The sequence below is a fragment of the Salvia splendens genome, chromosome 13 (genome assembly GCF_004379255.2).
Source record: "Salvia splendens isolate huo1 chromosome 13, SspV2, whole genome shotgun sequence".
NCBI classification, from domain to species: Eukaryota; Viridiplantae; Streptophyta; class Magnoliopsida; order Lamiales; family Lamiaceae; genus Salvia; species Salvia splendens.
The window spans coordinates 29,358,545-29,463,763 of NC_056044.1; the positions used below are offsets into that span (position 1 = coordinate 29,358,545).

General features: G+C 37.6%; 10 protein-coding genes, 4 long non-coding RNA genes and 1 pseudogene across 19 annotated transcripts; 11 read left to right on the forward strand and 4 right to left on the reverse strand.

Moving 5' to 3' along the window:
• Positions 1 to 1,655: 1,655 nt before the first annotated feature.
• Positions 1,656 to 2,675, reverse strand: LOC121761576. The gene is made up of 3 exons (XR_006042042.1): positions 2,534 to 2,675; positions 2,105 to 2,152; positions 1,656 to 1,847 (listed from the first exon to the last, which is right to left on the reverse strand). It is a non-coding gene; the product is annotated as an uncharacterized LOC121761576 (long non-coding RNA).
• A 367-nt stretch (positions 2,676 to 3,042) lies between these two features.
• Positions 3,043 to 4,140, reverse strand: LOC121761575. Its single transcript, XM_042157212.1, has 3 exons — positions 3,724 to 4,140; positions 3,545 to 3,634; positions 3,043 to 3,452 (listed from the first exon to the last, which is right to left on the reverse strand). Exons 1-3 carry the CDS (start codon positions 3,796 to 3,798, stop codon positions 3,051 to 3,053), a joined length of 567 nt encoding a protein of 188 aa, XP_042013146.1. The 5' UTR covers positions 3,799 to 4,140; the 3' UTR covers positions 3,043 to 3,050.
• A 2,595-nt stretch (positions 4,141 to 6,735) lies between these two features.
• On the forward strand, positions 6,736 to 13,509 carry LOC121762303 (CBS domain-containing protein CBSCBSPB5-like). Of its 4 annotated transcripts, none has more exons than XM_042158136.1 (15): positions 6,736 to 6,892; positions 7,025 to 7,212; positions 9,439 to 9,607; positions 9,732 to 9,864; positions 9,960 to 10,130; positions 10,342 to 10,420; positions 10,525 to 10,638; positions 10,753 to 10,819; positions 11,041 to 11,146; positions 11,224 to 11,282; positions 11,826 to 11,932; positions 12,005 to 12,135; positions 12,400 to 12,485; positions 12,569 to 12,658; positions 12,835 to 13,509. In XM_042158136.1, exons 2-15 carry the CDS (start codon positions 7,061 to 7,063, stop codon positions 13,012 to 13,014), a joined length of 1,644 nt encoding a protein of 547 aa, XP_042014070.1. In that variant the 5' UTR covers positions 6,736 to 6,892; positions 7,025 to 7,060; the 3' UTR covers positions 13,015 to 13,509. The 4 variants fall into 4 exon arrangements, with proteins under 4 accessions (XP_042014070.1, XP_042014069.1, XP_042014071.1 ...); XM_042158135.1 differs by having other exon boundaries at positions 7,033 to 7,212; XM_042158137.1 differs by having other exon boundaries at positions 7,058 to 7,212.
• Positions 13,510 to 21,556: 8,047 nt separating this feature from the next.
• LOC121762305 (non-specific phospholipase C6-like) lies at positions 21,557 to 24,424 on the forward strand. Its single transcript, XM_042158139.1, has 3 exons — positions 21,557 to 22,911; positions 23,592 to 23,768; positions 23,886 to 24,424. Exons 1-3 carry the CDS (start codon positions 21,846 to 21,848, stop codon positions 24,185 to 24,187), a joined length of 1,545 nt encoding a protein of 514 aa, XP_042014073.1. The 5' UTR covers positions 21,557 to 21,845; the 3' UTR covers positions 24,188 to 24,424.
• Positions 24,425 to 25,487: 1,063 nt separating this feature from the next.
• Positions 25,488 to 27,003, forward strand: LOC121762308 (thylakoid lumenal 17.9 kDa protein, chloroplastic-like). Its single transcript, XM_042158143.1, has 4 exons — positions 25,488 to 25,827; positions 26,129 to 26,246; positions 26,329 to 26,398; positions 26,658 to 27,003. Exons 1-4 carry the CDS (start codon positions 25,535 to 25,537, stop codon positions 26,876 to 26,878), a joined length of 702 nt encoding a protein of 233 aa, XP_042014077.1. The 5' UTR covers positions 25,488 to 25,534; the 3' UTR covers positions 26,879 to 27,003.
• Positions 27,004 to 27,129: 126 nt separating this feature from the next.
• Positions 27,130 to 29,269, forward strand: LOC121762309. Its single transcript, XM_042158144.1, has 3 exons — positions 27,130 to 28,250; positions 28,350 to 28,382; positions 28,987 to 29,269. Exons 1-3 carry the CDS (start codon positions 28,187 to 28,189, stop codon positions 29,217 to 29,219), a joined length of 330 nt encoding a protein of 109 aa, XP_042014078.1. The 5' UTR covers positions 27,130 to 28,186; the 3' UTR covers positions 29,220 to 29,269.
• Positions 29,270 to 29,764: 495 nt separating this feature from the next.
• On the forward strand, positions 29,765 to 33,553 carry LOC121762311. Of its 2 annotated transcripts, XR_006042190.1 has the most exons (4): positions 29,765 to 30,057; positions 31,946 to 32,993; positions 33,074 to 33,230; positions 33,321 to 33,553. It is a non-coding gene; the product is annotated as an uncharacterized LOC121762311 (long non-coding RNA). The 2 variants fall into 2 exon arrangements; XR_006042189.1 differs by having other exon boundaries at positions 33,074 to 33,552.
• A 4,335-nt stretch (positions 33,554 to 37,888) lies between these two features.
• On the forward strand, positions 37,889 to 40,719 carry LOC121762307 (annotated as a pseudogene).
• A 3,238-nt stretch (positions 40,720 to 43,957) lies between these two features.
• LOC121762310 lies at positions 43,958 to 45,802 on the forward strand. Its single transcript, XR_006042188.1, has 2 exons — positions 43,958 to 45,061; positions 45,353 to 45,802. It is a non-coding gene; the product is annotated as an uncharacterized LOC121762310 (long non-coding RNA).
• A 5,122-nt stretch (positions 45,803 to 50,924) lies between these two features.
• Positions 50,925 to 53,289, forward strand: LOC121761651. 2 transcript variants are annotated; one of them, XR_006042063.1, is made up of 3 exons: positions 50,925 to 51,050; positions 51,774 to 51,890; positions 52,761 to 53,289. It is a non-coding gene; the product is annotated as an uncharacterized LOC121761651 (long non-coding RNA). The 2 variants fall into 2 exon arrangements; XR_006042062.1 differs by having other exon boundaries at positions 50,932 to 51,050; positions 51,760 to 51,890.
• Positions 53,290 to 54,995: 1,706 nt separating this feature from the next.
• On the forward strand, positions 54,996 to 59,607 carry LOC121761120. The gene is made up of 2 exons (XM_042156715.1): positions 54,996 to 55,228; positions 57,170 to 59,607. The coding sequence occupies exon 2, from the start codon at positions 57,194 to 57,196 to the stop codon at positions 59,468 to 59,470; it is 2,277 nt and encodes a 758-aa protein (XP_042012649.1). The 5' UTR covers positions 54,996 to 55,228; positions 57,170 to 57,193; the 3' UTR covers positions 59,471 to 59,607.
• A 666-nt stretch (positions 59,608 to 60,273) lies between these two features.
• Positions 60,274 to 62,735, forward strand: LOC121762755 (gamma carbonic anhydrase-like 2, mitochondrial). Its single transcript, XM_042158739.1, has 2 exons — positions 60,274 to 60,722; positions 62,209 to 62,735. The coding sequence occupies exons 1-2, from the start codon at positions 60,335 to 60,337 to the stop codon at positions 62,583 to 62,585; spliced, it is 765 nt and encodes a 254-aa protein (XP_042014673.1). The 5' UTR covers positions 60,274 to 60,334; the 3' UTR covers positions 62,586 to 62,735.
• Positions 62,736 to 62,996: 261 nt separating this feature from the next.
• Positions 62,997 to 68,068, reverse strand: LOC121761359 (F-box/LRR-repeat protein At5g63520-like). Its single transcript, XM_042157015.1, has 10 exons — positions 67,767 to 68,068; positions 67,171 to 67,278; positions 66,980 to 67,072; positions 66,638 to 66,769; positions 65,597 to 65,698; positions 65,150 to 65,189; positions 64,795 to 64,947; positions 64,511 to 64,686; positions 63,975 to 64,093; positions 62,997 to 63,637 (listed from the first exon to the last, which is right to left on the reverse strand). Exons 1-10 carry the CDS (start codon positions 67,989 to 67,991, stop codon positions 63,190 to 63,192), a joined length of 1,596 nt encoding a protein of 531 aa, XP_042012949.1. The 5' UTR covers positions 67,992 to 68,068; the 3' UTR covers positions 62,997 to 63,189.
• Positions 68,069 to 74,364: 6,296 nt separating this feature from the next.
• LOC121760317 (UDP-arabinopyranose mutase 1-like) lies at positions 74,365 to 76,597 on the reverse strand. Its single transcript, XM_042155992.1, has 4 exons — positions 76,138 to 76,597; positions 75,288 to 75,538; positions 75,048 to 75,216; positions 74,365 to 74,952 (listed from the first exon to the last, which is right to left on the reverse strand). Exons 1-4 carry the CDS (start codon positions 76,462 to 76,464, stop codon positions 74,581 to 74,583), a joined length of 1,119 nt encoding a protein of 372 aa, XP_042011926.1. The 5' UTR covers positions 76,465 to 76,597; the 3' UTR covers positions 74,365 to 74,580.
• Positions 76,598 to 102,956: 26,359 nt separating this feature from the next.
• LOC121762784 (heavy metal-associated isoprenylated plant protein 7-like) lies at positions 102,957 to 104,591 on the forward strand. Its single transcript, XM_042158775.1, has 5 exons — positions 102,957 to 103,074; positions 103,167 to 103,365; positions 103,457 to 103,668; positions 103,752 to 103,839; positions 103,958 to 104,591. Exons 1-5 carry the CDS (start codon positions 103,066 to 103,068, stop codon positions 104,365 to 104,367), a joined length of 918 nt encoding a protein of 305 aa, XP_042014709.1. The 5' UTR covers positions 102,957 to 103,065; the 3' UTR covers positions 104,368 to 104,591.
• Positions 104,592 to 105,219: the final 628 nt, after the last annotated feature.

Here is a 105,219-nt window from a genome sequence, read left to right on the forward strand (position 1 = left end):
TTATAGAGTAAAAAATTTAATAAAAAACAAAAAAAATATACAAAAAAACGGTAATAATACCGTTACAATTTTTTTTTTATTTAAATTCGAATTTTTTTTTAAAAAAAATATTTATTGCGTCAGCACGTGACGACGCCCACTCGCGGGCCGGCGAGTGGGCGTCACGCACGACGCCGGGCTGCGCCACGTCGCCTAGGCGCGTGGCGAGACAGCTCGTCTCGTGGCTCGGCGAGTCGAGACGCGCGACGAGACGCGCGACGAGACGGGACGAGATGGAGGCTGCAACGCGTCTCGCCGGGGTCTCGTCTCGCTGAGACGAGACGCGAGACGCCGGCGAGTCCCGTTGTGGATGGTCTAAGAGTTTTTGCACTTTTTGACACGATTTCTGGACAATATAACCTGTTGAAGGGCAAATTCGTCCATGCACTTACCTTCTCTGTCCACTCAATAAATTTTATGGAAGTCTTATTAGGTCATCCATATTTCTTTCTCAATACCGTCTCATTCATTAACTATTTATAGCCCTACTGCACTTTTTACCTCATCTCTTAACTAAGAGATAACACATTCAATCATCCATCTCTTAACCATCTCATCCCTTAACTATTCATTCAATTTCATTTTTTATTTTTATTTTCAACAAATTCAATTAATATTTCATTAAAATATTATATTAATACTAATAATTCATAAAATCATTAAAAACCACGAAAATTACTACATCCGAAAATACGAAAAATACATAATTGAAATCATAATATTACAATTTATTGAAATCCGCATAATCATGGAAAGTGATGCGGTGATCGTCTAACGGTTGCCAAATTTTGCTCAAATGTGCTCCATTAGATCCTGCTGGAGTTGGGCGTTGGCGATAGAATCACGTGTCCTTACCCGAACACACATTCGCTCTTGCAAAGAAGGATGCACTCCACTGCGAGGCGGACTACTTGCGGTAGAGCCTCCCAGGTTTCAGGGTCGAACCAATTTTCCGCATTAGGTCATTCGTCGGCGACAATCATGTTGTGCAAGATTATGCATGTATACATGATGTCGACCATATTCTCCATAAACCATGTACGAGCCGGGGATTTGATAATGTGGAATCGAACTTGTAGAACCCCGAACGCTCTCTCCACATCCTTGCGAGCAACCTCTTGCTTCTGCGCAAAAAGAGCATGTTTTTCGTTTATCGGCCTGTTGAACGTCTTCACGAAGGTTGGCCACTTCTGATAGATGTCGTCGACAAGATACTACCCCATTTTATACTTGCGGTTGTTAGCGGTGAAGTTGATGGCTGGCGCTTTACCATTCAAAACTTCGCTGAAGAGGTCCGATTGATTGAGCACGTTGATGTCGTTGTTCGATCCGGAGACCCCGAAAAATGCATGTCAAATCCATAGCCGGTAGTCGGCAACGGCCTCGATTATAATGATGGGGTGGGTGCCTTTGTGGCCGCTCGTGTATGATCCCCTCCACGCCACATGGCAGTTCTTCCATTGCCAATGCATGCAATCGACGCTGCCAAGCATCACGGGGAATTCGTGCACTGTTTCGTGAAGTTGGAGCAGAAACTGACAATCTGCAGTGCTTGGTTTCCGGAGAAATTCATCGGTGAAGGCTGCCCGAACGCCTTTGCAGAAGTTCATCAAACACAGTCTCCCAGTGCTGTCCCCAATTTGCAGGTACTCGTCGAACAAATTCGTCGTTTGTCCAATAGCAAGCTGACGGATTGCTGCAGTACATTTATGGAGCGTCGTGAGACTGGGACGACCAATAGCGTCGAACCCTTCTTAGAAGTACTCTTCCTGGGCCGCAAATGTATTTGCGATATGCAGAAATAGTTCCTGCGGCATTCCGGGCCAGGGTTAAGGATGCTCTAACATTGTGTTCAAGTTGCCTTTCCTTTTTCTTTTCTATTCATCATACATTGGGGGCTATCACAAGCTAACACCATAATGAGAAATTTCCACATGCTGTTGGCTTTGTCTAATACTAGTAATTATTAGCCTAGATGTATATTTCCTGTTTTGATTGGCTAGCATCATATTGAAAGAAAAGAAAGAAGACTAAATGCAGAGAGAAGGATGCTGAGAATACATACAAGAAACCTTCAAAGCCGAAATCAGCTCTGTCTGGGATATGGTGATTCCTACATTCGAGATAAGGTAAAACACATTGCGTAATTAGTCGCTTCATATTTCAAAATATTCTACATATAAGTATGGAAATTAAGATATCTAGACGAAATTCTTCTGATAAAAGAATGCTATCTATGCATGCTTGTTTTTTAACAGCTTAAAATCTTATGTAAACTTATGCATAAAGTGAGAATGTTGATTTGAGTTACCTCTGAAAAAAGAAGAAAGAATGTTGCTTTGAGCATTCAAGATAAATATTTTCATCGTGAAAATGTCAACTTGACACTCTGAGCTAAACTTTCATGTTCTTACTTCTTACAGGTTTATACAGAATAGCTTCACTCATTCACTGCTGCAGAGGAGGTTGACATGTCAAAGGATTTTCTTCTTACCAAGAGGCAGGTGACCGTTGAAGAATGAGCGTGTGTATTATCAGGACTGCATAGCACAAAATCTGGCCTATAGAGTGCAAGATTCAGCTGATCTTCTCCCACAGCCAATGCTGTAGTGTCAAGCAGAACATGCCATGAGTTGCGATGAGCTTCTGAAATCCAATGCATGGAGTATCGCATTCCATTTACTTCAACCGGGTAGGAAAACAGCCCTTTGGGAGTGTGCTTGCATTTCCTCCTGAAATAATGACTGAGTTGTGAACCCTTAATCCTCAAATCCAACCAAGATTCTGGTGCTGCAATCACTCTTGATTCCTTGTAGGTTGCAAATTCTTTCACATAATCAGCATCTTCCCCGATAATTGTCAGGTAATAGTTCCCCTTGAAAAAGGGGTAGCTTTCTCCAACCAGCATCATTGCATCCTTATAGTTCTGGGTGAAGAGAACAAGATACTCCTCATCAGGTAATTGCATCCTTATAGTTCTGGGTGAAGAGAACAAGATAATCCACAGTGCTTCAAAACCTTGTTTCTAGCTTGAATTTCAGGAATTGAGACAAAGCTCCCGATGAAAGAGGACTTTTTGGTGAGGATGCTGAGCAATCTCGATGGCTCCAGCTGTGTATTCTCGAGATCAGGGAGGCTGCTTCCAAAGGTGTCTCTGGAAATTCCTCTTGGTGATTTCCGCTTGTCATCTGGCTGAGGTTCTTCAAGTTTTCTTTGATACAGAGATCATACAGATCGGTTTTCTCTCCTCCTTCCACAAGGGCGTTGCAGTACTCTTGGTACTTGGCCACGACATACTGTTCCACGTATTGCATTTCAGTCGGAGTTATCGGCCCTGACCACCTAAGGTCCAGACCGTGGAGCGTGGATATGGCTTCAGCAACGATATGAGCTGGTATTACTCTATGATCTTTCTGTTTCATTTTCCCAAATACAAGTGAAATCAGATGCATTTCTAACTTGATTTCTTGATAAAAAAAAGGTTTTAAAAAAATGTTGCTCTTACCTTATAAACCATGCTGCTTGGTCTGCCAGTTTCAGTTGGTGATTTTGCTGCACTGAATAAGGATTTTCTCATGTCTTCTTCTTTGGCTACCTAATTTTCAAGAAAATAAGAGTTGTCGAGAAATATCAAACATGGGACTATTTCTATCTCATAAGTTTCAAGAATTCTCATGTTCTTACCTTCATTCCTGGAGATATAACCGCTTGCTTCTCATCATTCCTCTCCATGGTTGTTGCTGATCTTTCCCTGCCCATAAACTGCGGGATCTTTTTAGGTCAAAAGGCGAAGAGAGAGAGGGGAAGTCGGTACCAGAAGTAGGAGATGAAACCAAAGTGCATACAGAACGAGCTGCTCTATTTTTATGAAATCATCGTCAACAACAAGGAGGATGTGATGTCGTTGCTGGAGTTAATATAGAAGATGCAGTGATGGATGATCGATGATGCTGCAGGTAAGTCAGTCAACAGGAAGATGTCAACAAAAATGTAGCTGTAGTGGTGATGGGGATCAGAGTTTTAAAATAAGAGCAGAGGCAATCTAGAGAAGGTAGAGACGATAAATGGGGTTGCGTTGTGCATCTTTTTTCTTGCAAAATAAACATGATTCCGTCACTCGTGCTTCGGGTTTATTAGGACCAATGATTATATACAATAACGATGAACCTAGACGCAGGTTGCTCGAATCTTCCTAACAGGGGGTTGTAGTAGAATATTTAGAGTTTGAAAGGGACATGAATATTGTTTGGTTTTTAAAATGTGGAGCAGAAAGGGGGTGATGGAAAGCCAGTTGAGATTGTTTATTGTTGTCTGAGTATTGGTTAGCAGCAGCAAGTAGGAATATTCCTACTACAAGTGTGAAAACTAATATACAAATTATAGATGCCTGTTTGTTTGTGTTTTCTGATTGTATAACCAAAAGTAGACCTTACATCATCAAGACCAAGTCAAGATCAATTGACCTGGCATTCATTTCATGATAATGCAGTCAGTCAATTTCATGAAAACTACTTGAAAAATATTGCAATTATTAACATAATGTTTGTGAAAGATGCAAACTTTGACATGAATGTGTGAAGTGAACTGTCTGACTTGGTAAAGAGTAAATCAGCTTCCAAGGTAGTTGAGAGCGAGAGGGAAGTGGGAAAACTTGCTATGTACTACATCCCACATTTCACAGTGATAAAGTCATATTTTTTTCATTTTGGGCGTTCCATAGCACTAGAATCATTTCTTTTTTTTTTTTAAGTAAAAAGTACTCCGTGTCCCACCCAAGACGTCCATATTGTCGAGTACCACAGAATTTTAGGAAGAGTTATTAAGTGAAGTAAGTAATGAGAAAATGTAGTTTTTAATGAGGAGAGAGGAGAATAAATTTATTTCTAAATATAGAAAGTGAACATCTTGAGTGAAACAACCCAAAAGAGAAAGGTGAACATCTATAAGAGTGTCTCCAATAGAAGAGCCGCGGCGGCGCCGCGACGTGCTATAGCTGGGGACGAGGACGCCACAGCGGGGTGGGGAGGAAAGGAGGTTGCCGCATATGCGGCGAGGAAGGGGTGGTGGGGTCCTGGGCGCATCGACCGCGGTGGTGGTGTCCGACTCCAATTTTTTATTTTTCTTTTATTTTGATTTTTAAAATTTTTATCTTGTAAAATATCTATTCCCAAATCATTTTTTTCATTACATTCCATTCTATTTATTTTTGTACAATTAATTTTGTTCCCGTCCAATTAAAATATATCAACAATTGATAAAGTAATGTGATTTGTGGCTGTGGCGTGACCACTATTGGACTGGACAAGTTTTTGTGGCTGTGCCTTGGCGGAATCATGGTCGTGCCACTCTATTGTGGACACTCTAATGGGACGGAGGGATTAACATATTTTATCACTCATACTTTTCCCTCTCTCTAACTTTATTATCTCAATTTTTCTCTCTCTCCTACTTTATTATCTTTTTTATTTAATATTCCATCCGTCCCCAAAAAATTGACAAACTTGTAAGTTGTAAATGACACGGTTATAATATGCAATAGATAAAATTTGAGAGAGAGAGATCCACATTATAAATGATGTGTAGTATTATTATTGGTTGAAAATTATTTCATATTTAGACTTTGTCTAATTTTGGGGGACGGCCTAAAATGATAAAACTAGTCTATTTATTTGGGGACGAATGGAGTATATTACACCCTTTTTCTTAATCTTTGTGGCATAAAAAAATATCTCAATTACCATGAAACAGAGGGAATTACTACAAATTTACTCTGTTTGAGTAAAGAGCAGACTGAACTATCTCACATTTGATTTAGAAAATATAAAGATAAATGAAATATGAGTGTTATCTATATTGGTTTTATAGTAGTTGTAGGGATCAGACCATTCGAGATTCACTAATTACCGACACATTTTTTATTAATTGTGATCTAAGATAGCTAATTTCAGAGGTACAAGCCAAGTACAACCGTGGTATCAATATTACACACTAAGTACATGATTTACAATCGAAAACTCTAGACTAATCTCAAGTATACCTTTGGACTTGAGATTCGATCTCTTCCGAGTGCCTGCACACTCAGTAAACTCATCAGTAGGAGAGACAAATCCCTAAGGATCTAAAACAGAACAAAACTCAAGGAGACACGGCCACGAGCACTGAGCCATAGCTGTGGGGATTGTTGTTCCATTTTTTGTAATTTGTTAATTTTAAATTCTTAATAAAATATATCAAAGGAAATAGAGCAAACAAAAGCATGATAAATGTATTTAACTGGATGTATCGCCTAAAACACAAGGATAAATTTATTTAATTGGATGAATCGACTAGAATATAAGGATAAATTTATTTAATTGGATCCAACAAAATTTAAAGTTGTCTGTATTTTTCACGGTTACATTTTATTTGGACAGGTTTTTATAGTTATTCTTTTTATGGTCACCCCATTATAATGAAATTACTATTTTGACGATAAAAGTAAATTATTTAATATCTTGTATTTCATCCTATCTTCATTTATCTTATTAACATTCATTCTCATTTTGTTATGCTAAAAAATTTGTTAATTCACTCCTCAATTTTGTAAAAATGGGAATATGGGCCGGACCATATGTAATATGCCAGCCCGATGTTAGGCCCAAATCTACGCAATTAAGTTACGCCATATTTTAAATTTTCAATTAAAATTAATGTAATATTTTGGACATCGTAACAGCAAAAATCCTCATCCTTCCGTTTCTCACGCGTGCACTCCTCTTCTCTTCATTTCCGGCCTCATTTGTCCTCCCTAAATCAACGCCAAAAATCTTCAATTAATCACTTTTGCTCATTCAATCGCCGTTATTCCTGATTGGTATGCTGTAATAGCGCTACTTACTTTCACGATTCATGCTACTTTGCTGAAACAGCTATAATTGCTGAGCTTCTGCTGTGGATGATTGTGTTTTGGTTCAATTTTCGATGCGTGTGTATTGATTTCTGATAGATTTACAGCTGCTGAACTTTTCCGATCTAGCAGAAGATGTCGACCCCGCCTCCAGGGGGATCGTCGACTAGGAGAAGCGTGACGTTGACCAGGAAGAAATCTGCTGCTGATAACGGCGGCGGCGGCGATGGAGTTGTTGGAATTCCTCCCTCGAACCACCGCAAATCTATATCCGGCTCCCGTTCCTTGTACGCTATTCATATCCTATAAGCTTCAATTGGAAAATGTTTTTATTCCGTTATCGTGCGAATGAATTTCCCAATCTGGATTGCTTTTCATTAATTTCTTTAGCAGATTCCTTTATTGTGGTGGATGGCATTAAATGGAATATTTGCGTGCTTGTTTTTCCGTTTATTTTTGCTGTAGAACTGTCATAAAACGATTCTAAACTAAATGCCGATAAGTAAAGAACAAGCGATTGGTTGATTAGCTCATAATTGCTGAAAGCAAAAGGTGTCTACGTTTAGTCAAAGCATTTTTCGCTCTTTATCCGCACGATCAGGGTGAATTTCTTCTAAAAACTGGATTACAGTTACTACAGTTTTTAGTAGCTTGAATTTGCTCTTTATATATATTTTTAATTAATAAAATTCTTTAATTTCAGCTTCAACAGTAATAGCAAAAAATCCAAATGCTTTTGTAAATATCCTTGCCTTCTTGTTAGCAATCCTCAATATCCCCATAAATGTTGGCCTGATTCTTGGTCGAAGCACAAATTAAGCCGCCCTTCTTTGCTCTCTGTTATTAGAGGATAGTTGTGCTATTGAAGTTGAAAACTCTAGTGAAGTGCTAGGAAGAAAGTAAGAGCACCCACAACCGTGCTCTTGCCAACGAGCACGGTTGTGGGCCCGGCGCCACTATTCCTGCCTGCTCTTAGGCCAGAGCACAACACCCACGCGGACGAGCACAATTCATTTTAAATAAAAACATTTCCATAACATTAAAATTCATTAAAAAAACTGAAATAATATTACAAATTACAAATAAAATAAAAAAGACATAATTAAAATCCTAAAAAATAAAATTATATAATTAAAATCCTAAAAATTAAAAATTACATAATTAAAATACTAAAAATTAAAAATTACATAATTAAATTCGTGAAATCCATTTGAGGTTTTGAGTGAGAGATGAAGGTGTAGATAAGTTGTATGAAAAATATGAATGAGAGATGAATGAGAGATGATTTGATGTGGAAAATGGAAGATGAATGTGTGTATTTATAGATGATTTTGGGGAAAAAAAATAAAAAAAAATAAAAAAAGTACAGAAAAACGGGCAAAAAAACGACCATTTTTTGGGGATTGGGAAAATATATATATTTTTTAATAGATTTTTATAATTAAAAACCGAATTTTTGAAAAATAAAAAATAAAAATATTCAAATGCAACGGCATAGCCGTTGCCCAATCGCAGCACGACACGTCACCTGCTCGCTGGCACGGACGTGCTCGATGCATCGAGCAGCGCCGTGCGGCACGAGCGCAGCGGCGGACGGACGCCGTCTTCCATGCCGCTGGCATGGACGGACGGACGCCGTCCGTCCACCGTTGCAGATGCTCTAAGAACTATTAGAATAATTTGTCAAAGGATAATGAGTGGGGTCTAAACTTAAGTACAAGGAAGTAAATTAAATTTGAGTAACAAGTAGAACTATGACTTTTCCACTTGAAAATTGAAACTAAAGGTATCTATGTCGTCAAGCACCAAGCTTCACTGCTACACCCTCTGCCTACCAAGACTGTGCAACATGGGGGATGGCATGCTTTTAATAAAATGATAGGTAGACTGTATACTTAAAGAATTGAGAGCTTCCGCTTGAAGTGAGGATGTATTACACAAGGACTGACTGAGGTTTGATGTTAAAAGTAATCTTACACAGTACATACTCTAACCAAATAATGTAGTAATAGTGTTATTAATTATGCTTTACTGATACAATCATACAAATGAGCAAAGTTCAGAATCTTCAGAGCTTGAAAAACCAAAACTGTTACAGATTTTTGTCTTGCTTTCAACCGCCCAAGTTTTGTTTTCCAAAGGCTGTGTCTAGCTGATGACTGATGTGTCAGTACATGCAGTTTCAATTTTCACTTTTCGTGTTTCATTTTGTTTCTCAGTGGTGAGCATTATGTTCAAACACATGGCTGAGCATTGTAAGTTGAAGGGTAACTTGTTAACTCTTTTGTTGAGAAAGTTAACTTATTTATTCTAAGTAAGAAGTGGGAGGAGTGCACGCTTATGTACACATTATTTAGATATGCTCTTCATCTTTATGTCGTATTTCAGCTTATAAATTGATTTGTTGTGCCATGGCGGAAGACACATCAAACATAAATGCATGCAACTAATTTCTTTTGTCAAAATGTATTTCCATGATATTTGAGAATTATTATTCTTCAAATTTGCATCAGAGGACTGACAGGGGAACGGACGGTCAAGCGATTGAGGCTATCAAAAGCCTTGACAGTACCGGAAACTACCACTATAATTGAAGCTTGTCGCCGGATGGCAGCCCGTAGGGTTGATGCTTTACTGCTAACCGATTCAAATGCATTATTGTGTGGAATCCTGACAGATAAGGTACTTGTTGGAGGGACATGCAAGCAACTGGGAGCTAGTTTTAGTCTTTTTACAAGTCCCTATGTTGCTTGTTCTAATTTCTTTTCTTGGAAGTAATGACATTTTTTTCTTCTTTGCACTTAAGGATATAGCTATGAAAGTCATTGCTCATGATCTAAATCTCGAGGAAACTCCTGTGTCTAAGGTCATGACCAGGAACCCAGTATTTGTGCTTTCTGATAATCTTGCTGTCGAAGCATTGCAAAAAATGGTTCAAGGTCTCTTTTATCTAAAACTTCATGCCTCAACACACTATGAATCTTGTTTTAGAATCTAAATTGGCTTGGCTTCTGCATAATATTATTTTCCACAGGAAAGTTTAGACATTTACCAGTTGTTGAAAAAGGAGAGGTGATTGCTTTACTTGACATAGCAAAATGTTTGTATGATGCTATTGCTCGTTTGGAAAGGGCAGCTGAGAAGGGAAAGGCGATTGCAGCTGCTGTTGAAGGCGTGGAGAGACATTGGGGGACAACAGTTTCTGGTTGGTGCATGCATCCATTAAATGTTCTCTCCTTTTTCATGCAGATTTTACTTATGAATTTCTTGTCCTTGTTTTTGTTTTTATTTTCCAGTGGCCTTAGATTATCTTTCATGTTATAATTATAAGTGTCTAGCCATTTTGTATGTTATAAAGAATCATGATCATCCACTTGCAATTGCTACTGTTTTGATTTTAACATGTTAATATGTAGGCCCAAACACATTCATTGAGACACTTCGAGAGCGAATGTTTACACCCTCAGTGTCCACTATAATTCCTGACAACTCAAAGTAGGTAATATCTTCACTTTGCTATTATCTATATCCATAGCCTGCATCTTAGGACTATAGCAAGATATTAGAAGCGTAATGCAACTAACCTTGTGGTTTGTTAGGATTGTTACAGTAGATCCAAGTGACACTGTGCTAGAGGCTGCAAAGAAGATGTTTGAAGTTCAAGCAAGCTCTGCCATTGTAATTGTAGAAAACAAACCACGAGGAATACTTACGTGAGCTTTCCCTTCTTTAAGAAAATGCATATTTGAATGACAAGTTCTGCCTGCACAATCTGTGAAACTTTGTTTCTTAACTGAGTACTCACTTGTATGCAATACTTATTTTAGTTCAAAAGACATGCTGATGAGGGTCATAGCTCAAGATCTTTCTCCAGGATCTACTTTAGTGGAGAAGGTAAACTTTACCCTTCTCTCTCCTTTGATTTGGTTATTGCTCCCATATCCATCGCTCTAGCTGTTCAATCTCTGGAGTTGTTTTGCTGGAATTATTTTCTGGAATAAGGATAATTCATAATAGACTTTTTCAGTATTTTTTATCAAGTTTCAGTTTTCTTGGTAAATCGGAAGGTATGCTAACATTGCTCATTTTTTCATATCACTAAAACAATTCTCCAGGTGATGACACCAAATCCAGAGTGTGCTACTGTAGATACTCCTATTGTTGATGCACTTCATACCATGCATGATGGGAAATTTTTGCACCTTCCAGTTGTTGATAAAGGTATACCAGCATAATATGTCTTAGAAGAATTTTGAAACTTATCATTTCCAGGCCTAAAGTTTAACGCAATGATACAGAAGGAGTGGCAGTAGCTGTTCTCGATGTTCTTCATATAACTCATGCTGCAATAGCCACAGTAAGTCAATCTGAACCTTCCTTTCACGGATGAGGTAATTAGAGAGATCAAATGATTTGAACTAAGAAATGTGCTAACCTATTGAAGCTATGTCTATAAGATAAGACATAAACTACCTTATATTTCCAACTAAAACTGTAATTGCTTTAATTGTCAATGTTTCACTTTCATTTGTTTTGCAATTTCATTATTTATTTGAATACATTTTCTTGTAGCTTAGAAGAAGAATTTGTCTATAGCAATCTAAACATTTTATTTCATTGTTTTGGGTTGCAACAAAAATTATCGTCAACTTTACTGTTGCATGAACTATGTTCTTATGGGTTGGATGAAGACAGGATGATTGTCTCAGGCATATTTATTTTATCACTAGAATAAAGACTATTAACACTCCCATTTCTTTTTTTATTTTGAGATCTTCAATGTGCTGCTTTTACTCATGCTAAAGGGCAGTCCTGATAATTTTGACTCTTAGAGTTTATACCGTTGTATTATGTACTACTTTCTGAAGATTTTATGCTCTGATTGGGTTCTTTTTTCCAGGTTGGAAGTACTGCAGCAGTCAATGGTGAGGCCACAAACACCATGCTGCAAAAGTTCTGGGATTCTGCAATGGAATTAACTCCAGATGATGATGATGAGACCCGGAGGTTACTTGCTCTACCGTTGAACTACAATTTTTATTGTTTGCAGTTCCTTACAATCTTAGTATGATATTTCAGTGAGAATTCCTTGAAATTGCCTTCTGATGGGGGACATGGCGGACGATCTATTGCTTATTCTACTTCCACCCCCAATTCGTTTGCCTTCAAAATTCAAGATGGAAAAGGAAGGATGCATAGATTTTTATGTGGTATTTTTCAATTGTTATCTTTTAGTGTGAAAAATAGTCTTGTTATCCTAGTATACGTTTAGCCTTTTAGGTTTATCATTATTACCACTTCAAGTTTTATGCCGCAGAAGAATACACCGCATTTACTATGTCTACATATCATTTCACACGCTCTTACGCATGGAGATTTTATGTGTTGAAAATTGTATCTTGTTCGTTTATCATCTCTATTATATACTGCACAGATACTTTTTGCATCACTTTGTGTCACTATTTTGTGTTTAGGTACACAGAGTTTGGCCGACCTTATAGCAGCAATCCTTCAGAGATTAGGAGATGAAATTGACCGTGACAACCTTCCATATATTCTGGTAGGACGTGCTCTGGCTCTGCCCAGCTGTTATATTTTCTGTATTTCGAAGTCTTATGCTTTTGTATTGCTACCATTCTTTAGTATGAAGATGAAGACAAGGACAAGGTTGTGCTTGCATCTGATAATGATCTTCAAGCAGCTGTAGATCATGCCAGGCTAGCTGGTTGGAAGGTAAGTTTTTTATACTCGAAAGCAACTTTTGCTGTCTGTGTCCGACGAAGAATTTGCATCCATTTGCCAAGTTATCTTTTAAGTTTGCCCCCCTGTGCTAAACGCATGCTGTGTCTAGTTGTTTGACCCGATTGGCCAAAAAAGGAAATGATAAATACACTGAGTAACATGAACAGGGGTTGAAATTGCATTTAGAGTATACCAGTGCAGCACGTCCTCGGATGGGATCCAAGTCGAAAGGTATGGAATATGCTCAAGCGGATGCTTGGGCTTCGGCATACAGCTCTGTGGCTGCTGGGGCTGCCTTAGTTGCTGGTTTAGGCGTTTTAGCATTCTTGAGGCGACCTGCAAATTGATTCGATACACCCGTTGCTCGGAGAGTTTGAAGAGGAAAGAAACCAGAGTGTGGTTGTGGTACCTTTGGTTGCCATTTGTGAGTATACCTTAACATAACAAGAGAGAGTTGATTGTGCCTTGCAAATTACAATAAGCAGAGGTGATTATGATACAGACCGGTCTTGGAAAGTCTACCGCCGAGGAAGTAGGAAAGTAGTTTGGCCGATGGAGAGGAATAAGGAGGCAGGCCCAACTGAAACAGAAGCTGGTGGAGAAGAATAAGGGAGCAGGTGAAACTGAACAGAGAAGTAGCGGGAAGGAAGAAGGAAGAAGCGGCAGTCCAGTTCCTATTTTTTATGCGTTCAGTTATTTACTTTAGACTATAAATAAATGTAAGCTAGGGAGTTCAATTCATCTTGGCAGATCATTTGTATCGGACGACTTGGTCGTAGGCCTCTGCGGAGGAGTGTTACTTTCATATTATTCCAACAATTCAAGTGATCGATTCCTTTCAATATTAGCCTTACACTTCACATATCAACAAACAGAGCATCTCTCGTGCTCCCCTTCCCTCCCCTCGCCTTTCACTCCTATCAATTTGGTGCGGTGAACAATGGTGAACTCTAGGGCGGACACGCGACTGGATGAGTTGGAGAAGGCGACGGGTGCCTTGCACCAGACCAGCCTCTCGCTGGACGCCGCGGTAAAAGAACTAAACACTCAGTTCCGCCATACGGAGGAACAGGTAGCAGCCATGCTTCAGGAGATGCGCACTGGTTTCGCATCGCTCAAACTCAAAGACACTACCAACCCCGATGATGGATCCACCTCAGCGAATCACGGGCTGAAATCAACGGCCGCCGGGGGTACGTCGGCGTCACCCATGCCCACGTTCGATGGCTCGGAGGCCCTAGCTTGGCTGGCGCGGGCTGAACAATACTTCTTGATCGCGGTGACTGCTCCCAAGGACCGGGTGGGCCTGGCCATGGTGGCGCTGGCAGGGCCGGCCCTCCCCTGGTACCAGCTGCTGCGACTTCGGGTTCCGGATTTGGCGTGGAATCGTTTCGCGAGAGAGTTGATGAAACGCTTTGGTGGCACGGGGGCACTGAACGAATATGAGGCCTTCGCAGCAGTCCGCCACACAGGCTCTCTCACTGAATTCGTGGCGGCCTTTGAGGCACGTCTCGCCCAAGTTCCAGACATTCCGTGCCAGCAATATTTAGGATTCTTTATGGCTGCGCTCCAGCCAGAGATCCGCATGCAAATGAAGGCCTCCAAAATCACCACCTATGAAGACGCCGTCGAATTGGCGTTGGACATCGACATGCTCGCATCACAACCACCCCCGCGGATAACCCCTACGGATAACCCCTGCCCCCTCCCACAGTGTATCGCAAGCCTACACCGGGCAGCAGCGACGGCCGGCATCCGCAGGATACTCGAATCCCCCCTCTCAGTTCTCGTCCACGGGTTCATCCCGCCCAGTGTCCAAACGTTTCCGGAATATTTCCACGGAGGAGTATAAGAGGCACATAGCGGCTGGTACCTGCGTCAAGTGCGGCCTCAAGTTTAGCCCGACCCACAAGTGCCCTCCCAAGACTCTTAATGTCCTCATCTGCGAGGAAGACGATGGACCGAGGGATGACTCTGACCGCGAGGAGACAACGGAGCTGGACGATATGAGCAAGCCAGAGCTCTCCGTTTTATCATTAAACGGGCTAGATACGGCAAATACCATGAAGTTGTTTGGACATGTAGGCTCGCAGCAGGTCAAGATAATGGTGGACAGCGGTGCGAACTATTGCTTCATCTCCGAGCAGTGAGCCCAGCAGATGCACCTGCCAATTACCCCCACATCACCCTATTCGGTCGTCCTAGGGGACGGTTCCACGCGACAGGCGGCTGGAATCTGCAAAGGTGTCACGGTCACGATGGCCAACGAAGACTTCACAATATCTTGCTATGTGTTTCCCCTCCGGAACATCGACATAATTTTGGGGGTCTCGTGGCTCGCCTCCCTTGGGTATGTGATGGTCAATTGGCAGCATTCATCCATGGACTTCTCCATCGACGGCAGGCCGGTAACGCTCAACGGGAACCCGACCCTCATGCGTCGGGCCTGCTCTACAAAGGACCTCCGACGCCTTGAGGAGGGCGACTGCGGGTGGCTCCTTCAGTCAATGGACACAGAAACAGCACCGGCTCCTTTCGGCATCGATCCATCTCTCTCGCCCAACGCCAAGAACCAGCTACTGCAACTGATCGGGGGATTCCCCTCCCTCACGGAATCCGCAATCGGGCTGCCCCCCCGCCGGCAAACGGACCACCGCATTCCGCTTCTACCAGGTACGGAACCTGTCTCCGTTCGTCCTTACCGATATAATCATCTACAGAAGGACGAAATGGAAAAGCTCGTGGCGGAGATGCTGGGTTCAGGCGTGATCCAGCCAAGCACGAGCCCATTCTCCAGTCCGGTACTCCTCGTAAGCAAGAAAGATGGCTCTTGGAGGTTCTGCGTGGACTACCGGGAATTGAACAAGAGGACGGTTCCCGACAAATACCCCATTTCAGTAATACAAGAACTGTTGGATGAACTACACGGAGCAAGGTGGTTCAGCAAGATTGATTTGAAGGCCGGTTACCACCAAATCCGTGTGGCAGCCGAGGATGTGCCAAAGACCGCTTTCCGAACCCACTCCGGTCATTACGAATTCCTAGTGATGCCATTTGGTCTCACCAACGCCCCAGCTACCTTCCAGAGCCTCATGAATGACATTTTCAGACCGGCATTGCGGAAGTTCGTTTTGGTGTTTTTCGACGATATCCTGGTCTACAGTACCTCCTGGCCCGACCATCTGCGCCACCTTCACCAAGTTTTCGAGGCTTTGCGCACTCATTCCCTCGTCGTCAACTCAAAGAAATGCTTTCTAGGGCGGGACATCGTCGAATATTTAGGCCACATCGTGTCTTTCGAGGGAGTTAAAATGGACCCGGCCAAGATATCAGCAGTCCTCCGTTGGCCTATTCCGTCCTCATTGAAGGGCGTGCGCGGCTTCTTGGGCCTGACCGGATACTACCGTCGTTTCATCCGCCACTACGGCAAAATAGCAGCGCCACTCACGGAACTCTTGAAGAAGCCACTGCCTAAGTCTCCTAAACAACAGTGGGTCTGGCCTCCTGCAGCAGCCTCGGCGTTTGAGGCCCTCAAGGCGGCTTTGACATCTGCTCCCCTCCTAAAAATGCCGGATTTCTCCAAGGAGTTTGTGATTGAGTGTGATGCCTCAGGCCGAGGACTAGGAGCGGTCCTAATGCAAGATCGTCAACCGATTGCATACTTTAGCAAGAACCTAGCGGCTCGTTGGTTGGCCAAGTCCGCTTACGAGAAAGAGCTCATGGCCCTCGTCCTCGCCATCCATCACTGGCGGCCATACTTGCTGGGGCGCCGATTTGTGGTCCATACAGATCAGCGCAACTTGCGTCAGCTTTTGGCTCACCCTCTCGCGACCCCGGCACAACAAAATTGGGAAACAAAATTATTGGGCTACGATTTCACCATAGCCTACAAGGAAGGAAAGCTAAATAAGGCAGCCGACGCCCTTTCCCGCCGAGATGAGGAGCCGATAGAGTTTGCAGCCATATCCCTTCCAGCTTGGCCAGAATGGTCGACCATTCAGACTGAATTGCCGGCTGACCCGGCGCTGCTAAAAATCAAGACGGCTCTGGAAGCAGGACAGCCGGCCGCCCCACATTACGAGATGGTGCACGACAACCTTTTCTACAAAGGAAGGATCGTCGTCCCTCCCCACTCCCCGTGGATACCCAAGCTCCTCGCTGAGTTCCACGTCACGCCAACGGGGGGCCATTCGGGCGCATACCGCACCTACCGCCGGTTGGCTTCCAATGTCTACTGGCCCGGGATGATGCGGCGGGTATCCCAATTCGTCGCGGCTTGCGCGACGTGCCAGAAACACAAAGCCGACACCAAATCTCCAGCCGGCCTCTTGCAGCCACTTCCAATTCCTTCCCGGATTTGGGAGGATATTAGCATGGACTTCATTTCTGGGTTGCCCCGGGCCGGAGGATTTGATTGCATTTTCGTGGTCATCGATCGCCTATCCAAGTACGGACACTTCATCGGATTACGCCACCCCTTCACAGCTCGACAAGTGGCTGATCTATTTACCAACGAAGTGGTTCGCCTCCACGGTATACCTCGATCAATTGTGTCCGATCGCGGCCCTATATTCCTGAGCTCGTTCTGGAAGGAGCTTTTTCGGGCCACAGGAACTAAGCTGAAGATGAGCTCGGCTTATCATCCAGAAACGGACGGCCAGACAGAGGTTTTGAACCGTTGTTTGCAAACCTATCTCCGTTGTTTCTCATCGGATCGGCCAAAACAATGGAATAAGTGGCTAGCATGGGCGGAATACTGTTACAACACCAGCATCCATTCCGCCTCGGGGATGACACCCTTCGAAGTGGTCTACGGACGGCCCCCCTACCTTGCACTCGTTCCTCCCAGGGGAAATTCAGGCCCAAGCTGTCATCGACACGCTTCGTTCTCGCGATGAGGTACTGGAGTTGCTACGGCACCACCTCCAACGATCGCAAGCCCGGATGGCCGCTTCAGCCAACAAGAAGCGGCGGGATGTGGAGTTTGCCGTGGGAGACATGGTTTATGTGAAGTTTCGGCCCCATAGGCAATCCACCCTGTTTTCCTCCCGCAACAGAAAGATGGCCCCACGTTTCTTCGGGCCATTTCGGATAGAGGCTCGCATTGGCGCAACGGCTTACCGCCTACAACTTCCCGAATCCACCCGCATCCACCCGGTGTTCCACGTGTCGCTTCTCAAACGGGCCATAGGCGAGGCCACGTCAGAGGCCACTCTTCCCGAAGAACTCGGAGGAGCTGCTCCTTCCTTCCTACCTGAAAAGGTATTGGCAACTCGAACTGACCAGCGCGCGGGGGAGTCAGTTGACCGAGTCCTCATCAAGTGGCTCGGGATGGACGACGATGAAGCCACGTGGATGGACGTGGCGGATGTTCACGGCCAATTCCCTTTCTTCAGCCTTGTGGACAAGGCAGTTTCGACGGGTGGGGCAGTTGATACGGACCGGTCTTGGAAAGTCTACCGCCGAGGAAGTAGGAAAGTAGTTTGGCCGATGGAGAGGAATAAGGAGGCAGGCCCAACTGAAACAGAAGCTGGTGGAGAAAAATAAGGGAGCAGGTGAAACTGAACAGAGAAGTAGCGGGAAGGAAGAAGGAAGAAGCGGCAGTCCAGTTCCTATTTTTTATGCTTTCAGTTATTTACTTTAGACTATAAATAAATGTAAGCTAGGGAGTTCAATTCATCTTGGCAGATCATTTGTATTGGACGACTTGGTCGTAGGCCTCTGCGGAGGAGTGTTACTTTCATATTATTCCAGCAATTCAAGTGATCGATTCCTTTCAATATTAGCCTTACACTTCACATATCAACAAACATAGCATCTCTCCTTTCAATATTAGCCTTACACTTCACATATCAACAAACAGAGCATCTCTCGTGCTCCCCTTCCCTTCCCTCGCCTTTCACTCCTATCAGATTATGGCGAAAAAATGGTATGTATTTTCATTGAAAAAAATGGATTTTTACATGTTGTAAGTGGAACTGCATACATACAGTATCCAACTTTCTATTTTTCTCACTTTAATCATTTGTGAATTCATTGGATTGTCAAAAATAATGGAATTCCCTTTGTTTTAACACCATATATTTGTATTCGAGACTTCCTTTATTTAGTTAATTTTGATCTTGAAGACCATAAATTTTAGGCGAATTTTTGGTATTTGACACGAACGTTGAAAGTGGTTTTAAAAATCATACACTCTTGAAACTAGGGATATCAATGCAGCCCACAACCCGTAGACTGACCCGAATAACTCGCCAAATTTATAGGGTTAGAGATGAAAATTTCTAGCCCGATAAAATTACAACCTGATTAGCCCGCACCCGATCAACTCGCAACCCGTTAGAGTCAGACCTGAAAATCCGATAAAATTTCTATTAACTATTTGTTTGACTCCTAATTGGACAATTTCATTGATTATTTTTATAATATAGATAACTAAAAAAATAACATTCAATTTTATATTATATATATATATTATATATTAAATTTTTATTAATATAATACTAATACATAAATAAATTAGAAACTTCTAATTCATTAACAAATATTTAAATTTGTAAAACATGATTTAAAACATGCTTTAAAATATTTAAATTTATGTTTTATTTTACACAAATCTCAAATATTAGTATTTGATCATGTTTGTGTTTGAGTTTAAGTATATATCTCAAATTTATCATAATTAAATATTTATATTTTATAAATATAACTAATTTTCGTCATTATTTATTGGATTGATCGCATGTTAATTTTATCGGTAGCAACCCGATTAACCCGCTGGGCCAGCCCGAAACCCGATCGTTTAGGGTTAGGGTTGAACTTCTAAGTATTACATGTAACGACGTTATTTTGAAGAGTGATCTGATTAAATATGCCGTAGATTTATATGGTTTGAATAATCTGCCGTGTATTATTAAGACCACTTTCAAAATTCGTAGAAAAAATATTAGAATTTGTTCAAAATTTAGTTTTTAAGCCCAATAACCTTGTAGTTTCTCATATAAATGAGAGAAGAGTGGTTAGGCAGATTGCTTTCGATGTTTGTTGAAAATTTGCCCACAATGTATGCATAATTTGGGGCAAAATAAATAATAAAAATTATTACATTGATTACTTCACCTCAATTAGTATAAGGATGTGACAATTTCATTATAAGAATATTGTCATGAGTTAAATCAGATACTTACTAATTTATGCGTGACATGTTTCATTTAAAAATGTGAGGGTCCATGGCACCGACCGATCCTCTAATTCGTCTAGGTATATGGGGACAAAGCGACAACAATAGAGATTGGTATTAAAACTTTTATACGAATATTTTATTTAATAAAACCTATGGTCACGGATCAAATATTCCCTACAGTCTCTCTGCACTTTGACTTTGACAGAATGATTTAGCTATAATAAATTATAATGGCATTTGACTATATTTCTAATCAGAATCAAGATTTAGTTTTAATAATTGTGCTTAAAAATAAACATTAATATCATGTAATCTAATTGAATTCAAAATGACAAAATGAATTGATGTGTAGAAATATATGAAATTATAACATAAAAAGAAATAAGTAGGAGTAGTATATACTACGAAGATGTGAAATGCAAGAAATTTGATATACGAGAATTCAATTGGAAAACTTATAATTAATGTAATAGTTATTCTCAGTCACTTCACATGTATATTTAATGTTCGAAAAATTATAGTAGGAGTGATTCATTGTGTTAAATAATTGTGAAATGAATATTTGTGTCGGTGCATTCATCTCCTAATTTAATGTGGGAATTTCAGTTCTACGTGTCATTGTCAACAATGTCCAAATCTTACTATAGTTTCCACAATTTAGGCGCATTAATCTTATGCCAATGAAGATATATCATTGTTAATTTTATTTGAAGATATATCATTATTAGCATTTTATTCCATTCTGATGAGATATTTGACATTTCATCAATTGTAATTTAATCACTAAAATTTATTAATTTCTAAGTGAAAGACGAAACTATAAAGTAACACATCTCAATACAATTACTTTTACGTTTATTAACTTGCTCATTTTTCACGTGGCATGCTATTGCTTTTTAAGTAATCCTAATACAATACGATTGCTATATTATATAGTAAATTAATTAAACGGCATAAAAATTGTGAGAGGTGATTTTATGGATCAAAATTTATGTCAATTGATTATGGACCAAGCCATATTAACCAAAATTAAACAGCAGTATCCTAATTTGTAGCACATCAAAATTTCTGGTAATATTTCAGTTTTATTAGATGTTACGGAATAATGTACGATCTCTATTTATTGAACCATATCAATTAATTAAAAAAAAGTGAGTTATTATTGACAACATCATAAGTACTTTTCAATGTATACAATTCAGATGTGAATATTTTAATAACTCCAACTTCATAAAATTATATTTTCCCTCATTAGCTAAAAAAATAAAATAAAAATAAAAATCCTATTTTGCGTTTTACCACTGTCATTTTTTTCATTTTAAATTTAAATTAATAAATCATGTACTCATATTTTTATTATAAAATTAAGGAAGTCTCTAAAATCATTAATTATGAATCTATGATCAAATTTTGGTATTCTGCCTGAACATTAAATTTAATTTAAAATATCGTAAACTTTATCTTCCATTTAATAATTTTCATGACAAGTCAATCATCTTTTTTAATGGATATGATTATATATTTTACTAATCTTTTTTAATTAATAAAATATACATATAGAACTGTAGTCAATAAATAGGGTTGCTGGTGGTAACAGAAAATGTCCGCCACGTAAGTTGATGTCGTTATTCACATTCAACAGTTACAAACACGTTTCACCACATTCATCCACACATTCCCATTTCCTTTCTTCTTCCTAAATTTTCTGCAAATCTTCATTCCTTTTCTACTTTACTGCATTCATTTTTTATATTATTATTATAGCTGTAACAATTTATTTACTACTACCAATTTGGAATGTAGCCGCAGACTATATCTACGTTCACGTGATCGCACTTCACACTCTATAAAAAATGGCGGCATTCGTAGAAATCTCTGCCGCCCTTCATTCCTAACTCGTGAAGTGTGAACTCAGCATTTTTTAGTCTTAATGTTTTCTTCAATTCTCCACACTTAATCATCTTCAGCTCAGAAACCCCAAAATCAAGCAACGACATGACAAAATCCATTTTCCCGATTTTCCTCATTTTACTCTCCTCCATTTTCTCACACTCACTTCAGCTGAATAATCAGCAGCAGCCGATCAAAACCGTCGTCGTTTTGATGCTGGAGAATCGCTCATTCGACCACATGCTGGGTTGGATGAAGCAATCCATCAACCCCTCAATCAACGGCGTCACCGGCCGCGAATGCAACGCCGTGAACTCCAATTCCACCGACATCATCTGCTTCTCCGACGACGCCGAGTTCGTCGATCCCGACCCCGGCCACTCCTTCGAGGACGTCGTGCAGCAGGTCTTCGGATCCGCCTCCATCCCCTCCATGTCCGGCTTCGCCGAGCAAGCCTCCACCATGGCCGAGAAAAACCTCTCCCAAACCGTCATGAAAGGCTTCCGCCCCGAGAATCTCCCGATCTACGCCGAATTGGTCAAGGAATTCGCCGTATTCGACCGCTGGTTCTCCTCCATCCCCGGCCCCACCCAGCCCAACCGCCTCTTCGCCTACTCCGCCACCTCCCACGGCTCCACCAGCCACGTCAAGCGCCAGCTCGCCACCGGCTACCCGCAGCAGACGATTTTCGAGTCTCTCCGCGAAGACGGCTTGGATTTTGGGGTCTATTTCCAGAACATTCCAACCACATTATTTTATAGAAATCTGAGGAAATTGAAGTATGCATCTAAGTTTCATGACTACGATTTTAGGTTTAAAAAGGATGCTAGGGCTGGGAAATTGCCCAATTTGTGCGTGATTGAGCCGAGATATTTCGACATTTTAGGGTTTCCGGCCAACGACGATCACCCCTCTCACGACGTTGCGAATGGGCAGAAGCTCGTGAAGGAGATCTACGAGTCGCTGAGGGGAAGCCCGCAGTGGAATCAGACGCTTTTCGTCATCACCTACGATGAGCATGGAGGTTTCTATGATCATGTCCAGACACCCTTCGTCGATATCCCCAATCCCGATGGGAACACGGGGCCGGCCCCCTATTTCTTCAAGTTTGATAGGCTTGGTGTTCGTGTGCCTACTATCATGGTGTCTCCTTGGATCAACAAAGGGACTGGTATACTTTCATGTTCTTAGATAGTTGTAGTACTTGCTTTCACTTTGCATGATTAAAGATTTTTATAATCATGTCTTTCACATTCTTGGATATTTAGTCTTGGAACATTCATTCATGGAGTATATAGCCTTTTGAAGTTTATATGCTTGCTTTCACTTTGAAGGAAATAAGTTCTTGATGATGAATGCGTTTCACATTCTTGGATATCTAGTCTTGGAAATTGGAAAATTCATTCATACATAGATGCTTTAGGCTTTAGGAGTTTATATACTCAGTTGCTTTCACTTAGCAGGAATGAAGTTCTTGGTGATGATTGTCTGTCAGATTCTTGGAACATTCATTCATAAATATATATACATGCTTTTGGCCTTTAAGAGTATGTATAGTTGCTTTCACTTTTCAGGAATGAAGTTCTTGATGATCATGTCTTTCACATTCTTGCATATTCTGTCTTGGAACATTCATTCATAGTTGCATAGGAGTTTATATTTGCATATGATGATATTGATCTATAGTTGCTTCAACAAACAGGGCTGATTTTCAGTTGTTATATCTGAAAAAACTTGATTGATTTTGTGAATAATCTGCCATGTTGAGTTTTACTGCAAGATATTTGTATCTGGTATATAAAACTAGTCAGTGGATTGGATGGCAGCTTAATTTGTTGTTGTGGTATGTAGTGATAAGCAAGCCAAAAGGGCCGGCTAACAATTCTGAGTTTGAACATTCATCCATTCCGGCAACCATAAGGAAGATCTTCAACCTCTCATCCCACTTCCTAACTCATAGAGACGCGTGGGCTGGCACATTTGAGCAGGTTTTCAGCGAGCGAACATCCCCACGAACTGATTGCCCCGGTGGGTAACAAACTCATCCTTAATCGGTTGCATTATGGTTGACATGTGAAGCCTCAGTTGTTAGCTACAACACACTTCCCATACACACAGTTTGATAAAATTCCACATTATCTGCAGAGGTTCTGCCTGATGTGAGTCCTTCAAAGAGGATTCAAACGGATGAAAACAGGGGCTTGTCGGAGTTTCAGAGCGAGGTCGTGCAGCTAGCTGCCGTTCTGAATGGAGACCACTTCTTGAGCAGCATCCCAGACGATTTGGGGAAGAAGATGAGCGTGAAGGAAGCTCATGGATACGTCAGAGGTGCCGTCTCAAGGTTCTTGAGAGCGAGCAGAGAGGCTACCAAACTGGGAGCAGACGAGTCCACCATTGTTGACATGCGTTCTTCTCTAACCACACGTTCCTCCAGCCGCCACGGCTAGTTTCGTTCAGCGGAATGGGAACTCTCTGCCGTTGTTGGTGTGTGTAAGTAGCAATTCTTTTTGGGTGGCTGTGTAGTTGATGAGAACTGTTCATGGGGTTTGCATCTTTGTATCTATCAGAATTTTCTATCTAAATTGTGTTAGTTTCTTTGCATAAGATGTTCATTCTCATGTCTCAGTTGAATCTGTGATGGAACGTTTCTTTGATTTTAATTGATGCACAAAAGTTTGTAACAATGATGCTAAATTACACTTTCATGTCTCATTTAGAGTAGTTGTACATGATGTAGTTCTATTCTTAAGAACTTTTTTTAAAAAAATTACAGTATAAACTAGTAATTATTATTGATTTGGTCTGACTTGTAACTTTTGAAATTATAATATAAAATTATACTAACTTTTTCAATTTTCCGCAATTTTCTCATATCAGTCAAAATAAAAAATAAAACTGACAATACCAATATGACGTGACATAAAATGATACTCCCTTCGTCCTAAGATATTAGACTCGTATATCATTTTGGGCCGTCCCAACATACTTGAGTCATTTCTATTTATGGTAAAAATTTACTTTATTACCAACTCCACTTATACCACTAAACAACACCTTCTAAATTCTCGTGCTAAAAGAAATGAGTCTAATATCTTGGGACGGAGTACAACTGTTTTGGATAAATTACATCACTTTATGATAAAACAACAACAATTTATCCGAAATGATGTGATTTGTGCTACACTAGTTTTGATCAATTATTGTCGCATGCATAATTGTGAAAAATTGAAAAGTTATGATTTTTATCTTAGGACATACGAATTAAACAAAAATTATAATTTAAATAATAATTATTTCAATTTTTATAGGTTACATTTTACTCAAAAAGTAAACTTTTAAGGGTATCATTTTATTTCAAATTTGAGATATATAGTAGTAGTACATACGAAAAATTGAAAAGTTATGATTTTTATCTTAGGACATACGAATTAAACAAAAAATATAATTTAAATAATAATTATTTCAATTTTTATAGGTTACATTTTACTCAAAAAGTAAACTTTTAAGGGTATCATTTTATTTCAAATTTGAGATATATAGTAGTAGTACATTTTTTTTATTATCTTGTAAAGGAAGTTTTTAGGGTCAATGTAATAGTATTCGAGAATTCATAGTATTAATTATTATTGAAAAATGAAAGTGTTTCTTCCTTTTGGTAAACGCTATTATGTGAATTTGCGACTCTTGTTTAAAACCATAACGACTCCAACTCATAGAAACGGTTGAAATTAACCGAAAAAACAACCACATTTCATGCTTTCTTGTTTAATCATTTTCTGGGGAGTGAGTGAGAGATGATGATAATGGGTCACCTTCTCCATCACATTTCCCCTGCGTTTCCCAATTCAAAACCCACCCCTAAATTTTCCTGTAAATTTAGCGTCGATTGCATCAACAATATCGATAAATATTCTACTAAACCCCCAATTAGTTGGTCTACTAACCTAATCTCCGTTGCAATTGCTGTGGCCCTTGTTGCTCCACTTCCATCTTCTGCAATCCCATTTACCCCTTTCAATCCCAAATCTTCTTCAACAACCACTCCTTTTTCACAGGCACAGAATCTTCCCACTGGGTTGGAAAACGGGTATACCTTTGCTCTCTCTGTCTAGATCTTCAATCCTAATTTTATACGTGTTTTCCCCTTTTAGTGTGTTTTTAGCAGTTCAGAGTGTTAATTGAACATCTTGCCAATAATGTTTTACTAATTTGATGCAAAATTGATGATGATGGTATAGTTAGGTTTCCGAAATTCATGTTACTGGTAATGAATGTCGGAATAAATATATGCATGTATCAAATTAGGGGAATTTTGTGAATCTCATGATAAGACTAGGGCTCGAAGAAAAATGTGGCATTTAATGTAATGAGTCTTGGACTGGATGCAGAAAAATTAGACCTTGTCCTGCAATAAATCCAGGGTGTATATCAAGTAATCCCAAGTCATCGAATTTTTCGTTTCCATGGAAAATCGAGGGCTACTCTTCGAGCGGTGCTGCCATTCAGGTCAGCTCCTATGCTTTCTTTGATACGTCTGATGTTGGTTAAACTGAACATGGGATCTAACTGGTGTGTGGTATGGTATCAGCAACTGCAAGATGCAATCCTAAAAACTCAGAAGAATGCCAAGATCCAGCTTGTTGAAGATACACCTACCGGTAACTCACTACTCGATAAAATTTTAGCACAACCATGTTATATAGATGAGCTGGACAAGAAGCAATGCAAGTATCTGAGGATCTTGTGTATGCATTTTTGCGTGTTTCTGCGGTGTTGGTTGTATTAATATGTGCATAAATTTCAACAAGGGGGAATGATGTTGTTTGAGGGTTTTTACTCCAACTAGAGTTAAGATGCTTAGATTGTTGCATGTAATGAATTGAAGTTTCGTTTGATGAAAATGTGGGAATAATGCAGGGATGTATCTGCAGGCTGAGGTGGATGGAGGATTTGGTCGTGACGTTGTGGAGTTTCTGGTGAACGGAGACGTGGTTTCTTATAGAGCTATGGCGACCAAGGTAACATACGTATACCCCTTCACCACAGCCTTGGGGGACTCGAAAGGGCAGGAAGAGAGACTGCAGCAGATCGTCAACGAATTAGGCTGGTATGCACCAAGGTTTGATTTGATGGACTAGATGTATGAGTAGATAGTGTTGCAATCATGCTCCAAAATGTCTAGTGATGACATTTTCACAGGCAATATGGATTTGTAATCATAAACTGGAATTTTTGTATTGTTTGAAGAAAAACTCATTGATCAGATGTGCACGAAAGTTAAAGCATCATTGCATTCTCATTTCTCTGTAAACAGGGAGAGTATTCATGCAGATGTGTGAACCTAAAGCTCAAACTTACTGTATTTGTTAAGTTGAGCTAATCCCCCGTTCCAAAAAAATTTTTTAACGATAAAATAGAATTTAGTTGATTGGATGCTTGCATATGTTGTGTTGCTATGAATAGGTCGTGTAGTCGAAAATTGAAGATATTGTGTTTAAATCGTTGCACGTTTCTATCATTTTCTATTAAGTAAATATAGATTCTTTCTTTTTGCATAATGGTGGGGGTAGAGAATTGATATTTGCAACAAGTTCATTCACTCTAGTTTTCAGAAGTTGTAAACAACTTCAAGCAACCATAGTATCATCCTATTCTTGTAGTTGGGATCAATGTAATTAAAAAACATTTTTTCTCAGCACTTGATGTATGGTGAAGGATCCGACATTGATTGTTACTACATATTTGGCACAACATTTACATACAAAAAAGGGGAATGGAATTCAGTGTTGAAAATTATGCGGATTTAAGAATGGATATGCCAGTTTATCAAACTGATTAACTTTCTATTTTTGGTTTATAATGGATTGAAAAGAGCAACACATAATTATATGAATGCTGGTCTCATCAATTGATCTCCTTCAGAAGCAAGGCACAGATTTGGTGGTAATGCTTTTTCAAGAGAGCAGCTGCTGGAACTGCTCTGCACATGTAGGGCTATGATTAAGAAAGAATCGCGGAGGTGATATAACTGGTCTACCCGATGAATGCTCCTTTTAATTTAATAGCTAAAACTGGTATGAACTTGTGGCAAAACAGTTGCATTAGTTAAAAAGGAAAAACTGCTGTATTAATGATGTAAAAGAGAGAACATCAGTAAGGCTCTGCTACCAGATCTATCAGAAGCTCAGTGCTTTGTACTACTTGAATGTATAAAAAGCACACAAGTGAATCGTGGCCTCTGCTGCTCAAACTTCTCAGGAATGACAAAGTGTGTTTAGGTTAAGACATAGGCATGGGCATTGGATACTTACTCCATAAGGTGTATGTGGTTTTGGTCTATCATGAGCTGAAAATTGCCTAGGGAATTTGGTTGAGAACTATCCAGAGGCATTGGTGGCTGACAGGGATTTCCAAGAGCGAAGAAACCATTATGACAATTACAAATCATGATTTTTTTTTTCTGGTCTGAGAGCTTTGCAGGAAAGAGAAGTTCCATATTTTGCTTCGAAGGTGACAAGATTCTAGATATGTCATCAATATACTATGCATTTTCTTCTTTCGATATACATGTTTATGTTTTTGTGCTTATGTACTTTCTGTTATGATCAGATATCGCGAATACAAACCTAAAGGAGCCCAGAGGTAATGCTTATTATGGATCTCATTAAGGAATTAACAATCTTGTTATATTATACCAGGACACCTTCAGGAACTTTCACCAAATTGATGCAATTGCACATTTTCTAAATTTACCAGTTGCAGAAGCTGTAGCATTCGAGACCTATTTTACAGTGTGATACAGGCTAGCTATGCTGCTTCTTTAAGTTGTTGCATTCTCTAGCCACACAGACAACTACGACATTAGCAGCCGCAAAATCTATTTTATGCACTACATCCGCGTTTGATTTTTAAATAGATATGCACTTGTTATGGTGTCAAATGAGTTGGGTTCCAGTGATGAATTGCAGGTGGATTGAATGAAACTCGACCGATGAATAAATCCCATTTGATGTTTAACTGTTTCACTTAGCAGATGACACTGAATCTGCAAGAAAATAAATTCTAGCAATTTAATTGTGGAAAAGTCTAGTTTTTTCTCCTTGCTTCAGTAGAAATGTTGTAACTTGTAACATCATCATCAATGACTTTTTTTTTGCATTTTCTTCTATATATATATATATATATATTTCTGCAGATAATCCCTTCAGCTCATTCTGTCTCATCAATGCACATCCTTTGCATTCAGACTCATCACAGAGAGGACACATGCTCCACCGATGGAAGCTGACCTCGCGGATGCCAAGCTGCGAAATGACCAAAATGCCCTCTTCGCGGTCTATGACAGCAGGCCATGACGACATACGAGCATTCAAAAACTTCACCAAATATAGCCACGGGAAATACAGTTTTCCTCTCTTGTTGGTTTCTCTAGAGTCTGATATTCTTGTGCCAACTGCCATGAATCAGCGTGATCTGTAAAACTCAATATAATTAATGTACCTCTCACTCATACATTTTGCAGATGTGGAAATCATTAACGGCATTAGTAGTCATATGCTTAATTGTACTACACTATTATAGAAATTAATTCAACAGAACACTTATTTTTGAATAATCTCATCAATGTTTCTACAGTATTGTAGGTGCTATACCAAGTGAAATAAACGGATCCTGTGCGTTGCGTCGATGCATATAAAATTACATACGAGCTTCCGAACGTGCATGTTGAATATATCAAGCGACATATTTTTCTCTTCTTTTTTGAAAGAGGATTAATAATAATGTTACGTGACATACTTTAGCGCACTAAGTTTAACATCGATGAGCATCATTTGGAAATTCAGAAAATCAAGCATTCACAACATAAAATTCCTAGTATTAAATGAAAATTTAAATTACAAACAGTGAATTGAGTTAACATTTTAACCAGGCTTAATTTTAACCATGGTTAGGGTTTAAACTCAGACACCTCAAAAACTCTCCCCAAAAAAAGGTGGGGTTTTACCACTTTAAATAGAGGAAATTCAGAGTTATAATTAGTGCACAATTTATCAGCAAAATATTCCTTTTTCCGATTTCTCCTTCAAAGCGTTAGATTCTCTCATTTCAGTGTTCTTTAAATCTGAAATTCAGCATTGTTCTATGCATACTTTGTTGATCCAAGCACTCAAACACCATTGAAAATCCATTTATTTAGCTCTCCTTCTTTCTTTTAAGCTTTATATATATATTATTTCAAAATTAGTTTTTTAGTTCCTTTTCAGTGGAGAATTTCATCAAAAGGTTCATCGGAAAATTTTCTTCACGTAGAGAGGAGGTAATGTTGTATATAGTTTATGTGTTTTTCAGCATTGATGGTTATTTGATTGTAATCTGTACACAGGATCATGTTTTTTGAGTTCACGATAAATTGCATGTTGCTGATGATTTTGGGAAATTGGGGTTTTGTTTAAATCAATGTGTTGGTGAGCTTGATGTTTTAATCATGGCTGACGATTTGTGAGTTGATTGTAGTGAAGGTTTATGTGATTATTTCTATGTATTTTCTGCCTCTTATTCACAGCTATTATGCATAAACCTTTTGTGCTTGTTTGAAGTGTATTTGTCTGGAGGGTTTGCTTCTCGTGGTCCTCTTTTTGGTTTTGGTAATGAGGGGAATAGATTCTTATGTATGAAGAGATTGAAATAGTTTTTTTGCTCTTACTGCTTGTTGTGAGTTGTTGAATTGTGTTCTGTAGTTCTTCTTTCAAGAAGATGCATCTGAGGTTTTGTAGATCTGTTGGATGAGATCATCATATGCATTGAATTGTGTTTTATAGTCTTGTTTGAATGATTTCTCATTGAGTACAGAGTAAAGAATAGTCAATTCTGGAGTCGAGTAAAATTTGTAAAACCATTTTAGCCAAAAAGATACGTATCTGATCAATGATAGCATCGAATTGATAAATACTAGTAATTAGAATTGTTTAAAACAAGATGGTGATCGTTTCTGGTGTTTTTCCTTTTTTATTGTGTGAAAGTTGTAGAAGGGGTTTCGCGCCAAGATGGGTTGCGCAGATTTAAAATAAGTTCGGTAATACTGTTATTCCCGAGATTCTATTTGTCGGTTGGTGTATGGAGTGCGTACTTGTTTGTCCGCATACATTAAATAAGTTTCAATAGCATTTATTTGCAGCTTCACTTTTCTATCCAGAGTTAGAGTGCATATCACGGCTTAGGCCACGTGTCGAATATGAAATGGGAGGCCGACTCTAATTTTTAGATATACGGTGTTCGTTTGGATTTTGTCATCGATAACACACCTTTTCTCCACGTTATTCACTTTTATATTAATGACAACTTTTAATGAAATCACTTATTATGTTTGTAGATGAATATTTTAGGTAACATTACACACACACACACATTTACTATGTGTGCGTTGATCATGGATTCATTGTTTCTCTTTAATATCCATGCTTTTTCAATAATTATTTGACAATTCAGATTCCATTCTAATTCCTACAGAATCAACAAGGATTGTTTGAGTAATTATGAATGCATCTGCTTACTTCTTTGACAATTTATCCCACAAGCATGCGTGTTTTCAAGTTATGTACGTAGTATTCAATCTATTGATGAGTGGGTCCTATCAATTTGTTTTATATGCATAAAACTAGACTTTACTGACTCCTGAAGTCCGAAATTTAGCATTTTTCCAGGATTGTTGTTTCAGAAATGCATTCATGCTGATATTCTTCTGTCCAATTTTGATATATCTCAAAAAGTTTGGTAGTAACTTTCCTATAGTTATATATCTCTGCTTTGTCCTTATCATTGCACATGGTCTTTTGTTTTCCTTTATATATTTTTAGCACATGGAAAATTAACATGTATATCTTGTGACATTCATATCAACTAGTAGTATTTTTGCCAATTCATGTTTGCTATTTCCTCAACATTCTTGTTGCCTTCTTTTCCATTTTCCCCTTTCATTGTCTGTTTTTTCTCCTGATTGAATAGCTTCCATTCATAAACCTTCAGAAGAATATACATGTGCAAAACAGTGCATTCCATGTTCTGGATGCAATTCCCTCAGTTCTGAACACAAAGGTCTTTTAATTGCTGCATTACCTGTGATGAACGTTTAGATTATACATATCGTCTAATTTTGTGAGACGCTGTTCCTTATTCCATCTATAAAACTTTATACTATTAATTTGTAGGTTTTCAGAGCTGAGACTGGTATATCTGAAAATGACCTCCATCTCTAGCTTCTTTCGACCAGACACATTCTGGGCGTTGTGCAATAGGTGCAACATACAGTATGAGTACACAAACATATTTCTCAATCAGACTCTTCTTTGCTACCGCTGTCATCAGCCCTTTTTGGCGACAGCTATACCTGTACAGAGCCACAGTTCACGCCCTCGTCCTTTCCCAAATCAACAACAACAAGACATGCACGCTGCTTCACAACCATCAGCTTCGAGAACCTCTCAAGCTCCTTCATCCCATGCACCTAAGAAGCATGCCAAAAGATGGAGAAATACGAGGGAGTTATCTGAGAGAAACAAACATGCTATGCTGATAGGGAAGGCTAAAACAGAGATCCGTCACCAACTAAATGAATGGGAGAAAGAAAAAGTGACCTCTTCACTTTCGAATGGACAGGATATGGGCAATGTCGTGCATGCTTCGTGCAACAATTCCAGAATTTATCCAGAGACAAAAAATGAACTAAGTTGGAGCCTTTGAAATCCTCCACTTTCAAAGAGACTGTTGTGGGAGCGAAGCCTGATGATGATAATGTGTCACCTTCTCCATCACATTACGCGTTTTCCCCTTTTTTAGTGTGTGTTATCTTGGTTCTCAATTCAGAGTGTTCATTAATAGTATTGGAATAATGTTTTACTAATTTGATGCAAAATTATTCCAATTGAGTTAGCACATTTATTAATTTAGGTTTCCCAAATTCATGTTTCTGGTGATGGAATGTTGGAATATATATATATATATATATATATACATACTATTAAATTAGGGAAATTTTGTGAGTCTCATAATAAAACTAGGGTTTGAAGTTTTCTTCATCATGATTGCATTCATTTTGAAGAAGGAAAATGTGGCATGTAATTTGTATTGGATTGGATGCAGAAATATCAGACCTTGCCCGGCAATAAATCCAGGGTGTTATCCAGTAATCCCAAGTCATCGAATTTTTCGTTTCCGTGGAAAATCGAGGGCTACTCTTCAATCGGTGCTGCCATTCAGGTCAGCGGTTCTCCTTTTTTTGATACGTCTGATGTTGGTTAAACCGGACTAGGGATCTAACTGTTCTATGGTATCATCAGAATTTTCAAGATGCAATCATAAAAACTCGGAAGAATGCCAAGATCCAGCTTGTCAAAGATACACCTACCCGTAACTCACTACTCGATAAAATTTTAGCACAACCATGTTATAGAACTGAGCTGGACAAGAGGCAATGCAAGTATATGAGGATCTTGTGTATGCATTTTGCGGTGTTTGTTGTATTTGTATGTGCATAAATTTAAACAAGGGGAGTTGGGTTCAAGTGATGAATGTAAGATGTTGCAGGTGGATTGAATGAAACTCGATCGATGAATACATCCCATATGAAGTTGATCTGTTTTACTTAGCAGACGACACTGAATCTGCAAGAAATGGATATTCTATCAATTTTATTTATGAAAAAGGCTAGTTTCCCCCACTGCTTCTGAAGAATGTAGTAACAGGATCAAATACAGTGAATTCTGCATCTACATCATCATTTTGCATTTTTCTTATACCTCATCAATGCACATCCTTTGCATTCAGACTCATCACAGAGAGGACACATGCTCCACCGACGGAAGCTGACCTCGCGGATTCCAAGCTGCAAAATGACCAAAATGCCCTCTTCGCGGTCTATGACAGCAGGCCATGACGACGTACGCGCATTCAAAAGCTTCACCAAATATAGCCACAGTAAATACAGTTTTCCTCGCATTCCCTTCAGCTCATTCTGTCTCATCAATGCACATCCTTTGCATTCAGACTCATCACAGAGAGGACACATGCTCCACCGATGGAAGCTGACCTCGCGGATGCCAAGCTGCAAAATGACCAAAATGCCCTCTTCGTGGTCTATGACAGCAGGCCATGACGACATACTCGTATTCAAAAGCTTCACCAAATATAGCCTCAGTAAATACAGTTTTCCTCTCTTGTTGGTTTCTCTAGAGTCTGATGTTCTTGTGCCAACTGCCCTGAATCAGCGTTATCTGTAAAATTCAATATAAATAATGCACCTCTCACTCATACATTCTGCAGATGTGGAAATCATTAATGGCATTAGTAGTCATTTGCTTAATTGTACTACACTATTATAGAATTTAATTCAACAGAACACTTATTTTTGAATAATCTCATCAATGTTTCTAGAGTATTGTAGGTGCTATACCAACTGAAATAAACTGATCCTGTGCGTTGCATCGAAACATATAAAATTACTTACGAGCTTCCGAACGTGCATGTTGAATATATCAAGTGACATATTTTTCTCTTCTTTTAATAATGTTACATGACATACTTTATCGCACTAAGTTTAACATCGATGAGCCTCATTCGGAAATTCAGAAAACCAAGTTCACAACATAAAATTTCTAGTATTAAATGCAAATTTAAATTATAAACAGTGAATTGAGTTAACATTTAAACCAAGCTTAATTTTAACCATGGCTAGGGTTTAAACTCAAGACACCTCAAAAACTCTCCCCCCCAAAAAAGGTGGGGTTTTACCACTTTAAATAGAGGAAATTTAGAGTTATTTCTAGTGCACAATTTATCAGCAAATATTCCTTTTTCCGAAGCGTTAGATTCTCTCATTTCAGTGTTCTTTAAATCTGAAATTCAGCATTGTTCAATGCATACTCTGTTGATCCGAGCACTCAAACACCATTGAAAATCCATTTATTTAGCTCTCCTTCTTTCTTTTTAGCTTTATATATATTATTTCAAAATTAGTTTTTTAGTTCCTTTTCAGTGGAGAATTTCATAAAAAGGTTCATCGGAAAAATTTCTTCACGTAGAGAGGAGGTAATGTTGTATATAGTTTATGTGTTTTTCAGCATTGATGGTTATTTGATTGTAATCTATACACAGGATCATGCTTTTTGAGTTCACGATAAATTGCATGTGGCTGAAGATTTTGGGAAATTGGGGTTTTGTTTAAATCAATGGTTTAATCATGGCTGACGATTTGTGAGTTGATTGTAGTGATGTCCAATCCTGAATTGTGTGTGTGTGTGAAGGTTTATGTGATTATTTCTGTGTTATTTCTGCCTCTTATTCATAGCTAATGTGCATAAACCTTTTGTGCTTTATAATTTGAAGTGTGTTTAACTGGAGAGTTTGCTTCTCATGGTCTTTTTGGTTTTGGTAATGAGGGGAATAGATTCTAATGTATGAAGAGATTGAAATAGTTTTTGTGCTCTTACTGCTTGTTGTGAGTTGTTGAATTGTGTTCCGTAGTTCTTCTTTCAAGAAGATGCACCTGAGGTATTGTAGATCTGTAGCATGGATGAGATGATGATATGCATTGAATTGTGTTTTGTAGTCTTGTTTGAATGATTTCTCATTGAGTACAATGTAAAGAATAGTCAATTCTGGAGTCGAGTAAAATTCATAAAACCAGTTTAGCCAAAAAGATAAGTATCTGATCAATGATAGCATCAAGTTGATAAATAGTAATTAGAATTGTTTAAAACAAGATGGTGATCGTTTCTGGTGTTTTTCCTTTTTTATTCTGTTAAAGTTGTAGAAGGGGTTTCGCGCCAAGATGGGTTGCGCAGATTAAAAATAAGTTCGGTAATACCGTTATTCCTGACATTCTATTTGTCAGTTGGTGTATGGAGTACGTACTTGTTTATCCGCATACATTAAATAAGTTTCAATAGCATTTATTTGCAGCTTCACTTTTATATCCAGAGTTAGAGTGCATATCACGGCTTTGGCCACGTGTCTTATATGAAATGGGGTGTCGAATATGAACTGGGAGGCTGAATCTATTTTTTAGATCTACGGTGTTCGTTTGGATTTTGTCATCGATAACACACCTTTTCTGCACGCTATTCGCTTTTATGTTAATGACAACTTTTAATGAAATCACTTACTATGTTTGTAGATGAATATTTTAGGTAACATTACACACACACACATTTTTTATGTGTGTGTTGATCATGGATTCATTGTTTCTCTTTGATATCCATGCATTTTCAATAATTATTTGACAATTCAGATTCCATTCTAATTCCTACAGAATCAACGAGGATTATTTGAGTAATTATGAATGCATCTGCTTACTTCTTTGACAATTTATCCCACAAGCATGCGTGTTTTCAAGTAATGTACGTAGTATTCAATCTATTGATGAGTGGGTCCTATCAATTTCTTTTATATGCATAAAACTAGACTTTACTGACTTCTGAAGTCCGAATTTTAGCATTTTTCCAGGATTGTTGTTTCAGAAATGCATCCATGCTGATATTCTTCTGTCCAATTGTGATATATCTCAAAAATATTGGTAGTCACTTTCCTATAGTTATATATCTCTGCTTTGTCCTTACCATTGCATATTATGTTATGCATATGTGTGGTCCATTATATATTTTTAGCACATGGAAGATTATCATGTATATCATGTGACATTCATATCAACTAGTAGTATTTTTGCCAATTCATGTTTGCTATTTTCTCAACATTCTTGTTGCCTTCTTTTCCATTTTCCCCTTTCACTGTCTGTTTTTCACCTGATTGAATAGCTTCCTTTCATAAACCTTCGGAAGAATATTACATGTGCAAAACAGTGCATTCCATGTTCTGGATGCAATTTCCACAGTTCTGAACCCAAAGTTCTTTTAATTGCTGCATTACTTGTGATGAATGTTTAGATTATGCATATCTTCTAATTTTGTTGAGACGCTGTTCTTGATTCCATCTATAAAACTTTATCTTATCAATTTGTAGATTTTCAGAGCTGAAGACTGGTATATCTGAAAATGACCTCCATCTCTAGCTTCTTTCGACCAGACTCATTCTGGGCATTGTGCAATAGGTGCAACGTACAGTACGAGTACACAAACATATTTCTCAATCAGACTCTTCTTTGCTACCGCTGTCATCAGCCCTTTTTGGCGACAGCTATACCTGTACAGAGCCCCAGTTCACGCCCTCGTCCTTTCCCAAATCAACAAGAAGAAGATATGCACGCTGCTGCACAACCATCAGCTTCAAGAACCTCTCAAGCTCCTTCATCCCATGCACCTAAGAAGTATGCCAAAAGAAGGAGAAATACGAGGGAGTTATCTCAGAGAAACAAATGTGCTATGCTGATAGAGAAGGCTAAGACAGAGATCCTTCACCAGCTAAATGAATGGGAGAAAGAAAAAGTGACTTCTTCACTTTCGAACTGACAGCATACGGGCAATGTCGTGCATGCTTCGTGCAACAATTCCAGAGACAAAAAATGAACGAAGTTGGAGCCTTTGAAATCCTCCACTTTCAAAGAGACTGTGTGGAAGCAAAGCCTGATGATGATAATGGGTCACCTTCTCCATCGCATTTCCCCTGCGTTTCTATGACAGAAGCCATGACGACATACGCGCATTCAAAAGCTTAACCAAATATAGCCACAGTAGATGCAGTTTTCCTCTCTAGAGTTTGAGAATATTGTGCCAACTGCCATACATCAGTATGGTCTGAAAAACTAAATTTAATTAATGCACACTCTCCCCCTATAAAATGGTGGGCTTTCACCACCTTAAATAGAGGAAATTCAGAGTTATTTTAAAGGCACAATTTATCAGCAAAATATTTATTTCCTTTTTCCGATTTCTCCTTCAAAGCGTTTAGATTCTCCAATTTCAGTGTTCTTTAATTCTGAAAAGCACTCAAACACCTTTGAAAATCCATTTATTTAGCTCTCCTTTCTTTTTAACATTATGTATTATTTCAAAACTGTTTGTTTACTTCCTTCTCAAAGGAAAATTTCATCAACGTGAGTTGTTGAATTGTGTCACCAACTATGCTGATAGGGAAGGCTAAGACAGAGATCCGTCACCAACTAAATGAATGGGAGAAAGAAAAAGTGACCTCTTCACTTTCGAATGGACAGGATATGGGCAATATCGTGCATGCTTCGTGCAACAATTCCAGAATTTATCCAGAGACAAAAAATGAACACAGTTGGAGCCTTCGAAATCCTTCCACTTTCAAAGAGACTGTTGTGGAAGCAAAGCCTGATGATGATAATGGGTCACCTTCTCCATCACATTTCCCCTGCGTTTCCCAATTCAAAATCCACCCCTAAATTTTCCTGTAAATTTAGCGTCGATAAATTTTATACTACTAAACCCCCAATTAGTTGGTCTACTAACCTAATCTCCGTTGCAATTGCTGTGGCCCTTGTTGCTCCACTTCCATCTTCTGCAATCCCATTTACCCCTTTCAATCCCAAATCTTCTTCAACAACCACTCCTTTTTCACAGGCACAGAATCTTCCCACTGGATTGGGAAACTGGTATACCTTTGCTCTCTGTCTGTCTAGATCTTCAATTCTAATTTTATATTACGTGTTTCCCCCTTTTTTAGTATGTGTTATCTTGGTTCTCAATTCAGAGTGTTCATTAATAGTATTGGAATAATGTTTTACTAATTTTATGCAAAATTATTCCAATTGAGTTAGCACATTAATTAATTTAGGTTTCCCAAATTCATGTTTCTGGTGATGGAATGTTGGAATATATATATACATAGGGATATTTTGTGAGTCTCATAATAAAACTAGGGTTTGAAGTTTTCTTCATCATGATTGCATTCATTTTGAAGAAGGAAAATGTGGCATGTAATGTGTATTGGATTGGATGCAGAAATATCAGACCTTGCCCTGCAATAAATCCAGGGTGCATATCCAGTAATCCCAAGTCATCGAATTTTTCGTTTCCATGTAAAATCGAGGGCTACTCTTCGAGCGGTGCTGCCATCCAGGTCAGCGGTTCTCCTTTTTTTGATACGTCTGATGTTGGTTAAACTGGACTAGGGATCTAACTGTTCTATGGTATCATCAGCAATTTCAAGATGCAATCATAAAAACTCAGAAGAATGCCAAGATCCAGCTTGTCGAAGATACACCTACCGGTAACTCACTACTCGATAAAATTTTAGCACAACCATGTTATAGAACTGAGCTGGACAAGAGGCAATGCAAGTATCTGAGGATCTTGTGTATGCATTTTGCGGTGTTTGTTGTTAGGGGTGTGCATTCGGGTTTCGGTTCGGTTTTTTGCCAAAACCGAAAAACCGAATTTAGTTCAAAATCCAAACCGAACCGAACCCAAAAAACCGAAAAATCTGAAAAAAAATATATAATATAAATATATATTTATATATGTGTATTTTATTTTATTTTATATATACTAATAGAATATTTATATATAATATAATATATTAAATTAATAGAATATATATATAATTCGGTTTTTCGGTTCTTCGGTTTTTTTCTTCGCCCGAACCGAACCGAACCGAAAAACCGAACTTTTTTTATTTTTAAAACCGAACCGAACCGAAAAAACCGAACCGAATTTCAAAATTTCGGTTTGGTTCGGTTCGGATATTCGGTTTCCGGTTTTTTTTTTGCTCACCCCTGTTTGTTGTATTTGTATGTGCATAAATTTAAACAAAAAGAATGATGTTGATTGAGGGTTTTGACTCCAACTAGTGAGGCCAATACTGGATTCTTCTAGTTGTTGAAATGAGTTAAGATGCTTAGGTTGTTATATGTGATGATGTGAAATAATCTTTTGATGAAAATATGGATTGTGGGAATGATGCAGGGATGTATCTGCAGGCTTAGGTGGATGGAGGATTTGGTCGTGACGTTGTGGAGTTTCTGGTGAACGGAAACGTTGTTTCTTACAGAGCTATGGCAACCAAGATCACGTATATATACCCCTTCACCACGACCTTGGGGGACTCGAAAGGGCAGGAAGAGAGGCTGCAACAAATAATCAATGAATTAGGCTGGTATGCACCAAGGTTTGATTTGATGGACTAGATGTATGTGAAGATAGTGTATTATTAAGTAGTCGAACAAACGTTAAGTATTTGGGATTAAAAATGATATTCTCGAAATTTGATGGAACGAAACGTAGAATTTTTACAAGCATAGGGGTTAAATTGGCATATTCAGAAACATAGTTTAGTTAATAAATCGCGCCAATTTGAGAAGAGCAAAAAAAAAAAAAAATCGAGACGCAAATTTTCCAGCTGATATCATTTATGCACATGCAATCCTTTTATGTCGATTTGGTATGATGAGAATGATACAGACAAAACTAAAAAGGAGAACTCATCCCAAAAAACTAGCCTGTTAGGAGAGAGAGCTCATTTAGTCTATATACCCCACACCAGTTGTTCTCACAACCGATGTGGGAATTGAGTCCGTAACATAGAATCAGATGGTGTGGGAGAATATTGGGATGATTTGACTGTTGCAGTACGATCTTGCTTCTATTTTCGTGTTGTTGATTGTGCTCTTCATTTTGTACTTGAAAAATATAGTATGATGCTGGGGGAATGTGTTATCATTTTGCTGGATATACATATATGAAGTGGATCCGAGGGTTATTGATGATGGACTTTTTGAGATTTTTGTTTGTCATAATTGAGGGCTTGCATATATAGGTTGTGTAGTAGAAAAATGAAGATAGTGTGTTTAAATCGTTGCATGTTTTTGTTGAAAAGTAAAATGCAGAAAATAAAAAACACTAAAAGCTTTATGGACTACATTGTATTAGACTTGAATTGATTATCTCAATGGTTACACAACCTTTTATAGGCTCTAATTCTAGCTATACATGGAAAATATATTCTAATTATACTAATATCCTTTGTATTTGATTTTCCATAATCTTTAATTGTTTTCCTTCTTTATTCTTGCCATAACTTCACCCCTTGCCTTGTTCTCCAATTAATTGATTTCCTTATTCTAACAATTTCTACCATTTCTTAATAAGTAATTGTAGATTCTTTCTTTCTGTATAATGTTGGTGGTATGGAATTGATATTTGCAACAAGTTCATTCACTCTAGCTTTCAGAAGTTGTAAACAACTTGAACAAACCATATCATTGTATATTGTTTTTTAGTTTAGATCATTCTAATTAAACGACATGTCCATCAGAAAGTCTGGGACCACTTGAAGCACGCTATAGGATCTGACATTAATTGTTACTACATGTTTGGCATAACATTTACATACAAAAGGGGAATGGAATTCAGTGTTAAGAATCATGCGGATTTAAGAGTAAAAATGTCAGTTTATCAAATACAACCTTGTATTTCATCTATGATCACATGTATGAGTTAGGTACTTTGGATTTTTAGTAATTTTTTTTATTAGCTTGGTGTATGTATGCCCAATGTTTACTTAGACTGATTAGATTTGGTTATTTGGTGGTAATGCCTTTTCAAGAGACCAGCAGCTGGAAACCTGCTGCATGAGAACTCTAAGCACGTAGGTCTATGTCACGCCCGCATTTCCTAAGGATAGGAAGCACGGTGGATCGCGACTAGGGGAGGAATAAAGAAGCGGGGAAGAAAGGGGGAGGACAAGAATACTTGACCCAAAACATTTAATAGAAGGAAGTTCACTTCAAAACATTGTACTGTGACGACATTACTGTAATTAAAGTAATCAGAGTTAAATAAAAACATTGTATCGGATTACAAAGCAGCGGAAAGACCAAGAGGTAGATAATGTCGAGTGTGACGACACGACACCATCCGGAAACCAAGTGAGACACCTTTTGACCTTAACTGCTCAACATCCGTCATCCCCATCGCCGCTCAACCTGCACATTAAGAAAACAACATGCAGGGCTGAGTACTTGATGCACTCAGTGGACACACGCCAAAATCCTAGTTTGTCATGCCATAACAGTGTAACCTTGGGGTTTTAAGTGTAAAGAAAATAACCCAAGTACACTAAAACATATTTCACAAATTCGACTGCGCAGTCATTTCCAGATATTTCCACCCTTATTTCCACCATCCTACACTATCTGATTCAACGGGTGACAAGGGGCGTGGCCACACCCCAGGTCAACTTGACCGGCCAACTTGCTCTCAGATGGCTCCCGGTCTCGTGTACACTAGCCTGAGGGTTCGCAGCCCTACAGACCCGAATTCGATTAAACATATGTGGTAAACCACTTCAGATAGGTTTCAAAGTAAAACAGTTGGCAAGACAAACAGTTCACCTCCATAAAAATATTTCCGGAACAAAGTCCGTAATAAAGAGATCCCACAGTATAGTAGGATAGGAAAGTCCACCTCAAATGCTTAACTTTTAAATAGTTTCCTTCTTCAACCACAATTTCCTCGTAAAAGATCACCATTTTTGAAAGATAAACAAATAACACGATTAGAGTCCAGGAAGACGAGGTTTAAACGACAATGCATGATTTCTACGTGGATGACTTCAATATCTAGCACGTTACACATACACACACTTAACAACATCCTATAAGTCAAGCACACAGAAACACACGTCCGAAACACACCATGCACGCACCCGACACGCATACCACGTACCCAAGACACGCACACGACTCGCACACGACACACACACAACTCTCACACCCCCGGCATACCCTTACTGCACAAACGGCTCACTTGGCTCGGAAAAGGTTCGGAAAAAGGCTCGGCGTCTCGGCCTGGCTCGGTACCTCGGCCGGCTGTCTCGGTCCTGGCCGAGCCTGGCTCGGTGGCTGTCTCGGCGTCTCGGCCTGGCTCGGTGTCTCGGCCGACTGTCTCGGCCGCCTGGCTCGGTACCTCGGCCGGCTGTCTCGGCCGCCTGGCTCGGTCCTGGCTCGGCACCTCGTCCGGATGTCTCGGCCGTCTGGCTCGGTACCTCGGCCGCCTGTCTCGGCACCTGGCCGGGCACATGTCTCGGCACCTGGCTCGGCACATGTCTCGGCGTCTGGCTCGGTACCTCGGCCGCCTGTCTCGGCACCTGGCTCGGCACATGTCTCGGCGTCTGACTCGGCCCTGGCTCGGCACTTGTCTCGGCACTGACTCGACACCTGTCTCGGCACCTGACTCGGCACCTGGCTCGGTCACGTGCACACACCTACTTTCCCCCAACCAACGATTCTCAAACCTTATACGACATTCACAACACACATTCTACATCCCAAAACACACCCGAAAACATGAGATCAAACCTCCAAAACTCTCCACAACACCACCCTAGGCCAAACCCTAAATCTCTCGGCCAACACACACAACCCACTCGAACCAAACGCTGATTCCTCCGAGCCATCCCTTGGCCAAACACACCCACATACATCACAATATCAAAACACCCAGATTCACACCCATTGCACATAAATACATCACCCAGAAACGTACATCCCGCAGAACTGAGCAGTTTACTTACAAAAATCATTATAAAATCACCCAACCTCCAATGAAGCTGAAATTTTAACACCACACAGAAGACACACCAAGGTTTATACAGTTAAAATTTCGTACCAAAAGGAGATCATTTGATTCGTCAAAAACAGTTCGGAACCCACTGTCAGTCACAACCAAAAACATACTCAACACCAACACATAACCACAAGTCCTATTCAGCATCTAAACAACTCAAATTCGTCCTATATGCATGTGTTTTCGAAATTAGCATGAGTTAGGGTCTTGGGTTACCTTTCCCGGAGAGTTCAATCGTAGTTCGAACGTTTTACTTCCTCCTCCGACTCCGATTCACAACGAAAGTTAACAACCGCGAGATTGAGTGAGATTGATTGCTTGTGAGAGAGAGATTGAGAGAAGAGCGATGGTGAGGGGGAGAGTTTGAGAGAAGAGCGATGGTGAGGGGGAGAGATTGAGAGAGGAGAAAGTGCATCGGTTATGTGGGAGTGGGGAGAGGTTGAGAAAGTAATGGGGGTGAGGGAGAGAAACCGAGAGAGAGAGATAGGGAGAGAGGGAGATTTACTTTGTTAATTAGGATTTTATTTCATAGATTAATTAATTATCCCAATTACATATTGCTTAGGTAAAAATCATATCCACAAAAACAATATAAATCAAATAAGACTTACCAAACCATATCTTAAACAAGATATTCACAAAATTCACTCCTTAATTTAAAAAAAAAAAAATCGGATATTACAGTCTAACTGGGGCTATGATTAAGGAAGAAGTGTGGAGGTGATATAACTGTCTACTCGATGAGGTGATTAAGGGAATTTGGTTGAAAACTATCCAGAGGCATTGGTGGCTGACAGGGATCTGAAGAACGAAGAAACCATGTACTTATGATTATTACAAATCATGGTTATTTTTTTCTGTTATGAGAGCTTTGCAGGAAAGAGAAGATCCATTATTTTGCTTCAAAGGTGACGAGATTCTAGATATGTCATCAATATACTATGCATTTTCTTGTTTTCAATATACATGTTTATGTTTTTGTGCTTATGTACTTTCTGTTGTTATATCTGATATCACTAATACAAACCTAAAGGAGCCCAGAGGTAATGCTTATTATGGATCTCATTAAGGTATTCACAATCTCGTTATATTATACAGGGATGCCATGCCTTCGGGAACTTTCACCAAATTGGTGCAATTGCACATTTTCTAAATTTACCAGATGCAGAAGCTGTAGCATTCGAGATCTCTGGTTCAAGTGTTCTTGTGTCATTTACAGGGTGATAAAGGCTTGCTATGCTGCTTCTTTGCTGTTGTGGTTGTCTCTAGGCATGAATACAACTACGACACAACAGCCACAAAATCTATTTTATGCACTACATGTTTTGATTTTTAAATAGAAATGACTTGTTATGGTGCCATATGAGTTGGGTTCAAGTGATGAATGTAAGATGTTGCAGGTGGATTGAATGAAACTCGATCGATGAATACATCCCATATGAAGTTGATGAATACATCCCATATGAAGTTGATCTGTTTTACTTAGCAGACGACACTGAATCTGCAAGAAATGGATATTCTATCAATTTTATTTATGAAAAAGGCTAGTTTCCCCCACTGCTTCTGAAGAATATAGTAACAGGATCAAATACAGTGAATTCTGTATCTACATCATCATTTTTGCATTTTTCTTATACCTCATCAATGCACATCCTTTGCATTCAGACTCATCACAGAGAGGACACATGCTCCACCGATGGAAGCTGACCTCGCGGATTCCAAGCTGCAAACTGACCAAAATGAGAAATACGAGGGAGTTATCTCAGCTTGTCGAAGATACACCTACCGGTAACTCACTACTCGATAAAATTTTAGCACAACCATGTTATAGAACTGAGCTGGACAAGAGGCAATGCAAGTATCTGAGGATCTTGTGTATGCATTTTGCGGTGTTTGTTGTATTTGTATGTGCATAAATTTAAACAAGGGGAATGATGTTGATTGAGGGTTATGACTCCAACTAGTGAGGCCAATACTGGATTCTTCTAGTTGTTGAAATGAGTTCAGATGCTTAGGTTGTTATATGTGATGATGTGAAGTAATCTTTTGATGAAAATATGGATTGTGGGAATGATGCAGGGATGTATCTGCAGGCTTAGGTGGATGGAGGATTTTTTGGTCGTGACGTTGTGGAGTTTCTGGTTAACGGCGACGATATTTCTTACAGAGCTATGGCGACCAAGATCACGTATATATACCTCTTCACCACGGCCTTGGGGGACTCGAAAGGGCAGGAAGAGAGGCTGCAACAAATAGTCAATGAATTAGGCTGGTATGCACCAAGGTTTGATTTGATGGACTAGAAGTATGTGAAGATAGTGTTGCAATCATGCTTCGAAATGTCTAGTGATGAACATTTTCACAGACAATATGGGATATGTAATCATAAACTGGAATTTTGTTTTGTTTTAAGAAAAAACTCATTGATCAAATGTGCAGGAAAGTTAAAGCATCATTGATTTCTGTTTCTATGTAAAGCAATTTAGTTCGTAAGATGTTTTTTCTCCAACTAATAAGTTGGACGTTCAAGTCAGGGTTTTTTCTTCTTTTGTTCTAGACTAGAGATATAATTTCGCGTTTGTACTAGACTTTTTTTTGTTCCGATTTAAGGAGAGACGCATGACCCTCATGCGTCTCCTTTTAATGAGACGCATGGCGATAATGTGTCTTTCATAAAGACGCATGAGGGTCATGCGTCTCTCTTTTTTTTCGTTTTTTTAACGACGCATGAGGGTCAGGCATCTTAGGTAGAGACGCATCTCCCTCATGCGTCTCTTATTTTTTTTAAATTTTCACGGACGACGCATGAGCGTCATGCGTCTTAGTGCGTCTCTAATTCGAATTAAATCAGTCGACCGAGAGGCAGAAGGCTCATTCAAACGCGGTAGAAAGAGTCTAAGGCGAATTTGGTGATTTTTCCTTGGCAAATCCGGCGAATCCAACGATTTCCCCTTGTGTTCCGGTAAGTTTCGTTCAATCCTTCAACATTCCTTCCTTATTTGTTGTTAATTTGCATAGTTTGTTTAGATTTCCCCTAATTTTTGTAAATTAGGGTTTATAACAAATTGCTCAATTTTGGCCGATTTTTTGTTGTGTAGTTAATTGTAATGGAGTTTAGTGGTTAAATTCATTCTATTGTATAGTTATTGACATGTTTGAGATGCTTGGTGTTGTGATTTTGGTTGTTATTGGAGAATAGAGTGTAGGTTGAAATGAATCTTTTAATTTAACCTTCCAATTTAGTAGTTATATGTAAATTAGGCCTTATAAATCATGAATTATGTTGAATTGGAGTGAATCATTTGGTTTATGATGTGTTGTTATTTTGACGATGAATTTGAATGTATATGTTATTTGTATTGCAATTGTGAGTTTGTAATTGTTGTTTTGTGAATATGTACTTAGATTAGATGGAGACTTCAAGTTCTAGCGGACAATTATTATATGGACCCGAAGACCCGTCCGTGCTAAATATGCAGAAACATCATATTTCAAATAAACTCATGAAAGAGGGCACAACACAAGTATTTAAAGTCCGAAGGATAGAAAGTAAGACTTGGGACATCGACATTCATGAGAATGTTAGATACTGGCTTGACGCCTTTGGTTTCAAAGGCGTGATGGATTGTGGGAGGCCAATGAAGGTCGACAATGAGCTGATCACGGCTTTGATTGAGCGTTGGAGGCCGGAGACGCACACTTTCCATCTACCGATCGGTGAGGCGACGATCACCTTGGAAGATGTGCAAGCCATTTGGGGCTTGAGGGCGGATGGTCGCGTTTTCACAGGGCGTGACTATCATGTCAACTTTCCAGATTGGACCAGCAAGTGCCGTGATCTGTTGGGATGGATACCAGATACTTCCACAGAGACAAGGCGGTTTGCTGATGACCGAGTTGATCAACCAGACAAGGATGCCTCTGAGTGATGACCTACCTACGTACGTATACATCCAAAGGGCACGTATCCATGCCCTAATTTTATTAGGAGGTCTCATTCTACCAGACACCACGGGGTGTAAGGTTCCATTTACGTGGTTGAATGCGCTTGGGGATCCGGAAGAGGTGAAGACTATTAGTTGGGGAAGTGCGGCATTGGCCTACCTTTATCATTATCTATGCGAGGCTTCCATGGATAAGACAAAAGAGTTGGGCGGGCCTATGATCCTTCTGCAGCTATGGGCGTGGGAAAGAATGCCCACATTGAGGCTTCGTTCATAGGATCAGTTGTGCACGAGCCATATACACCATGTGGCACCAGGTATATATCTAAGTATTTATTTATTTATGCATATTGGGTAATTTTCTTACATCAATTTTTTTGTATAGGTGGAAAGGAACAACGCAGATAGGAAATGCTCCTAGATACTCGGTTGAGCATTACCGTGACCAAATATCTCTGATTAGACCCAACCAGGTGAATATTATTTCGGTTTAGACTTCATTTATGAACTTATTATGGAATTAATTTGGCATTTGCATTGCTGTTTTGTAGTTTATCTGGACGTCATACGCACATTGCATACTGCCTGACTACTGCAATGATGTGAATGGATGCTCTTTGTGTGAAACCTACTTGGTATGTTGGGCCTATGTCGAGGCACATGAGCCTGGACGAGTGCGGCGACAGTTCAATCGGTATTAGGATATACCTCAGTATGTAGACAGGATGCTAAGGAACGCCGATCATTTGGGCAAAAATGATCGGCGTGGTAAGAAGGGCAACAACTGGGCAAACAAGCATCAGTTCTACATGGGGGAGTGGGACCTGAGGTACGAAAGGTTCCATGCTGCCGAAGACGCCGCACCGATGTCCATGAATATTCTTATGAGCCCGGGGTATATGGCGTGGTATAACAGGATTACCGTGACGTACCTGACTCAGCCTGGGGCACGGTCCACTGCTGGGATGAACGAGTCGGCTGCTTCGATGAGACTATTTGTAAGTTTGTTATATTAAACTGTATGCTTTCATGTGATATAGCAGGCTCAAGTGCTCTGAACACGTAATAGAAGACTTTAGTACGGCCCTGGCTCAACAACTCGTTATGCCTCCACTCTACGATTGTGTCTGGATTCCTATACTGCAGTTCAAGCATGTAGCTTGGCAAATCCCTAAATGACTCCTCCCATCCACCAAATACAATCTCTAAAGCCCTTCTCCGTGCATACCATGCCTTCTTATAACTGATTACCACATGAAATTTTTCATGAACAAAATTTCTTACGGCTGCGGCACTGAACTCGGCATTTTTTAGCAACTGATGGCGAATACACAAAGCAATCATTAGTGATGAAAAGTTAGCATGTCCTCTATCATTACGATGGCCTTCACAACTATGGCGTCCGCACCACTTCCTAATCTCCCACATATCATCATGGGCCATGTGTGTAACAAAAACTTCCCACCGACATTCATTCGCTTTTTCAGCGTCGGTTTCGCTGATAATAGCTGTCCCATCTTCTGTCCTCCCTGCTGGATATTTGCACATGGCATGCCACCTTCTTAATTTGCTCTCAACCACCCTAAATTGCCGGTGTTGCCTCAGACTCCACATAGTAATAGCAGTCTTCACATGCAGCTTGCTATCAAATTTTGTTCCCGCATTAATCCGATATGGGTGTTCTTCATCCCAGTACATGGTACTGCGTTCATTACCAACTTCAGGTACCTCAGAAGGACCACTCGGCAGTCTGCGAAAATATTTCAACCCAATGTGAACATATTCTGGAAGTGGTTGTTCACCTTGCACGACGGGTTTATACACTACCTCCTCATCACTAGAGTCAGCACCGGAATCATCACTTAAAATATCATCAGACGATGATGACGGCAATGGTGGATCAAGTTCTCCCCGTACAACATGAACATCAGCATGCTCTTGTACATTCTCTTGAGTATTCAATCCAACATCAGCAGCATCTGCAACATCTGTTTGCTCATTCATACCGCAACCAATGCTCATAGGTTCAAACCTCGTAGATGATCCAACACCATGATCAACAATTAGTGGGATGAAGGCATTTCCAACAGACGAATACTCAACAAATAATTCAATATGCCGAGTAGAATTTAGAGCCGCATTGAACATAAAAAACACACTTTCATCACTGTCAACCCCAGTACATACATAACTCATACCGGTACCCAAGAAACAATGCCTCCAAGATATTTCGATGGAGTGTTGGTTTGAATCTATTCTTATCTTAGCACATATCATTGCAACTAATTCAGATAATGAAACACATGAATTCAATACGATGGAAGCTCTCGCACGAGGAGGATCATAACAAATGCCGACTTGAGGAAGTTGAAATATTCTACCACCCCAATATAAACTCACGAATACTTGCATGATTTCTGCAATAATATATATACAAACCAACAACAATTAAAGTTTCAATAAACCCTAATTTAGTAAGTTTAAAATAAATTTATCAAAAATCCTAATAATATGCAAATAAACAACAAATAAGGGAACAATGTTGAAAGATTGAAGGAAACAAACCGAAATATGAAGGGAATCTCCAAGAAATCGCCAAGGAAATCGCTAAGTTTTGTCTCCCTCTCTTTCTCGGGCAAATTGTGCCTATTCTGCGTTGCTGGGTACTGATTTTAGCAAGTTAGATCATGCGTCTCTCCCTAAGACGCATGACGCTCATGCGTCGTCCGTGAAAATTTTAAAAAAATAAGAGACGCATGAGGGAGATGCGTCTCTACCTAAGACGCATGAGGGAGATGCGTCTCTACCTAAGACGCATGACCCTCATGCGTCGTTGGAAAAAAACGAAAAAAAAGAGAGACACATGACCCTCATGCGTCTTTATGAAAGACGCATAATCGTCATGCGTCTTATTAATAGGAGACGCATGAAGGTCATGCGTCTCTCCCAAACACGGAATAAAAAAAAAGTTAAGTACAAACACGGAATCTAAGTTCTATTCTAGAACAAAAATAGAAAAAACCCGTTCAAGTCACCACGCACAAGGGTAAATGAAGATTGATCACTTTTTAAAGAATAAAAAAAATATGAACTCGGGTTTTCTTTACTGAAAGACATAAATTACTTATTCTGAGATTTTACTTAATTTCCTCATTTTCTTTAACAAGGTTAATTACAGTATATAATTTGACTTGAAAATAGGAGTATTTTATAAGCTACCTTTCACTATAACGAGCTTGAACAAATTTTCATGGAATTGGAATGAGAATGCAATTTATATGTGAATTTGACATATAAAATAAGTATAAGGGGTGCGTTATATTGCTAACTTTTGTAATTTGCTAAACTTATCAACACAATGTATTAAAAATGTCAAGACAATGATACTGTATTGACATTTTAAATATCGATGTCAACATAGTGTATTAAAATGTCAATTAAGTTTATGTTGACATTTTTAATATACTATGTTAATGAGTTAGCATAATTAGCAACTTAAGAAAGTTAGCCCTAGATCACAGTTCATAAGTATAAATACTAGTCGATTACCCGTAAGTATATTTGGGATGAAAATCGATATTCTAGAAATTTCATGGACTTAAAACTTAGAATTTTACAAGCATAGGGGTTAAGTTGGCATTTTCGGAAACCTATAGTTTAGTTAATAAATCGCGCCAATTTACGAAGAGCGAAAAACAATTGAGACACAAATTTTCCTGCTGAAATTTGTTTTGCAATGACTGTTATTTATGCATATGCAATCCTTTTACGGCGATTTGGTATGATGAGAATCAGATAGCGCAGAAGGAATTTGGGATGATTTGATTGCTGCGGTACGATCTTGCTTTGTTTTCGTGTTGTTGATTGTGCTTAACCGGGCCTTGATTTTGTAATTGAAAGTTGAAAATATGATGTTGGAGGAATGGGTTACCCATTTTGATGGATATGCATATTTGAAGTGGATCCGAGGCTTATTGATTATGAACTTATGAGATTTTTGTTTGTCATAGTTGAAGGCTTGCATGTATTGTGTTGCTATGAATAGGTCGTGTAGTGATATCGTGTTTAAATCATTGCACGTTTCTATCATTTTATAGTAAGTAAGCAGAGATTGTTTCTTTCTGCATAATGTTGGTGGTATAGAATTGATATCTGCAACAAGTTCGTTCACTCTAGCTTTCAGTAGTAGCAAACAACTTGAAGCAAACCATATCAGTATATTTTTTTAGTTGAGATCATTGTAATTAACCATGTCCTTCAGAGACTTTCTGAGCATTTGAAGCACGGTATAGGATCCGACATTAATTGTAATATGTTTGGCATAACATTTACATACAAAAGGGGAATGGAATTCAGTGTTGAAAATCATGCAGATGTAAGAGTGAAAATGTCAGTTTATCGAATACCTTGTATCATGTATGGGTTAGTTACTTTGATTACATGTTTGGCATAACATTTGATAAAACTGATTAGTTTTCTATTTTTGGTTTATAAGGGATTAAAAAGATCAACAGATAATTTTATATACTCATCAAACTGCAGCTGATTTCCTTCAGAAGCTAGGCACAGAGTTGGTGGTACTTTTTCAAGAGAGCAGCTGCTGGAACTCTGCAGCACGAGAACTCTAAGCACATGGGTCTAACTGGTGCTATGATTAAGGAAGAAATGTGGAGGTGATATAACTATCTAGTCGATGAGGAATTGCCTAGTACATGTGTGCTCTTTTTAATTTAATAGCTTGTGGCAAAGCACTCTGCATTAGTTGAAATGGAAAAACTGGTGTATAACTGATGTAAAAGAGAGTACATTGGTAAGGCCGAGCTACCAGATCAATCCGAAGCTCATTTGCTTTGTACTTGCATGTATAAAAAACACGCAAGTGAGTCGCCACATATCCTTAGGTTAAGATATAGACATGGGCATTGGATCCTTCCTCCATAAAGTGCATATGGTTTTGTTTACATATATTTCTTTTGCTGTATCCATGTATCCTAAAGTTTAACAAGCACGAAGTCGAACTCTAGATACTTATGCCGGAGTATCTCATATAAACTGAAAGGACTGAAATCTGAATTGTCCATATATGCAAGTTAGTTTTACAACTACCTGACGACAAGCTGGTGAACTTACGTATTTCTTGTAATACAGTCTCTGGCAAAGGTGATGAGATTCTAGATCTGTCATCAATATACTAAGAATTTCCCTTTTTCGTACACGTGTTTATGTTTTTGTGCTTATATACTTATTATGGATCTCATTAAGGAATTCACAATCTCATTATATTATGTGTCATTTACACTGTGATACTGGCTAGCTATGCTGCATTCTAAGCTGTTGCATTGTCTCTAGGCACGAATACTACTACGACACAGCAGCCTCAAAATCTATTTTATGCACTATATTTCTTCTTTTGATTAATAAATAGATATGCACTTGTTATGGTGTCATATGAATTAGGTTCAAGTGATGAATGTGAGCTGTTGCAGGTGGATTGAATGAAACTCGACCGATGAATAAATCCCATTTGATGTTTTACTTTGCAGATGACACTGAATCTGCAAGAAATGGAGATTCTGGAAATTTTATTTGTGGAAAAGGCTAGTTTCCCCCGTTGCTTCTGGAGAATGTTGTAACAGGATCAAATTCAGTGAATTCTGTATCTAACATCATCATCATCTATGACTTTTTTTTTTCATTTTTCTTATATTTCTGCAGATAATTCCTTCAACTCATTCTACCTCATCAATGTATATCCTTTGCATTCAGACTCATCACAGAGAGGACACATGCTTCACCGACGGAAGCTGGCCTCACGGATGCCATGCTGCAGAATGACCAAAATGCCCTCTTCGCGGTCTATGACAGCAGCCATGACGACATACGCATTCAAAAAAACATCACCAAATATAGCCACAGTAAATGCAGTTTTCCTCTCTAGAGTTTGAGAATCTTATGCCAACTGCCATAAATCAGTGTGATCTGTAAAACTAAATTTAATTAATGCACACTCACACTCTCACTCATAGATTCTGCAGATGTGGAAATCATTAATGTCATTAGTAGTCATTTGCTTAATTGTACACTATTATAGAAATTAATTCAACTCAACACTTTTTTTGAATAATCTCATCAGCGTTTCTATAGGGGGTGTTCGTTGACAAAATTAAATCTCATGATTAAATATGTATCATGTTTGGTTCATAAGATTGAACCCTTCAACTTAATCCTAGATGGATAGTCCCATAATAATTAGTCATAGCCTCCCACTCCAACTAAAATAATCCCACAACTTAATCCTAGATGGATAGTGTCATGATATTAGTCATGACAACCGAACGCCATCATAGAGTATTGTAGATGCTATACCAAGTGAAAATACACGGATGTGGTGTGTCGTCTCGATTTATATAAATTACATACAAGCTTCTGAACGTGCATTTTGAATACATCGAGGTAGTAGTGACATACTTTTTTCTGAAAAAGAATCAATGATAATATTACGTGACATACTTTATCGCACTAATTTTAAATCGACGAGCCTATATTTGGAAATTCAGGAAATCAAGCATTCACAGCATAAAATTTATTAAATGCAAATTTAAATTACAAACAGTGAATTGAGTTAACATTCTAAGAGCATCCACAGCGCGTGGCGTAACCGGGCCGCGTTCCTGACGGAGGAACGAAACCGCGGAGAAACGCGTTGCAGCCGGCCGTTTCGTCCCCTGCCCGTCCCGAGACCCGCCACCACGAGACGCGGCACGAGACGTTTGCCACGCGCCGAGGCGACGTGGCGAGCTCCCAGGCCATGCGTGACGCCCACTCGCTGGCCCGCGAGTGCGTTTCGTCACGATGACGCAATAATTCATTTTTTAAAAAAAATTTGAATTTAAATAATTTTTTTTTACAACGGTAATGTTACCGTTTTTTATTTTACTCTATAAAATACTCCTATTTCATACTTATTTCACTCACAAACACACATTTATTCCTCTCAAATCCTCTCTATTTCCACCTCAATTTTCATCTCAAATCAACTCTGTTTTCTTTTCCCAAATTTAATCAAACTAATGGATCCTTTTGAACAAATGCGTCAAATAATGGAACAATCACTTGGAGAAGATCGGCGTCGGGAGGCGGAGGAAGCCGCGCCGCGCCGCGCCGCCTCAACGACGCTCCCGTACGTACATCCATCGTAACCGGGAGGAAGCCGCCGCAAGGTTATTTATTCGTGCAGGACACGCGACTCTAGCACCCACACCCAACTCCAAGAGGACCTAATTGAACACATTTGGACAAACTTTGGCGGATGAAATTATTAAATTGTGTACTTTTATTCTTTAAGAAATTATTAAATTATATTTTTTTTACGAATTTTATGTTGTAAGTTTATTTTATTTAATGAAGTGTGTTTTTTTTAATTGAATTTGGTTGGAAATAAAATTTAAAAATGAAATTGAATGAATAGTAATTTAAGGAACAATTAAGGGGCGGATAAGGAACGGAGGGTTGCAGGTTCCGTTCCTTAGTTAAGAAATGGAGTTAAAAGTACAGTGAGGCCCGCAAATAGTAGTTTAAAGAACGGTATAGCAACAGCATTATGGATGGCCTAACCAGACTTAATTTTAACCATAGGTGGGGTTTTAACTCGAGACACCTCCAAAACTCTCCCCCTAAAAAAAAGGTGGGCTTTCACCACCTTAAATAGACGAAATTCAGAGTAATTTTTAATGCACAATGTATCAGCAAAATATTTATTTCCTTTTTCCGATTTCTCTTTCAAAACGTTTAGATTCTCCCATTTCAGTGTTCTTTAATTCCGAAATTCAGCATTGCTCAATGCATACACTGTTGATCCGAGCACTCAAACACCATTGAAAATCCATTTATTTAGCTCTCCTTCTTTCTTTTGATCTTTATATATTATTTCAAAATAATTTTATTTAGTTCCTTCTCAGTGAAGAATCTCATCAAAAGGTTCATCAGAAAAATTTCTTCACGTGGAGAGGAGGTAATGCTGTGTATAATTTATCTGTTTTTCAGCATTGATGGTTATTTGATTGTAATCTATGCACAGAATCATGTTTTTTTGAGTTCACGATAATTTGCATGTTGCTGATGATTTTGGGAAATTGGGGTTTTGTTTTGAATCAATGCGTTGGTGAGCTTGCATGTTTTGATCTGGGCTGACGATTTGTGAGTTGTGTGTGTGTGAAGGTTTATATGATTATGTCTATGTATTTCCTGCCTGATTTATTCATAGTTAATCGGTTTAATAAGCATAAACCTTTTGCCCATTTTAATTTGAAGTGTGTTTATATGGAGAGTTTGCTTCTCGTGATCCTCTTTTTGGTTTTGGTAATGAGGGGAATAGCTTCTATTGTATGAAGAGATTGTATTTTTTTTCACTCTCACTGCTTGTTGAATTGTTAATTTGTGTTCTGTAGTTCTTTCAAGAAGAGGTACTTGAGGTTTTGTAGATCTGCAGCAGGGATGAGATCATGATATGCATTGAATTGTGTTATGTTGTCTTGTTTGAATGATTTCTCATTGAGTACAAAGTAAAAATAATCAGTTTAGCCAAAAAGATAAGTATTTGATCAATGATAGCATCGAACTGATAAATATTAGTTAGAATTGTTTAAAACAAGATGTGATCATTTCTGGTGTTTTTCCTTTTTTATTGTGTGCAACTAGTAGAAGGGGCTTCTGCGCCAAGATGGGTTGCGCAGATTTAAAATAAGTTCGGTAATACCGTTACTGCCGATGTTCTATTTGTCAGTTGGTGTATGGAGCACGTACTTGTTTGTCCGCATACATTAAATAAGTTTCAGTAGCATTTATTTTCAGCTACACTTTTATATCCAGAGTTAGAGTGCATATCACAGCTTAGGCCACGTGTCGAATATGAAATGGGAGGCCGACTCTATTATTTAATGAATATGAAATCACTTTTAATGGAGTACTATGTTTGTAGATGAATATTTGGGTAACATTATACACACACACACTTACTATGTGTGCATTGGTCATGGATTCATTGTCTCTCTTTAATATCCATGCTTTTTCAATAATTATTTGGCAATTCTGATTCCATTCCTACGGAATCAGCTAGGATTATTTGAGTAATACTGAATGCATCTGCTTACTTCTTTGACAATTCATCCCACAAACATGCGCGTGTTCTAGTTATGTACGTAGTATTGAATCTATTGATGAGTGGGTCCTATCAATTTCTTTTATATGCATAAAACTAGACTTTACTGACTTCTGAAGTCTGAAATTTAGCATTTTTCCAGGATTGTTGTTTCAGAAATGCTTTCATGCTGATATTCTTCTGTCCAATTTTGATATATCTCAAAAACATTGGTTGTCACTTTCCTACAGTTATATATCTCTTCTTTGTCCTTATCATTACACATTATGTTATGTATATGTCTGGGCTTTTGTTTCCCTTTATATTTTTTTAGTACATGCAAAATTGACATGTATATCTTGTGAATTCATGTTTGCTATTTCCTCAACATTCTTGTTGCCTTTATTTTGATCTCTTAAAAGAATGCAAGCATAAAGAAGTTTCGTTCAAGTTAACATCCACATATTGAAATGGAAATTTGAGTTTTTCAGTATTTATAGATGAACTATCTAATTCAAATGATGCCCCCTTTGCAGTTTTCCAGTGAACTGTGTTCTGTTGGTTTTCTTTCTTTTCCATTTTCCCCTTTCATTGTCTGCTTTTCTCCTGATTGAATAGCTTCCATTCATAAACCTTCATAATAATATTACATGTGCAAAACAGTGCATTCCATGTTCTGAACACAAAGTTCTTTTAATTGCTGCATTACTTGTGAAGAACGTTTAAATTCTGCATATCGTCTAATTTTGTTAATACGCTGTTCCATATTCCATCTAATGCTGTTTTCTAAACCTTCTTTGATTTTTGGGTTTTCAGAGCTGAAGACTGGTATATCTGAAAATGGCGTGCAATAAAGATGAAGCTGTCAGGGCAAAAGGAATTGCAGAGAATCTGCTACTAGAGAGAGACATTTTGGGAGCTAAAAAGTTGGCATTGAAGGCTCACAGCCTCTTTCCTGAGCTTGATGGTCTGTCTCAATTCCTTGAGATCATTGATGTGTATGTAGCACATGAGAAGAAAATAAATGGAGTATCAGACTATTATGGAATGTTTGGGGTAGATCCATTTTCTGATGAAGAGATTATAAAGAAACAATACAAAAGAATGGCGCTCTTTCTTCATCCTGATAAAAACAAGTCTGTAGGGGCTGCTGGAGCTTTCCAAATAATATGTGAGGCGTGGGGTGTATTGCGAGATAAGGATAAGAGAAGTGAATATGACCTGAAAGTGAACATACGATCTTCAAATCAGACTGCCAGATTTAGTACATCAAATTTTCAGCAGGCACCACCATTCTCTAACTCAAATGGTCAGGTTCACAATTTTCAAAACAATGCACACCCAGCCTTTCCTGCTCAGTATATTCCTACTCCAAGCCCACCATTTTCTAATTCGAGTGGTCCTTCCAGAAGACCGATGACCTCCAGCTCTAGCTTCTTTCGACCAGACACATTCTGGACATTGTGCAATGGGTGCAACGTGCAGTATGAGTACACAAACATATTTCTCAATCAGACTCTTCTTTGTCGCCGCTGTCGTCAGCCCTTTTTGGCGACAGTTATACCTGATCCACCTGTACATAGCCGCAGTTCACGCCCTCGTCCCTTCCCAAATCAACAACAACAAGATATGCACGCTGCTGCACAACCATCAGCTTCAAGAACCTCTCAAGCTCCTTCATCCCATACATATAAGAAGCAACCCAAAAGAAGGCATGAAATGCCTATTAACATGGAGAGAGAAAATGGTCCTTCAAGTGTGCCAGAAAAAGCGGAAACAGCTTCAGCTTCACATACCGCTTCCCCTGTACTAAACAAAGAGAGGCCAGCCAAAAGGAGACGTAAAGATGGCCAAAAGTGTGATGATCACAATGAAGGAAGCCAAGGGATAGCAGGAAATGGGGTATATGTGAAGAAGGCTTCTGCAGATGCTAAGGGGAAATTTGTGGCCGAGCAGCCCAGAAGTACGAGGGAGTTATCTCAGAGAAACATACGTGCTATGCTGATAGGGAAGGCTAAGGCAGAGATCCGTCACCAGCTAAATGAATGGGAGAAAGAAAAAGTGACCTATTCACTTTCGAATGGGCAGGATACGGGCAATGTCGTGCATGCTTCGAGCAACAATTCCAGAATTCATCCAGAGACAAAAGATGAACCGAAGTTGGAGCCTTTGGAATCCTCCACTTTCAAAGAGACTGTTGTGGAAGCAAAGCCTGATGATTTTGTGTCCATGAGTGTTCCAGATGCGAATTTCCATAATTTTGATGATGGCAGGGTAGAGAACTCATTCGCTAATAACCAGGTATGGGCTGCATATGATGATGATGATGGCATGCCTCGTTATTATGCTATGATTCACCGTGTCATATCCAAGAGCCCATTCAAGATGCAAATAAGCTGGTTAAATTCCAAATCCACTTCTGAATTTGGATCCCTTGACTGGGTTGCTTCTGGCTTCACCAAGACTACTGGGAATTTCAGGGCTGGTAAGTTTGTACTCAGTGAAAGACTAAACTCTTTCTCTCATCCAGTTACGTGGAAAAAGGGTTCAAGAGGAGTTATCCACATTTTGCCAATTAAGGGGGAAGTTTGGGCGTTGTACAGGAACTGGTCCGCTGATTGGGACGAGAACACACCAGATGAAACAATACACAAATATGATCTGGTAGTGGTACTTAAAGACTATAATGAAGATACAGGTGTTTTAGTTGCTCCTCTTGTTAAAGTGGCTGGGTTCACCTCAGTGTTTAACCAGCTTCCGGATCAAAGAGGGATCCGGGTCATTCCAAGAGAGGAGATGTTTAGATTCTCCCATCAGGTCCCATTTCACTTCTTGAATGGTCTAGAAACTGAAAATGCTCCTAAGAATTGCTATGAACTGGATCCTGCTGCTCTCCCTTTGGAACTTCTAAACGCGATTACAGATGTTAAATCGGCCGAGCTAGTAGTTGCTGATCCTGGGATGCTTAGAGAACCAGGCCTCGGAAATGGGACGATGACAGAATCCTGTCCAATAAAAGCCCATACAAATCAGAGAAGTGGCGTTGAAGATCCCAAGCATGTAATTACATATAGTAGGAGAAACAAGGGAAAGAAGATCACCTTGGATAAATTTTAGGTAGTCTTTTTCCAATTTCTGAATACATTTTCCTAGACAGAAGTAAGGGTTATGACCAGCATTAAGATTATACTAAGTTTTTCAGCTCAAAACAGCTGTGCAGAAATTGTAGTATTAGTATTTGATTTTTGACTGAAGCTGGGCTAATTGCATGGTGTTACATTGAGGTTGAGTAAATTACGTAACAGTATTTTTTGATTCTTTATTCTAGAATTTTAAAATGATAGGGACACCAATGAACCTTCTAAACTGAAAAATAATTGGAAACAAAGATAAATTACCTGTCACATAAATTGCACAAATATGCACGATATTTGATAAATTAATATGTCACGTAGATTGCACAAAATATGCACGATATTTCATTAATTAATAGTATATTTTTACTACACCATACTTTGCAAAGTGGTAGTATAGTATATTACGAAATTTGAATATATTCATAAGTAAATCACAATTGAAAAACATGGACCTGTAATATATTGTTGATATTTTTATCAATTAAATGCCATTATTTTTTATAGATAAGTGATATCGTTTAATTGAACAACGATGATGATGTCCACGTATAATTTCACGACAGTCATAAAAGATATAATTTCATAAAAAATTGTCGATAGTAGTAAAATTCAAAATATGACATTACCTCATAATTTTATGGCAATTTGCCTTAAATGATTAAATCTGAATTAATTTAGTGAAATAAAGAATCCGGATCCCCGGCCCGACCCGACCCGACCCGCATCGCCTGACTCTACAGTAGTGAACCGATTCGCTCTTCCAACTCCTCTCCATTGCTATTTCAACTCTCTCTCCTCCCAACTCTCTCTTTCTCTCTCTAGGTAATAAAGAAATCGAAAAATAATGGCAACAATTACCCGATTGTGCAGAAGAATACTGCCCCGCACCCACTCCACCTGGGCTCCGGCCCGGACTTTCTCAGCTCAAGCAGCTCAAGCTGCAGAAACCCCGCCCCCACCGGCTCCGCTCATCCGGGAATCGCCGGATCGAGTGAAATGGGACTACCGGGGCCAGCGGAAGGCCATACCTCTGGGCCAGTGGGCCCCCAAGGTCGCCGTCGACGCTTACGTCGCGCCCAACGTCGTCCTGGCCGGCCAAGTCGTGGTATGGGACGGCGCCTCCGTGTGGCCCGGCGCCGTTCTTCGCGGCGACCTGAACAAGATCTCTGTTGGATTCTGCTCCAATGTGCAGGAGCGCTGCGTTGTACACGCCGCTTGGTCTTCTCCTACGGGTAATTTGATTTTACTAGCTGATGGATGTTGATTGTGGTTAATTAGGTTTTCAATTGATTGTCTCTTTTGGCTTATTTTGGTTTAGATTTAGAATTAGGTATATTCAGGCTGCCCAAAACTGAATTGTGTGCGCATTTGTGGGATAGCTAAATCCAAATCAAAATGCCATAACCTAATTTTTGCACTTTTTTATGCATTACAATGTGAAAAGTTGTTCGATGTGGTTGATGATTGTCGAAGAGGCAATATATACTTTAAGCCTTTCCCTAGGAATCTGCAATTTATGAATCACATTTTTCTATACAGGAACATGTGTGTTGCCTGCTACTGGGGAAGGTCCTCGTATAACGATTGATATTTGAGAGTCACTACTAATCCTGTTTTTGGCTCTGCTGCTCATTCATTAACTAAAATTAAGCTCTTGAGAATTTAAAATGAGGAAGGACTTACTTACAAGTGGTACTTATTCTGTTCAGCTAAAGCTCAGAATATATATGAGTAACGTCGATTCCTGTTAGATTTTATGTTTGGTGACGGAGAATATTGATGTAAATGTGTTCCTGTAGACATTCTTGAATTTCATGAATTCCTTAAGCTTGTTTCTTTTCAGCATGCTTTCAATTCAGTTCGGAAGTTGGTTTGGGTATGAAACAAGTGGTTACTATTTGCTCAAAAGATCCTATTAGAGTAACACTTCCTCGGGTAGTTTTAGTGATAGGATTAGGACACAGGATGTTGTACGGTGATTTTTAATAGTTCAATGAGTTGATTTTCTTTTGTTATTATTTCAATTGGGGCTGAATCAATAGAGGGAGCCAAATGCCTTTCCAAGCTGGTTAATCAAATAAAGAGCAAACTTAGTGGTTACCATACTCAATTGCTGTGGCTAGAAGCTTAAATTTAAGAGAGCATGATCTTGGACTTAGACTGTCCCTTACTTTTGGCTTTTTACCAAAGTAAAAACTTAGTACGTAGGAGATCTAGCACAAGACCCAGGATTGAATCCCTCTTTAATCTTTGTTGCTGAGGCTGTAGGCTATTTTGTAAAGAAAATGATGCTCATTTACTCTTCAGCTCAACCTCCTTCGCCTGTTTGACCTGACAGCCGAATTCTACTTTCCTGAATTGTTGTTAAAATATCTTGCCTGAAACTTTAATTGTCTTTGGAATAGTAGGTTCCAGACTGATGATCCACAATTTCTAATCGGCATCAATAGAACTTTACAAGCTGAATTCCTATAAAAGATCATTTTGTAGTTGATTGAAATATTTGTTTTTCTGAATAATACCTTTTGGTCGTTGGTGATCCAATTTTACCTACAGAAGAATAAGTGAATCCAATGAAAATAACTAATTAAGTAATTATTCATATGGCACAACTTCGTAGACTGCTTTGTTCCTCATATCTTAGTATAATATTGAGTGTGGTTAAGTCTTCAATTTTATAGGCTTGAATTTCTCCTGAAAATATTGCATGTTTGACAGGGTTGCCAGCCGAAACACTAATTGAGAGGTTCGTCACAATTGGTGCATACAGTCTGTTGCGCTCCTGCACAATAGAGCCTGAATGCATTATTGGGCAGCACTCGATTCTAATGGAAGGTTCCTTGGTCGAAACACATTCCATCCTCGAGGCCGGATCTGTGGTTCCACCAGGAAGGAGAATACCAAGTGGGGAGCTGTGGGCAGGAAATCCTGCCAAGTTTGTGAGGGCTTTGACTCATGAGGAGACACTCGAGATCCCTAAACTTGCTGTCGCAATAAACGACCTGAGCAGAAGCTACTGCACCGAGTTTTTGCCTTATTCAACTGCATATTTGGAAGTTGAGAAATTGAAGAAATCTCTAGGTATTTCCATCTGAAGTGTGATGTAATGCTCGGCTTCTTTTTTGTGAAAGAAATAAGCAACCATTGAGACGCTAATGAGGCGTTCAACTGTTCCTGCCTTGTATGTTTTGTTTAGCACTTCACTGAAAATGGGATATGAAATGGTTTCTTGACTTCTTTGATAAGTATTTGCCAATTATCTATGACATAATGATTCATGGATTGCAATTCTTGAAGGTTATATTCAATCCTATCATTATAGGATGGTTCATATATGATTTTTTTCTATTGGGTGTTATCAACAACAAAGATTTATAGCCATCCTTGTATCTCTACAAATTGTTTAATAGGTTGTTTACTTTTTATCCCTTGAAAGTTTAACCACAGAAATATAAAGATGATATAGTATAGATACACGGACATAACAATAATTAAGCATGAAAATATAATAAAACTGAGAAATAAATTAGAGAATGGTTTGTCTTTCCACACAAAAAGATGAAATGTTTAGATTTTACATACAGTAGACCTGTGAGTCATAATTCTCTTATATGGACCTCAGAAGATTGAAAGCTCTAGGAAATCTACATACCTTCCACCTACGCCGCAACCATCTAGATCTAGTCAAGACCCGATGATCTAATGTTGTGGTGGTGGCGGAGAGTAGGACATGACCAAGTAAACGGTACTGTAGACATGCTGACCGCAGTGAACAAGATCACCTTCTTCGTTATCTTGTTCATACAAGTTCAAATCCCCACGGCAAATTTCCCCAGCACAGTAAGTACCCCCGAAAGCAACCCCAGGAAAGTTCTTCAGAAAAGGTGAGCTATCAATACCATGGACTCCAAAGAATGATTCACCCCGGCCACAACAAGTAAAAATAATGCCACCAAACACGTTACTTTTGTCACAGTGATCAACATCATTCATGTGGTTGTTTCCGCAGTCGCAATCTAGATGCCTGAGGTTATTTGAAACTTTGGTGCAAGATGACAAGGCAGCTCCAGAATCTGAGATATAAAAGCGGAAGGAGTCTCCAGTTTTGATACCAACAGAATTCACAATCAGATATTCTTCATCCCCTCTGGAAAAAAGTAAATTAAATTTATCCACAACTGAATACGACAAGTATACAGACTTTTCAATATTCAAATCAAAGAATGCACTTCGTGCTAAAGCATAACATCCATGGACTTGAGAAAATAAGATCACTTGGGAAATTTAGTAAAGAGAGGGAGAGGTGACTTAGACCTTTGCCTTTAAAAATTCACACACGAAAATTAACTTTGTAAAAAAGCAGTATTCATTCGGCATCCCTAATTTCTACGAGTAATAGTACTTCGCTCCAAGTAAGTCGAACCTATAATTTGGACAGAGAAATTATAAAAAGATGGGGACAATAGAATAGAATTGTGTATTACCCCCGCACTTCATGGAATTCAAGAAATTGCATCCGTCTAACGATTTCCATCCCAACTGAGCATTTTCTTCTTTTGGTTACTCCAATATAGAAAGCTGGATACTGTATACGATTTCCTAGCTGCACAATTATGTAAAACAAAAGAATAAATAAGGAATAAGTTATGAAAATTTTGACAGATAACTGATTTCCTGCTGCTTCAAAGAAGAAATTATATCATAGAGGATTAATCCAAAACTTAATCCAGACAAGAAAACACAATCTGTGTAGCATCTACTAAGAGCAACAGGGGTGAGGAAAGATAGTTACAACAACAGTTAACTAGCAAAAGAAAAGCTATTACCTCCAGAAAGAAAGAAAGAAAGAAAAAGAGAAAATCAATATTATGAAAGGAGATTCCAGTTTCTATCTAACTTTACCAGCCGCACAAAAGTACTAAAATTAATTTAGTTTACGCTTCTTTCAATATTTAGTAACTTCTCAATTGAGGAACAAAATAACAGCATAGTGGCAAGGTTGAGAGTAGACAACAGATACCTCATCATAAATTTCTTCTAAAATTGCTTGGCCATCAAGATGCCCACGAACCATTTCTCTAGATGCAGTGAGCCAGGTAGAACTTTTCCGACATTTAACAGAAGCAGCTCTGTAGGTGGGACCAATTGGTGATACGCCAGTTGATAACCTGACATGGAATTTAGTTTCTCCAATATCTGCAAATAGTAACACAAACAAACAGTTGTGGTATTGAAAACTGATTTCTAGTTTTTGAGATTCTTGATAAAAAAATTCTCACAGGGAAAAATGAGGGATGAACTCACCCAACGGTTTGTTAGCATCCCTTGCAAATACTAGGGCAACTGCAGCACAACCAGAGTTTTTCTGATTGGTAATGGTGTTTCCACTATCACTTCTATACAGAAATTGACAGCCTCCGTCACCAACAATGAATGTATCCTCAGAAAAGGCATATTCTAAGAACAACAACCAACAAAAAGGTGTAACTTATACACTGTGATTAGGTTGAAACATCAAAAGTCAAGTTTCCAGAAATTTAGAATCTTATATTTAATACACATTGATGCACTTTATTTCACTATTTGCATTCTGATTCAAATACAGATGTATATCATAAAAAAATGAGTGTGCAAGAACATCTAGTCACAGGTTACTCACCAAGTGTTTGAAGAACTGGATTGATGTCTGTTTCTCGATCCTAACACATCAAATAGTTCTAATGTCAGACACACATTGCATTATCTATCGAAGTACATAACAATGTATCTGACCTTATAATGTTATAAAAATTTATGCCTACTGCATGCATCTATCTTTACTTCACTTCCTATTTTGAATCTAGTAAAAGTGGCCAGTTTTCTTTTGGCACGTGTTTCTGCTACCATGCATTTTTGCTGACACCATGATACGATACTTGAAAGGAAATTAAATAGTAATATATTGAAAGGAGAGGTCCAAACAGCTTGCAGTCTTGCACCAAGCTAGATAACTTAAATAATTTAAGCACACGTTAACATTTGTACTGGGAAAACATATAGTATCATTTAGAAGCACCAGTCAGAAGCGAATAGATGAACAAATGAAAAGTTCAGAACTTCAACTCACAGAAAACAATATTATTCCAGCAGGAGATGCAGGAGATGAGACAGTTGATGTAGCTTCTCTGATATCCATCACAAAGTCGTCAATAAGAATGCCGTGAGGTCCCTAACAAGTAACATTGTAAGCATTTTAGACATATTTATCAATAGCAGAGTGAAGTTTATCCCTATATTCCAGTGGCGGACGCAGGATTATTATACTGGGGGATCCAAACTACTATTAACAATTGTTATATAGTAGTATATTTTTGGTATCAATCACGACAAAAACAATTATGACTTGAACAATACATAGCTAAGATATAAATGGATAATGAGATATAAATAATTTGAGAATAAGCAGTATAAATTAAAGATACATATAATGCTAATGTTAGTGTCGAAATAATTGAAAATATAAATATTTTAAAATGAAAGTAGTATAACTTTAAAATTAAATTTACTAATATTATATGATATATATGCATAATTGTAGAGTTAAAGAATTTTATTTTTGTTTATAGATTATAAAGAATATTATTTTGTGATTTTGCAATAATAATATTTATACAAATGACAAAATAAAAAAAATTGCACAAAATTACTAATGTGAGAAAAAAAACAAGAATAAATTTGATTACAAGATAAATTAATTAATCTAGCTTTTAGAAAACCTACTAATATAGTAGTAATAATAAAAAAACACAAATAAATTAAAAATCAAATAAGATGGGAAAAAAATCCAAAGAATCAAAATAGATTTAGAAAAAAAAGCGCACAAATCTAAGACCTAATGTGAGAAAATACACAGATTCAAAACAGATGTAGAAATCAAATAAGCAAAGTTAAGATTCGAACACGGGACCTCCTGTACGCAAGCCATATTGGAAACCATCTGCGCTACATTACACTTTATTAACTTCTGTATGAATATTGAATATATAGTTACATCGTAATGGGTGGGGGTCCCATGGATCCCCCATGCCCCTTCGTGGGTCCGCCTCTGCTATATTCATTTTGGACATATTTGTCATTAAATAATTTAGGTGGAGATAGCTATATTTACCTTGATTCTGAACAACAGAGGAATTATATGGGCCTTTAGTCCTGGTAAAAATCCAATTGTCAATGAAATGCCCCCCTTTTGCTCGAGCAACTCGGCACCACCATCCTCCTCCTCTGTTATTTCCCATTGAAACTAGAACAAAACCGAACAACTAAAAACTAGAACTAATAAAAGAAAGCCAATCATTTCCATATCCATATCAAATATGAAGGCACCTAATCTGACAATTGAAAAAACAAAGAAGCGATATTGCATAAAATAGCAATTTCATTTGAGAGAAAACCTATTTTGACAAAAAATCTCGTAGAATGTAAAGGATTTAGTTTTATGGTTTTTTTTTACCTCTACAAACTGATCTGTGAGCACATCCTTGCCAATAACACCCTCACACACATTTACAATTATAGGAATACCGGAACCAAATTTCCCTTCAATCTGCAAAAAATAACTTTTTTAGTTATCTAGTCAGTAAAAATAGGCAGATTAACTCCCCTAAACATCTACATATTTAAGACTAGAGTGACGGGTCATACCAGTTTGAAAGCCGCTTCCAAGCAAACGTAGGGACCAATAGAGGCCATCACGAAATGAGGTCGAATTGGTTCATGTAAGACCTTGTCCATAACCTCATTCACAGCATTCTACAACCATAACATGTGAATAAATTGTAATGGAGATGATTAAATTGATGGGGTAAACAACACCAAATTAGCTTAGCTAAAAGTCTATGAACTTCTCACACCATAGTTCCTTTTGTTCATAGTTCTCGTTGTCCTTAAACAGTTGCAAACACCATAATCAAGATTTACGAAAATAAAACATAGATATACGCCAACGATGTCTCGAACTTAATATTATTGAACCAGGGACTTCCACACAAGACATAGGCTGAGTTAATCTGGTGATCCTTATCAGCTTCTTTCATGTCATTAAATATTGATATGTCGAACTAAGTGAACTTCCAATATCATTACAGCAAATTCTAGACCTATTGTAAGCCTAAATTCCAAGGATAAAATCTTTAATTTTCCATAATTCATAGAAACCAGACATTCTGTAATGCAAGATCACTTATTAATTGGGGAAGTGGCAAAGGAAATAATACAAAGATTTATGAGCAATTACGAACCTCAAGGGTAGGGTTAAAAGAAACGGCGGAGCGGAGCTTGGGAACGGAGAGAACGCGGTGGCAGACGGAGCTCCAGGAGCGGTTAACGCAGGCCGCGGATGCAAAGGATAGCGCCGGTAAGCGACTGAGAATGTTTTGCATGAGATCGTCGCCTAAATCGTCGATCGAAGGCATATTATTTGGGCTTCTGCTTCCTGATTCGTCCTTCCCTTTCGGCATTTTCATCAGTGATGGAAGAAGGGATTGATAGAAATAGAAATAGCAATAGCGAGGGTTCAAAATTGTATAGGGCGGATACAAGGGGAAATTCGTGAGATGGTTTCTTTAAATCAAAATTTCAAATGTGTCTATTGAAACTAGGGGTGGGAAATTATACCGAAATACCGAAATACCGGACTTACCGTACCGGAAAAATACCGAAAATACCGATTTTTCGGTATACCGCAGTTTCCGGTACGGTATGATACCGTACCGTAGTGTTTCGGTACGGTAACGGTATCAATTTTGCTATACCGCGGTATACCGTGGTATACCGAATCCACGGTATACCGGTATACTGCGGTATACCGAATCTGCGGTATATACCGAATATTCGGTATACCGCGGTATACCGGTATACCGATAGATTATTATATATATATATATATATATTAATATTAAATATGTTGTAATATATATATATATATATATATATATATATATATATATTATATTTAAAAAAATTAATACATTGATTAATACAATAAAATTAAACATTCAAATGATAATTTATTCAAACAAATTCACAATTATTTTTTTATCAACTCATCCTAATAAATATAATAAACACAATAACACATAACACCGAAAGAAGATTGGAAATACGATATCGGGATTCGAGAATATGTTTCAACAAAGCACATTTGAAAGAATTTGTATTAACTCACACCATTTAGTATATGATTCTTTGTGTAATGTCATATTCCAAATATACAAAGTAATTAAAAACTGTTTTATTCTTCGTCCCATTTCATAAAATTTCAATTAAAAATATGTGCAGCTGAAAATGAATCAAATCGTTTAATTAGTGTTTAATTCATTGTATGTTATCGTATTTTATATACTACTACTTAAATTGAAGGATGAATTAACTATTGGAACAATCTATATAACCACACACAATTAAATTATATGAATAGTTTATGTACATTCCATGTATAGGAGTAGTATAAAAATATTTAATACTTGTATATTTTAATTTGTAATCATATTTTGCAATTATTTTCGATCATCTCACACGCAAATTATTGGTTTTCTCAAATATATACAATATATATGCAAAATTAATCTAGACAAATAAAAGTTTAAGAATAACTTCAGTTTTGTTTAGCTAATTATAATGAAATAAAAGGTCCTATTTAAATTTCAATTTGGATTTATATTGAAGTAGATCGACATAAAAAAAATTTAATTATCCCTAAATATTTGATCCACATATCTTTATCTTGACAAAAAATTCCATGGTCAAGGAATACCAACTTGGCAATCCTACTTGGTATGCCATATCAATAAAATTGTGACAAATGGAAATACATATATCCCTAATTCCAATTAGATGTATAAACTATTGGAACTATCTATATAACCACACACAATTAAATTATATGAATAGTTTATGTACATTCCATGTATAGGAGTAGTATAAAAATATTTAATACTTGTATATTTTAATTTGTAATCATATTTTGCAATTATTTTCGATCATCTCACACGCAAATTATTGGTTTTCTCAAATATATACAATATATATGCAAAAATAATCTAGACAAATAAAAGTGTAAGAATAACTTCAGTTTGTTAGTTGAAACTATAAATTAAAATAACAATATGAAAGATTATATACGTATAGATTAAACTAAGTATATTAATAATTATATAGTGTAGCTCTTGTTTTATTTTTTCATTGCATAGTAATTTTATGAATATTATACCCAGGTTATACATTATTAAATTATAAAAAGAATTAATAATAATAATAATGATAATGATAATAATAAGATTATCTAAAAATTAATTTTATTATATTAGTAATTATTTCCGGTATACCGTTACCGTTACCATACCGTTATTACGGTATACCGTACCGTGTTTTGGTATACCGTTAAAGTTATTACGGTATACCGTACCGTGTTTCGGTATACCGTTTTTAACGGTATACCGAAACACGGTACGGTATACCGCAATAACGGTATGGTAACGGTATAAAAAATTATCATACCGAATTTTCGGTATACCGGAATTCCGGTATACCGAAAATTCGGTATGGTATCGGTATGAAATTTTGTCATACCGTAATTTCCGGTATGGTATGCGGTATGGCACGGTCGGTACGGTATACCGTACCGACCCACCCCTAATTGAAACATACAAAATCTATTAAAAATTTAAAATGTAAAATTTTAAGTTAAATATACAAATCCTATCATTTTTAACTTGTAGAGTCCTTTTCATTTTAGAATAGGGTGGCAAATTGTGTATGCGCGGTTTGAGTTGTTAGGCCACCCGCAACGCGTCATGCCGGGTGGCCCGTAATACGTCACTAAGGGACGAGACGGCGGCGTGATGCGTTGCAGTGCCCCGTCTCGTCCCCAGCCCGCCACACGTTCCGTCCCGCCGTGACGGATGGTGAGACGTCTCGCCACGCGCCAGGGCGACGTGGCGCGCTCCGGCGCCATGCGTGACGCCCACTCGCGAGTGGGCATCATCACGCTGACGCAATAAATCATTTTTTTAAAATCCGAATTAAAAAAAATTAAAAATGGTAATATTACCTTTTATATTACCGTTTTTTCTTTATTTATTTATATTTTATTTTTTTACTCTATAAATACTCATAATTCATCCTCATTTCACACACAAATACACATCTATTCTTCCCAAATCATCTCCATTTCCTCTCCAATTTTCATCTAACCTCTCATCAAAAAATATCCGGCGACGGAAACTTTGGCGGTGGCGGCTCCGGCGGGTTCGACATCAACGCGTTCGGCGACTGGGGGGCATGTACAATGTCCTAGGTGGTGGATCCGGTTCGTCGACGCCGGGCACCCAGGGTTTGTCGACACCGGGGGTACCAACCACCCCATTTTGATGTGGATGCATACGCCCGTCCCTCCGCCCCGAGGTATTCGCAGGGATTATCCCAGATTCGGGGGGATTATTCCGTTGAACCCACTCCGGAAGAAGGCCGAGGCGGAGGAGGAAGCCGAGGCGGTGGAGGAGGCCGAGTCGGGGGAAGAGTCCGAGGCGGTGGAAGCTCCAGGGCGGAGGCGGACGAGGAGGAGGAGGAGGATCTAGGCCGGCATCCGTACAGCCCCAAAGAAACGCTGGCGGTGTACAACGCCTGGATCAGCGTCTCGTACGATCCCATCGTCGGGAATCAACAACCCCGGAAGTGCTTCTGGGAAAAGGTCACCGAGGCCTACCACGAGATTAAGCCGAAGGAGTCCCGCCGCCGCACATATAAGATGTGCCGCGCTCACTTTGACCGAGTCGACAAAGAGGTCAAAAAATTCTGCGCCATCTACAAGAGTGAAGCGGCTCATTACCAAAGCGGAGCCACGGGAGCCGACATTCTGAGGTCGGCTTTGCGAGTATACTACGACGACACCGCCAAACAATTCAAATATGTCGATGTTTGGGAGGTCGTCAAAGATGATGAAAGGTGGGTCGGCGGTGTTCGGTCCAGCTCGGGCTCGACCTCGAAGCGCAGGAAGCACACGCAGGTGGCCAATACTCGTCTAGTGAGGGCGGTTCAGGCAGCGCCGCACAAGAGTTTGCCTCGCAGGAGGTTGAGGGCACGGCAGAACATGCCGGGGGGTCCTCCCGTGGGCGCCGTCGACTGCAAGGGAGAAATACGGCGAAGGCGGCTAGAGGGAAGAGGGGCCGAGCCGATTCAAGCCAGGCGGGCTCGGGCTCGGGGGCACCCTCGAACTCCCTAATGTCCATGTACATGACCGCCACAATGGCTGACACTTCCCGCATGACGTCTCCCCAATACCAAGCCTATCTTGCCGGAATTGAGTTTATGGTAAGACAACTTGGTATTCCGCCTCCAGATGGCTTCAGTGCACCTCCACCACCTTCGGGGGATGATTCGCCGGCGGAATAGTTTTTTTTCTATAAAATTGTATTTTAAATTATGTAATTTTTATTTTTTCGGATTTTAATTATGTGTTTTTTTTATTTTTTTGAATTCTAAGTTGTATTTTTATTTTATGTTGTAGTTTTATTTTATTTTTAATGAAGTGTATTCTTATTAATTGAATTTGTTAGAAATAAAAATAATAAATGAAATTGAATGAATAGTAATTAAAGGGACGGATAATAGATGGAGGGTTGCAGGTTCAGTCTCTTAGTTAAGAGATTGAGTAAAAAAGTATATTGGAGCCCATGAATAGTAATTTAATGGACGGTTAAGGGACGGATAAGTGATAGCGTTGCGGATGGCCTTATTAGTGCGACCCCGGTATCCGCCCCGGGGTAGGAGTGGTGGCTAGGGTTTTAACCAATAGCGAGTAGTTGTCTTGGGCGATGAGCCGATGACATCAGTAAAGGGTGTGTGACGATAGAGGGAGAGGAAGCCCGCGGCTGAAAGCAACGGGATGCACCAAAGGAGGCAACACGCTAAAAAAGGCACTAAGGCAGCCATTGGTGGCAACGACGAGAAGATGTTAATAGTCCTATTTTTCATTTTTGGACATTCACAAAAACGACGAGAAGATGTTAATGGTCCTATTTTTCATTTTTGGACATTCACAAAAATTAAGTACTCCCTCTGTCCCACCGAAAATTAACCACTTTCCTTTTTCGTCTGTCCCAACTAAGATGACCCCTCTCTTATTTATGAAATAATTAAAATACTCAATTATCTTTTCCCTTTCATATTTTATTCATCTCTCATAATTTTAAACATCTAACAACCTTTTCCCTCTCTTACTTTTTGCATCTCTAATACTTTTAAACCCTCAAACACCCTTTATCTCACTTATTTTATTCATTTTTCCTAGTTTTAAACATACAACAACTTTCTCTCTCTTTTATAAAACTTTAAAATAAGTATGCATAAAATCTCGTGTCGTCTCACGAAGAGGTCATCTTCCTTGGAACAGAAGGAGTATCTTCTATTTTTTATAAGCTTTTATTTCTAAGGAGGTGGTGTTACTCACTATTAACATTACTTTCAATAATTTTTTCTCGTTATCTTACTTATACTTTACTAATTTTGAATCAGAACTCAGTGTTGGCTCCCTATACTAATTTTGGTTATAATTTTACTAGATTAAGTTTTTCTTGTTGAGTACTACATTGTAATTGTGCCCTCTTCCCGTTTTTCATCACAAAAACATATTCCCTAATAACACAAAATAAAATAGAAGAAAGATGGAGTACTTAATTTTCTATTTTTCTCCCCTAAAGAAATATTCCTTGGAACCAACTTTCTCTTCTCCAAAGTTCAAAATCGTATCTAATCAATTCAAAATGAATGATGAGAGTAAACAAACATAATCATTTAAAAAACAAAAAAGCAAACTAATAGCTTATTGTTACGTTGAGATATGACCACCCAAATTATCGCAATTACCAATTTAAAAAAGGATATAAGCAGTTATCTAAAGTTCAAATTCGAGGAGGAGAGATCCAAGGGCGTGGGCAGTTCAAACAAATCCATTAATCAAACCAAAAAGGAAACGAAAAGAAGAAAGAAACATGGCAAACCCCACCACCAAAAGATCAAGAAAAGTGGAAGAATCCGAAGTCGATGCAAAGAACCAAGCATTAATCCAACAGTTGAACGAACTCGAATCCATTTGGAAATCTCAAGAAACATCAAGACTCCAACGTTCTTCATCTTCTTCAACAATAACCTCTTTTGATCATCTCTTCCAAACCTCACCACGAAGCCTCATGTCTCATCTTCAGCACAGAGAGCCTGCTTTGAGGGTGATCAAGAATTGCAGTGATGAAGTTGAGGAAATACTCATGGATAGAAGGGCTGCCATTGTCAGTGGTAGATTTAAAGGGAGGCAGCTTTTCGCAGCGGCCGAGGAATCCTCTGACCGTGGTGGGGAGAGGAGACGAAGAAGGGAGTCTTGTGATTCTAGCGAATCTTGTTCGTTCCCGGAGGAGAAGAGGGTGGTGGAAGTGGCTGTCAAGGGAGGAGGCGGTGGGAGGCCGAAGGAAAAGGGTGGTGGCCGGAGGGTGGTGAAGGCTAGTTTAGGTCTAGTCTTGATTGTTTTGGCACTTGTGCTCTTTTGCATCAGCTGCAATGGAAACAATGTTGAGGACTTTATTTTAGTCCCTACATGATATGACACATTCATGTTGGTGTAGTTGTTATTGAATTGAATTTGTTTAGTGTTGCATAATTGTTGCTTAGTAGTAGTTTCAATTATGTTTCCTATATCTTTCTTGATGAATTTTGAACTTAGTAAATTTGTTCGTGGGAGATTGTATCTTCACCTTAACACCAAACAAGATGCAATTTGATGAAAAAAAAAGAGCAATCTTAAGCTTTTTTTGTGGTTCATTCATGTTTTCTTGTGAGGGACTTAGGAAATAAGAGGGGGGAAAGCACGTGTATATTGAAGCTCAAATGCAGTAGTATAAAGTTTTATAACCAATAGATGGTGTAATTTATGATCACTATGCTGTGGAAAGAGATAACTCAACTTCTAGAATACAAATATGAAAACAAAACAGACATAGAATGCAAGTAAAAATGTGGAGAGTTGGAAGTGAGTGAAATAATTTAAGAAGTAATCTCTATCCCTCTCTACTTCTTCTTGGTAGAAGAAGAAGCATCCTTCTTGGCAGCATCAGCAGCAGCAGCAGGGGCTGCGGCCGCAGCAGAGTTTAGCTCGTCCCATGCCTCAATCCAGGTGACCATAGCATCAGCCAGCTTCAGGAAGTAGGGATCAATCGGGCCAAGCTTCTCTCTCACCAGCTTCGACAGCTCAACATAGCATTGCTGCACGGTCTTGCTTTCCTTGGAGAGAACGACAGATTGGAAGAATGGGATGATATCCTCTTGCCAGTAGATCCCTTTGTATTCCTTCTTCAGATTCACAAACGGGTTGCTAGCCTTGCTGTGCCAGATATACGGGATCCCCGTCTTAACCCCCAGACCCAAATGGTCAGTGATCACCTGCAAATATGGCCACACATTCCACATTTAGCTCAGCTACTCAAGATATAATTTTTTCCTGGTTTCACAGTGTATGAGTGTGAACAAACAAACACCTTAGTGCACCAGCCAGCCCACATATCGTCGTATCTCCCGATCGGCTGGCCATCGCCCATGAGCCCAAAGTACATGGCAGCACCAATGAGCTCCCTGTCGAACGCAAGGTTCATCCCGCACATAGGGAAAAGGGTTCCCTTGGGAATTGTCAGGACAGCATCAACATACCTGTGAAGGAAAACGATTAGCAACAATCAAAGACACAATTTTTTATCAAGAAACGCGAGCGACCATCCAACCTAGTGTTGCGCTCGCGAGGCTTGACAAGCTGGGTTGGGGCGTCATAGTCAGGGATGTTGAGCCAGAGCCCGTGGGAGACAGCAGTTGGCGCTCCTTCCCTCATGCTGAAGGGGTAGCCACGGACGAAATCCGCACCCTCTCTGTAGGGGTCATACAATGTGTTGAAGAAGAATGGTGTGGCTGGAGTCAGCAGGTTATGAATGTGTTGAGCCAACGCATTGATCTGTTCCCCACTTGGATCCTTGGCTACCTATATATTCATCCATTCCAATTCAGATACACTATTTGCTTACATATTAAATCAATTTCTGATAAAAAACATTCAATCAGTTGATTCAACTAAACAAATACGCCAGTTTCTTGTTTAATCTCCTCTAACTATGACAAAGCAACTAACACTGCATCAAATGTATACCAAATTAGCGATTGATTACATCACAAGCGATGAAGCAAATAAATTGGTTTCTTTTTAAATCTCCTCTAACTATGACAAAGCAACAACAATACATCAAATGCATAGCATATTAGCAATTGATTAGTACATCACAAGCATTTCAAACAAAGAGAGACTACATTTTGTACCTTTGCTTTCGAAAAATGCACATGGCAAATCGGGACTACCCCAATTTTTTTTTATTATTAGTTTACAATTGATTAAAGAAGGGATTTTGATATTTTAATTAGTAGTAGTATAAACAAACAAAGATTTTCTTCTTCGCATATTCTGGTAGACCGTTGACTTCCCAAATCCCCAAATCGAAAAACTCGCTCACACAAAACTCAGATCCAATCCCTAAACTATCTCCCGCAACTCACAATTTGAGTAAACGAAGAAGTTAAAAAACTCACGAAGCAATCGTCGTCAATGGTGAAGATGTATTTCTTCTTAGAAACGAGGAATCCGAAGCAGCGGCAAGCGGAGTCCTTGAAGGAGATGCAGGAGGCCTTGGGGCCGAGGATCCGGTTGATGTCGTTGCGGTTGTAGAGCTCGTAGTCGAAGCCCTCCGGCACGTGGATCTTCTTCGAGGGGTCACCGTCTTGAACGATGATGAGGTGGTACTGCTCGAAGAAGGGCTTCCACATCTCGAGGAAGTCAAGGTTGCGGATCGTCGGGATCACGATGTCGAGCTCGTCTTTGAGCGGCGGCACCACTTTGCTCGCTGGCTTCGACGACATTTTTGTTGCTGAGGTGGTGGGAATGTGGGGAGATCTTGGGAGGGGGCTGTGGTGGTGGAGATGTGGGGAAGAGGGTGGATTTATAGGGCGGGAGAGAGAGAGAGAGGGAGAGGGGGATTGGTGTGACGTGAGTGGGGAATGAAGATTGACTTTTCCATGTGAGAAGCTGCCGGATTTTTTGCCTTATTCTATTTCCATGTGAGAAGCTGCCGGATTTTTTGCCTTATTCTATACGTGATTATTTGTTTCGGTTCAGAACCGCCGGTTTAGCTTCCAGACCCTACTTGTTCTTCTTTCTCAAAAAAGGGAACCGCTCCGTGAAGGATCTAAGCGGTTTTGGTTTTTGAACCGAGATGGTTCGGGTTCTAGTCTAGTTCAAATAGACAATGTTGTGAATAATCCATTGATCAGCAGTTCACAATTTCATTTTTTTAGAATGTGAAACAGACTGCCTAGTTCTTGGTTTCGGATACAATTTGACCTAGTATCGGGATCAATATATGGTTGGTTCTACATTTGCTTTTTGGTGAGCACTAAGTCTAGTATTGACTTTCAATCCAATGTTTTAAAAATTAGACCGGAATAATCGGTTCGACCGATTCATCTGCAAAAAGGGGTATTGTCATGTTTGATTCGAGCATTAAAACTGTTGCAATGTTAGGCGATTTCGAATCGGGAAACTAATCGGTTGGGCTAGGCATGCACACGGGTCGGAAACCGCCGGTTCCGGTTCATGAACCGACGGTTCATGGTTCATTATTACCATGAACCGGAACCGGCGGTTCGGTTTCGGTTCCGGTTCAAAAAACCGCCGGTTCACGAGGCGGTTCAAAACCACCGGTTTTTGACCTAAACCGACGGTTCCGGGCCGGTTTGGCGGTTTGAATTTTTTTTTTTTGCATTTTTTATTTGTTTATCTATGAAATGTGCGTAAATAAAATTCAAAAAAACACAATGAAAGTTGCAATTTTATTAAGATTACAAGTTACAACAATTACAAATCACAAAAAAATTAAAGTCTTGAAGTCTTAAACAAAAATTTAAATACAACGAGACTACTAGTCTACAACTACAACGAAGCTAATTACAAATTACAAAAAAGACTTGAAGTTCTAAACAATAAATTTATAAGTATATATACTCTTAGTCGGCGAATGAGATCTTTCTACATAACTAAATTGAGGACACATTTAGCAATTGAACCTTAAATGTTGAGTTTAGTCTAGCAATCAACAATTATAGTAGAATTGTCAAAAGTTTCCTGAATTTAGCCTTATAGAGAAATCTACTTCATCGACTATAGTATATACAAATACAATTATTTAATTGTATTTGCATATTTTTAAACTAGAAACAAATGGGAAAAAAGAAATAAAGGAAAAAGGACTTGACCTCAACTTAAATTTTAAATTTAAGTTGAGGTGCCTACGTATCCCCAATGCTCATTTGCATTAGGGAATCAAAGCTCACGTAGTTCTCTTACCTTACTTACCTGTTTGGCTTGGCCGGCGGTTGACAGTTGGCCTACGATTCATCCCCGGTGAATTCTTCTTGTGATCCCTTCTGACGATCATCCCAATCATTTTCTTGTTCTATGACATCACCTTTGGCCCAATCATAAAGTAACATCAAGACTTCCATATTTTTCGCGGAGAGCTTACTTCTTGATTCATCCAACACACGTGAGCCAACACTAAAAGCAGACTCGACGGCGACAGTGGAAGCCGAAATAGAAAAAATCTCCTTGGCCATTGACGCAAGTATGGTAAAATCTTTCTCCTGTGTTCCCCCACCAATCGAGGACGTCGATTTGGGCGGGAGGAGTAAGACCTTCATCACCAAAGGAAAAGAGTGAATCGAAATATAAATCTAACTCACTTACCATACCTAAGGTCGACCTTCCGCCGGTGCTATAGCTGTATAGGTCGGCTAATTAGGATTGCGCGTCGTGGTCATCATAATCGGCTTGAAATGCTAAGCCAAAGTTATGTTGTTGAGGAGGGGGAGGTCTTCTGATTTGGTGGGTACTGTTATACTTGGTTTCGTATTCGGTGTAGAGAGCACGCAAGTTAAACTCGAAGGTTTGTTGGATAATTGACAATCCGGGAGGTTTATTTGAAATGTTTCTGAGAGGTCTGCTCCGAATTCGTCACTGGTATCCGATTGCAACGTTTCAAGTGGACCAAGATCAATAGAACGCAAATTGTTATAATAAAAATCTAAAATCCTGGAGGTACCGTCTAATTTCCATTTTGGATCCAAGACCTTTGCAATCAAAAACACCGTTGGAATCTCACTGAAATACTTAAGCCATTTCTCAATCATATAATATAAAACACACATCAATTCAGGTGAAGAGTAAGCATTTTTCATCGCAGTTTTAAAATCAAGTGATATATACATGCAATGCTCTAAAACACGAACAACAGTGCAATAATAAACACCCGATAATTCGACAGTTGCATTTTTTAAATATTTGAACAATTTAAATAAAGCCACGCTATGATCCCAACAATTATGTGAAAGATATAAATCAAAAACGGGATAGGTTCTAAAAAAATCACACAAAGAATCTTTATGCGTCAAAGTAGAATTCAGACAATCATATGTCGAATTCCATCTATGAGCACATCCATGGTAAAATTCGTATATCTTACACTCTTTTGATGGCAATACTTCTTCCAAGCTTTGCCAATAGGTGGCTTTTGATGGATTAAGCTAACTGCAGTTTGCCATAATTCAAAGCGCATCTTGTACACATAAATTCAAAATATGACATATGCATATTTGATGAAAATACTTACCTCCAATAACCGGAGCACAAGCCGCAATCAAGTCATTAATACTTGCAGTGTTAGCAGTTGCATTATCAAAACCAATAGAAAATATCTTACTGCATAACTGAAATTCATTCAAAACTTGAATAATTAAAGAAACAATTTCGGGTGCAGTGTGTGGTGTCTCAAATTCTCTAAAACCAATTACACGTTTGTTCAAAGTCCAACTATTGTCAACAAAGTGAACCGTAATGCTCATGTATGAATGCCGGTTAAAACAATCAGTCCATACATCTGAGCAAATGTTCACTTTGTGTCCCAAGTTTAGTAAATAACGTGATAATTCAACTTTTTTCTCCAAACATTGTCTAACGGTAGATCATTGAACGATCATTCGACCTACTTTTTTGATAGCTACGGTCAAACCACTTTGCATAGTAACATTAAATTTTTTGTCATCATAAACATTAAAAGGAAAATGCTTCATTGCATCTCATCTAGTCATAACGCCAGCAAAATTTTTTTTATCATATTTGAAAAGAGGCGTACCTGACGAACCTGAGCCACCGAGTTGGAAGTTTAGTTGGATTTGGGTAGAGGTAGTGCCACATTCTACCAGATGCTTTGTCACCAAATGACGACGGAGGGTGCCATATCCCTCACCACTCGCAAATTTGTAGACTTTATCACAATAGTTACAATACGCATGAAACGCCGATGTCTCTTCTTGAGAGTGCGGATCATGAGGACTTGGAATCACCACCGGGACCTTCTTGTAGTGTTTAACAAAAATATCAGATTTCAAAGCTTTTGTAGTGTTAGTGGGTGGAGGGGGAGGAGGCATGTCCTCATTTCCGCCGGTGCTAGACAGAATACGAGAACGAGATCTATCATCATTGTTGTCTGAGTCCGACGATATAGACACGTCGTACTCGTCATCTTGTTGGGAACCACCGCCCCCGCTCCCACCTTGATGCATTTCAGCGAGTAGCATGGCGGTCCTATGATCTTCTTCTATCTATAAATATTATATAAGTTGAAGTTTAATTAGGAACATAGAAAAAATTAAAAAACTCAATCTTATGAAATTATGAATTGAAAAAATAATTTTATTTTTAGAACTAACTTGCATGCGTTCAGCCGCCACTCGGGAAACCTCTTCCATAACTTCTCGACGACTAGGTCGCCTTGATTTTGAGGGACGACTACTTTGATCATGGGCAATTCATTTGCCCCAATCACCATGTCCCGGTCCACCACGAGAAGAAGACATAGTGCAAAATGAAAGTAGTATGAAATATGGAGAATTGAGTAAATGGTAAATTACGAACACAACAAATATAGTAGTAAGTAGTAACTAGTAAACAACTAGAGCAATTAGAGAAAATGAGGAGAGAATAGAGAAATTGAGATCGAGAGAAGGAAATCATTGTTAACACAAGAATGGGGTGAGTAAAAATGATGGGGGAAGTAGGGTATTTATAGGAGTAAAATTGGAAGAAATAAAAAACAAAAAAAAAATCAAATTTCAAATTCGGCCGGTTTACCGCCTGAACCGGCGGTTCAGTCCACGGTTTCTGGCAGGTTTACAGGCCTATACACTGCCACCTATGCTCTGCCACCTGAAAAAGCACCTGAACCGTCGGAAACTGGTGGTTTACGTCAGAAACCGCTGATTTTTCTGCACACCTAGCCGGAATCCCACCGTTGGTACCGTTGAACCGCCGCTTAGAACCGGCGAACCGCCAGTTACGGTTCACGATATTCCCGAACCTGAACCGGCCCGTTTGAATCACCGATGCCGGTTTCGGTTCCGAACCGTCGGTTAACCGGCGGTCTAGTTCGGTTTTTGCATGTTTAGGTTGGGCCATGGATTGCCGATCGATTAGACCGATTTGCTAGATTTGTCATCTTTATCCTTCTCAATCCCTCTACTTTGTACATAAAATGTTCAATATTGTTTTTACTTTTGTCACCTTGTTTAGTTTCGAGTAATTCAAAATGTTCAATATTGTTTTTACTTTTGTCACCTTGTTTAGTTTCGAGTAATTCAACCCTGTTTTTACTTTTGTCACCTTGTTTAGTTTCGAGTAATTCAACCCAATCTATTTTTGAAACTTGTTATATTAATGTGTGTTTTCGGTTCGACAATCACTCAAACTTTGGGCGTGAATGTGTAAAAGTTTTAATAAAAAAGTTTATAAAATTGTGTACGCCATGCTATAATTAATTAGTACTACTATAATATTTTGTGTATATGGTTGTGGTGTGATTATCTTAATAACAAAACTATGAATATGAAATGGTGGTTTGTTGAAAATTGATGTTGATGTTTAATTGTTTAATTCAGTTGGTGTAGTATGTCTATGTCACAAACTATTAATTTTCAGCTATTTCATAATGTGACATGTAATTTTCAGCTATTTCATAATGTGACATATAGTATTATTTTTAAAATACATTTATTATCCATATAACATCGAATAATATTCCTTAGACCATTTTAAATCACTTTCAAGTTAATTTCAACCAAACCCTAATGAACATCAAACTCAAAATATTAAATATTAATTATTATTATTATTATTATTATTATTATTATTATTATTATTATTATTATTATTATTATTATTATTATTTCTTGGAACATGAAAATTTGAATTAGGCTTCTTTCATATCGGATGTGCCGTGGTTGTCTATACAATCTTCTAAAAATGAATACTCCATATTAAGTGCAGAATCACAGTAAATAATCAACAAGATCATGGTATTGCTAATCATAAAATTATACAGTACCATTATTAACATATAAGTACATAGACATGCACCAATGAAATTGGAATTAACATGATGTCGAAAGTTATTTATAGAACAATATCAACCTAAGATGGGATTTGTCACATATAGTTACTATCTTGTTTCTTGTATTGCATTTCTAAATTTTCTAATCATTTCATTTCAATTATATTAAAATTCCAATATGAGAGATAAAGACTGATATAGCACTCCCTCCGTCTCATGTTACTTGCACTGTTGTTTTTCGTCTCGTCACAAACTCCTTACACTATTTATAGTTTAAGTTAGAATTAATGCATTTAATTAATATGTTAGATTAAGTTAAGAGCTCATTTATTAAGTGATGTCTCATTACACTTAAAATTTCAATTTAATTACACAAAAAAATCAATCTCAAATTTACGGCCTAAAATGAAAAGTGCGAGTAACATGGGACGGAGGGAGTAGTTATTATGATATGATGATTTGTACCAAACTCAGATATTGTTCCATATATATCTAAATTAATTGGATTATTATATTTGAGCGAATAATGTACTAGTAATTAGGTGATAGTCCAATTGTGGTGATGCACACATTTATAAATACGTGCAATTCTACTACTATGAATCTTTTATTATTCCTTATAGCGTGTGTCATCAATGCCAGTTATTATCATTAATTCACATAAAATAAAATGTAATGAAGTAATTTGCCAAATATGTCAAATAGCAATAACAATAATTAATTAGCAGTTAAAATAGGGTTTAGGCTTTTTTCACATTTATGCTGAACTTGAACACCTCGCGCGTCAGTTATAAAAACGCTATAATATATTCTTGATTGCAGCAAGAATATAATATACTTCCCCCATCCCAGATAATTTGTCACATTTTTTTTCATTTCAGTCCGTCACACATAATTTGTTCATTTCACTTTTTATCGTTTTTTTGCAGTGGACTTCGTATTCCACTAACTCATTTCTACTCACGTTGTATTATAAAACTAATATGTAAAAGTAGGACCCACATTCCACTAACTTTTTCAACTCACTTTTCATTATATTTCTTAAAACTCGTACCCGGTCAAGTGAGACGAATTATGCAGGACGGAGGGAGTAATATATGATAGTAGAATATAAAAATGTCAAATTTTTTTGAATTGCATGCTAGTACTAATAAAGAAGGCATGTGACTTGACTTTTGGTCTTCTTTTACGTACACAATAAGTTAGGTAAACTATCAAATTAATAGAAACGCATGCATTAAACTTGAAGTTACATTGCCCTTTTTATAATTTTTTTAATTAATTGTTGCATAGAATTGACTCAAAGGTCATGTAAATGTTAGAAATGAAATGAATTCATTAACAGTGTTAAAAAAACAATTAGACTCATCCTTGCCTAACTGGCTAATGCATTTACATTAATATTAATCTATAGCAGTTGAATAATTTCTACACCTTTTTATACGTACTTCAGCTGCAATTCTTATTTTCCACCTACAATTGAGATGATATATATAGGTAAACTATTTCATTAGTAGTGGAGTACAAAACTGTAATTATCATTAATGTGAATAAGTCAATGATAATTCGTCGGTCTCACTATAGTCTATAAGTGGTGCAGTTCAAAATTGAGACTTTTACACACAAAATTAAGTTGGTCAATTTGAACAGACTACCATTCTATACACGAAATATATAATTTTCTTATTTTACGTATTCTATTTTTATAGACTACTGATCTATGTAACTCTGGCATGAGTTTCTGCGTCCAAGAAGAAAGAAGAAACAAAAATGTTAATGAAATTGTTATGAAATATTCAAAGAAAACTAAAATTAAAATAAGGAAAAATAAGAATGGTATATGAAATTTCATAGAGCACAAAAAGTGGAGCGATGAATCTCATTACGTAATATTCCTAGATACAAAAATATATGTTTTTAATTAAATATGAGTATGGTTGTAAGATCTAACACTAATTATACGAGTACTAGTCAAAAATTAGGAAGAGCTATGTAACAAAGCCCACTTACTTTAAAAAATAAATCTGGGCTCGTTTGACCGCAAGCGAGCTGTAGGCCCAATGGGCTTTATATGCATAATAAGCTGTAGATAATAGGCCATTTTCTTCTTTATTCAACAAAATAGGAATTTTGGTTTGTTGATGGATGAAGTATCCGTGTGAAATTAGTTAGTTGAGAATAAGTTGAAAAACTACAGTAAAATTTAATGTAACTTAACATTATTCTATAGCTTCATTCTTTTAGATGAATAAAATCCTCTAGGCTTTCCAGTTATATAGGACTTGTACCATAATGTACAAAAAAGGAACATTTTGAGCTGGTAAATTTAGCTGAAACTTGGAGGAGCATTTTAATAATATAGTAGTAAGTAACTATATCTGGACATGCTTTAATTTAGTCAAATAATCATAATTTTAATTCGATTAGAAACATTGAATATTTGGAGATAGGCTCAATTTTAGTTGGAAACTAGTATGTCCATGCATAATTTCAGTTGTGTGGAATTCATCATATGTTAGTATTTGGAAGAGTAAGCAGGCCATGTGATCAGGAATGGAATCTAATTAATAATACAGCTTTCCAACTCGAAAATCACATTCTCTAGCTAATTGTATTTTGCAATATTCCAATACTACTTATTCGCCAACACTAAACATGATAATAAATATTCAAAAATTGATTTGCTAATAATAATTTCCCAACTCTAAGCATAGCTGGCAGCTTTTCGTTTGGGATTTCTTTCTTATTCAACCAATTTAATTAATTAATTTCCAATAATTACCACCAACTAATTGAGAATGTGATACTTATTCCATCAATTTCTCATATGCTAAATTTATTTATTTTGGTAATATACTAATAGAGTAATAGGTAAAGAAAGTTATTTTAAGCTTATTGAATTAACATGAATACTCTAAAATATATTGTATGGCATGCCATCGTTCAAGAATACACAATACATTTTAGAGCATTCGTGTTAATTTGTCATGTACTCTATTTTAGTTAATTTCTTAATTAATATATCTACAAATTACTTTTCATGTGTTGGACTAATTAAGTCGATAGTCCATGCATGAAATCATATTTTGTAGATGAATTATGTGAATGATTGTCATAATCAACTCAACAAATTATTGTGTGCCTTGACCAATTTAATTTCGGTCTTTAAAAACATAGAAAATTGCATCGTTATGATTAGTTGGGATCCACCAATATCCGATAGCTATAAATGTGTAACAAATTAAATTATTGTACCATGATATGTTTGCCTTTATTCCAACATCTGCGACATTCATGCTTCTCTCCATGTTGCATATGCAATTAAGAGACTATATTTGCGATATTTGCCTTTTAGATCATGTATAGATTGCATGTGGTTTTATTCAACATATAAAATGATAGTTACTTCCTCCTATTAATAGAATCATTTTTCTATTTTTGAAAGTTTCAATATTAATAGAGTCATTTTTCTATTTTTGGAAGTTTCAAGTTAATTGAGTCGTTTCAACTTTTGGTAAAAAGTAATTCTACCTTTTACTTTAATCTTTCTTCATCTCTCTGACCTAACTCTCTCTTACTTTTTTCACTATCAATTTAACACACTATTCTTAAACTCCGTGCCGAAAATAAATACATCTATTAACAAGGAACGGAGGGAGTACTATTTGAACTTTCAACCCTCAGTTAAAAATTAAAATGGTGTCCGAATCTAATTTTAATTGTCAAATATGTCTCTCATTCATCGTGAAGATAATTTAGTTGTAGATCTCATTTGATTTTAGCTTCCAAGTGCTTGATCATCCTCTGACACAACCTAATATGTGGCTTCTTCATTGAAGAATCTTCATGATTTTATCGGTGTTTCTTATCTTCGTTAATTAATAGTTTAGTTTACGAAGATAAGAGGGTGGTGGGCCTGCATGTATGAAGCACATTAAATCCTATGATAACTTACCGTTATGGTGGTTTAAATGAACAGCTATGGCCAAACAAAGGCCCATTATTAATTCCACAATAATAAATAGGGTTAACGGTAAATATTTGCCTCTTTTAATGTAGTAAAAAAATATGTCTATCTTTGTAAAAATATATAAAAACCACTTAATTTCATGTAATGATACTGCTCCTTCAATCATATTTTTTCATTGATAACGGTTTACTAAAATTAATCTGTCGTAAATTTCTCTCTTAATAAGGTGGGTCCTAATTATAGTAACAAATACTCTAACAACTTTTCCCAATCTTCTCATTTTACCAATTTTATATTAAAATTTGTGTTGATCATTACCATGATTTTATGGCTATTTTTTTTATACGAAAGAGTATTTTTCTTAATGAAACCCATTGGTCATCGCCCCCAAAAACCTAAACTCCACACCGACCTCTCCTCTTCTATCTTCCCCAAATTTCTCACCCCAACCTCTTTCCAAATCTTCATGCTTATTCTCAAATTATCATGAATCATTGATTATTTTGCTACGCATTCTTCTCATACTGCTATAATTGGCTCTAATGACTTTGTCACAACTGCAACAAAAAAATGTTGTAAACAGTAACACGATAAACTGTGCTTGGTGCGAGCGTGTATAAACTAAAACTGACCAAATATGCACCCTTACAAGCTATTTCGTGCCTTAGCTAAATTGATCAACGCACACCAACGCACTAAAAGATGTAGTAGTAAACATAGTAAAATTAAACACTACTCCATTATTTAAGATTATTACAATAATGGGTATAATTTGTCTTGCTTTCATTTTGCCTCCTTTAAGAAATAGGCAACATGACCGACATCTCACGTGATGTTTACCCAACAACAAGAAATGGCGTAGGACCTAACTCTTTTTTACCACCAAATGTCAAAATCTATTAATTATCATGATTTTGTACATAATTCAGCATATGTGTAATAATTTACTATTATGATTTAACAATTCATGGGATTGGCAAAGCCACATATTGAGAATGCATGCAGCTTCTAATATAGACAATGCATATTGATTGATCATAACTGTCAGTATCATAGGATCGGTCAAATTCAAAGTTTTTTTTTGAATGATAGCTAAATCACTTATTTTTTAGGTCATAAAAAATTGTTATTACGTTAATAAAAAGATTGGAAACAGCCAAAATTGTGTTGAGTATGATGGCTAGGAAAGCCGTCAAAATTTTATTGATTGCAATATTCTAGAGGATCACAGTCTCTTCTAGAATTTAAGATTATATCAGTACTCGTTTTATTTAAAGACAAATTGATAATTACATACTCCCTCTGTTCCATATATAGTAGTTGAGCCATTTTTTTCGGCACGGATATTAAAAAAAAGGGTGTGTAATGTACTCCCTCCGTCCATGAATATGAGTCCCATTTCTTTCCGGCACGGGTTTTAAGAAATGTTAAGAAAAATGGGTGGAAGAAAGTTAGTGGAATAGGGGTTCCACTTATATATATTAGTTTTAAATGATATGTGAGTGAAATGAGTTAGTGTAATGTGGGTCATTTTTACCATTTATGGTAATTATGAACCGGGACTCCTATTCGCGAACGGTCCAAAATGGAAAAATGAGACTCATATTAGTGGACGGAGGGAGTATTAAATAAAAATAATAATAAAGTAGAAGAGAGGAAAAAGTATAGAGAATAAAGTAAAAAAAGAGAAAAAAGTAAAGAGCCAGAAAATGTAATATTACAATTTTTTACTAAAAAATGAAATGACTCTACGTACTTCTATGGAATGCTCAAAATGGAAAAATGACTCAACTACTATGGAACGGAGGGAGTATAACTTTGACTTCTTTCGATATAAAGTGTAAGTTTTTTGTGTCTAAACAATTACTTTTTTTTATTCATTTATAAATATTTTATTTTATTCCGTATCTCATAATTTTGACGTGCACCACTCTTTCCGAACACGTAAAACTTACTATTTCTTAATAATGTCTTATTTTAGATATCAAACTTTGCATTATGTATATGCTTATGGTCGATATAAATTTTTTTAATCGTTTATTTTTTTCAATGCAAATCATTAAGGGTACAAGATAAATTTATTCACTATCTTGGTGCGTTAAAGTCAATGGAATGTAGAAAGTAGGAAAAGGTAGACCCAAAATTGAGAAGAAAAAGGGAATCCATTCATTGGAAGTAACCATATAGGTTTCCTTCAATTTGCAAATTTGACCGATCCGTATATAATGAGATAACATTAGGTCAAATGATGAGATTTTTACGTCACGTTAGAATTTACTAGAATATCTTGATGCAGGTATATTAAAAAGAAATTAAAATTACCGAAATATACACCCTTTGCAATTTTCTCATTAAAACAGAGCCACTTATAATTTTTACTACACCAAAGGAGTAGGAGATATTGTGACATTTCTTGTGATGCAACTAAAATTGTGTCACTACTGATAAGGGAGTATGTCTTTTAACTGGAACTAAGGGTTCCAAGTGTGATTGGATATGTGAATAATATGTTGATAATGGTGGGAAAGAATGAGCCACACGTACATTCACCAATATCCAAACAAGGCCTTACCCATATCTCTTATCTTGTACAATATGAAGACAGAAAGATGGCCTCACCTCATTGCACCGGATCATTTCCCATCTAATTTACCATATATCCAATATTAATTTCTTATTTTATCTCACATATTAAACTTTAGTGACTTTGTGTGTCACATACTCTAATATCCCACACCGATTATATACGGTAATTGGTGTGAAATTTATGGACTAAATATGATATTTTTCTTAATAGACTAGTTTTTTTACATGAACTTCCATATTTGCTCTATAACGTTGGTAGCATGGCGCTTTCATGAGAGTTCGAACAACTCATAGTGGTGGTTTGCCAAAGGAACTGGTCGTATGGCAAACAAACCAGACATAGCCAATGCATCTGGAACTAATAATCAAGGGAGATTGATTTTTATGGACTCTAATGTCCCACATCGATTGTGTTAGATAGTTGGTTTATAATTTATTGACCAAATATACACTATCTCTTTATAAATTATTTTTGAAGAGTAAATTCTCTCTGAATAAGAGCTCTCCAACGTTAAACATCAACCATAAGAGCTCATTCCCAAAAACTAAATAAACACTCCGAATGATGGTTCAGAATAAATAAATGATTAGCATTGTCTTATGCAAAATACTATAATTATAATCTATACTATCACGTGAGCGAACTATATATTTTGTAGATGAAGTATTTCATGTTCATATTAATTTGTACTTTTATGAGTATATTATTTTTATCCACTATAAGCGAACTAAATGTGTTTTTTATGAGATGTAAAATTTGAAAAAAATATTAGTAGTAGTACTACTATTTTAGTCGAAAGATCATGAGATGTTTGCATATAATATTGTTTTGGAATGAAATATAATAGTACTATGTTTGCATATAATAATATTGTTGTGAAATGAAATATAATACTCCAATATTATATGCTCTTTCATTAATAACCAAAACTCATGATAAACTCGAGTACTTATGAGTTGTAATTTTTTGAATTCACTGAAAGTTACCTCGAGCTCTCTGCAAGGTCCCCACACCTCATTGGGTGACTCTGATGAAAAGATGAAAAATTATGGCCCAATCGATCATTATTCAATTGCAACTTGCATCATGCTATGGAAAGTTAATTTTTTTTTGTCGTTTTTTGAGTGTATATACCAATTCGATACAAAATCATAGCTAAAATCTAATTAAATTTAGAATAATGCTATGCGGCCGCATTATGCCAGCCATAAATTAGGTAAATAGCCATAAATTAGGTAAATAACAAAAAAATTGATTTTTTTTCAAATTTTTGGTTTAATACTATTTGATTTTACTTTTATATCATCTTCATTATGTGTTGCTCAACATGTTAGTGTTGTTCTTTCGTAGTTTTTGCTCAACTTATTACTACTGTCATTTCTTAATTGTTGCTCAACGTATACAGTAATTCGTGATATTAATGTGTTTTACGTAATGGAATTCAAAGATAAGTATCAACTCACAAGTCCATTCACACATATAAATTTATATCGGTAATTCTAATTTTTTTATACATGTAAATGGACTAAATTAATTTTTTATAGCCGACCACGTTATGGCCATTTAGCATCTCTCTTAAATTTATGTACTATGATTTACAATTCAAAAAGGTCTTCACTAAAATAAAGTTCCAATCGAGTTACTCGGAAAGCTGTGGCAATAATCATTGAAATTTGACGTCGCAAACATTTTGTAGCAATCGAGCTACAATTATTGCAAGATAGCTAAAAAGAAAATAAAATTGACAACTTAAAGAAAGCAGAATAATTTGATAGGGAAATCCAAGACCACTAAATAGGCAGATGGGACAACTGGGGAAATAATCACATCTCTTGAATAAATAGTAATTTGTGTTGTAACTTGTAACCCCAATTTGGAAGCTGACATGCACATTTATTTTGATGTCATGTTGCATAAATACGAGCAATTCTCACTTCTCCTTGAGGCATACTTGCTACATTCAATTTGTGTAAATAGTGAACACCTATATGACACACATCAGAATTTCAGAATACAAGTAGCTTCCATAGTTCCATAGAATTTGAAATATTACAAGCATTTAAAATGACGTTTTATCAACAAAAAAAATGTTACTTTAGAACTTTTTTTGCTCAAACTGGGATGATGGATTGTAAATCGATCGAAGCTCCAATTGTACTCGATCATGGCCTAAAATAAAAGGCGGAGCTCAAAAATGGTAGACTGTGAAATATATCTTCTTCCAGTACTGAAATTAATTTATTTGTCTCATGTACCATACCTGAAAGCATATATATCATTGGAGTTATGTGACAATTTATGCAGCCTCAAGACGATTACCTTAAATCAATATTAAGAATTGTAGATATCTAAAGGGAACATTTGACCATGGAATAATAATATTCTAAAATAAAGCACTCGGATGCATATTGAGCTAGAATTCTATTATCATAAGATCTATATCAGGATATTTCACCATTGTTGGAGGAAATATGATTACTTAGAAAAGTAACAAGCAAAGGGTTGTGGCATTAGAGATGGAATTCAGAGGGAACTGTAGAGATGCCCAAGGTTTTCGTTCGGGCGGTTAACCATGATTCCGGTTCCGAACCAGAACCATGAGATTTAAATCGAACTGAAACTGTCACTTTTGAAACCGTGGTTCGGTTCAGGTTCCAAAATTTCGGAACCGAAACCAAGTCGGAACCGCCGATTCCGGGCGGTTCTAGACTGGAACTGCGAAAAACCGCCAAATACTGCCGGAAACCGGCGGTTCGGAACTGTAAAAAACCACCGGAAAACTGATGGTTCTGAACCGTAACGGTAACCGCGAAACACCGTCGTTGTTCGGTTCCGGTTCAACAATTTCCAAAACTGGAACCGACGATTCCGAACCGTAACTGCCAGTTCCGGAATCGTGGACATCTCTAACTGACTAAAGCTGAAAGTAGTACTCCCTCCGTCCCATTAAATATGCAACATTTGCTTTTCGGCACAGGATTTTATGTAGTGTTGTTTTGTGAGTTAATGAAGAGAGAGTAAAGTAAGAGAGAAGAAAAAGTAGAGAGAGTATTGTTTCCATTTTTAGAAACGTTTCATTTTTAATGGGACAGACCAAAAAGGAAAACGTTTCATTTCTAATGGGACAGAGGGAGTATATAAGAAAAATATGGTGCAACACAATAGTACAAAACACGTTGAATTAGACTACCATTTCACCAAGGAAAAGGACGAAGCTGGAACTGTCAAGTTTTCTTTTGCTCGCTTTGAAAATCAACTTGTCAATATTTTGATTAAAACGGTAGGCTTTAGTGAATTTCTAAGAGATACTTGGCAAGTTAAATATTGATAACATTAATGTTAGAAAATTGTTAGAAAATGTTAGAAAATCAAACAACATAATAATGATTTAGGAATCACTTTCTTTGTTAGGATGTATATATACTATTCTAGACTTATATATCCTTCCTTTTGTATTACGTTCATTCCTATAAATAAGGTTGATGAGCATTATAAATATACACAATTCAATGAATACAAATATAGTTCAACAAGACTATGATTGAATTTTCTCAAAGTCAATGCTACAAAATGAACGAAATCAAAATTGAGACAATAAACTAATAAGAACTGAAATTTCATGTCGCGCGTAAGCTGCAATTAAACCTTTTATCAATTAACATTCACACCACTACTCAAAATATTATGGAGTAATTGGCACATGCAAAAAAAAAGAGTATGCCTCTCTTTCACTTTCAAACTCGTCTCATCTATTCAACATATATTTTAGGGAATATATTCTTGTAGAAGCCGGTAACACAATTTTGCCAAAATAAATAAATTATTTTCTTGGTATGAAGATGTGTCTTGTCCACTTGCAAAGTGTAACACTGTAACCAGTATAATCAATATACATGTATATAAATATATACTACTCCTCATTTGCACTTTATATATACCTTGTTATAAGACATTCCAAGTAGGGATGTCAATCAGGCCAGCCCAACGGGTTTCGAGCCAACCCTATTCGGGTTGCGGGTCAATCGGGTGCGGGCTAATCGGGTTGTTATTTATCCCGGTTATGAAAGTTCAACCCTAACCCTAAAATCTCGGGTTTCAGACTAGCTCATCGGGTTAATCGGGTTGCTACCGATAAAATTAACATGCGATCAATCCAATAAATAATGGTGAAAATTAGTTATATTTATAAAATGTAAAATATTTAATTATGATAAATTTGAGATATATGCTTAAACTCAAACATAAACATGATCAAATACTAATATTTGAGATTTATGCAAAATAAAACATAAACATCAAGAAATTTTAAAGCATGTTTAGAAATTTAAATATATTTTTTAGTGAATTTGAAGTTTCTAATTCGTTTATCTATTATTATAATAATAAAAACTTAATATATAATTTATATATTTAATATATAAAATGGAAAGTTATTTTTTCAGTAATCTATATTATAAAATAATCAATGAAGTGTCGAATTAGAGTCAAACAAATAGAACAATATAAATTATATCGGGTTTCCGGGCCATGCCGTCAGGTTTTCGGGTCTGGCCGTAACGGGTTGCGGGTTAGTTGGGTGCGAGCTAATCGGGTTGTAATTTTATCGGGCTTGAAATTTTCAGCCCTAACCCTATAAATTTGGCGGGCTATTCGGGTCAGCCCATGGGTTGCGGGCTAAATTGACATCCCTAATTCCAAGCATGAAATGGAAATATGTAAATATATAAACAAATATTTATTTAGACATATAAATAAATATTTATGTGGATGCATGTGCAAGTTAATTATATATCGGTGTGCGAGTGTGGGCATACATGCCACTTGGAATGGTGCACATTCATAGAATTTGGCTATCTAGCTAATTATATATATAGAGTGACAATTACAAATAATCAAAAATTCTATATGTCCTTAGAGCATCCACAATCGTGCTCTTGCCAACGAGCACGGTTGTGGGCCCGACGCCACTATTCCTGCCTGCTCTCTGGCAAGAGCACAACACCCACAGCTGTGCTCTTCTGCAAGTACGAGCACAATTAAACAAAAACATTTCCATAATATTAAAATTCATTAAAAAATCACAATAAATATTACAAATTATAAATAAAATAAAAAAGACATAATTAAAATCCTAAAAATTAAAAATTACATAATTAAAATACTAAAAATTAAAAATTAAATAATTAAACTCCTAAAAATTTAAAATTACATAATTAAACTTCTAAAAATTAAAAATTACATAATTATTGGCTAATATTATCCGTGGAAGACTACTGATCTGGCGGCAATAACCCCAATTATTTTTGGAGACCCAATATCATGGCCTCGTGAGTTTGAAGTTGCTTGGGGGCCATAGTGGGGGTATTTATAGATGAAAGTGTGTATTTTTTTGGGGGGGGGGGGGAAATAAAAAAAATTAAAAAGTGGTAAAAAACGGTAATAAACGGATATATTTTTTTTGGGAAGTGCATTTTTTTTTTAAATTTTAATCGATTTTTTTAATTAAAAATCGATTTTTAATAAAAACAAATATTCAACGGCAACGGCTATGCAGTTGTCCAATCGCCGTTCGCCACGTGTCCTTCTTGCTGGCACGGCGCTGCTCGATGCATCGAGCATCATCGTGCCAGCGGCGGCGAGCCTCGTCCTTGCCAGAGGCTCGGACGGACGCGGGGCCCGGCGCCACCGTTGTGCATGCTCTTAGGCCATGAATTGCTTGTCCCCAACGTCATGAAATAAATTGGCCTTATCTGTTTTGAAGTTTGAGAGTGAAATTGTACGTGAAATTGGGCCACTATATTAAAATTGTCTCAACTTATGTCTTACGTACGCCCATATGCTACTCCTTCTATTTTAAAAATAGTACGAGATTTTTTGGGTACAAAATTTAAAAAATCGATATATGAAAGATTAAAGTGAAGAGAATATAATAAAAGAGAGAAAAATTATTGCTAAAAATAAAAATGACTCAACCATATAGAAACAACTCAAAAGAAATATGACTCAATTACTTTGTGATAGAAATCTATGGGTTCCATCCTAAAACCAATTGGTAATAGGAGGAGTGACCCATTAGAATTATATAGTGGTTTCAAGTCTATGTGAACAACGATGTGGGATAGTTGTAAATATATTATTTTAGTTTCAATTGCCAACACCCTCCCTTCAAGGTGAAGCTTGGAGGGGTTGGACTAAGCCCAGATATACTGTTGGGTCAGTCATTTTTTTTCAGTTTCAGTCCAGATATACTGCTGGGTCAGTTAAATTTGACCCACAATCGGCGATTCGCTCTGATACCATAATACAAATCCATGGGTTCCATCCTAAAACCCAATTGGTAATAAGAGTGACCCATTAGAATTATATAGTGGTTTCAGGTATATATGAACACCGATGTGGGATAGTTGTAAATATATTATTTTAGTTTCAATTTCCAACCTTTTAAAATAAATGGATTATTTCTTAACTTTGATTCTAATTACTTAATGCAGATAAAAGAATGCAAATCCATGAGCTCAAAGTCTATGGTGCAATTAGTATATACTACTAGTATTTCTTTATTGTAAAGAAATAGTAGCTCACAACTTACGGACTTATAATAATTCTTTTGGGAGACAAATTAATTTGTATATATGTTCCAATAGAGATTTTATGGTTTCAATAATTGAAATGTGTACAGAAATTGTTCTTACATCGAATTGGCAATGCAGGTGAATACCAGAACTACTATAAAAATTTACTCTTTTAAGGACACAAAAATTGAGATGCAATTACTAGCATTTGGAAAATTTAAAAAATAACCATAATTTAGGACTCAAAAGCAAGAGTCTCTAAATTGAGAGCAAATTATCATAATATTTATTTTTTTAGAAAGTTTCTATTTGTGTTCTTAATTTTAGTTGGGACATCAACAACAAGGACACTTTATGAAGCTATGGTGATATAATTAGATTCACAAATTAGCATTCTTAATACTATTAAAAAGTGTCCTTATCCAATCTTTTTATTGTAGTGAAGTAATGAGTTCACAATTTGATTAATTGTTTAAAACAAATTATGCATTAAGTCAGTTTTTTAGTTGTTGTGTTTAAATGTACAACTCACAATATTCATTGTTATGAGTCGTAGATTTATATTCATGTCTGTGGAGTATTTCTTTTGTGTAATTATTAGTACTTAATGAGATGAATGCCTAGCCCATACAAATTTAAAAGGCCATAAATCAAATATCATAAAAGAAATGGAAGAAATTTTTTGTATGCAATCCTTAGATGATGAGATGAATCCATATCCCATACAAGTATAAAAAAACCATAAATTAAAAATTATAGTAAAAGAAATACTCCTGTTGTGTATATGGGTAATTCCGAAACTGGCAAACCATTGTCATAAGGGTGTCCACAATGGGGGAGCCGCTGCCCGCGGCCCCCCCATTGCAAAGGCCGAGAGCCGGGGCGGAGAGGCGAGAAGCGTGGCTGAGCCACGGCCGCGGCCTTCACGCGGCTGAGCCGTGTGAGCCGCGGCCCTCCCATTGCAATCGCCGCGAATCGAGGCTGGGCCGCGGAATATAAATTAATTTTTTTTTAATTTCGATTTTTTTTTTATAAATATACACTCTCATTTCCATTTTTTCACTTTATTCTACACTTCAAATCCTTTCATTTTACACTCTCAAACACTACAAAAAATGCAAGGTGGTGATGGTAATTCCCCGGGGTATGGAGACTCGGGATACGGCAACTTCCCCAATCAGACGTGGAGTCCGCACTCGTCCCATTTCCATTTTTCTTTTTATTATTATGTTGTGTTTTTAAAATATTTTCGTTGTAGAATTTTCTCCTATTAATAGTACGACGAAAATTTGTCTCTACTTCTCTCTTTATTAAATTATTTTTATTATCCAAATTATTAATCTACTAAAATTTAATAACATTAAATTAAATTAAAAAATAACATTAAAAAAAAGCAAAAAAAAATTTACATTTTAGAGGGCCACATTTGGTGGCCCTTTGAATTTGCATTGACTTTTTTACATTTGCCATTACAAATGCCACATGGCAGTAACAATTGGTGGCCGAGCCACAAATGGTGGCCTTTGAAGGCTACCATTGTGGATACTCTAATAATTGAGGTAGAATAAGTATCTATATACATATGATCCTACTTAAATAAAAATATTATTAAATGAATAGTGAATTTTCATCCAAATAATAAAATTAATAAGTACCAGGAAGCATGATTCCGTGGCCCATCAACTATTGCCTACTGCCTACTGTGGTAGGTTGTCGAGAGTCTGACGCCAAAAATATATCGCATAATTATTTTTTGTCGATAAAAGAATAATCTTAACATAAATAATCACCTCAAGTTTTATCAAATATTTATAAAATGAAAATAGAAAAAAAGAAGCGAAATATTTTTAATAGAAAATGAGAATTATTTTATTAAATAGAAACTTATATATAGATTAATTATAGTCGATAAAAAACAATCTCAAAATTACATAACAATACAAGTTTTATATAAAATTCATAAAATAAATATAGAAAAACGAGAAAAATATTTTCAATATCAAAAGAGATTTATTTCATTAAATAGAAACTTACATATAAATTAATTTTAATAGACAATCCAAATTAAATAAATATAAATATTTTTCATAGTCAGCATTAATCATGCAAATCAGTCCCATTATTGTATAAATTTTTTTATACTTAGCTCCAATTACATAAATACGCTGAGTGCAATTTTAATATATTTATATCGAATAACCAAATTAATTGTGATATTTGTAAATAATAATGACTTCAAATTAAGTGAATTCATTAGAATTGAAAAATATCGAATCTTACTTCTTCATCGAAGAGCAAATTAATTATAATCTTTATATCCGTTGGAATAAATATGATACACCGTATAAATTTAATGTTTTCATCTACCCATTTATGTAAAGAATTGCGCAAAACAAATGGGGATAGTAAATATATGGATTTGAAGGTTGCATCACAAATTTATGGTGTTTATATATACGTATTTGGGAATTGAACAAAGCTTTAAACCAACGTGGGTTCGAGAAAGCTGTCAGAGTCTCATTCCATTTATTGTAGAGTGCCAATATACTTATATTTTTGTTTTTACAAATTCATCTATTCATCTGCTTCCCGCGCATGAGATAAACACTGAATTATTCGTCCATTCGAATACATTGGTTTATCAGCATCCCGTGCTAGAGATAAACATTCAAAATGTTCCATTTATTCAAATATAGCTAGTTCATCGGCATTACATATTAGAGATAAACACTAAAATATTCGTTCATTCGAATATAATTAGTTCATCAGCATCACGTGCTAAAAATAAACACCTAAATATTCATCCGTTCAAGTACAACTAATTTATCTGCATCACGTGCTAGAGATAAACTCTTAAATGTCCGTCCATTCTAATATAATTAGTTCATCAGCATCACGTGCTAGAGATAAACACTAAATATTCGTCCATTTGAGTATAATAAATTTATCCGCATCACGTGCTAGAGATAAGCAATTAAATGTCCGTCGGCTCGAGTGTTTAGAGCATCCACAACCGTGCTCTTGCCAGCGGCACGGTTGTGGGCCCGGGCGGTACTATTCATGCCTGCTCTCTGGCAAGAGCACAACACCCACAACTGTGCACTTCCGCAAGGACGAGCACAATTAATATAAAATTCAATTACACAAAAACATTTCCATAATATTAAAATTCATTTAAAACCCACAATAAATATTACAAATGACAAATAAAATTAAACATTGCATAATTAAAATCCTAAAAATTAAAAATTACATAATTAAAATCCTAAAAATTAAAAATTACATAATTAAAATCCTAAAAATTAAAAATGACACTACTCGTTGCCGAATTTCGCCCACATGTGGTTGATTAGGTCTTCTTGTAGTTGATTGTGGATTCGAGTATCGCGCATTGTGTGTCTTGTCTCGATCCTCTGGCCAACCGTCGTATGCTCGCCTCGGCGTAGGGGAGACCTCGCTGTTGAGCTTCCGGCTTCGTCCTCGTCGTAGAAGCTAGCCGCCCTCGGCCCTTCGTCGGCTATAATCATGTTGTGTAATATAATACACGTGAACATGATGTCGGCGATATTATTCACGTACCACAGCCGAGCCGGGGCCTTCACAATGTTGAATCGAGCTTGAAGGACCCCGAAGGCTTTTTCGACATCTTTCCGCGCTGACTCTTGACGCTGCGCAAAAAGAACCCGTCTCGGGTCGTGCGGGTTGTGGAGCGTCTTCACGAACGTCGACCACCTTGGGTAGATACCATCGGCGAGATAGTAACCCATGCGGTATATATTTCCGTTGATGGTGAAGTCGATCGCCGGTGCTACACCATTCATCACATCATGGAAGAGTGGTGACGAATATAGCACATTCAAGTCGTTGTTGGATCCAGCAACGCCGAAATATGCATGCCAAATCCATAGGCGGTAGTCGGCGACCGCCTCAAGGATAAGCGTTGGGCCGCCGCCTTTGTGACCGCTCAAGTGTTGCCCCCTCCAAGTGGGTGCTCGAAGGAATTCATCCCCAAAAGCAGAACGAACGCCCTCGCAAAAATTCTTTAAACATAGGATTCCAGTGGACTCACCGATATGCAAATACTCGTCGAACATGTCGGCCGTTTGCCCAGTAGCGAGTTGTCGGATGGCACACGTACACTTCTGCAACGCCGTGATACTTTGCCGGCCGGCTGCATCTACACCTGTTTGAAAGTATTCAACACGTGCGGACAATGTGTTGACAATTCGCATGAACAAGCGCTTTGACATGCGAAAACGGCGCCTGAAGTAATCTGCCGGAAACCGCGGCTGGTCGGCAAAGTAGTCGGCAACGAGCCTTTCGTGGGCTCCCTCCCGGTCACGATGGATGTACCGTCGATTTGATCTGGTTCGTTGAGGAGGAGGAGCAGGGGTATTCGCCGCGACATATGCTTCGTAAGCGGCACGATGTTGTTCGTAGTATTCTTGTTCTTCGCGTTCCGCTTCCGCCATAATATGGGTGAAATCCATTTGAGATTTTGAGTGGGGGATGAATGTGTTGATAGTTTGTATGAGAATTATGAATGAGAGATGAATGAGAGATGATTTGATGTGATAAATGGATGATGAATGTGTGTATTTATAGATGATTTTGGGGAAAAAAAAATAAAAAAAAATCAAAAAAATTCAGAAAAAACGGGAAAAAAACGGCCATATTTTTGGGATTTGGAAAATATTTTTTTTTTTTTAGCATTATTTATAATTAAATACCGATTTTTTAAAAAAAAATAAAAAAAAGTTTAAACACAACGGCTATGCCGTTGACGAATGGGAGCGCGCCACGTGTGCGTCCGCTGGCACGGACGTGCTCGATACATCGAGCAGCGCCGTGCCAGCGGCGCGGCTGCAGCGACGGCGGTCCTGCGCCTTGCCAACGGCGCGGACGGCGGTGGCGTCTTTCGCCACCGCTGCGGATGCTCTTATCTCTATTTTTTGGATCTATGTACATTTAAAATCATCTTTCATCACATGTGTAGTCTGTTATAACGCCATACTTAGCAGTAATGGTGTATACAAATAGTAATTATTTTGATAGGAGTTATATTTGAAATTTCGAGAATAATTTGTATACAGTACTTATTTTTAGTGATTGTTGTGGCTTTTACGCAATGATTCATTACTATATCAAAAATTAAAAACAACTTGATATAGGCTAACTCCCAGATTGAACCAAAGTGTCTCAGCCAATACTGAGCGGCATGCTTTGGGCAGACGTTAAACGTCATTATCATTGCTCTTATACAAAATATGTCTACTTTAGTTGAATAATAATTGAATATTAATTAATTGTATTAGAAAATAGTAAGAAATTATTGTATTATTATTTTGTTTTTTTTAATTTAATCTTTAAAATAACACTGCATATTTTCATATAAAAAATTATTTTTTAAGTAGAATAAATTGAGTAAATTTTTGCATACATTATATTTTTATGAAAAAATAATACTCCATTTGTCCCAACTAAGTTGAGTCGTATTCTTTTCTGGGACGTCCCAACTAAGTTGAGTCGTTTCCTTGTTTGACATAAACCAAAACATCCAAACATTCATACTTTATTCTATCACATACTTTATCTCTGTTTATCTTTTCCACTTTATTCATCCCACTTACTTTTCAATACAAATTCTTAATTTCTGTGCCCAAAAGTTTTAACTCAATTTATTTGGAACGGAGGGAGTATCATTTTTTTGACATACCATGTCACAGTTCATAGTTGGAATAAAATTTCAATAATAAGTAAGTATAATAAATTAGAAAAGATTGAGACAGAATTAATAAGATGAAACAATTAGAATATAATTAATATATTAAAAATCGAGATAAATTGATAAATTCTAAAAATTGAATTAAAACTATAAACTCACTAAGACCATGTTTATCGGAGACATTGGTCCCTCTCTCTCCTCCATGTCATTTACAAAAAAAAATAGAAAATAGAAAACGGTCTCTCTCTCTCTCCTTGACCTGTGGTCGACCAAATGAAAAATGAGACTTATGGGTAGCTCCCTCTCTTCCATGCATTCACCAATGAGATTTTGCCATTTGACATAATTTCATTGGTACTTAATTATTTTTTTAATAAATCATTCATCTTTAATATATTATATTAAACAAAATTAATAATTATACCAAAATTCATAGTTTTTCGTTCTCTATAAATAGAGATCAAATTTGCTATATTTTTTTATAATTTTTATCTTTCATTATAATCCATTTTTATTTACTACAATTTCTTTTTTTAGTACTATCAATTATTTACCCTTAATTTTGTTAGTACACAATGCAATTTTGTTTTTGGTTTGTTTGTCTATATTTTTTAATTTGTTATTTTTGTGTTTAAATAATTTTACAATAAAAAAATTATTTAAAACAAATAGAATCTATTATTTACAAATAATATAAAAAATAATATAAAAGTAAATATATAATAGTGTAGTTGGGTGATCATTGATAAATCATGAAAATATGTGTGGTTGGGTTGGATGAATATTAATGATGTGAAGGAGATAGAAATGAATTAAATATTGAAAAAGTGGATGGTTGGGTTGAGTTGAAGGTTTGCTGATAAACATGGTCTAAAGGGCTATATGACAAGTATATTTAATCATTAACTTCAACACAAAAATATACAATTAATATATAAAATTTTCCTTATATATTAAGAACTAGATATATAATTAATATATTTTTAAAATTAGAATTGTAAAATCACTAAAAAAGTTAAATAGGAGTATATTCGATCATAATTAACCCATAAAAAACAATTAGTTCAAAATTGAACCATTAACCCATGAAAAAGACACAATTAATTCAAAATTTTTATTTTATGGAGTTTGGTGTGATACACATTTATCCATCACAACGGATAGGTAATAAATTGAGTAGTATTAATTCCTACGTCATTGACAGACCACTATTTCCTTTGAGATATCATTGAGATTTACTTGCAGTAATAATACACCAATTTTTCCATGTCAGATCCCACTATTTTTGTTACCTCAATCATTAAATAAAATGTTGTAGGAATACAGAATTGAACCTCATTAATTCAGATTTTCCAACACCTCTTTTGCACTATTTACATGTTAATAATTTCGAATAATATAGCTTTACACAATTATAAAACTTTATTATAAAATTCAATAATTTAATACCCATCAAAATCAGTTTTTTTCGATTTATTCACGAATCACGACACATTGGAAGCAGTAGGTCAAAATTCAGAAGCAATTTCCAAATTTTCACTATAGAAGTAGATTGCTAGATAAGTGTAGGTGAAAAGGTATGTGCACCAGCCACCAAAAATGGCTAGTCAAAACAATTACACACACAAATGTTATGTTTGATTATTTGCATTAATCCGACTCCTATTAATGTTGTTCAGTTGAATAAATATGACTCGACTTAATTTCGTAACAATGCCCACTAAAATTAATAGTAGTCTTACAAATTTATGATTTTTCCACTTTGTATAATCAAAATTAATCTCAACAATAATACGAGATAAAAAAATTCGACAAGTTAATCTAGATTTATCCGACCGACTCCTATTAATGTTATTCGGTTGAATAAATACGACTCAGACTTAATAACAATATCCGGTAAAAGCAATAATACTCCTATGAACTTATGATTCTTCCCCTTTGTATAATTAAAATAAATCTCGAAGAATATTATTCGGGATAAGAAAAGTCAACAAGTTAATCTCGAGCAACCGAACCTTCCCGAACCACTCCGCGTACTATATAAGAGCCACGTCAGTGATAGTGATGACACACCCCTATTCAGCCCGTCTCTAGATCTGATAAACTCAAACAATTCTCCTGCTTCATTTCTGTGTGTAATTTACACGCACTCGAGGTGTATCGCTCCAATGGGCGAGGTCTCTCTCTCTCGCTCTCTCTGTTAGTATATATTTGTATATATCCAACAAATTTGTTGGTTATTTACATGTTCTTTGTGAATTTGGTGCAGGAAAAGCCAGCTGACGAGAAGAAAGAGGAAGCTCCGCAGGCGGCGGCGGCGGAGAAGAAAGAGGAAGCTCCGAAGGCGGCGGAGGATGGGAAGAAAGAGGCGGAGGCGCCGCCACCGCCTCAGGAAATCGTTTTGAAGGTGTTCATGCACTGTGAGGGCTGCGCGAGGAAAGTCCGCAGATGTCTCAAAGGATTTGAAGGTATTAATTTGAATTGATTTCACGTAAAACTGTTAGTTTTTCATTTTGAACTGATTTAATTAATATTTCTCCTTTTTAAATTTAATTTCAGGAGTTGAGAATGTTATAACTGATTGCAGAGCGAGTAAGGTGGTGGTGAAAGGCGAGAGAGCAGATCCGATGAAGGTTTTCAAGCGAGTGCAGCGGAAGAGCCACCGCCATGTCGAGCTCATTTCTCCGATTCCGAAGCCTCCGACGCCGCCGGAGGAGCCGCAGAAGCCACCGGAGAAGGTGGAGGCCAAAGCTGAGGAGAAAAAAGAGGAGGTAAGTTCAATTTCAAATCGATTTTTGAGTTTTTTGGTTGCTGAGATTCATTGTTTGAGCTCTGGTTTCAATTTTGGTTGCAGCCTTCTGTGATTACTGTGGTGTTGGGGGTTTATATGCACTGCGATGCTTGTGCGCAGGAAATCAGAAAGCGCATTCTCAGAATGAAAGGTGCTCTCTCTCTCTCTTCACGCCATTGATGCTCTGAAATTTCTTCAATTTCAATTAATTGAAAGAGATTCTAGGTCAATTGAAGAACAATTCAACTCAAAATCAATTTAATTTGCAGGAATTGAAAGCGCAGAGCCGAATCTGGCGAACTCACAGGTCACCGTGAAAGGAGTGATGGAGCCGAAAGCCCTCGCCGATTACGTCTACAAAAAAACCGGCAAGCACGCCGCGATCGTGAAGGTCGATCCAGAGAAGAAAGAGGAGAAGCCGAAGAAAGAGAAGAAATCGGACGGAGAAAAATCCGACGCTAAGAAACCGGAGGAGGACGGCAAGGAAAGCAAATCCGGCGAGGCTGCTACGGCGGAGGAGGAGGATCTGAAGATGGAGCTGAAGAAGAACGAGATGTTCTACAACTACTACCCGCAGCAGTTCTACCAGCAGCATAGATACGTGCACGAGCAGGAGCAGATGAATGCTCAAACGCAGATGTTCAGCGACGAGAATCCAAATGCATGTGTGGTCATGTAAATTTGGAGGAAGATGAGGGGCAGAATGGGAAGAGTGTTTTGAGGGGTAAGACTGACCTTTCGCTGTGGGTGTGCTCCCATGTCTTGGAAGGTGTATTCAGTAATGCATAGTATAAATCTACAGTAAGATTTGTAGATTTTTGCAAGAATTTTGTACCTTGTTTTAATTTATAATGTTTGTCGCTTAATTGCTCTCAATAATACTGAGTAGTATTTTATTTTTAAGTGTAATATTTATTTATACTTGATCCTGTAGTTGTACAAGTGTTTGGCTTAAGTGTTTTTTTTTGTCTGGTTGCAAATTTTTGAATTTTAATAAACAATAAAAAATGGCCTGAAAGTTTACTGTTTTTGGTGAAAGTGATCGGTTATTTTACAACTTTTTAGTGAAAATATGGCATTCATCATTTTACAATTGAGCCATAAAGTTTTTGTCATAAACTCTATTTAACCCTGAGAGCATCCGCAGCGGTGGCGGTTGGCGCCACCGCCGTCCGTGCCAGCGGCAAGGCGAAGGACCGCCACCGCTGCAACCGCGCCGCTGGCACGGCGCTGCTCGATGTATCGAGCACGTCCGTGCCAGCGGACGCACACGTGGCGGCCTCCCATTCGCCAACGGCATAGCCGTTGGTTTCAAATATTTTTTTATTTTTATTTTTTTAAAATCGGATTTTTATTAAAAAAATCGATAAAAAATAAAAAATAAATTTTTTCACTTCCCCAAAAAATTATATCCGTTTATAACCGTTTTTCCCCACTTTTTAATTTTTTTTTTATTTTTTTTACCCCAAAAATACACACTTTCATCTATAAATACCCCCAATTTCACTCCAAAAAATTCACACTTTCATTA

Bases quoted from the DNA above. Each gene is read 5' to 3' on its own strand.
- LOC121761359 (XM_042157015.1), bottom strand. From the start codon at position 67,991: ATGAAAATGCCGAAAGGGAAGGACGAATCAGGAAGCAGAAGCCCAAAT. The intron at 64,948-65,149 runs GTGAGTAACCTG...TGTTGTTCTTAG, and splicing joins TCCAGTTCTTCAAACACTTG to AATATGCCTTTTCTGAGGAT. The intron at 64,687-64,794 runs GTGAGTTCATCC...TACTATTTGCAG, and splicing joins GGATGCTAACAAACCGTTGG to ATATTGGAGAAACTAAATTC.
- LOC121762303 (XM_042158136.1), top strand. From the start codon at position 7,061: ATGTCGACCCCGCCTCCAGGGGGATCGTCGACTAGGAGAAGCGTGACG. The intron at 10,131-10,341 runs GTTGGTGCATGC...GTTAATATGTAG, and splicing joins TTGGGGGACAACAGTTTCTG to GCCCAAACACATTCATTGAG. The intron at 11,147-11,223 runs GTATACCAGCAT...GCAATGATACAG, and splicing joins CCTTCCAGTTGTTGATAAAG to AAGGAGTGGCAGTAGCTGTT.
- LOC121762308 (XM_042158143.1), top strand. From the start codon at position 25,535: ATGATGATAATGGGTCACCTTCTCCATCACATTTCCCCTGCGTTTCCC. The intron at 26,247-26,328 runs GTCAGCTCCTAT...GTATGGTATCAG, and splicing joins CGAGCGGTGCTGCCATTCAG to CAACTGCAAGATGCAATCCT. The intron at 26,399-26,657 runs GTAACTCACTAC...GGAATAATGCAG, and splicing joins TGTTGAAGATACACCTACCG to GGATGTATCTGCAGGCTGAG.
- LOC121762755 (XM_042158739.1), top strand. From the start codon at position 60,335: ATGGCAACAATTACCCGATTGTGCAGAAGAATACTGCCCCGCACCCAC. The intron at 60,723-62,208 runs GTAATTTGATTT...CATGTTTGACAG, and splicing joins CGCTTGGTCTTCTCCTACGG to GGTTGCCAGCCGAAACACTA.
- LOC121760317 (XM_042155992.1), bottom strand. From the start codon at position 76,464: ATGTCGTCGAAGCCAGCGAGCAAAGTGGTGCCGCCGCTCAAAGACGAG. The intron at 75,539-76,137 runs GTGAGTTTTTTA...ATGAATATATAG, and splicing joins CCATTGACGACGATTGCTTC to GTAGCCAAGGATCCAAGTGG. The intron at 74,953-75,047 runs GTGTTTGTTTGT...CCATATTTGCAG, and splicing joins GGGCTGGCTGGTGCACTAAG to GTGATCACTGACCATTTGGG.
- LOC121762784 (XM_042158775.1), top strand. The intron at 103,366-103,456 runs GTATTAATTTGA...ATTTAATTTCAG, and splicing joins ATGTCTCAAAGGATTTGAAG to GAGTTGAGAATGTTATAACT. The intron at 103,840-103,957 runs GTGCTCTCTCTC...TTTAATTTGCAG, and splicing joins GCGCATTCTCAGAATGAAAG to GAATTGAAAGCGCAGAGCCG.
- LOC121761575 (XM_042157212.1), bottom strand. From the start codon at position 3,798: ATGGGCAGGGAAAGATCAGCAACAACCATGGAGAGGAATGATGAGAAG. The intron at 3,635-3,723 runs GTAAGAACATGA...CTTGAAAATTAG, and splicing joins TTATATCTCCAGGAATGAAG to GTAGCCAAAGAAGAAGACAT. The intron at 3,453-3,544 runs GTAAGAGCAACA...AAAATGAAACAG, and splicing joins CAAGCAGCATGGTTTATAAG to AAAGATCATAGAGTAATACC.
- LOC121762305 (XM_042158139.1), top strand. From the start codon at position 21,846: ATGACAAAATCCATTTTCCCGATTTTCCTCATTTTACTCTCCTCCATT. The intron at 22,912-23,591 runs GTATACTTTCAT...TGTGGTATGTAG, and splicing joins TTGGATCAACAAAGGGACTG to TGATAAGCAAGCCAAAAGGG. The intron at 23,769-23,885 runs GTGGGTAACAAA...CATTATCTGCAG, and splicing joins CCCACGAACTGATTGCCCCG to AGGTTCTGCCTGATGTGAGT.
- LOC121761120 (XM_042156715.1), top strand. From the start codon at position 57,194: ATGGCGTGCAATAAAGATGAAGCTGTCAGGGCAAAAGGAATTGCAGAG.
- LOC121762309 (XM_042158144.1), top strand. From the start codon at position 28,187: ATGATTTTTTTTTTCTGGTCTGAGAGCTTTGCAGGAAAGAGAAGTTCC. The intron at 28,251-28,349 runs GTGACAAGATTC...TGTTATGATCAG, and splicing joins TTCCATATTTTGCTTCGAAG to ATATCGCGAATACAAACCTA. The intron at 28,383-28,986 runs GTAATGCTTATT...CTTTGCATTCAG, and splicing joins AAACCTAAAGGAGCCCAGAG to ACTCATCACAGAGAGGACAC.